At 52.2% G+C, this 116,312-nt stretch overlaps 4 protein-coding genes and 1 long non-coding RNA gene across 21 annotated transcripts; 2 read left to right on the top strand and 3 right to left on the bottom strand.

Annotated features, from left to right (window-relative positions):
• Positions 1–8,582: 8,582 nt before the first annotated feature.
• Positions 8,583–26,990, bottom strand: LOC132655092 (uncharacterized). The gene is made up of 3 exons (XR_009592723.1): positions 26,866–26,990; positions 26,306–26,474; positions 8,583–9,409 (listed from the first exon to the last, which is right to left on the bottom strand). It is a non-coding gene; the product is annotated as an uncharacterized LOC132655092 (long non-coding RNA).
• Positions 25,638–30,998, top strand: Sphk1 (sphingosine kinase 1). 9 transcript variants are annotated; one of them, XM_060386355.1, is made up of 6 exons: positions 25,638–25,774; positions 28,451–28,654; positions 29,183–29,338; positions 29,417–29,511; positions 29,586–29,701; positions 29,956–30,998. In XM_060386355.1, the coding sequence occupies exons 2-6, from the start codon at positions 28,645–28,647 to the stop codon at positions 30,728–30,730; spliced, it is 1,152 nt and encodes a 383-aa protein (XP_060242338.1). In that variant the 5' UTR covers positions 25,638–25,774; positions 28,451–28,644; the 3' UTR covers positions 30,731–30,998. The 9 variants fall into 9 exon arrangements, with proteins under 9 accessions (XP_060242338.1, XP_060242339.1, XP_060242340.1 ...); XM_060386356.1 differs by having other exon boundaries at positions 25,773–25,791; XM_060386357.1 differs by lacking the exon at positions 25,638–25,774 and adding an exon at positions 26,172–26,190.
• A 1,070-nt stretch (positions 30,999–32,068) lies between these two features.
• Positions 32,069–74,834, bottom strand: Ube2o (ubiquitin conjugating enzyme E2 O). Of its 3 annotated transcripts, XM_060386343.1 has the most exons (19): positions 74,333–74,834; positions 43,453–43,512; positions 43,190–43,300; positions 42,185–42,282; positions 41,741–41,804; positions 40,711–40,854; positions 40,232–40,341; positions 39,945–40,095; positions 39,243–39,715; positions 38,712–38,866; positions 38,415–38,527; positions 38,207–38,335; positions 37,493–37,582; positions 36,447–36,741; positions 36,045–36,350; positions 35,620–35,756; positions 34,444–34,647; positions 34,295–34,352; positions 32,069–34,193 (listed from the first exon to the last, which is right to left on the bottom strand). In XM_060386343.1, the coding sequence occupies exons 1-19, from the start codon at positions 74,747–74,749 to the stop codon at positions 33,526–33,528; spliced, it is 3,783 nt and encodes a 1,260-aa protein (XP_060242326.1). In that variant the 5' UTR covers positions 74,750–74,834; the 3' UTR covers positions 32,069–33,525. The 3 variants fall into 3 exon arrangements, with proteins under 3 accessions (XP_060242326.1, XP_060242323.1, XP_060242325.1); XM_060386340.1 differs by having other exon boundaries at positions 36,045–36,741; XM_060386342.1 differs by having other exon boundaries at positions 36,045–36,741; positions 40,020–40,095.
• Aanat (aralkylamine N-acetyltransferase) lies at positions 74,410–91,601 on the top strand. 3 transcript variants are annotated; one of them, XM_060386348.1, is made up of 7 exons: positions 74,410–74,539; positions 80,366–80,458; positions 82,061–82,243; positions 82,815–82,936; positions 89,412–89,629; positions 89,846–90,000; positions 90,377–91,601. In XM_060386348.1, exons 5-7 carry the CDS (start codon positions 89,476–89,478, stop codon positions 90,680–90,682), a joined length of 615 nt encoding a protein of 204 aa, XP_060242331.1. In that variant the 5' UTR covers positions 74,410–74,539; positions 80,366–80,458; positions 82,061–82,243; positions 82,815–82,936; positions 89,412–89,475; the 3' UTR covers positions 90,683–91,601. The 3 variants fall into 3 exon arrangements, with proteins under 3 accessions (XP_060242331.1, XP_060242332.1, XP_021484562.1); XM_060386349.1 differs by lacking the exon at positions 80,366–80,458 and having other exon boundaries at positions 74,425–74,539; XM_021628887.2 differs by lacking the exons at positions 74,410–74,539; positions 80,366–80,458; positions 82,061–82,243; positions 82,815–82,936 and adding an exon at positions 87,149–87,648.
• A 607-nt stretch (positions 91,602–92,208) lies between these two features.
• On the bottom strand, positions 92,209–107,135 carry Rhbdf2 (rhomboid 5 homolog 2). 5 transcript variants are annotated; one of them, XM_060386344.1, is made up of 19 exons: positions 106,977–107,135; positions 103,339–103,515; positions 102,579–102,738; positions 101,439–101,563; positions 99,495–99,690; positions 99,212–99,415; positions 98,527–98,655; positions 98,120–98,238; positions 97,833–98,030; positions 96,164–96,275; positions 95,881–95,955; positions 95,579–95,740; positions 95,228–95,334; positions 95,030–95,093; positions 94,847–94,941; positions 94,564–94,639; positions 94,369–94,469; positions 94,034–94,187; positions 92,209–93,492 (listed from the first exon to the last, which is right to left on the bottom strand). In XM_060386344.1, exons 2-19 carry the CDS (start codon positions 103,395–103,397, stop codon positions 93,073–93,075), a joined length of 2,556 nt encoding a protein of 851 aa, XP_060242327.1. In that variant the 5' UTR covers positions 103,398–103,515; positions 106,977–107,135; the 3' UTR covers positions 92,209–93,072. The 5 variants fall into 5 exon arrangements, 4 of the variants coding, with proteins under 4 accessions (XP_060242327.1, XP_060242329.1, XP_060242328.1 ...); XR_009592722.1 differs by lacking the exons at positions 103,339–103,515; positions 106,977–107,135 and having other exon boundaries at positions 92,209–92,802; positions 92,964–93,492; positions 102,579–102,752; XM_060386346.1 differs by lacking the exon at positions 103,339–103,515 and having other exon boundaries at positions 102,579–102,786.
• Positions 107,136–116,312: the final 9,177 nt, after the last annotated feature.

The following is a 116,312-nucleotide window of genomic DNA, read 5'->3' as shown; positions in this document are numbered from 1 at the left end:
GCAGGGAGGCTGTGCCGAGAGCAGATGCCAGTTCCAGTGTCTATAGTTGTTGGGGCAGAAGTGTGAGTCTGTGTGTGTATGTGTGTAGCAGGGTCTTATCTAGCTTAGGCTCACCTCAGACTCACTCTGTAACAGAGGATGACTTTAAACGCCCAATCCTCCTCCTTCTACCTTCCTCTCCAAGTGCTTCCGTCATACATGAGCACCAGAACACCTGGCCTGTCCACAACACACCTATATTGTCAAATCTTTCTCTTGACTTTTCAGCTTTTCTGCCACTCAGACATCACTTTCAAACATGGGTACTTCCTTCTACAAACTAACTTTCCTTTCACTGTTTGGAAAGAAAGGCATGTACCACCACACCTCAACCTAAGCTTTCCTTTACCTGAAACTTAGGCTGGTCTTGAACTCAGGTCTGCTGGTCTCTGTCCACAGCACATCCAACAACACACTTGGCTCCAATTCCAATTTCATCTTCCAGAAAGTTGCCTTCACCAGCTCTTTGGAAATATCCTAATTAGAGGAATTTTAATTCAGAACTTGGCTGCTCTGGCAAAAGATCACATCCAAAGACCTTCTAGATCAGTATGATCCAGCTGGAATACAAACACACCTTTATTATAGCAGACAGAGACCAGCAGATCTGAGTTCAAGGCCAGCCTAAGTTTCAGGTAAAGAAAAGTTTAGGTCCAGGTGTGGTGGTACATGCCTTTATTTCCAAACAATGAAGGCAAAGTTAGTTTGTAGAAGGAAGCATCCGGGAGCTGGAGAGATGGCTCAGAGGATAAGAGCACTGATTGCTCTTCCCAAAGGTCCTGAGTTCAATTCCCAGCAACCACATGGTGGCTTACAACCATCTAAACGTGAAATCTGGTTCCCTCTTCTGGCGTGCAGGTGTACATGCTAACACACATTGCATAAGTAATAAATAAATAAATCTTTAAAAAAAATAAAAAGAAGGAAGCATCCATGTTTGAAAGTGATATCCAACTGAGTGGCAGAAAAGGTGACGAATCAGAGAAAGATTTGATGATATAGGATATGACCAATTCTCATGAGCACAGAGAGGAAAGGGAAGCTACCTAAGGGAGCAACACAAAGAATGAGGAGAGAAAAGACAGTTTTATCAGTACAGTAATACATAGACTGCAGAGAAAGAACTGGCTAGATTCAGGTGAAGACCAAATGAGCCAGAGAATGAGAAGGAGCCAGGAGATTACAGCAGATCAGAGCTGTAGTTAGTTTGAGACCAAGCAGAGCAATTCAGGGGCCAAGGGAGAAGCCAGATTGAGCAAGTCAGCTGGGAGAGGAGTTTGAGCCAGATCAGCTGAGTTGAACTGGCCAGCCCAGAGCTCAGTAAGAACACGGAAGGCTTATTAAGCAGTAATCCTCAAGACAGCAATTGAAACAGGCTAATAAAAGTCCCCTACTCTCCTACAAACCCAAGGGTAAACAAATCTTAGTGAACAACTGTACCTGTGCCCCAACCTGACTGCTCACTGATAAGTTCTGGTGTTCAAATTACCAGTCCCCTGGCTGGGGTCCTTCTGAATGGGAACTGTGAGCAGCCTGGGCAAAGCTCTTCCATCATGGGCATTCACAGACTCTTGAGTGTCTGTGTCCTGCCTAGAGGCGGGGCTAGCAAGCTCCAGGCTTAGAGCCCCAAGCCCAGCAGCTGGGCACCCTGTTCCAGATGTTAGGAGCCAGAGACTCTAAGTGCAGGGTGGAGGCTCACCGGGGCCTCAGTCAGCACGTAGAAGCTGACGTACTCCTTGGTTTTCAGCGTGAGTGAGCGGCAGCAGGCAGTGCCTTCCGGTGTCCCTGCTCTTGGAGCTAGGGTGTTGGGAGCCTAAAGTTTGGTGGCTTCCTGCTTTGTATGTGCAGGTGCCTGTGCCAAGGTGGAGGTCAGAGGAGGATACTGGTGTCTCCTTGGCCTGTCTTATTTCCTTGAGGCAAGGGCTCCCCCTGAACCCGGAGCGGGGCTGGCAGCCAGCAAGCCCCACTGAGCCTCCTGCCCCCACCCCTCCCACAGCACTGGGGTACAGGTGCTTGCATGGCCACAGCCAGCGTTTCACATAGACAGAAGTTAGCAGGCACTCTTACCCGAGAGCCACCGCCCCAGCCCCTCTCACACCTCTACTCCGTGCCGTTTCTGACCAGGCCATTCTCCGGCCCTTCAGCTGTCCTCTGCCCACTATTGCTGCTTCTGCCACTGGGGCCATGCCTCCTGCCGCCTCTGTATTACCAGTTCAGCTCAGTCAGTTAAAAAAAAAATGAAAAGTGGGTAAGGAAAGACAGGCATCATAGCTCATGCCTGTGTAACTTCAGCACCTGGGAAGCTGAGGCAGTAGGATTGCTGTGAATTTGAGGCCAGCCTGAGCCAAACAGCTCCTGCCTAATGCTCTTCCCACATCACTAAGTAGTGAGAGCCTGTCTTAAAATAAATAAATATTTTAAAATGTAGGAACACCAGGGGGCGGCATAGGATGCGTCTCTGACCGGCCCAGGCAATAAAGGAACACATCTCCGGGCAGCCAGAAGGGGTTCTGAGAGTGCAGCTTCAGGATTCACAGTACAGTCTCTCAAGCAACTAAGTAAGGGGTGTGCCTGCAGGACCCCTGTGTGAGCCCTCCGGGAAGTGCTCAGCCAGCAGAGTGGAGAGCTCACTAAGGCTCCTGACTGCGAAAGGTCAGCCCAGGCTTAGGAACAATCGTGGCTACAGTGCCTTCTGCCAAGTTGTGCTGCAAACAGCCCTGGTTGTAGGGCAGCTTCCTCCAGGCATCTGTGGAGTATTCAAGGCAACCAGTGCTGGCCTCAGCGCAGACTGGTTGGCACCCGAAAGGGGGCTGCTTGGCTGCTGTGCTCCAAGCAAGGTAGCACAGGCCCTGGGGAGCCCTGGGACCCAGCATCTTATCTTCTTTAAAGGAACCAAACAATTGAGGGGGTGCTTAAAAGCTTGCCTTTTATTAAAAGGAGTGTTGTGCAGGCCTTTAAACCTAGCTCTTGGAGATATATATTACATATTATAAATAAATATATAAAACATTTATTTATTGTATATATTATATAAATGTTTATATATAATAATATATTAATATAAAAATATGTATATAAGTATACTTATATGTCAATAAATATATTATTCATTATATATAATAAATAAAATATTTTATATAATAAAAAATATATTATTTAATATGTAATGATATAAATAATTATACTTACATATTTATGTATATTGTACTATATACTATACAGTATATTATATGTGCTATTACATATGTTTGCCTGTCATTCACATGAACAGTGCTTTCACAGCACCCTCTTATTTAGCCATACCATACCCATGGAGACAGGTGGTTCATTTGGCATATGGCTTTTATTTTGTCTCATTCCCAGACTTCCCTTCTGTAAAACCAGATTTCTTCTTTTTCTCTTTTCAGACAGGCAGAAACCCTATCTCAAAAAACAAAAGAAAACAAGATGAAAAGCTGGGTGGTTGTGGCATACGCCTTTAGTCCTAGCACTTGGGAGGCAGAAGTAGGCAGATCTCTGAGTTTGAGGCCAGCCTGGTCTACAGAGTGAGTTCCAGGACATCTGGGGCTACATAGAGAAAGCCAGTTTCATTATGGAGCCCAGCCTGGCCTCAGACCTGTGGCAATCCTCCTGCCTAAACCTCCCTGAGTCTCCTCTCTCCTTTTTATTATTATTTTTTAATTTTGCATTAGATTTATTCGTGTTATTTTATGTGAAAGTGTTTTGCCTGCATGTATTGTGTGTCACAGGCATGCTTGGTGTCCATGAAGGTCAGAATAGGGCGTTGGCTCCCCTGCAACTGGAGTTATGGATGGTTGTGATGCACCATGTGGGCACTGGGTGTTGAACCAGGGTCTCTGCAAGAGCAACAAAGTACTCCTTTTTAAAAAAATGATGTATTTTTATGTTAAAAAAATGACTGCTCTGTTTGCATGTACACATTATAGCTGGTTGTGAGCCACCATGTGGTTGCTGGGAATTGAACGCAGGACCTCTGGAAGAGCAGATGGAGCTCTTAACCACTGAGCCATCAAAGGACTCAGCCTCTGAGCCATTTCTCCAGCCCTTCTCTCTTTATTAAAAAGGTTTCTTTATTAGGGGGTCACAACACATGTGAGGAGGCCAAAGGACAATCTTTCATAGTTCATTCTCCTCTTCTACCTTTCCCTGGGGTCTGGGGCCTGGTGACCAGGCGTGTGCAGCAAGGGCCTTCCTCTGAGCTGTCTCACAGGCCCTATCCTTCACTGGGAGCTTCTCAGCTGGTGGCCTGTCGTCCCTCACCTTATCATGGAGCAAAATGGCTTTGGCAAACTGCCTGGGGTCTTGCAGTCACCTGAGCGCGCCTGCTAGCTGGGGTTAACTCCTTTCAATCTTGACCAGGGCAAGCCCCCCACCCCCAAAGAGTTATTTATTTGTTATGTATACAATGTTCCGTCTGCATGTACACCTGCTCACCAGATCTCATCATAGATGGTTGTGAGCCACTGTGAGGTTGCTGGGAACTGGACTCAGGACCTCTGGAAGAGCAACCAGTGCTCCTAACCTCTGAGGCAACTCTCCAGTCCCTGCTCTCCTCTCCTATTTATGGCTTCATGTATGAGAGGCAATGGGCTATGTCTCTAACTTCCTTCTAGCATTTTTATTTCAAGGCAGTGTGGTGGCCAATCAGCTGTCAACTTGACTACATGTGGAATCAACTGAAAACCAAGCAGCTGGGCATGCCTGTGAGGAATTTGTCTTTGTTAGACCTTTGACCTTGCAGTGGCGGCCCACCCACCCAAAGGACATGGAGGAAGGAAGCTCTTTGCCTGTTTGCCCTTATTCTCACTCTGGCAAGTTCATCTGTCCTGCGGCTGAGACACCCCTTCACCTGCCTTAGGACCCACTTCTCGGAATTCCAACACAGGCAAAGGCTTGGCAGCTCTCTAGGACTCTAGCGCTAGGCTCAGACTGCTGAGCCATCAGCTGCATGGGCAGAATACCTACAGCTCCTGGACCTTTCCTTTAGAGGACAGCCGTGGCTGGACTCCTCAGACAATGACAGTCTGAAAGCCACGCTAAAGAATTCCTGTGTGTGTGTGTGTGTGTGTGTGTGTGTGTGTGTGCATGTGTATGCAGACCTTGGGCTTATGATTCTCCTGCCTCAGTTTCCTGTAGTGCTCGTTTTAAAACTATTTTATTTGGAGGTCCTTAAAGCCTCTTCCTTCCAACCCGCCAACCCTAGGCAGGAGAGAGAAGGTTAATGGGGAGAGCTGGTGCAGACCCCTTTACTTCTCCCAGCTGCCTAGGCTCGATGGTTCTTCTTGGGGGCTTTACCAGTCTCCATCAACCGCAAACACAGCAAGCAGTCTCCTTCCTCTGTCTTCTCCAAGCTGCTGCGTCAGGAAATGTCTCTTCTGTATCTCTCCAAACTGCCACACCTTCTCTTTCTGGGCGCTCATATTTATATCCCTCAGAGCCCTAGACCACACCCCTCTCTGTGCTTCATGAGGCAGGCCACTACCAGCTGACAAAGGCCACACCCCACAGGCGGCAATCAGTTATAAGCTGTGGACAAACTAAAGCCCCAAACTAAAATCCCACATATTCACATAACGGAGTTTTTAAAGAAACCAAAACTTCCATTACAGTTTTCTGAGTAACTGACCAGGAGTAGCTTTTTTTTTTCTTCTTTTCTTTTTTGGGGGTGGTGGTTGGTTTTTCAAGACAGGGTTTCTCTGTGTAGCCCTGGCTGACCTGGAACGCTGTAGACCAGGCTGGCCTCAGAGATCCACCTGCCTCTGCCTCCTGAATGCTGAGATTAATGGCGTGTGCCACCACCCAGTTATTTCTTTCCTTTTCAAGACAAGGTTTTATTAATGTCAACCAGGCTGTCTTTGAACTTACTACGTAGCCCAGGCTGGCCTTGAATTCATGAACACTCTGCCTCAGCCTCCTGGGTGTGGAGAAGACAGGCATGTGCCACTATGCCTGGTCTTCCTCCTGTAAGTTTACTAGGGTCTTTGAGGGTTAATTTCATGTGTCAAATTAGCTGGGTCATGTTGTTCATATGTTTGATTAAGCATTATTCTAGATGTCTCTGTGGTGATGTTTTCTTAAACACTTTAACATTTAAATCAGTGTCCTTTAAGTAAAGCCTCACCTATTTGGTTAAGGATCCAAATAGTAAAAAATGCAGCCCAGCACCTCACACACATGCTAGGTCCAGGCTTCCAGGCTTCCAGATTGCGTTTCAGCCCCAGCCCAAAACGTTCAGGACTTTTGCCTCACTCCAAATTGAACTTTAGAAAAGCAGGATGCCTCCCCCCCTTTCATCCTCTGAACAGATCTCTGAAAGCCGAGGTCTGATGATCTTTACTTCTAAAAATAACACTAACTTGGATCTCTAAGCTGATTCTCTCTATAGGATACCAAAAACCCTGCTGGGGATGAGGGCCAAACACTGGGCAACCGAGCCAAGCACACTAGGGGTGACCCTCCCCTCCTCAGCAAGGACAGTGGTAGGAGCAGCTGCTGCAGTGACCGCTGGAAAAGCTGACATGGAATCGTGAGTCCGGTGCCCTTGGGAGGACAGAGCCGTCTCGTACGCTGGGGTTTTGGTGGCTCTTGTTAGGGGGTTTTGCAGGCATTTGAGCGGGCTCCAAATATCTTCACATCCTTGAAGACTTTGTCCAGGAGAAAACCTGCTAGTGTCTTCTCTCGGCACGGAGGCACTCCCGTCAAACAAGAGCAGTTTCCATGACACGTGGCTACATTTGTGGCAGCACTGGTTAGGTGGGAAGACAGAGCATGAGAAGGAGGGAGGAGAAAGGCCAGGTCCATCGAGGGGAGCAGGAAATAGGCAAAGATACAGGAGATAAGCCATGATAAGCCATAAAGCAAACAGTACAGGAAGTCACAAGGTTCTTTGCTCAAGTGCGCCAAACAGGTCAGGTTCAAGGCGATAAAGATGTGTGGCAATTAAAATCTCCAAATTACACAAATGTCAATGATATCTGCCAGGGTGACAGGGGGACAAGTTGGCCTGATAGCCAACTGAAGCCTGAGGAGGTCCCTTCACCTTAAGACCTTCATTCATCCAGCAAAAGCCTGATCCTTGACTCCACTATAGGAAAGCATTTCAATACAAGCCAGAGTGAAGCAAAGTAAGTGAGTTTATTAAATTCTTAGGACAGCACAGCCCTCAGAAGCTTGCTTGGCTTCTCCAAGCAATGAATGACTGTATTCAGCCATTTTTTCACCTTCCTCAAAGGATGTGCAGGTTTAGACATTAGGCGAAGTCAGGGGGCAGAGGCAGGTGGATCTCCATGAGTTCCAAGGTCAGCCTGGTCTCACAGTGCTACCTTGTACCAAGAAAACCAAAAATGAAGAAATAAGTAAAAATTAAGTGGGCAGGTGGTGGTGGCGCACGCCTTTGGTCCCAGCGCTCAGGAAGCAGAGGCAGGCAGAGCTCTGAGTTTGAGGCCAGCCAACAGAGTGAGTTCCAGGACAGCCAGAGCTACACAGACACTAGAGAGATAGATAGATAGATAGATAGATAGATAGATAGATAGATAGATAGACAGACAGACAGACAGATAAAGTAAAGCTTAAAGCTTAAGCGCTTAGTGAAAGTACATAGGTTAGATTCTTCTTTTCTTGTTCTTTCTTGTGTTTTTGTTTTGTTTGTTTTGTACTGGCAGAGAAAAATGAACCCATTTCAAGACCCTAGACTGTATCACAAGTGGGGACCCTGGGATCTGAGGCTTGTGCATGGACCGTGGGCGGTCCGGGACGGATGGGTCCTGCACACAGGGACATGTGGCCAAACCTGAGGGAGTTGCTGTTCCTAAGCAAGGGAGGACAACAGGTGTGTGGAATGAGGACTTGGCTGGTTGTTTCTTGAAACCAGGTGAGAGATTTAAAAAGCTGGGAACAAAGGGCCATCATTGTGAAGAGAGTGAGAGAACAGCGAAGCCCTTGAGTTCCAGCTGGCTGTCCCTTGGTCAAATGTTGGCTGATCCCTCCTCGGTGAAACCAAGTTTGCAAAGTGCCCAAAGACAACACGGTGAGTAGTGAGCCAAGGAATGCCGTGCCAGGACATTCAGCCCCTTAGGGGATGGATGCCATGTTTACAAGCCCCAGGGTAGGGGTCTAGCACTGAACTGAAGTGTCCCTTCCAGGACTGGGGGCCGGGGTCCTCCTCAGAGAAACATGGCACAAAATGGCCACCTCCTAGAATTCAGAGTTATGGAACCCAGGAGTCCCTCAGGAGAACCGTAAGTGTATAGGGTGGTCAGTGTCAATCAGGACACTGGAAGTGGTCTGGAGACAGTTTTGATTATCACACTTAGGGTGACAGCTTCCGGGACCTGCTCGTAGATGCCGAGGATGCAGAATCTCCCCACAAAGCATGTGCGGGCCCCAGGAATGAGCTAGATCAGCTAAGACCATCCTTACCGCACCCCACATGGGAATAGCAACGTTGCCACTGCCAACCAAGCAGCACTGGGCACACATGTTTTCCATTTCTCTCCTTCCTGCCTCAAGCCTGTGGAAGAGAGCACAAAGCAAGGTGGAGGCAGGAAACGAGCAAGCTGCAGGAGCCCCCTGCTCCAGTCCTCTTGGGGTCTGGCAAAGCTGGGGAAAAGGGGGGAGGGAGGCTGTGAAATTTGAGACAGGCCTTTCTCCTAAAGTGTCGACTCAGACTGAGGCGGATCCAAGGAACCCGAGGCCTGCTGGGAAAGGGGTTTTGAGCAAGCACATCTGGTGGGAAAGAAAGCAAGCATTTCCCCATGTTCACTGCAAGACCCCACTGTGTGTGTGTGTTGCTGAGCACAGAGCCAGAGAGCATCGGTGCTGGGGAAAGCAGAGAGAAGTATCCTGGGAACTTGCTCAGCCACTGTACCCACCTCAGCCAAAACAGCGTGGTCCAGGTCTCGTGAGAGACCCTGGCTCAAAACTAAGGTGAAGAGCGACTGAGGAAGATGATCGGTGTTGACCTCTGGCCTCTGCATGCAGTGTGTGTGTGTGTGTGTGTGTGTGTGTGTGTGTGTGTGTGTAAGTGAAGAGAAAAGTGTGTGCTGGGTGTTGAGGGGAGGTTTTATTTGACTTATACTTCCACAGCACAGTCCCTCACTGAGGTGGTATCAGAGCAGGCACTCAGGCAGGACCCACAGAGTACTCCGGCTTAGTTGCTTTCTGTCCAGCTCATGCTCAGCTGCTTTTCTTATACCACTGAGGACCAGGGTGGTCCCCGCAGGGCTGGGCCCTCCCACAGACTCACAGGCCAAATTGATGGAGGCGTTTCCACAGTTGAGGCCCCCTCTTCCCAGATGATCCTGGCTTGAATCAAGTTGATAGAAAAGCTAAGCAGCTCCATGTCGAGACCCTGTCGCAAACAAAACCAAACAGCTGAGTGGAAAATCAGCTGCCTGCAGGGGTGAATATTGTCCTGTGAGGTGGATCAGATCACAGCTGTGGCACCAAGGCCAAGAGGGCCCGGCCCTGGTCACCACAGCAGTGTCCCGTGGAGGGCTCAGGGCAGGAATATATTCATAATCCACCGGCCAATTCCTACAGTTGCCCCAGTCCTTACCCACGAAGGCGGACAATCTCCAAAGACAGGCACCATCAGTCCCTCCTTTCAGTGCCTTCCGCTCTGCTCCTCGAAGGAAGAAGAGCCCACTTTCTGTCCCTAGGATCTGGGCTGGTGACCTTAGTCCCTTGATTGACCGCTGCAGTGTGGGAGTAGGGACGCTGTGGGACAGGAGGCTGAGGGAAGTCACGTAACTTCCGACGAGATCTCCCAGCCTCGGTGTGACACGGAAGGACCATACTGTCTGAACGCGCAGCTAACAGTACGAATCTGAAGCTGTCAGGGAGCATTACCAGATGTTCAGGCCCAGTGACGTGGCAACCACAGGACAACCCAAGTAAGAGCACCCAGCTGCGCCCTGTCAATTCACAGCCCACGGAGAGAGATGAGCCATCATTGCTCTAGGCCACTGCATTAAAGGGTGGCTTCTTACTCACAGATCATGAGATCCCTCCCTTCCCTTAGGAGCCAAGCACCTTCAGAAACAGCACCTTCTCTGGGGTGGAAAGACATCCTTGCAGTGACTCCCTAGTGTTCCTTCTGTAACACTGTGTCCAAAAGCAGCCTGGGGAGGAAAGGGTTCATCTCTGCTTCCGATTCTAGTAATAACCCATCACAGAGGGAAGTCAGGGTGGGAACTCAGGCAGGAGCCTGGAGCGGGGCGTGGAGGAATGCTTTCACTGGCTCGCTCAGTCCTCCAGGTGGTGTTGCCCAGAGCGGCTGGGCCCTCCGAAGTCAATTAGCAATCGAGAAAATGCTCCCCAGGCCAGTACAACGGAGGCAGTTTGTCAGATGAAAGTCCCACTTCCCAGGTGTGGCAAGCTGACAACCAAGCTGTCACAGGTTCTCATGGTGAGCTATTCCTGCTGATGATGGAGACAAGTCAAACACCAATGCAGGCTCGAGTTGTTTTGTGTTTTGATTTTTTTCTTTTTTTTTCAAGACAGGGTTTCTCTGTGTAGTCCTGGCTGTCCTGTAACTCATCTGTAGACCAGGCTGGCCTTGAACTCCGAGATCCATCTACCTCTACCTCCGGAGAGTTAGGATGAAAGGCACGCACCACGCCTGGCTCTAGGTTCGAGTTTAAGGTGCACACATACTGACCCCCTCCATTTTGCAACCTGCCCGTGGCTCCCTCCTTCCCACCCCCCTCTTCCTGTGATTCCCGTCTGCTGGCAAAGCAACCACCACTGCCACGCAACCAGGTTCTTAGAGATCTGACAGAGGGCTGGTGACATAGCTCAGGCCTTGGGTGCTTGCTGGCATGCCTGTGACTCCAGGACTCAGGATCTGGAGGCCGGAGGATTAGGACAGGAAATTCAAGGCCATCCTCGGCTACCCAGTGAGTTTGAGGGCAGCCTGAGCTACCCTGGTAAACTATCTCACAAGAATGAGGACCTTTGAGCGCCCGGAGCTGAAGTAAACAGCACACACCTGTAACCCCAGGGCTGGGAGGATGAGAGGTGGAGAGGTCGGCTTGGAAGCTCAGGGGTGGGGAGACGGGAGGTGGACATGGAACCCTCGGAAACTTGCAGCTCTTTTGGATACTTGAAATTCCAGTTCAATGAGTCTGTCTCAAGTAAAGACTAAGGTACCCACACAACTGCACCCACATATGGGCACACAAAGAAATGTGACCATGTCACACACACAGTGTGCTGACAGGGGAAAAGAGAAAGCAGGACAGATTAAGGCTAACATCTCAGCCAGCCCACCGAGTAAGGTCCTCCACGGTGGGAAGGTTTCATTTCACACGCACGGGCAAACTGGGTCCCCTAGTAATTAAATAGCAATTAGACCTTAAGAAAAAGCCTGTTCCAAATCATGTCACTGCTCAATGGGGAAACAGGGGTAATTTAGCTTTGCTAATGGAAAGCTTCTGGGGCTGAGCCCGTCTAGCAGGAGGGAGTGCCGCTGAGAGGAAGCCAGGACCACTCTGCCCCTTTTCCTGGCGGCACTTGCCTATTTTTTTGGAGCAGGGCGAACACACTCGCCCCCCCTTTTGGAGTGTGGGCGGCAGCCAGCTTTGTCACCGTGCCTGTGTTCCGACGCTGGTGTCTGGGAGGAAATGGGAGAGATTGCGATAGCGTGTGTCACTTCTGTACGGTGCCTGGCTCATTTCCAGGGCTGGCGACAGTTTACAGTTCACCTCAGAGGGCTCCACATGCCGTTAGAGAAGCACCGTGTCTGGTTCCGGTGCTCACTCTGCTAACAGGCTTCAAGGCTCCTCTGGTGTTGCCCTGCTCGCTCTCTGTTCGCAGTGGAGTCTAACATTAAAACAATAGTCTCGATACTGAGGGACCATTGAAATAAAAATGGCTTGTTAGGCCGTTAAAAATGCTAGCCGGAGGGGCTGGAGAGTTGGTTTAGCAGTTAAGGGCACTGACTGCTCTTCTGGAGGACTGGGGTTCAAACCCCAGCACCCATGTGGCAGCTCACAGCTGTCTGTAGCTCTAAGCTCTGACACGCTCACATCGACATACATGCAGGCAAAACACCAATGCACATAAAATAAAGGCAAACAACAACAACAAAACAACACGTTAAAAAAAAAATGCTAGCCAGAGCCAGGTAGCAGTGGCATAAGGCAGAGGCAGGCAGATCTCTCTCTCTCGGTTCAGGCCAGCCTGGTCTACAAATCGAGTCTAGATGGCCAAGGCTATACAGAGAAATCCTGTCTGTATAAAAAAAAAAAAAAAAACAAACCTGAAAAAAAAAAAAAAAAAAGCAAAAGCAAAGCTAGCCAGGGCTAGACAGATGGCTCAGTGGTTAGGAACTGGCCGTTCTTTCAGAGGACCAGGGTTCAATTCCCAGAACCCACATGGTGGCCCACAGCCTGTAACTCCAATTCCAAAGGATCTGGCTCTCTCTCTGGCCTTCCTGAACATTAGGCATGAATGAGGTGCACAGATAGACACACAGGCAAAATACCTATACAGGTAACATAAAATAAGAAGTGAAGTGAAAAGACGAAATACGAACACAGACTTTTTAAGATTTTATTTATTAGCCGGGGCCCAGCAAGATGGCTTAGGGGTGCTTGCTGCCAAGTCTGGCGACCTGAGTTCAAGCCTCAGGGCCCACATGGTTGGAGGCGAGAACCGACAACCGACTCCCTGAAACTGTCCTCTGACCTTTCCAAGCTCTCGAAGGGATGCAGCCAAACACACACACACACACACACACACACACACACACACACACACAGGCGCAGGGGTAGGGTGGGGGCCATGTAGAAAGGGAACTTAGGGAATCAGGAAGAAGAAGGGAACCCTGGGAAGTAGGGGACAAGGAAAGATAGCGGAGATGACTATGACCCAAATACATTATGTACCTGCATGAAAATATCGTAACTAAACCCATCATTGTAGTTAATATAAGCCCATTAAAAGAGCTAGCCGGGAAAGCATCATCAGGCCTCAGACAAGTTCCTTAAACCCCCCAGCGGCGGGGCTAGCCGGAAGTCGGACACTGCTTGCTGGACCGAGAGCTAAGGACACTTTTTCTGTGTTTTTGCCATGGGGTTAAGATCACAGCACATGCGCAGAGGTGCCCCGCCTGCCCGGCTTACTACCTGTGACCTGACTCATCTCGCCCATCCTCCCTTCCCCCGTAATTTAATTTAGGACATCTCTGTTTTTGTTCGTTATTTCTCTCCTCACCGGTGGCCTTTTGGGGGGGAGGTGAGCTGGGACCAGCTAAGTCTCAATTTCGGAAGGCGGAACCCGGCGTGCTGTTCACCGCCGGAGCCGGGCGCGGCAATCTCGGCTGCCATCTGGGTGGGCTCAGCCTGCCACCTCCGGTCCGCGGAGCAGCATGCCCGAAGGGGTGGCACAGGCCCACACCTGTGGTCTTCACGCTGACCGGGCCTCCTCCTCAAATAAAGCTCCCATCCCACACAGACCTCGCCTTCTCCTCCACCCCGCCTCCGCCGTTAGTAGTAGCAGGAATCAAAGAACCTGCTCCTGCCATCGAGCTACAAGCCAGCCCAAGGATGGATTTCTAAAGTTACCGTATTCGTGTAGGATCTTATTTTATTATTTTAAAGACTCTGTGTGTGTGTGTGTGCGCGCGCGCGCGCGCCGTGGAGTGCATGTGGAAACCAGAGGATGACTTACTGCACTGTTTCAATCACCGGCGTCCTGAAGATTGAACTTGGGTCACCAGGCTTGGCAGCAAGCTCTCCTTTACACTCTGAGACCCCTCACTAGCCCTGCTTAGCTTTTTGTTGTTGTTTTTTAAATCTAAGTAGGTATGTTCGGTGGTGGCGCACACCTTTGATCCCAGCACTCTCCAGGCAGAGGCAGGCAGACCTCTGAGTTTGAGGCCAGCCTGGTCTGCAGGGCACAGAGAAACCCTGTCTCAAATAAATAGGTAAACAAAAAGAGGCTTTTCTCCTCAAGAATACGGTCACGTGTAGGGTCAGTGAGGCCGTCCTGCCGAGAACACAGGGTCTTTCCAGAGTGTTATTGTTCTGTTACCGTCAGGAGTATCCAGTCACAAATCCCTAAAGTGAAAAGTCGGGCATGGGGCCGGGATGTGATCTGGTGAGTGAGCTTGCCACAAAGGAGGAAAAGGAGCCAACTCCAGGAAGCTGCCCTCTGCCTGAGCCTGTGCTGTGGCCCACCACTGCCCTCCACATCAGGTAAAACATACTCCATGATCACCGTTTATTTACCTAAGTCACATTCTCACTTATGTGTTTCGGGCATATGTGGGCACACGTGTGGGGGTCAGAGGACAACCTGTGGGAGCTCGCCTCTCCTTCTACCACGTGGGCCCTGGGCACTGAGCTCAGGTCAGGGTGGCAGCAGCGGTCACTGTAATTTATATAGTGAACCAGCTCACGGGTCCATCGTTAATACATTAAAAATTTGTCATATTTATGTATGTGGGTGTTTTGATGCATATTTTAACTATTTTAATGGGGTCTATATCTCTACTACCTCCCTTCCAACCCTTATTCACCCCAATCCCTTCCAACACCAGGTAGGAAAGAAAGAAGGTTAGTGGGGAGAGGGGGTGGAGTTCTCTCTAGCTACTTCCTGCTGTTTAGGGTCACTGGATCCTTGGGGCAAGTCCAATCCTCATTTCAGGATATCTCCAACTTCTTCTTGTCAAAATGCATCAACAGCAATTGGGAACAGCAGTGGAAGCAGCAGCCTTCACCTTCTTTCTCAGAGGCCCCATCTCTCTCCTGGTTCTGGCATTTATTCCTTCTCCACAGCCCTCAGAATTAAACTATCTGGGGCTGGAGACATGGCTCAGAGGTTAAGAGCACTGGTTGCCCTTCCAAAGGTTCAATCCCCAGCAACCACGTGGTGGCTCAAGACCATCTATAATAAGGTTTGGTGCCCTCTTCTGGCACGCAGGTGTTACATGTAGGCAGAGCACTGTATACATAATAATTTTTTTTTCTTTTAAAGAATCAAACTATCTGCAGCTGGCAAAGATCACACCCTTCTCAGAGCCTGCAGGAGGCAAATAGCCAGTGGCTGTGGACATTCTAAAGTAGCCCATTTCCCACACCTGGGATTTTAAAAAAGGTTACATAACTGAGTTTTTAAAGACACTAAAATTTCCCCTATATATGTCTACGTACAATGTATAGGAGTGTTTCATCTGCATGTATGTCTATGTGCCATGTATGTAGGTGTTTTGATTGCGTATATCTTTGTACTATGTATGTATCTGGTACCTTAAGAAGCAGAACAGAACACTGGATTACCTAGAACTGGAGCAGATTACCTAGAATAGATGACTGTGGGTTGACATGTGGGTGCTGGAATTCAAACCCCTGTCCCCTGGAAGATCGGCCAGTGCTCTTAACCGCTGAGCCACTTCTCCAGCCAATACATTTTTTAGAAAAATAAAAATGAGGCTAAGTATTGGTGGTTCAGGCCTTTCATCCTGATCTCCATGAGTTCAAGCTCAGCCTGGTCCACAGAGCAAGTTCCAGGACAGCCAGGGCTACACAGAGAAACTCTGCCTTGAAAAACCAAAACGGAAAAAGACAAAAAAGAAAGAAAAACCAAACAAGATGTGGTGCCTAATGCCCCAATCCCAGTCCTTGAGGCAGGAGAACTGCATCTATATGGGGCCAGCCTGGGCTACAGTGTGAAATTCTGTCTCATAAAATCAAACAATAAATAAGTCAGTAAATTTATCAAGTTTATGACTGGGGACTGGGGTGTTGCCCCTGGCCAGCATACTCATCTAGCATGCCTGGAACTCTGGTCATCTCCAGTATCAGATAAACCACGCGTGGTGGCACACACCTGTAAGCCCAGCACTTGGGACATGGACACAGGAGGACCACTCCCCGACACTATTTTGTGGACAGAGTACGGCCCCTCCAAATAACGCCTGCCACAGCGCTGGCTGCAACCTCCTACCACTGTTGGGAGGGATAAGGTTCGGCTAACAGCCGCAGGAAACAGAGCCACTGGCCTCCAAGTAATTAGTGAGAGAAATGCAGCTGGAGAAGGCAGGGGACTGCGCATTCCCACCCCAATCAGAAAGTCAGCGAGTGCCCCCAGCCACCGAGCCCTCTTCACAGCTTTCCTGTGCAAACGTGTGGCTGCATTCCTTCATCCCCTCACTGCCCGTAGTCAGGTCAAGTGCCTGGAGCTGGCATCCGAGCATGGCTTTTGAGGCTTACCATCAACTTGGCATGCTAGGCAACTGGTACCCCTTAGCCATTCTCCCAGCTTTGGAGCTTGTTTTATAGCCCAGGATAGCCTGGAACTCGCAGAGGACAGTTCCCTCATTTTAAAACATCTCTTTCTCAAGGGGGACACGATGATGAATGTTTGTAGTTCTGGCTCTCGGGAGGCTGAGGCAAGAGTTCTAGACCAGCCCAAGCATGGTTCTATCTCAAAAGCAAGTTTAGCAGAGTGGTAGAGTTCTGGGGTTGGAGAGGTAGGGGGAGTGCGTGAGCAAGGCAAAGCAAGACAAAAAAAAAAAAAAAAAAAGATTCTTTGCTCAAGTAGCTGGTAACCCCACGCCCACTTTTTCTTTCGTCATTGGTGTGTCTATGCACAGATGTGTATACACAGAGGCCAGGGGAGAGCATCAGGTGCATGCTTTATCGATACACAAATACAGGGTCCCAGTGTAGACTGGACCTTAGACTCCTGATCTTCACACACTCAAGGACACACACTAAATAATGTTCCTAAAGTGAGACCAGCACACCTGTCTTACTTAGGGTTTTATTGGTGTGAAGAAACGCTCTGACAAGGCAACTCCTATAAAGGAAAACATTTCACTGGGGCTGGACTTGAGAGGTTTAGTCCATTATCATCATGGTGGGAAGCATGGCAGCCTGCAGGTGCTGGAGAAGGAGCTGAGAGTTCCACACCTTGATCTGAAGGCAGCAGGAGACTGGGTGTCTCACTGACCCCAGCTTGAGCATATATAACCTCAAAGCCTGCCTCTACATGACACACTTTCTCCAACAAAGCCACACCTGCTCTAACAAGGCCACACCTCCTAATAGTGCTACTCCCTGTGGGCTAAGCATTCAACCACCTATGGGGGTTGAGTCTATTCAAACCACCACAACACCCTTCAGCATCCTAAGGTTCACTTCCCTGTGACTTCCAGCTTCTGCTCCATTGTAGTGACAATTCTGGAATTCCGCGCTTTTATTTTAAAGACACAGAAATATTGTAAGAATATGTTTTCATTTTAATCCCAGGTGTGGGGATCTGGGGCGGCTCCAGACTGTCCCAGTAGCTGACTATGATTTGCCTCATGCTCTAGCAGAGGCATGGTTTTGCCAGCTGCACACAGTTTCTGTAATTGTGTGACTTTTGGAATTCTGGGAACTTTTCAGAGAGTATATAAATGCTAGAGCCCCAATAAGTGGGGATGAGTGGTTGTTGGGGTGTGGGTGGGGTGGCTGTGGTTTGTTAGTAGTTGTGCTCAGAGAAGAAACAAGAAGTTAGATCCGAGGATCTCTCTCTCCCCTCTATCCTTTCTCTCCTATCTGGCGATAGGGCATAAAACCATCAGTATTAAGGGTAGGAAGAAGAACCCACAAAGTAGCAAAGACCAGCTGCACTCTCCATCTTTCCCAAGTCTTGTGCCTCTGCAGGCTTCAAAAGGGTCAGACAAATCTGCTGGTGAGGGCTCAGCATGCCCTCTCTGAAGGGATAGTGCCAGTGCCTGCCAAGAGCCCACAGGAGGCAGGGCTCATCACCCTTGGCAGTTGTGAAGTGTCCCCAGTCTCTTTCCACCCTCTCATCTCTTCTCTCCCTTTCTTGCTCCCTCTTCTGGTTTTTCAAGACAGTGTTTCCCTGCGTAGCCTTGGCTATGACTGTCTCCAGGGTGCTGGGATTAGATGTGGTGTGAGCCAGCATGCCCAATTTATAGACCAGTTCTCTATCTGGGATGCCAGTACAATTGCAACTCAATCTAAGATGATTTGTGCTTCTGTGCAAATGCCATTGTTCTGATATGGGGATTTTTTTCTAGCCATGCTCAGTCAGAAAGACTGATTTGTCTTTTGAACTGTGCACTGGAATCTTCTGCCCCTCTGGGACCTCAGCCTGAGAAGCCCAGGTGAAGGTGGCCCTCCTGGGTGCCCACATCTCTACAGGGGATTTCGAGTCCAGATGCCCTCCTTCCCCTGGGGGCTTCACTGCACCTGCCACAGGGATATGAACAGAAGAGGTCGGTAATCCCGAGCTATTTGAAGAACCTCGAAGATGAGTTTTAAGGGGGAAATAAAAAGAAAAAATAAACCCGGCATGGTAGCACACACCTTTAATCCCAGCACTGAGGTGGGGGGGGGCAGAGGCAGGTGGATCTCTGAGTTCAAGGTCAGCATGGTCTACAGAGTGAGTTCCAGGAGAGCTAGGGCTACACAGAGAAACCCTGTCTCAAAAGCAAATGAACAAACAACAAACAAACAAATACACAGAGAGAATAAAAGGTGTGACCCACCTGTCCGGGTCTCCCTTCCTGAAAGTTGCTGTGTGAAAGCCCTCTGCCAAAAGCGACTGACGGAGGAATGGTCACGGGTATAGCTGGAGGAGCCAGTTCATACAGTGCACACTGCGAAGGAGCAGAGAGCAGTGATGCATCCCGCTCTCTACTTCCGGCACTCGACCAGGGAATGGTGCCTCCCACAGGGGGCAGGTCTTCCCACTTCAGGTGAGGCTATCGTTCAGAGGCCCAGCTCTCTGGTAATTCTAGATTTTGTCAAGTTGACAGTTAGCACAGCCTCTGAGCAACTCTGCTTTATAGAGCACTCTCTACATACTGTTTTTGGTATATTTAAAAAAATATTTTTAGCTCAGTGGTAGAGTGCTTACCAAGCATTCAATAAGCTCTAAGATCAATCCCCAGCATGAAAAAAAAACCCTCATATTTTTATTTTAAAGATATATTACTGGGGGCTGGAGAGATGGCTAAGAGGTTAAGAGTACTGACTGCTCTTCCAAATGGTCCTGAGTTCAATTCCCAACAACCACATGGTGGCTCACAACCACCTATAGTGAGATCTGGTGCCCTCTTCTGGCCTGCAGGTATGCATGCAGACAGAACACTGTATACATAATAAATAAATAATTATTAAAAACTATATTACTAACCAGTCAATCTACAAGCCTTGAAATAAGAGACAGCAAAAACCAAAATCCCAGCCAGGCATGATGTCACATGTCTCTAGTCTTAACTCTCTGAAGACAGAGGCAGGGAGATCTCCATGAGTTTGCAGTCAGTCTGGGCTACATAGTGAGCTCTGGCAAGTCAAGGCTACTTAGTGGGGCCCTTTCTTAATAAATAAATAAATTAATTAAGAAAGTTCCGGCTGCCTGTGGTGGTACACTCTTGAGCCCTGCACTTGGCAGCTGGGGCAGGAAGGTAAAGAATTCTCAGTCATCCTTGGCTACACCGTGAGTTTGGGGCTAGCCTGGGCCACCCTATACCCCGCTTCAGAACAAAGGGCTGGAGAGATCACTCGCTGGGTAGTCAGCTTTGCATCAGAGTTTGGATTCCACAGAGATGCTGGGTGTGGTGGCACGCCCAAGCCGTAACCCTAAGCTGGATGATGGGGGCCAGGCAGATTCCGAACACTCCCTGGGCCAAAATGTGAACTCTAGGTTCAATGGGGGACCCTGTCTCAAAAACTAAGGTATCAACCCTCTGGTTTCCACACACTTTGCCTCATGATCACATCTACCCAGGCACCCACCATCCATCACACACGTGCACACACACACACGAAAACAAGGGCCAGCCATGGGGGCACATGCTTATGATCCTAGAAGGAGGTAAAGAAAGAGAGTTCTGGAATTCAAGGTCATCCTGGGCTATATGTGACCTTGTCTCAAAACAAAAACAAAACAAAGTAAAAAATAATAAAGTTTTTAAGGGAGGGAGGAATAAAAGAAATAAAAAGGAAACAGGAAAAAGGAAGCCAAACTCCTTAGCTCGTAGACAGGTGATCCCTTGGTGACCACACTCAGTTTTGAAAAGAGGCCAGAGGAAGCTTCTGGGATCATCTGGCAAAGCCCTGAAGGAGAAATGACATCTCAACTCACGCTCAGATGCCAGTCACGTTGCTGGGATCAGGACTTCAGGGCAATGAGCGAAGGGAGCAAGGAACTCCACTTTTGGAAACTGGCTTTCCTGTCGCATCGGCGCAGCGTCATGCTCCGGTGCATGAAGGAGCCTCCTCAGTCAGCCTATGTGGGATGAGGTGAAGGCAGCCCCTGTCCAGTGCCCCAGCTGTCCAGCTCACCCTGCATGATCATTACTTAAATTACGAGGCTTGTGTCTGCAAAGAATTCAAGGCTCTGACCTTCAGGAACTGAGCCTCCAGGGAAGGGGAAGTTCTATTTTCGGGATGTGGATAATGAGCGTGAGGCGCAGGCAAGCCTCGCTCCTGGCTTTTCCAGTTTGTTGAATCGGGGCATCTGCCTCCCTCTCCCTTCTTGCCCCTAGCCCTCAGTAACGTGGCTTCAACTGGAGGAGCCCGAGCAGGTGCACGTTTGAGTAATAGAGGTGCACACCCCTCGGGCAGCATGTGCTTGTCGGGATGGGGGACACCTCAGGTAGGTGGACACGGCCCCAGACCATTAGCATTGTCTGGCCAGGCCAATCCTATCTGTCTGGTTGCTTTGGGAAACACCCAAAGACGCATTTTGAGAACCGTGAAAGTAGAAAACTTCAAAACAAAAAGCACTGGGAAAACCATGCACACTCCCCACCCCTCGGCGCCCCAGCCCCGCACTGGGTGGGCGGGATAGGGAAGCAACCCTGCTTTCCTGCTCGCTGACTGCAGAGACCCCGGCCCTGCTCCCTGCATCCCGCCCCTCTCGCCAGGACCTGCCTGAGCCAGGTGGCTTGGCAGAGCTCCTCTACCTCAGGAGGTACGGTCAGCAGACTAGGATTCCTGAGCAAGCGGGGAAGCATCCGCCCCCCAGCATCCAGGATGTGGGGCTGGGCAAAGGCCAGGGCGCAGCCCACTTCAGGCACAAATGGAAGATGACGTCAGAGGGAGCCCAGAGAATGTTTCCACTGAGTGACTCTCCCAATGTCTGTGGCTAGCACTGTGGCTAGCCCTCCAGTCTTCTCACAGAACAGAAGCAGCGGGGCTTCCAGGTCACGTGACAGGAGGTGGCAAAGCCACAGAGTTCTGTCGGTGCCTGGGGGGTTGGGGGCGGGGGCAGTACCCACGGGTGAGCCCTTTCTGCAGAGCAGTGTGGGGAAATTGTGCCAGGCTGAGGATGGATGGGCTGGGTTGCTTCCAATCCCTTCCTCGGGTGAAAAGTACTATGTTTAGCAAAGATGCTAGTTTCAGTTTTCAGAAATGGAAACCGGTTTTTCTCTGGGCTGGAGGGGCCAAAGACACACGGTCTGTAGGATTACACCTCAGCCCCAGTTAGGCCGGGGCCAGCCCCACTCAACATGCTTATTTTAGGGAAAAGGAAGACCCCGGTTTGTGTTTGTTTGGGTAACCCCAGAGAAGGAAGGAGTTAGGAAAGAAGTTCCAAGGCCAAGCGAGGACAGAGTTAACACATTTTCCCATTTCCGTCTACGGTCAGCAAAATGATGGCCCAAAAATGTCCCCATCACAATTGGAGTTTTGAATGAACATGCTACATTATGTGCAGAGGGACCTTCCAGATCTGATTAGGAATCTGGCCTTGACCCAGGGGTTGGCAGCACAAACTTTTAACCCCAGCACTTGGGAAGCAGAAGCAAGAGTATTTCTGTGAGTTCAAGGCCAGCCTGGTCTACATAGCAAGTTCCAGGATGGCCAGTGATATACAGCGTGACCCTGTCTCAGAAAATACCACAACAAAAGGAGTCTGGGGATGCAGTTCAGACGGTAGAGTCCTTACGAAGCATGAAGGAAGACCCGGGTTCTATCCCTGGTAACCACACAATCTGGGTGTAGTCCAGTCCTTGAGAAATGGATGCAGGAGGATCAAGAATTCAAGGCTCTCCTTGAGACCAGCCTGGGATAGCTGAGGAGGAGGAGGAAGACAAGAAGGAGAGCCTGGAGATGGAAATTTATCTAGAGGCACCTGTCTGGGGCCAGTGGTCCCAGGGACCTTTTGAGAGGGAAGAAGGACGAGACATGACTATGGAAATAAAATCTGAAGATGCATCGATTGCTGGCTTTGGACATGGAGGGTCCTCGGTCCATGGAATGCAGGCGGCCTCTGAAAGCTGAGAAAGGCCAGGCTGCCCAGTCCCCTCTGGCCTTTGGCTTCCAGAACTGTTAAGAATGAGTCTGTGTGAGGCCTGAGCAGAAGTAAACGGGCATAATGTAACATCCAATGCACACTCAGCTTTGCTCCTCCAGGCACCAGGAACGAACCCATCTGCTCAGGGAGCTGAAGATGCCATAAGCCAAGGTCGAAGCCCCAAGCTGAAGGTCAAGGTAGCTGAAACAGTGTGGGAGCCTGGCTGCACACAGACACAAGCAAGAGACTGCCCGGGCAGTGCCTGCTTCCAGAGACCCTGTCTCCTGTTTATAGGAGTTCCCTCTTACAAGACGCCCAGTGTTGTTACTTTCCACCAAAGGCATAAAACATCACCTCATAATGGTCCTGATAGCTTATCGGTTCCCCTCCCAACCCTTCAAGCTGGTGGAGGGCCATTTCTGTACAAGGTAATGAATGCTATACCTAAGCCTGTCCGTCACATTTTAGGCTGGCAGTGTAGCTCAGAGGAGAGAATTCACAAGGCTCAGGATTTAAGCTCTTATACCACCTAGAACCATTTCATTATATAAGATATTGCTCCAGCGTTGGGGCTCAGTGGGTTCAATGCTTGCTGTGTAAGCATGGAATCCTGAATTCAAATCCCCCGCATCCATGTAAAATGTGGGTATGAGGACACAAAACCCCCAGCACTGGGATGGGGGTGAGGATGGAAAGGCAGACCCCAGAGGTGTGCTGGTGCAGCAGTCCTGCTGAAATAGCAAGCTCAGGTTCAAAGAGAGATGTTGTCTCAACAATAAGTAAAGCAAGATTTGGTGGCAGTGTATGGCTTTAACTGCCAATACTCTGAAGGCAGAGACAAGTGGACCTCCATGAGTTCAAGGCTAGCCTGGTCTACATAGCAAGTTCCAGGCCAGCCAGGGCTACACAATGAGATTCTGTCTCAAAAACAAAACAAATGGAGATCGGCAGAAGAAGAAGAAGAAGAGGAGGAGGAGGAGGAGGAGGAGGAAGAGGAAGAAAAAGACACCAGAACTGACCTTTGACCTTCATATATGCTTGTACAGGTGAGCATTCCTAACCTCAAAAACATTGTGTATATAAATATGTGAACAAATCCCAGCCAACAGAGATGACACTAGGTGAAAAGGGAGAGGTCAGCATACTCACAAACAAGTCGAGGAACACCAAGACTGTAGGCCAAGCAGCAGGGGCCAGGAAAGTCCTCAGATCTAGCCTTCCCCAAGCCTCAGAAGACACAGGGCTGCTGACATGGTAAGCTAATGCCAGATGCCAGGCAGGTGGCTGGAGTCGGCAAAGCAGCATGCCCAGAGGGTGTTCATATTCAGGGTGTTCTGGCATCTTAGTGACCCTGCGTTGGAGCCAGGGTCAACAGGACCTAGAGGTTAGGGTATATGGGAGACAGAGTCCAAAGGCTCAGTGGGACCCGGGCCTCAGCCTCAGTGACCCAGAAGGACAAAGGGTGTACTTAAGAGCTAGTCTTACTGTTCTATTGCGGTGAAGAGACCTCATTACCACAATACTGTTTTGGTTTTGGTTTTGGTTTTGAGACAGGGTTTCTCTGGGTAGCCCTGGCTGTCCTGGAACTCTGTAGACCAGGCTGTCCTCAAACTCACAGACCTCCACCTGCCTCTGCCTCTGCCTCCTGAGTGCTGGGATTAAAGGCATGCCCACAACCACCCGGCTTGGAACAGCGATCTTAAAATTTTGCAGAGGTGAACATTTCCTTTCTCTTCCTCCCAGGCTGTGACATACTGTAAAGCAGAAAGGATTTGTTTCTGCACTTGGGGAGTTGAATTTAACAGGGAAGCCGGGCATGGTGGTACATGCCTAAGACCCCAGCCCTTAGGAGGCCGAGACAGGAGGACTTCACAATGAGTTTGAGGCTGGGCCTGGGGTCAGTGCCCAGTACCCCACATAGAGGCTTAGCTCCATATGTAACTTGAGTTCCAGGAGATCCAGTGCACTCTTCTGGCTTCCACAGGCATCAGCCGTGTCCTGGGTGCACAGGCACACCAGGCGGGCAAAACACGCCCCGCCCCCAAAACAAACTAACCGCCTCGAACAATGTTTTTAAAAATTACAAAACAAAATAACTTTCAAGGGCTGGGAACATGGCTCAGTTGGTATCCCACGGCTCTCATATGCACAACCTAGACTGATTTAGAGCACTAAGCCTGACACGGTAGTGCAAGCCTGTGACCCGAGTCAGGAAGTCAGGAAATCAAGGCCATCCTCATTCATGTAGCAAGCTCAGGGACAGGCGAGGATATGCAAAGCCCTGTTTTAAAAGATCAAATCCCTTTAAAAAAATCACCCAGGGGAGGAAGCTTCAGGTGTGGGAGGTAAGGTGCCAGGCCTCCTTACCTAACGAAAACAACCAGGGTCAGGAAAAGAAATGTACCAGCCACCAAGCCCGCCACCAAGCCCGCCACCCTGAGTTCAAGCCTTGGGGTTCTCATGATGGAAGTAGAGTGCCTGGGGCCAGAGGTCTGCTCTGATGAATAACTGCTTGTCTCCTGTCTTCGCATGAGGTGGAGAGGAGGTGTGTGTGTGTGTGGGGGCTTTTTTAGGTGTTTTTTTCTGGGAAAGCTGCCCACAGAGCCTAGGAAGGAATACAATTTCTTTCACCTAGGAGACTGGTATGGTCTGGGAACAGAGGCTGGGTTGATGATGGAGTCAGAACTCCAGAGAGCCTGAGGTCAGGCTGGACCTTGCTGGCCACAGGCTGGTTAATGAGTGTGTGTGTGTGTGTGTGTGTGTGTGTGTGTGTGTGCGCGCGCGCGCACGCGCGCTCGTGCACGCGAGCACACTCTTATGCTTGTGAACTTGTGTGCATGCGGAGTGCTTGGGCTAGCTACTGTTTCTCCTGGAGTAGTTGTTGAGGTGAGCAAGCCACCAGGCTAACTAATGGTCAGCTCTGGTGGGACACGGACTCCTAGAGTGGGGGGAGGGCTTCGGGGTTGTTACAAGCTCCGATGGGAATGGATTTGACAGCCGGGACAAGACCCTTCACCTCTCAGGTTTCAGCTTCAAGGGTCACAAAAGAAAGCCAACATCTTGTTCTTATCCAGTCCTGGCTGGGGTCCAGGGGTGCTGTCCAAGGGCTTTTGGTGATAGGATAAAGTTCTTTAGAAAGGAAAGGGTATAGAAAGGCTGCCCAGGATGGGGGAGGTGGACAAGAACAAGAGAGGCAGAGGCCAAAGAGGTGAGGAGGCCAGAGGATGAGGCGGCAGGGAGCACAGAGAAGCCATTGTGCCGACTGGAACTCTGGCCAGGCTGGAACCCCCCTCTCACTGGGTCTTTCCCAGGAAGGGAACTGGGCCCTGAGGCCCAGGGTTTAAAAGCCCTGCAGGCTGCTTCTGCGCTGTCATCGACTGAGTTTCCAGTCAATCTCACCCTCGATGACCTGCAGAGCGTGAGAGGTTCCAGCCCTACATCTCAAAGGAAGGTGAGACTCGGCTCCAGGTTGGCATTTTGGGGAAGAAGTCACACACAGCCTGGTCTTCCCTTCTCTGTGCCTCAGTTTCTCCTTTCCAATTGCTAACGACTGGCTTTTCAGACTTGCTAGACACTCCCTCCCAAATGTGGGAGTGCAGAAGGTGGGGGGGGGGGGGAGGAACCGTTCCCTAAGAGTCTGAGGAGCCAGCCCCTCCTACCTGAGTCTCCTAGATGCCAAAGCCAGCCCTGGACCCTAGGTCTCTGAAGGGGAGGGACAGGGCAGACAGAGGAGCCAGCCGCAGTGAGCTCTGGCTCCCTCGCAGAGCCCCCTCCTCCCACCGAAGCTCGCGTCCCCGCAGCGCGTGACCGCGCCACTGCGGCTACAGAGCTGCTCTCCCTGTCCGCGCTGGATTCCTAGGGAGTGAGGTGGGAAGCTGGGAATGGGAGTGGGTGCAGGACCTGATTTTGGCGGCACTGGGGGTGGGTGATGACGCCCTTGCTACCTCCAACTCCTCCAGTTTATTTTCATTTTTTTGCTTACTTGTTTCCGGGAGTTCCACGCGTGTCGCTGAGTCACCTTCTCGGAAGGCACTCCGGGCACTCAGGCTTGGGTCAGGCTGTCCCGCGGCGGTACAGAGCCAAGGCATGTATTGCAGGGACGCGTGCGGAACCGCAGGTCCAGCCTGCGCCTCTGGCCCTCCTGGGGACCCCTAAAATAGTGAGAAAATAGGTCGGGAACTCCGGGGTCCTATGGAGGAAAAGCCACCTTCAAGGCGTGACCCAGTTCACAGCAATGCCTTGTTATCTGGTTCTGCCCTCCTCCCGGACTCGCCTCTTCTGGACTTTAAGAAACGATGCAAAGAGAGGCGTGTGGGGTCGCGCGTGGGGGGCCGGTGTGGGCGCGCAAACCCTCGGTGCTGGGGCTGGACCACCGCAAGCTTCCTTGGGGGTTTCGTGTCTGTTTTGATCCTACCTCGGTAGGTCACCAAGTTGGACTTGGCAGCTTCTTTTTCTCCAGTCGCCACCAATAATCATCTAGGAATTTAACACGGGTTAGTCATGGACACCCTCAGGTCATTTGCCATGAAATATATCACTTACACAAGCAGGCGTCTTGTTTTTCTCCACCGAAGCCCGTACTGCCGGGCGCGTGTTCGTCTTCACCCCGAGCTCGCCCGAAGGGGTGGGGAGCGGTGGGACCACGCCCCCACGCCCGCCTCTCCGATCCTGAAGAGAGCGCCCCCCTTGCGCTGTGCACACTGCTGGATTCCTCCAGTTGGTGAGGATCGTGGGTCCAGATCATCCGCTGCAGGCAGCTTCCCAGGCCTCGAGAGCGTTCCCTGGGGGAAAGACTCCAACTTTGCCTTGCTCCCTCCTCGCGACTTCGTGCCCCAGCTAGAAGTCCCCAGACCGGTTCAGCTTTCCCCTGGAGGGCGTGCCAGACTACCCCGCGTCCTGCGGCTGAACGATCCAGCGGCTGCATCTCTGGAAGCTGAAAGTAAACCCATCACAGAGGAGCAGGGGAGGAAGAGAAGCTCCCGGGTGGCGGGTGCCCCGACCTGCCATGGCCCGGAGGCAGGACAGCAGGGTCTGGGTGTGGAATTCCGCTCATGCTGGGGCTAGGCGAGGCCGAAGAGGCGCTGCCTCCCTGCTGTGAGGAGCGGCTTCGAGGTCCAGCGCCGGGTCCTCAGCAAGCGCAGAACCGCGCGCACCCGAAGGCCGCTCGGCTGCCGGGCGCGGGCACCTGGGCTGCACTCTCACTTTCGCGCTCGGCACGCCACGCCTCGCCGACTTCCTGAGCCGTTCCTCCAGCCCGGGCGGGGGGCACACGATCCTGTCCGGGGACCCAGCTTCTCTGTGCGCGGCCGAGCTGCGGGCGGCGGCTTCCGTGTTGGGGGCGGTACGGTGAGATCCCGGGCGGGAGGGGGACCAGCGCGGCGCGCGGCTCCGGTTCCACCCAGGAGACCCGGGGAGCGCGGGGCGGGGCCGGGCCGGCGCCGAGGCTCAGCGCCCTCCCCGCGCCGCCGCCCCGCCGAGTGGAGAGAAAAGTTTGAGGCCCGAGGGGAGCGAGCCCTGGGAGTCGGGTCGGCCCCGGGTTTCAGCGGCCCCTCCGTTGCGGGGCCACAGGAGCTGGTTTCCGCCGCGGCCGCTCGAGGGACAGAGTGGACGGGGACGTCCCGGGCCCCCGCCCTCCGGCGGGTCGGCCACAGGCCTGAGCTTCGGGCACACGCGCCCGGGCAGGGCGGACGGTCGCTGGAGGGTCCTCCAGCTCGGGCTGGCTCTTGCGGGACCCGGGCACTGTCTCAGGAGCGCGGCGGCGCGCATCCCCCTCGGAGGCTCGGCGGCTTCGGAGTTCAGGCCGGGGACTGGGCAGGTTGGGATGTGGTTCTTCGTCCCAGAGTACGCGCTCGCAGCACCGGCTCTGGGAACTCTGGCGACTGACTGGACTCGCCACCAGTCCCGAAGGGTGAAGAGCTGTCCCGACGAAGAGAGGCACGGGTCACTGACTCATGCGTCGGGCGGGAGTCCAGAGTCCCCTGGAACGGAACGTTCGTGGGGTGGGAGCTCAGTTTGGAAAGCTAGATCCCCACCCGCGCGAGGTCAGGGGCTCTGCTGGGCACCCTGTCCCACGTGCGCACGGCCCCGGCAGCGAGCCCCAGCAACACTGGCTCCTCCTGTCCCTCAGATCTGGCCGCCTCGGGGAATGACAGCGGCGCTCTCACAGCCCAGGGAGGCGGAGAGGGCGAGCCGCACAGCCAGTCGCCAGACATCCTGCTGGGCAACGCCGATAAGGAGCGGAACGCACGAGCCGCCGCTAGCCCGAGCAGAGCCCGGCCAGCGCTCGTGGCCCCTTGTCAGCCGGAGCCCCGGACCCTGGCTATGGAACCAGGTTTGTGGCGTACCTGTCTGGGAGAGGCTAAAGGGACGTTTCCCCTAAAAAGTGAACCTCAGAAAGAAGCCTAGAGAAACATGTTATCCCACGAGGCACGAAGTCGTCTGGCCCTGAGCCAAAAAGAGGCATTGCGGTGTCCCACTCCCTCAGACAACCTGTGGGAGGCCACTTCCTCTAGCAGGGCCGTGTGGGTCAGCTACCCAAACACTTGCCCGCCCGCCCCGCCACCCCCGCCCCGAGTCCCTGCAGCTCTCTTCGGCCCTCTAGCGGCTCGTTGAGGACATTGTCATTCTGTTTTGTTTAAGGTTCATTTTTATGTGAATGTTTTGACAGCATAGAAGTGCACCACGTGTGCTTGGTAGCCTTGAAAGCCAGAAGAGGGAGTAGGGATCCCCAGAACTGGAGATTAGGGCCATTGTGAGCCACCGTCCGCGTGCTGGTACCGAACCTGGGTCCTCTAGAAGAGCAAGTGCTCTTAACTACTGAGCCTTTCTCCAGCCCCATCTTTTTTTTTTTTTTTTAAAGCAGGCTGCCCCGGAGGACTACTGCTCCCACGGCCTTGCAGGGTGCTGGTGCTGCTGAACCCCGGCGCCGGCAAAGGCAAGGCTCTGCAGCTTTTCCAGAACCATGTGCAGCCCCTTCTGGAGGAGGCTGAGATATCCTTTAAACTGATGGTTACAGGTGAGTACTGTCCCCAGAGAGTGAGGGGGGCATTTCCTGCCAGAAAACAGGCTCTGAGAGCATCGTATCCCCTGCCAGAACGGCAGAACCATGCCAAGGAGCTGGTGTATGCAGAGGAACTGGGCCATTGGGATGCCCTGGTGATCATGTCTGGTGATGGTCTGATCCATGAGGTAAGGGCTGGGCTGGAGGATTGGCCAGAGGGTTCAGGATAGTTTCCTGCGCTAAGGCCACTCTGCTTTAACAGGTGGTGAATGGGCTGATGGAACGGCCTGACTGGGAGATTGCCATCCAGAAACCCCTGTGTAGCCTCCCTGGAGGCTCTGGCAATGCAGTGGCAGCTTCCATCAACTACTATGCTGGGTGAGAGCAGGGGGTCAGAGTGGGTACCATCGACCCTAACGGCCAGTTTTTCTAAGTTCCCGTGGGAAGCTCCTCTCTCTCCTGGATCCTCACCCTCAGTTTACTGGCCCTAGGGAGTCTTCGCCTGCTGTCACTGGTTCCACTAAACTCCCCCGGGACCACTGTTGCTTCGCTGGCCCCGCCCCCTAAGGACTAAAAAGAGGGTGCGTGGGAGGGAGCTCTCCACCCATCCCGTCTGACCTGTAACCGCGCAGGTACGAGCAGGTGACTAGTGAAGACCTCCTGTTCAACTGCACGCTGCTGTTATGCCGTCGGCGCCTATCACCCATGAATCTGCTGTCGCTGCACACTGCTTCCGGCCGGCACCTCTACTCCGTGCTCAGCCTGGCCTGGGGCTTTATTGCTGATGTGGACCTGGAGAGTGAGAAGTACAGGCGCTTGGGGGAGTTCCGCTTCATGTTGGGAACCTTCTGCCACCTGGTGAGCCTGCGGATCTACCAGGGCCAACTGTCCTACCTTCCCGTAGGAAAGGCAGCCTCTAAGGTGCCTGCTTCCCCTGCACTGGCGCAGGAGGGCCCTGTGGACACACACCTCGTCCCTCTGGAGGAGCCAGTGCCCTCCCATTGGACCGTGGTTCCGGAGCAGGACTTCGTGCTGGTGTTGGTACTGCTCCACAGCCACCTGACCAGGGAGCTGTTTGCGGCGCCCACGTGCTGCCGTGAGGCTGGCATTATGCATCTGTTCTACATCCGTGCGGGCGTGTCGAGGATCATGCTGCTGCGTCTCTTCCTGGCCATGCAGAAGGGCAAGCACATGGAACTTGACTGTCCATACGTGGTTCATGTGCCCGTGGTTGCCTTCCGCCTGGAGCCCAAGAACCAGCGGGGCTTATTTGCCGTGGATGGAGAGAGGATGGCGTGTGAAGCCGTGCAGGGCCAAGTGCATCCCAACTACTTTTGGATGGTCTGTGACAGCAGAGATGGCCCATCCAGCTGGGAGCCCCAGCAGAGGCCACCTCCAGAACCGTGATGCCCTGGCTCTCTGTGCCTTTGTCTGTGTCCACACTGAGAAGGGACCCTCCCTGCTCCCATCCCCTGGGAAGGGGGTACTTCTAAAGCTCATATGGAGGTGGCGGGAACCCTATAGAGAAAGCAGAGAAGTGGGACTGTTTCGGAAAGGCAGGCTAGAATGAGGTCCTGGGCTGGAGCCCCGCTGGCTGGGCCACTTGCGTATAGAAGGCACCCCCACTGCTCTTGAGCCCTCTGAGAACCAAATTCAAATAAAGTAGCCTTTTCCAGTCTGCTGATCCTGATTGGGAAGAGGATGGGGTCATGACACCAGCAAGGAAGGGCTATGGAATTGTGGTACTGGGGACTGAACCCAGGGTCTCCGGTATGCTCTGTAAGCATGTTGCCATTTAGTTCTATCTCCATGGCACCATCATGTTGGTGTTGGGCTCCCTAGGGACTGATGATCAGACCCACTTGAGCTGCAGAGGCCCCCAGAGCCTGGACAGCTGCCCCCTCCCCCCCTCCCGCCTCAAATCCAGTGGGCACCCTGAGTGCACAGAGCAGGGAGGGGTTCCTGAGTTTGAAGCCTTGATGCAGAGCCTGTTGAATGTGGACCTCAGGACAGCTGGGCCTTACTGGGGCACTGCAAATGAATTGTTTCCTGGAGAAATTGGTACTTCCTCCCAGTCATTTACACATAATTCTGCCCTCATTTCCAGCGGTCTTGGGGAGTGCAGTGATCCATGTAGCTACTACGCGGAAAGCCATCATCCATGCTGGGTGGGGTTTCCAGTGTGGTTGCTTTGAGTCTCCTATGCTCCTGCAAGTAACCCCTCATCCATGCTCTGCAGCTAAGCCCAGTGAGCTCACTGGCTCCCCAGGAGGAACCCTGGTGGTCCCATACTTTGTTGTTGGGGAAGACTTAAGCTTAAGTCTCTCCGGGGAAGGGACTCAGCACAGACAGCAGTTTAAAAACGAACTGAGTTACGCCTCAGCCCTTCCCTTACACCGAACTGGAGTTCCAGGCAGGCATAAGAGGAAGCAGCAGGGCAGAGCACATGCCAATCCCCAAACCGGGCACTCATTCCAGCTTGTAGCCAGAATGCCGACCCCTGCCTGTCACTAGATGCTCCGATGTCAGCTCCCCAGGAATCTTGAATAGCCAGCTGTAGGCTGGTGTCCACTACCCAGCCCCGAGAGCTGACTGTTGTTTGGAAACTCAACACCCACCCCAACGGACTATGACCGGAGATGAAGGTGTCAGGCAGCGAGGCCAGGACCCACTGCCACATTCTCCCTTGGCAAACAGTATGGGAGGATGGGCCCAGCAGACAAAAGTCAAAAACAACAGCCTGAATGAACGGCAGAGGCAGGTTTAATGGTGTCACCTTGTCTTGTTAATGAGCCAGCCCCCCAAAAAATGCAAGTAAAAAAAAGTTTAATCACACAGCACTTTATACAGGTATTATAAGCAGTAGGCATTCACATCTCCACATGAATGATGCCCTGGGATGCACAGCCCAACCAGCACCCATGTCCTCAGGTGCCGGTGGTTCCTGGTGACCGTTCCAGTTTCTGGCTCTGTCCTTCCCAAGGCTTTGCTGCCCTGGTGGTCCTGGCACAGAACAGGCGTGGAGCCCATTTAAGGCTGACAAGACGCATCATGCTTTGGCTTTTTTTTTTTTTTTTTTGTCTGTTTTGTTTTTTGTTTGTCTTTTTCTAGTAAGAGTTAGTATCTTTGCTTCTGAGATTTATTTTTCCAACCTTAAATATTACATACATACACTAGAAACGACATAGCTGCAGTGTGCTCAACAGCGTCCTCTCTACCTGGAGCTTCACATTATCAAAAGCTTAGAAACTTGTAAACCTTTGGGCCTGTGGAGGTGGGGTGGAGCTCCTGCTGCCTTCCAGCCTCCTCCCTCAGACTGTCCTTACAGAGTCTATAAGCCAAGGCTGCCGGAAGAGGCTGGGCCACTGGATGGGAATGGCCCTGGTTGCTGGCCCGGTTTGTGCAGATGCTCCTGCCATCTCAATGGGGATAAAATGAGGCTGAATGGAGCAGATGAAAGAAGAGCCCATACCGGCGGGTTCGGGCAGGGCTGCCAGTGTCACCGCCATCTTGGACTGGAAGAGCAAGGCACCTACAGCCATTTCTTTCCAAGCAGCAAACTGTCCTCAACTCCTCTCCTGTTTCTATGCAAGGGCTACCACTTCTCCTGGGTGTCACGTTGAACCTTAGCTTATTCTTAAGCTCTCTTAGAGAGTAAGGTCAACAGGCCTAAGGGCTACAGCGCACTGGCGGGCCCAGAGCCAGCCACAGCAGCCATAGCTCCAAGAGGTGGAGTAACAGGGGATAAAGGACCCAGTGTGGCAGGAGGGTCTGGGATGTGGGAGGCTACAGTCAAGCTGAAGAGAAAAGGGACTGGGAGCATTGCAGGAGCAGCCACACTTCATGCAAGGCACGTCCACCCTCCTGCCATCTGCAGGTTCCTCAACACCCCACCTCTGACCTGAGAAGGGACAGCTAGGAAGCAAGTGCCAGGACATTCTGCCTGGGGCAGCAAGAGGAACATTAGTGGAGTTCCCAGTGCCTCAGGGACCTGCCTTTGAAACACCACTGAGGGACAGAACGCAGCATCTTGGGACACTTCTTGCACTTCAGCATCAAACTTGCCGCAGGGAGGAGAAGGCAGTAGAAGGCTCCAACTGGGGACAGGAAAGGGCAGGAAGAGGGGCAACATCTCAGAAAGAGAGGGAGCAGGCAGCGGCTGGCCTCTCCCACCATAACACTCCTTTTCCAAGCGCTGGCAACTACTTGTCTTCTGTACTCTCCGGCATGCCTGCCTCCAGAAGGGCAGCACGGAACTGTGTCAGGACCCCTCGGATGCTCTTGATGAAGCCCTTGGAGAGCGGGAAGAGGGGGAAGCCGATGTCAGGGTAACCACTCTTCTCAGGCAGGAAGCTTCGGTAGCTCTTTCTCCTCCTCTTTGGTCTAACGCTGGGTGGTACTGACGCATCAGGGGCTGTCTCAGTCTGCTCTGTGTGGTCTCTGCTGGCTGAGGCGGGGCCCTGGGCACCACCCTCTGAGTCTGAGCCCTGCGAGGCCTCCCCAGGGGCCATCCCGACATCCTCAGGTTCCTCACGGCCGGAGTCTGAGAGTTCAGCTACAGCCATGGGCTCCAGAGAGCTGCTGTCTTTAGGGACACCATTGGGCAGTGCCTGGGCCCTCTCCAGCATGGCGTGGGTTTCCAGCCAGGACTCAATTCGGTTCACCAGTCGCCAGCCACCCACAGTGAAGTGCTGCCGGATCTCCTGCTCAAAGACCTCAGGAGGCCGTCGCACCAACTGGGTCATGGACTGTACAACTCGGATCAATGCCATCTCATTGTAGCAGCGGCTGTTCTCATAGCCTTCCTGCAGGCCCCGGTCACTATCAAAGCCAGCTTCGTTGTAGTATGGTTCATTCACCAGGATCAGACCTACCAGAAAGAGTCCCTTAGTAAGTGGGGTAGGCCCACATGGCAGGCCTGCCCTTGACACTCAAGGGAACCGCCTATCAGTGCCTAGCAGCCAACCATACCTTGGATGGAGATGAGCACCTGGAGAAGACTGGACTTGCTTGTCCACCTCTCTGTCCCCTGAAATGCAAATTGAACCTTCAGGTCTGTCCCACATGGACACCAGCCCCACTATGCCACCACATCACTGGGGGATGGGGCCCTTCCTCACCTTTCCAATCCAGGTACCCAGGAGGCTGACGCACACCTTCCCGTTGTCATACAGGTTCGGGTTCAGGCGGCCACTGCACTGGGAGAGGTAGCAAAAGTGCGGGGGCACTGCTGGGTAGATGTTAGGAAGCTGGATGTCAAACAGGTAGAGGCCATCTTCGTAGGGAGTCCGAGTGGGGCCCTTGATTAGTGCTGAGAAGAGGTCCTGGAGGGAACATGGGATGAGAGCTGGCATCAGGGGTCTGGCCTCATTTTCTCCCAGAGCACTGCATAGTTAGGAGGAAGGAGGTGGCACTCCAGAGCCACAGCCATGGAGCCAACTAACCCAAGCATGTGCATTTGCTTCTAGGGGCAGGGGTGCAGACTCTCTGTTGGAAGGGTGACACTGAGGGTCTGAGCTCAAAGGCTAAGACAGGCAGAGGCCAGAGAACTATGATATCCAGGACACAGGCTTCATATGTCTGTCTGTGCATGTGGGCACGCCTGGCAGGGTACTAGAGTAGAGCAGATAGTAACTGGGAAAAGAGAGATTGAAAGACCCTTCCACAGGGTCTGAAGTATCCGGGGTGACATCTTTTAAGACTTTGGAACAAAGTCCAGTCTTAACAAAACAAAACAAAACAAAACATTTTCTTTTGTTTCTCTTAGTCCCCTCAGCAGAAGGGCACCAAACTGGAACTTCCTAAAGAAAATTTTCCCAAACCCAAGTTAAATAGGTGTTCCTGGGAACCTCAAGCAAGGCTCAAGCTCCCACCCGTAATCTGCCCTTGGGAGGCTGAGCCAGGAGCAGCACTGTGGGTTCCTAGCACACATATACAAGGGCAGCTGCATAATGGCAAACCACACAAAGGACCATACGCCATGGTGACACTTGGGGCAGCCCTGTGTCAGACAAGGTCCTCTGGAAGGAGCCCACTGAGAGTGAGCAAAGGCCTCTGGTTTGGGAGAGCAGGGAAGGGACAGCAGAGGCAGCCGACTCCTCCTAGCAGGCTCCAATCTTTCAGAGAAGAACGGACTTAGAAATTACATGGGTACACTTCTGTTTAAAGGATGGGCCACCTGGGTCTCTATGCTTATACCTCAGGTGACTGAGCCACCACACCTGGAAACATGGCAATACCTTAGTGTCCCACGGCACCTTGTACCTGCCTCCCCAGGTTCCCAGCAGCCCACTTGCCATTCTGTCCTCGAAAGTCTTGACCATGATGCCATCAGGCAAGGAGGTGGCCAGCAGAGCCATCTCCTTCCGCACTGTGCTGAAAAACTTCTTGGCTTCCGGAGGCTGGAACTCAATCTTCTTGAAAGAGTGGTTTGCTGCAGTGGAGAGAACAGTCAGGCTCTGACCGCTGTCGGCTCTGACCACAAGCCACACTGCCCTCCGAGTATGGTCTGGATGGCGTGGCTGCCTGGGACACTCTAGATGGTGAGGGAGCCCAGGCTTCACTCATTACTATCCCCTAGGACAAGGGCAGGGGCAGGGGCAGGGGCAGGGGCAGGGGCAGGGGCTAGGGCAAGGAGAGGATAAGCCACTTAGCTTCCGGTGTGATGGCAGAAACAAATTCTGGGGAGGACAAGGAAGGATAGCCATTCAAGGTGACTCACAGGGCGCAAACTCCAGCACAGAGAACACCTCGCCCTTGGCACTGGTGAAGGTGACGCCAGGCCTGCCACCACACTGTTGGCAGAGCACGGGAGTCTCACTGGGCCATTCGGCCTTCACTGGTGACTGCACCTCAGCTCTCTCTTCCTTGCGCTCTGTGTCAGGCACTGCCTCCATCTTCTCCTCCTCTGCGATGGCCACATTGTCTAGGGTCTTCTTGAGGTTCTCCTGTAGCTTCTTGATGTCATCCAGAAACTTCTTCTCCCGGGTTGGCTTCTCAGGCTCCACGGTAGGTGAGGTGGGGGAGCCTGTGAGCAGTTGCTCCACGGTCATGTTCTTGAGGCTCTCCAGGATCTTGATGGCCTCTTTCAGTTCCCGAAAACTCTTGGGAGGACCATCCTTACCAGCTTTCTCCATCAGCCCTGCCACGGGGGCAGCCATGGCCACAGCTCCCTGGATGGCCGCTGTGGCCGCCTCTTCACTGATAACGACCCCCTTGTCGTCCTCAGGGGCCGCTGGCTGCTCAGTGGGCAGGATGGCGAGCTCTTCTATCTTGGGGTGCTCATCATCCACCAGCCCGTTGTCTGTCTCCCAGCTGTCACTGTCATCTTCCCACTCATCGGAGGATGCCCCACTGGTGCTGCCTTCTACTGAATCGTAGTCTGACTCCTCGATCTCGGACTCAATGTTGTATAAGTGCTGGGGGCAGAAGAAGGCAGCTCAGACAACTCACCCACTACAGAGCTCTGGAGCCCCTTTCTGCTGACAGCTCACAGGCCTTGGCGATCCCTTCCCGGCTTCTTCCTAACTCTGCATCTGAATTCCTGTCTATGCTGCAGGATCCCTTTCTCTACAAGCGGCCCTTTGCCTAATTTGCACCCCAAGCAGTACACAAAGCCCAGTTAACACCTGCACTGTTTCCTTTTAGCCCTGGACATCCGGCTGGCATCTGGTCAGCTGGTGTGAGTGAGGGGCAAAGGGGAAAAGCTCAGCAAAGCTGGCCGTACCTCAGGACCAGGCCGGGTGCTGGGGTGAGCAGGTCTTTATGGGCTGCACCAGTAGCGAATGGGAAGCGTTACTGGCAGGTGAACAGGTGCACTAGAGTTGGTCACGCGGCGCTCTGTTCTCCGCCCACTTGGCTCACCTTCTTATGTGCACCAGAAAAGCAGAGCTGGTCTAAAGGGTCATCTCAAGTATGGCAGGGAAAAGGGGACCAGCTAGGGAAGGACAGCTGGAACTGGGCCAGTCTTTTCTTACTCTTCCTTATCTGTCAACAACTGTCCTAGAAACGGTGTTAGGAAATACCAGGCCCGGTATTTCTCAGCACAGTATGTGGAAATCTGGAGCAATCGAGAGGTTTGGGAACCTCTCACACCTGTGAGGGTGTGTGAGCAAGCAGCCAAGGAGGCCTCGTCTCTAGGGGCCAGTGCCAGGGCTTTGCCAGCCTCACCTGTGGCAGGATGATGGTTTTTGAATTGTCGGCCCACACCACTTCCACCTTGCTGCTGACGTCCACTCGGGCCACCTGGCCCACTGATGGCTGAAGTGCAAAGTGGAGAGTCAAGTGGGTGCAAGGGGTGAAGCTGTGCGCACTGCAGGACACGAGCACTTGCCGTTCTGCCCAACCACCTCCCAGGCTTCCCACCCATGGCACCCACTGCCTGGGCTGGCAGCAAACACTAAGTGCCTTTTCACAAGTCTGCAGCTCTTCTCTCCCTACATCCGCTGTTCTGGCCCACCTCCCTGCCTTTGGGAACCTCACACATCTGGCTTTGCCCTCATCCTAGCGAGGGTGGCCTGCCTCCAGAGTTTGTTTCTGGCCCCCTGTCTAGAATCTGTCTTGACCTCTCTCAACATCCTCAGCTTTTCCTCAAGGTCTAGGTCAAGCTCCATCTCCAAGCCCGTCTGGGCTTTGCTGCAGCTGACTGTGTGTGGTGCTCATAGCTACAATGGAGTGTAGTCCCCTAGGAAATGCAGCTGGCGGGGTCCAGGAAGCCCGAGCCCATAAGGTGTATGGGAAGCCTATTTCTGATGCAGACCATGCTGGCCATCCTTGGACACTCAGGTCTTAGCTCCTGAAGCCACCAGGTGGCAGTGTCAGGAACTGCAGCCTCTGCCCAGACGGAGCTGCTGTCCAGAGTATGAATTTGGAGAGTACATCTACCTCATCCTCCTTGGGCAGAGCCCCATCCTCAGTGTTGCCAATGCGGATGACAATATCAGTTGTGCGGAAGCGAAAGTCAGGGTGGTCAGCAATGTCATAGACACTCACATCTTCCTCTTCTCCAATGAGCTGTGGCACAAGCCAGGCTGGAATGAGTCTCCGTCCTTTCCCCAGAGCCCACCCAAAGAAGGCAGGACGGCATGCTCACCTCCACATCATCCCCACTAGGCCGCAGCTTGAACCACTTCACCATGCAGGTTCGGCCAACATGGTCCCCGGATTGCACCACACCGTAGACAGCAGGGTCTGGGCAGCTCTGGACTAGGGAAACCAGAAGGGATGTGACTAGCTGAAGAACCCTGGGGTACCTGGCGGCTACCACACTTCAAACCACGCAGGCCTCCCCTGACCTGTTAAAAGACCTAGAAAGTTCTCCAAGTCCCATCATCACTGACCCAGGGCCTTGTCCAGAGTGCCCCACTGGCCACTTTGAGACCCGCACTACCTCGCTTGTCCACCACAAAGTCTCCCGGGCAGAACTCGTTGTTGTCCAGGTGGTGCACAGGGAAGAGGTCATTGGAACGGATGTTGCATTCCACAGAGCCATCCTGCCACATCACATCAGCTGAGGTCATCGTGGTCACGACCTCCACGGCCACCCTGCCAAGTATACCCATGAGCCAGGCCACAGGCCACAAAGATACGCTCTGTCCCTTCCAGGCCTACCTGAGTCTCATGTAAGCAAGATGAGTGTAAAGTTTACCTGTGCCCCAAATGTGATGCAGTCTTGAGCCAGGACCCCTAAGGGGGAACTCGGGCAAATACGACTCCAGAAAGCCAGGTTAGGGTTAGCCGCCATCCTAAGACCATCCACCAAGGCCTACCCTAGTCTGTCATCTGGGGATAGGAGCACCGTAAGCTCCTACAAGGTACACAGAGCCTGGAAGCTACCAAGTACGCATGTGAGCCCAGATTGGGGGCTCTTTCCTGGTCCCTACCTGGGCACTACAGGATGAGAAACACACTAGGAACTTACCTGTCTCCAGGCTTAAAGTCACGGGTAATCTTATTCTTCTTCCTCTTGTGTTTTCGCTTCAAGTTTTTGATGGACAAGGGAATACTCTTCTTACGACTAGTGCCACTGCCGCTCTGGGAGGAGGTGGTAGAGCTGGCGGAGGAGGTCACTGAGCTGGTGTCGTCTGTGTCATCCGCAGCTTCATCGTCGGCATCCTGCTCTGCTGAGTGCAGCCCATCGTCTCCACCCTCCTTCAGCAGGAAGGGGGGCAGTGGCTCGCCTGTCTCCTGAGCCTCCTCTGACCCCTCGTCCTGCATTTCCACTGGGCTGGCTGATCCATCAGGTTGTTCCTCAGGGCTGGCAGAGCCTCCTTCACCCCTGGCTCTGGCTTCCTCTTTCCTGTCTGGATCTTCCATGGAATGGTCTCTAGGACACTGGCTATCTGGGGCGCAGGACATGATCCTCACAACCTGCTTCTTTAACAGGCGCTTCACCTACAAGAGCAGAGCAAAGGAGAGCAAGTCGTGGAGTGAGGCAGGCAGGGGCCTAAGCTGGCCCCAGGCACTTCTGTCTTGGGGATTAGAACTATACACACCTAAGTGGCCAGCAAGGGTCCTCAGGGATGCTCCCCAAGGCCTAAAGCCCAGACCCACCTTGCTGGCTGTGGAAATGGCTCATGGCCAGTTCCTTGAGTGCCCACACCTACCCACCTCAAGGACATACCTTCTTGGCCATAGAGCCCTCCCCCTGGGCGCAGTTTTTTTCTGGACATTCCCAGGCAATCTTGGCCGGCTCTACCTTGGCTGGGAAGACATATAGACAGCGTTCCCCAAGCTGCCGCTGAGCATGGTCAAAGCATCCGAGACGCTTCACCCTAAAGAGAAAAAAATGGGAGCATGGCTGTGCTTCTAAGAGGCCAGTGGGCTGCTTGGCCCTCCCATGCACTTACGGCCAGACCAAGACATGCCAGGGACGAGTCCCTAGGGTTTTTGGGGTGGGAGCACTCTCACCTGCCTAGGTTTTCCTGAGTGATGACAGAAGGTGGGGGGCTAACGCTGTCCGTGCCCCCAGGGCAGAAACTCTTGGTAATCCATGTGACCTTCAACTCTACAACCTGTACCTAGGGACGGTGGGTGGGACACTTTAACTAGCTGCCCAGAGCTACCCAAAGCCCACCCCTGCACCAACTAAATGAATGAAATGAGTGAATAAACAGCAGGAAGTGGACTTTCAAGGTCTGCAGCACTACACACAGGCAAACTGTGGCACCCACTCATGAGGAGTCAGGATCCCTCCACTCTGTTTGCCCGAGCAAGGCAAGTGGACCAACCTCTGCCAATCAGCCACCTGGTGACTAGAACTTGGGCTGCCCCGGTGCTCAATCCTTAAGTCACCAGGGTTGGGGTACTGGGAAGCAGGCTGGAGGGCAGCAGCATAGCTGTCCTGGAGCTTACAGCTCTGCCCCTCCCCCCACCAGCTAGGCCTTTACCTCCTCCACCACCACACGGAACTTGCTCTTGGTGCTGAGTACAGGCTTGACCCCTGAGAGCCACTGGACACTGGAGAAGATCTTGGCAGGGCCAATAAGCACTTGGCCTGGGTAGAAGCCATAGGAGTCATCAAAGAAGAGACCCTGCAGGGTTAGGGGCAGAGGAAAGTACACATGAATAGGCCTCCTTGGCAGTAGTGCTCTGTGCCCAGCTGGCCAGAAAAACTCACATAACATGGCCTTCAGACTCGCTGAACAGTCTACAGAGAATACACTTCCCAAGCCTGTTGCAAACCAAGTGCCAGGAATCATGTTAAAATGCAGCTGCAGACTGTTCTAGGCCCTAACAGGCCTCACGAAAAGCAATCCTGGGGGTCAGGGGCCACATACTCAGGAGCAAAGCACACAAAGCAGTGGCACACGCCGTGTAATCACAGCCCCCAGGTACAGACTACCTCCTGGGGGTATGTGCTACTATGCTCTCTGTCCTGCTTGACTAAGTGACTCTGTGCTCTTGAAGGGGAGAGAAAAGGCCAGCAGCGTGGCGGCACAGCAACAATCCTAGCACCCAGGGGCTGAGATTGTGTTAGAGATTAGCCTGAGCTATAGAGTAAGACTGTGCCTCAAAAAACGAAACAAGGGGCTGGGGCAGTTAAGAGCACACTGGTTGCTCTTGCGGAGGACGCAAGTTTGGCTCCCAGTACCAATATGGTGGCTCACAATCACCTCCAATTCCAATCCCAGGGGATCTGACACCCTCTTGTCTTAGCCCCATGTGCTCCCATAAACACATGGTGCACATTCTCTTTCTCTTTTGATTTGCTCATAAAAGAAATCTTAAAACACTCCTTCCCCGTTTCAACTACCCAAATAAGACTAACACAACTCAAACAAAATACTAATATTTTCTGCCCCTGTTTCTAGCTGCTCTGGTGCACTTCCTCCCCTTGCCTCACATCTGGCCTAGCCTCTGGATAGTCCTCATGCCTAAGCATGAGAAGTAAACACCCTTCAGGCAGAGCATGTGTACCGAGTCGCTGACGTGTGGGCAGACATCGTAGAGTTTGGCACCATCTTCTGTGTTCATGGAGCACCTGAAACAGTAGACAGAGGCTGATCCTCACCAGGGCACCGTAAGGGCCAAGACTAAAACATGCTCTAAAACATACCATTTATCTTTCACCTACAAATTGGCCTCTGCCATGGGACAGGACCCCAGCCTAATGGAAGTACTTGCCATCATTAACACACCCACAACAGAGTACCAGCCCTCATCACATCTAAATGAAAACATTTTACTAAGCTCAGATAGCCCAAAACCTGAGTTGTAGCAGGAGAGAGATAATAGAGTTAGCCCTGGGATACAGGTGGTGAATGCCGGCATCACCCATCACTGTCCTGGACCACATTTGATCTCACAGTCCTTTCTTGCACCTACTTTGGAGCAGGCAGCTGTCCCCAAGCTGACACCTACCTGGCACCGTTAGACAACTTAAGGATAATCTGGTTCTTCAAGTCATAGACCTTCCCCAGCCAGCAGTCATAGGCGATGTAGTCTCCATACATGAAGGGCTGCAGACCAAGGGCACGGGCAATGAGCAAGGGCCTGGGATCCTAGGCACTAAGGTGTCACTGCTGATTCCCATCCATGGGCTGGACCCACATTTTGGAAGACACAAAATCTAGTGAGCAGGGGTACCGGGGGCTGTAGGTATAGCTAGCTTTCAAATGGCCCAGGAGATAAACGACTAGCGGGAGGGTGTTGGGTGAAGACATCAATCGTGCAGATGTCAACAGCTGCAGACACTGGAGAGTGCACACATGAACTTAGCATTTCTGGGTACGTTAAAGTCATTTACAAAATAAATTATTAAAAGGAAACATTTGTTGTTACTTATTTATTTTTACGTGTATATACTTTGCTGTATGTGTATGTGTGCCATGTGTGCTTGATGCTCTCGGAGGTCAAAGGACAGAGCTGGAGCCTCTGAAACTGTAGGTCCTTAGCAAGAACAAGTATTCTTGCCTGCTGAGCCATCTCTCTAGCATTCTTGTTTTAAGAGTTAAGTGTTGGAGGGAGCTGGAGAGATGTGTCAGCAGTTAAGAGTGCTGTGTGCTCTTGCTGAATACCTGGGCTCCACTCCCAGCATTCATGTGGCAGCACACAACTGTCTGATACTTCAGGTCCAGGGAAGCTAACGCCCTCCCGTGGTATTACACTATACGCAAGTGGTACCCAGACTACGCATGCAAAATACCCATACACACCAAACAGACATGTCTGTGGAAGGTGAGGAGACAAGGAAAGTGACCACATTTGTCAGCAATCTGTGCTGATACTAAGGAAGAGCATACTCTGACCTCCTGTGCCAGGAGCAGGCTGGCCACAGTGACCAAGCACTGAGCCATTTGACCCATCAAAATTACACTTGGCAGGAGCAGCAAAGATGCCATACAGGCAAGATGACAAGCCACTCACCCAGATGTGCTGGAGGTCCTTGCTGTTGACAGGGTAGATGATGCAGTTGGTGCCAATGAGCTTGACAGCACAGTCAATGTTGACATCTATCACTGTGCCACACTGACTGTCCTACAGAGGAAAGAAATAGCCCACAAGGCTGCCATAGAAGACCCACCCAGATAGTCCCTATGCCCTCCACTCCCCAACCCGGCATCTCTCTTCCAAATACAGAGTGGGAGCAGAAGGCTCAAGACCCAGGAGGGCACGAGAACCAGACTCACAGTTGAACGCATGTGGCGGACCACATCCCGGGGCACCACAGAGCGGTCTTCCAGTTTCAACTGTAAAGAAAATGTGTGTAGAGGCATGTAAGCAGCAGACCTGAAGGCAGAATGCATTCCATGCAGGCACGTGCCAGTGCTCCTGCAGCCATGTCTCCCACCAAAGGCAAGAAAGTAGACTTCTACCCTATCTCCACCCTCTTGCTTGTCCCTTCCTCCACACTGGAGATGTTCTTGTGCACTGGAAAGCACAGCTACACCACAGTCTAGTACAGGGTTTAGCTCATCCTACAAAAGCAAACATATTGATGAGTTAAATCCTTCTTCAAGTGTCTGCCCTCTGACCTTGAGTGGGCAGGGACTGCTCTGACCCTGGGCAGTGGCCAGTCATCCTGAAGGGAGCTGTCACCAGACTCCACCCTTCTAATGTGGGTTATCCAGCCTGCCCAGCTGCAGCCTGCTCCTTATCTGTGGTGTTGCAGGGCCCGAGCTGCGTGGCTCTAATGCTGGCTGCAGAGCCTATTTTGATCCATGTGAACCCCCAGCAACTGCTACCCACTGCTGCCACGCTGCCGGGTGGCCTCCAGCAGCCCAGGCAGAGCTACTTCTCTGCCAGGCTGGTTGTCTTCTCTGTTCTTGTGTCTCTAAATCAGGACTGCTCTTCTGCCACCCTTCAGCCACCCATAGGTGGCGGCACAGCTCCTCTGCTCCAGGACAGGCAAGCACACACCAGGGAAAGCTGTCCCCTTAAACTCCACCCAAGGTAATACCCTCAGCAAGGCCTCTCTGCTCTCAACTGTGGAAGCGACTGCCAGAGGAGTAAACAGAAACGCTGAAAAGGAAGATTCTAGTACACTGAAGCTTTGGTAAAGGCAACTAAAACAAGCTCTAGAAGTAAGCTATGACTTACAGGGAAGCAATAAACCACACCACCAAGCAGGACCAGTTCCAGGTGACAACAGCCTTGGGATTGGGGTCAGCCTGCTGTTTACAGGTACACACGGTACCTCAGCAGCTAACTCTGGGACCTGTGACAGGGTTGAGGCCACAAAGAAAGCACTGGCTGGCCACACGTACACACAACCGCTACAATCAGCCACCACTGCCTGGCTCCCTGCACCCAGGGAACAGAGGCTGAGGTCCTAAAAGGCTCTTCCTTCCTTTGCTTTAAGGCAATTATGGGTACGTGGAGAGGAGGCCTGTGTCCTTTTGTACTATAAAGACACTGTGTCTGCCCCACCCTTAGCTTAATTTCAACTGCTCCCTTGGCTTTGGTCTTCAAAAGCCACCAATTAGGGGCCCAAATCATCATAGAAACCCAAAGCTGCATATGGGAAATTCAAGAGGAAGAGAGTCCTTGAGGAGAGCCTTGAGCTGAGTCTACAGACTATGGCCCTCTTGGCCTTTGTCAGATCCAGATGCTGTCACGGGAGGCAGGGAGGCAAACACATGTATGTATGGGCCACCCTGAATGTCATCCACACAGCTCACAGACGATCCAGAGCCTAGTCCTGACCTTGGCAGCCTGGGTCCTGTCCTTTCTTTCCATCATACAGACACTTATCCCTCCCAAGAGATGCAGAGATAGGACAGAGTAAAACTTACTTCTAGTGGGCCCACACATCCTCAAACAGAGCCCTGCAGTTATAAAAGCATCTGAGGCATTTGGAAGGCAGCTGTGGTGGGTCTGACTTTAGGTGTCACAGAATCCCCCTAAGGCTCCATCCCTGGGCCACAGGTAGTGTGCTTGCTCTCCAATTCCCTTCCACCCCAAAAGGTCAAGTACTTAAGTCACAGGTGCCAGACCTCACCAGGTGGTAAGCACCTGCCTGAGTTGAAAAACATATTCTACCACAAAACTAGAGCTGTGAAATAAAAGCCCAAGTTTCTATCTCCAAGGAGTGCCTCCAATGTTGCCATCACAACACTGCCAGAACTGAGTGGGACTACATAGACTAAACTGTCTCCAGCCTCTAAAATGCTCAGCCACCGTCAGAGGTGGCCAGCTAATGTCTACCGCTTCCTGGAAAGCATCGGTGAATAGAAGTTTTGGAACAACAGGAGAGAAGCCATGACACTGAACGTCAGGCTCTGCGTGGGAGGAATCATGGATGGCGTGAAATATACACTGATCACTTTGGGTACACATAACAAAACAGAGCAAAGGAGGGCAAGGAGCGGTCTCTTTTGCCTTCTCTGGAATCAGCTCAGGGCCATGCTGTGAAGGAGAGGAGTTGGCTTTAAGGAGTCCACTATCCAACATCTATCTGTGTCCAGCTTCTCTGCTCTGCCTGGCTCCAGCTCCAGGGCAGTGAGAGAAGCAGAGCAGACACAGGCCAGGCTGTGTGTAGAGCCATAAAAAAAATGAAGCATGGTGATGTGAAGGGGTCACTCTGACCACATATCTGGGTGAATAAGGCAGTGAGCTTCCCAGAGACAACGCCACCTTATAGATGCTGGGCAGGGTTTAAAAGGGGCAGAGGGAGAGAGAGGGAGAGAGGTTACTCAGATCTCAGGAGAGGAATCCTGAGCAAGGCAGAAGTCCCCATGGGCCCAGAGCCAAAGTAACATACTGGGATCATCTATCTGTTGGCAAGGGAAGGAACTGGTTCTGTGATTTTTCAGCTGGGAGCCACTCTGTCCTCTCCTCACCCTAGGGACATTTGAAAATGGCTAGTGATATTCCAGACTGTCACACACGGCATCGAATGTTGAGGCCAAGGTGCTGTTGGACATCTTAGGATAAATAGGTCAGCTCCTGCCACAGGAATGACGAGCCAGCACATCAGCTATGTCTAGGCCAAAAAACCCCCAGCTGCTTTGGACAGTGGAGAACAACGTGTCACAGATCTTCTCCACTACCTCTACTGTACCCACTTTTTGCGTCCCTTCCCCCCATTTAAGACAGGGTCTTTACGGTGTAGCTCTGGCTGGAACTATTTAGACCTGGATGGCCTCAAATTCAGAGCTCTATATACCTCTGCCACAGCTGGGCCTGGTGGCACATGCCTGTAATTCCAGCACTCAGGAAGGCAGAGGAAGGCTGATCTCTGTGAGTTCAAGGCCAGCCTGGTCTACAAAGTCCAAGACAGCCAAAGCTACACAGATAAACCCTGTTTCAAAACAACAACAACAAAACAAAACAACATAAAAAGCTATGTGCCATTTGTACCCCCATCTGCTTTGGTTTTTCAAGACAAGGTTTCTCTGTAGCCCTAGCTGTCCTAGAACACATTCTATAGACCAAGCTAGCCTTGAACTCAAATCCTCCTGTCTCAACCTCCCGAGTGCTGAGATTAAAGGCGTGTGCCACCACTGCCCAGCTTCTTTTTTAAACTGGCATATTACTAATGCTATTCAGGGCTGAGGAGATGGTTCAGTGGGTAAGGACTTGCTGTGTAGCCATAAGGATCAAGGTTCAGATCCTTGGTGCCATTATAAAGCCAGGTGCAGCGGCAGCTCTATTAACCCTAGCCCTGGGTGAGGAGGCTGAGGCAGAGACGAGTGGACCCTCAAATTCCCTGGTCAGCCAGTCTAGACAACAGAGTAAATGAACTCAGAGCCAGTGAGACTATGTTTAAACAACAAAACAAAAAACACAAAGGGGCTGACGGGTGCTTGTCACCCTGACAACCTGAGTCCAAGCCCCAGACTCCACATGGTAAAGAAGAACCAATGCCTGAAAGGTGTCCTCTATTGCTACGCCAGCACCATGGCGTACACGTTTCCCACCCCAGAAAACACATACATGTGATTAAATAAATACAAATAAATAAGGAAGGGGGGTCAGTGACAATGGCTTGCCACCAAGCTTGACAAACTGATTCAAAGTCACATGGTAGAAGAGAACTGACTCCCACAGGTGTCCTCTGACCTCTACACGTTCATCATGGTACACAAGTACTCATAGAGATGATATATATACATATATGTGTGTGTGTGTGTGTGTATGTTTTTTGAAACAGGGTTTCTCTGTGTAGCCCTAACTGTCCTGGAACTCACTCTGTAGACCAGGTTGGCCTTAAACTCACAAAGTTCCTCCTGCCTCTGTCTCCTGAGTGTGTACCACCACCACCCAACTTAAACACACACACACACACACACACACATACACACACACACACACACACGTTTTTCGAGACAGGGTTTATCTGCATAGTCTTGGCTGTCCTAGACTTGCTCTGTAGACCAGGCTGACCTCGAATTCATAGATTCATCCGCCTGCCTGAGTGCTGGGATTACAGGCCTACACCACTGTGCCCAGCTCCTAAATATAATTCTTTAAATGTAAGATTTTAGTGTTTATGTGTGCAGTACTCATAGGGGCCAGAAGAGGGTATTCAACCACTTGGAACTGGAGCTGTGAACTGCCTGACATGTGTGCTAGGAACCAAATTCTGGTCCCCTGGAAGAGCAGTCATCACTTTCAACAGCTGAGCCATCTCTCCAGCCTATTTTACTTAAAAACAATTAAAAATAAAAATCCGTAGGGCTCCCTAATTTACATGGCAGCTCATAACCACCTGTAATTCCAGTTCCAGGGGATCTATCATCACCTCTGGCCTCGTGGGCAGGGCACTACACACAAGCGGTGCACACATACACATGCAGGCAAAACAATTATGCACATAAAATAATACATAAAACAGAGAATGACATGAGGAAACCTCTACTGGCTTCCGCAGGCACAGGCGGGAGTCAGCATGTCCACTCACACAGCTGTACACACGATGAAGGAAAGACTGCAGGCAGCAGTCCCAGGAAAAAGGCACTGCCGGAGAGCGAGCAGGCTCTGCCCTCGCTGATCTGGGCTTCAGAGGCCCACCTGCTGCCGAGGCCGCCTCCCTGGGCTGCTCTTATTGTCCTGTTCCCAGTCTAGAAGCTCATTCATAAAACTGATCTTGGCCGATCAGGTGGACTATAAAAATTTCCTGTATAATGGGGCTGGAGAGATGGCTCAGCAGTTAAGAGCACTCTCTGCTTTTCCAGAGGTCCTGAGTTCAATATCCAGCAAATACATGGTGGCTCACAACGATCTATAATAGAATATAATAGAATCTGATGCCCTCTTCTGTCCTGCAGGCGTACAGGCAAATAGAGTACTCATAAACATAAATAAATACATCTTTTAAAATTTTCCTTGGGGGCTGAAGAGATGGCTCAGAGGTTAAGAGCATTGACTGCTCTTTCAGAGGACCCAGGTTCAAATCCCAGCACCCACATGGCAGCTCATAACTGTCTGTGACTCCAGTTCCAGGGGATCTGACACCCTCCTACAGACATGCATGCAGTCAAAACACCAATGTACATCAAATAAAATAAGTTATAAAATTTTTCCTTTATAAAACTTTCCAAGGCTAAGGAGCTGAAAACAGAAGGAAGCTAAAGTAAGATGGCGCCAATTAGCGAGGCTCCGCACTCAAGGAGGAGCTGCCAAAAGGCCACAGGAAGGCGTATTTAAAACTTTCATTTTTTACTTATGTGTATATAAGCACATCTGTGCGTGGGCATGTGCACACGTACAGGTGCCCACAGAGTCCCTGGAGCTATAGTTACAGGCAATTGTAAGCCACCTGACAGCAACGCCGGGATCTAAACTTGGGTCTTCTGCAAGAGCCCTCTCTCCAGCCCCCACAAAAAGGGTCTGATGGGCCTAAGCATGCATGTCTCAGGAACAGGAGCCACCAGCCACACTGCTGCCATTCCTCTCCTGTCAAAACCACAGGCAGTGGTCCCTTTAGGGGAGCAGGAATGCCCCGAGGCAGTCAGGCCTCACACCCACTGCAGCTTGATGATCAAGAGTTCCAGGATATACTGCTTGCCAGCCCCTCACTAGGTCCCCGGTGAGTGGAGAAACAGAGACAGTTTACAGCGGGCCCTGCTTTAGACTTTTTGTTTTTGTTTGTTTTTCAAGACAGGGTTTCTCTGTGTAGCCCAGGCTGACCACGAACTCAGAGATCCGCCTGCCTCTGCCTCCTAATGCTGGGATTAAAGGCATGTATGCTGTTCCACCACCAGGCTCTCTTTTAGAAGTGTTCAAACAGTGAGGTTTCCCACTACTGACCAAAAGAAGCCACACAGGGACTGAAGCTGTTCACAGGGCCAGGACTCCAACCAACACCTGAAGGGAACGCTCCACCAGACTAGCATGGAAGATTTAGTCCCAATTTGCTACTTCCCAAGGAGGTAAGTAAGCCAGCCACCGAGCTGCCCTCCACAGCCTGAGCTGGGTCTGAGTCTCAACATATAGACGAAGACAGAAATAAGGACTAGGATGTGTTCTAAAGGGAGAACACCTGTCTGTCATGTTCCCTCCCTAGCATTCTGTACCGGAAAAGTGAAATAAGACAGCTGAGGGTATGGAAGATGCCTTGCCCAGCCTACTGTAGGCCCTGGCAAAGGGACCTGCCTCTGGTTCTCCTGTGCCTGAAGGACCTCCTGCTGTTGACTGGCGCTGCAGCGCCCCACCGCACACTGCCCTGCCTCATTGTGGCTGCTGCTTCAGCCTAGCCCTACCTAAGTGGCCTGGGAGGCTCCGCATGCCAGATCGCAGGGTTCATTCCTCTGCTGGGAATCCTAGAATGGCAGACTCTCCACAGCAGTGCTTATGACCCATTAGTGGGCCATAGATCAACTTAGTGGGACACAGCCAGCACTGGTACCTATGTGCATTACATCTATACAAGATGGACAGGGGCTATTCTGAGGAAGTCTTTTCAGTTGTATATAATGAATACACTAATGTCCCATGTCCCATGCCATAGACTGTTTACTGTGGGTCACTAGCAAAGTCTGGGAAGCTTGAGAATCCTCATTCCACCCTAGTCTCTGCCCAGCACCCACGACCAAGCCCCACAGAGGGACAGCCATCCCCTTCCAGCAACAAAACCTCCACAACTGCAACGTCTCTATGTCCACACTTAGACATTTTTCTATGGAAGCTTATAGTTCTGGTCTTCCTTGACCCCTCTGTCGGCTAGAGCAACAAATGAAGAGGAGGCAGAAAAACAGGCTTCTTGCTGGAGCCAGGCCCTCTTTCAGTGTCTTCCCAACTCCACGCTAGAACGGGCACGTGACTGGTCAGGGCTTCCAGCCTGTGCCAGAGCAAGGGCTTTCTCGGAGCAGTTGACTACCATGCGGCTCAGCTGGCGGGAACTCAGCAATCAGCACCTCCACGTGAGGATGGAACACTTACCCAACAAAACATACTTGGCCAGCGGGCCTCAAGTGCTTGGGGGAGGGGAAGAAGAGAAAAGAAATGCTGGCAACGTGTGGTGATATGTGCCTTTAATCCCAGCACTTGGCAGGTAGGAGGATTTCTGTGAGTTTGAGGCCAGCCTGGTCTAAACTGAGAGTTCCGGGCCAGCTGAGATACCATAGTGAGATCCTGCCTCAGAAATGAATGAAGGAACGAACGAACGAATGAATGGTTTGAAAAGTATTTGAATTTGGCTAGAACATTCCAAACACACTATCCAGGAACCATCCCACAGAGGCTCAGTGAAGGCACAAGCTGGGGTCCACTGAGTCAGTCAATAGCTTTTGAATGTTTCCTATAGATTTGAGATACAAGAGCATAAACATAGGGGTGGCACTCACTTGTAGTGCCTAGTATGCACAAAGCCCCAAGTTAGATGCCCCATAGGAGGAAGGAACAGAAGGATGGGTCAGGCTCACAGAGTTTGTGATAGGGAACAGTGAAGTTCTGCCTGAGCATCTGTTTAGGACGATGCAGCTGCTGAGCTGGGTAACTCGAGAGACTTCTCTTTCAGATTGCAAGAGGAGCTAGGCTGTCTAGGACCTACAGCCCTGTGACAGGAGACCAGGACAGGCACACCACTAAGAACTCTGTTCCCAGACTCCAAGCCTGCAGCCAGGAGCTGTGTAGCAGGCTGTGGCATGGGACACACGGCACCACTGCCTGGGATCTGCAGAAGTTACCAGCTTGGCTGGGATGAACTAGGGATGCAGGACTGTGGGGGACAGACAGCAGACTGAAAGCAGCTACCTGCTCAGTGAGAGGGAAGGAGGGGAAGTCTGGAAGGAGGCTGGTCTTTGTGATGCAGTGCTTGAAATGATCAGGGACTTGGTGGCAGAGTTGACAGCAAAAAAATACGCCATCAGGAGGAGCAGGGCTCTCTCTTGAAGAAGTAAACACAAAAGGTTGCAAGCAGCCAGGCATGGTGGTGTGCACCTGTCACCTCAGCATGCAGGAGGCTGGAACAAGAGATCACAAGCCGGGGACTAGAGGATGCCGCTGCACAGAGACTGTGTCTAAAAACAAGACAGAGAAGAAAACGGGGGAGAAAGTAACAGAAATAGCCGAGAGGAAGAACACACTCCCAGGGCCCCACAACCTCATCACCACCTTTACAAATACCCACATTTGCTATTTTCAGGCCAACGAGAAGAGACCACCAGGGGCATGCTGGCATCCCAAGGCAAGCAAAGGGGCTTCTGGGGGATGACACTACTACTTGGATGAGTCCAAAGACCTTCCACCTCTATTTCTTCCAGTTCATGGCAGCAACAAGTATCTCAGGACAGGGGAGCAGAACAAAAGTACCACTTGAAAAGTACTCAGAACAGCTGAGGCAAGAGCTGCCTATTCCTCAGATACAGTTAGACAAGGCCACAGCTATTCATGAGGAGGCAAGATAGACAGGGAAAAGTGGAGTTTAGGCAGTGGGGAGCAAACAAGAACCAGGTTTTGCTGAGGACATGTACTGCTACACCCATATGGATATCAAGGCACCTCCTGGGAACCAGAAGTCTCCCTGAGACAGGGCAGCCCCAGAGCTTACACTCCACAGTCTCCAGGGACCCTGAGTGGCACCTGCCTAGCATCTCTTCTTGCTGCAGGCCACACTTCTGCTTCAGCACATGAGTGGTCTATTTGGGGAGTACATCCCTACAAAACCCCAAAGCAGGTCAGCATGGCCCTCAGGGACTAGAGCACCAAGGCAGTCTTCTGAGGAGCTAATAGGTTGGTCGGAGAAGTCAATTGCATGTGAAACAACACTTACAAAGGATGGAATGAAATGCAGAAATTAACACAGCTGTATCATGATGCATTTTAAATTGATGCATTATTAAATTGAAAGGATTTTAGGTCTATCAGGGGAGACAATGAATTGTGTAGTATTAATACCCTTCTAGCTTATATGGTCAACATTCTCTTCCCACCCCTTTTATAAGCTGGAATGCTCCCAGAGTGATGGTTATGGCTGGAGGCTGAATCAGAATGCACACAGACAGCGAGGTGAGCCTGTCTGCAGAGGTTACTGCTAGGACCACTCAGCAGTATTACAAGGGGCTCTTGGCTACAGAAGGAACAGCAACACTTAAGCCCTGGACAGGGAACCGGTGCTATCTCAGGCCCAGCAGAGGTGCTGGGGGGAAGAAGACCAAGTTGGGCTCAGGCACCTAAGGGGGAGGTCTGATCCCACTCAGAGAGAGGAGATTCAGGGCTGAGCTGAGCCACAATAAAGCAAGCATCACAGCCAGGGACCCCACCAGAAACAGGTTAGCAGCCTTATGGTACCCTGCAGGGAAAGGCAGAATACAGAGAAGAGCACCAATACCAGAACCAATGATGCCACATCCTACACAATTACACATGAAACTTCCTTTCCCTGGGAATGCATGACCTTTAGAGGATTATCTGGTCTCATGAGCTCACCAGACACCTGACAGAGTATATAGGTCCTGAGGGCACCAGCTGGACTTCAAGAGGCTGCATTTTACAGTTCGCAACCACAAGGTGGCGCATGGCTGGCCACAGGCTGCTGAGCTGCTTTTCAAGAGCAACTGGTGGAAACAAACAGGGATCCCTTAAAATGAAAAAGGAGCCCTGCAACAGCAAGGTCATGGAGCAGTGAAGAACGGAGGCAGCCAACAGAGCTCTTAGGAGGAAGAGGCTGTTTAGGTGGCTGCTAATCAGATTTCCCCAGGGAGTGTTTTAAAAATAGTTCTGTAGCTAGAGAGATGGTTCGGTGGTTAAGAGGACTGGCTACTCTTCCAGAGGACCAGGGTTCCGTTCCCAGAACCCACATGATAACAGATAGAGGTCTGCAACTCCAGCACCACTGGATCTAATACCGTCTTCTGGCCTCCTCGGACACCAGACATGCACATGGCGCAAGCCACCCACATGCACAAAAACTAAAAAGGCCAGGCACAATGGTGCATGCTTTTAATCCCAGGGCTCAGGAGTTAGAGGCAGGTGGATCTGTGAGTTCGAGGCCAGACTGGTCTACAAAGTGAGCCCAGGACAGCCAAGGCTCTGTTACACAGAGAAATCCTGTCTCAAAAAGACAAAAAACAGGGCTGAAAAGATGGCTCAGCAGTTAAGAGCACTGACTGCTCTTCCAGAGAACCCAGGTTCAATTCCCAGCACCTACATGGCAGCTCCCAACTGTCTATAACCCCTGTTCCAGGGGATCTGACACCCTCATATAAACATACATGTAGTCAAACACCAATATACATAAAATAAAAATAAATTAATTAAAAAAAAACAAACAAACAACAACAAAGTTCCTAGCTGCTAGAGCTACCCTGTGAGATCCAATTTCAGAAAAGAAAGAGAGAGAGGGGGGAGAGAGAGAGAGAAAGAGAGAAAGAGAGAAAGAGAGAAAGAGAGAAAGAAAGAAAGAAAGAAAGAAAGAAAGAAAGAAAGAAAGAAAGAGAAAGAAAAGTTCTGGCTGTGTGTGTATGTATGAGAGAGAGAGAGACGAGACAAGGTTTCTCTGGTTAATAGAGCCTTGGCTGTCCTGGACTCACTTTATAGACCATGCTGGCCTTGAACTTACAGAGAACCACCTGCCTCTGCCTCCTGAGGGCTGAGATTAAAGGCATGCACCATCACACAAAGCAAGAAAGAAATTCTAATTAGAGTAAAACAAAGTTCTGATCTTTCACTTCAGACCTCCTGAATGAATGTGGATAAAGACAGCAATGTGTAGTTCTTCATTTTCTTTCTGGCCTGGGAACTGAACCTAGAGCCTTATGCGTGCAAGGCTTTCTTTTCTTTTATTTCATCCTTTCAGGTCTCATTACACAGCCCAGTGAGACCTCACCGTGAACTCATTTCATGCTCTTCCTGCCTCGGGGTCCTGAGTGTTGGGATCGCACTATCTTAGTGTGCGCTATCACACTCCACCGGTACATTTGTTTTTAATAGACTGACCTGTAGATCAAGGTGTCAAAACACGGTGGCTTAAAATAATTAACACTGCGCACTACTCAGAATTCCCTAACAACCCTTTTTGTGGCTCAGTCCTGGGGACAGACACACTGGCACCAAGCCCTCAAAAGGACATGGCCTTAGGTTTGAGAGACAGATCAGGTGGGCCAGACTCCAAGCTGGGCCAGTGCCAGGGGGATGGGAAGCGCTGAGAAGGACAGAGACAGAGGTTAAGGACTGGACCCCACCAGCTGTTGCCACGGAAGCAAAAACCAGATTCTGGCAGCATGCAGAGGACACCGTTTTGCCACTCTCAAGACTTCAGGTGGATGGGCAGCTTCCTGCAAAGAGCGCAGCTTTGGACCGGGTCATGAGTAAGCTACGGGGCACTGGTGGGAGGAGGTGGCCTCAATCTCGGGGACAGCCCTTGGGACCTCGTTGAGGGTGTTCCTGCTTTGTCCCCCACCTTTAATGTGACCTTTTGGTAGTGTCAAGCCACCACTCTTCCCGAAGCTGAAGCAAGGAGCCTCTCTGCTCCCCCAGGCAGCACAGTGGCCTGCTGTGGCCATGCTCCCCCAAAGCCGTGAAGCGACAGCTAATCAATAGCCACTTGGAAAGTGCATTATCCTACCTCGCTAGGCAGACTTACTTGCCCGAGAAAGGATTCACTCAGCACTGCTATTTTTAAAAAATGCAAATATGGAAGGAAACGGCAGTAAAAATAATCCATGAGAGCCCTGAAGTGAGGGTGTGAGGGCAGAGGCAGGTTCACACCGAGGGATGGGACACTGACTGACCTTCCCATGGCAGTCTCAATCCTTTTGTTTGGGATCATTCCGGTGGCCAAAGAAGACCACACTCGAACTTTCCAGTGACATGCAGCTGAGCAAACTCACACACAGGCAGGACTCATGACCTACCAGAATGACTGTAACAGCACTGCAGGTCCACATCCCTGTGGTCTGCTGGGAAGCAGAAGTTTGGAAAAGGCATAGAAAGCCAAGGATGAGAAACAAGACTGGCTGGATGAAAGCAGGCTGTGACAGTCCCAACAGTCTCTAAAGTCGACAGCACACAACAAGGCCGGCCAGCCTTGCTGAACTGGCAGAGGTGGCAGGCCACTATTCTTCTGGGCTCTCAACACTGACGTCCAGCCTGTGTCTTCCTTCCAGCTCCCCACACTACTGTTATTTGCTCAGAACAGGACAAATACCGTTTAAACCAGTGTTTCTCAACCTGTGGGTTACGACCCCGAGGACTTGACCGCCTTTTCAGATATCAGATATCCACATATAAGGTATTCACACTAGGATTCCTAACAGCAGCAAAGTTCAGTTGTGAAGAAGCAACAAAAATAATTTAATGACTGGGGTCACCACAACATGAGGTACTGTACTAAAGGGTTGCAGCATCAGGAAGGTTGAGAACCGCTGTTCTAGAACAAACCTTCCAACAAGTTAAATGCAAATGTGCAGCAGTCTGTGGTGACTGGCGAGGCTGGGAAAACTGTAGAGACTGGCTACTGCTCACCTGAAAGCGGGTGGAAAGGGGTTTCCCATGGATGGGTCCTGTGGACTTCCTCCAGCAGCCCCTTCCCTGACAGAATAATGGGAAATGTCATAGCTGAACCCAACCAAAGACCAACACTATAAAAAAAGAGAATGGCAGCCAGCACTCAGGCTTATGGCTGACCCACAATATGCCACCTCTTACCCTCACTGGAGCTACCAGTGTCCAGGCTCGAGTGCCCAGTCTGTTCACACAGGCTGGAGTCAGCCCCACTTGAGAGGAGCAACAGTACAATTGACATGTGGGGCTCAAACTCCTGGGAAAAAGGTAGTGTCCTTCTTATAGAGTAGATGCTTTGGCTGTCCTCTCTCCTACCCGGGATAGTTCTATTTCCCTTATTCCTGGGCCCTGATGGTAGGTGGGTATGGGATGTGTGCATGAAGCAGCCCTGGAAACTGAAGAGGACCAGGAGGAGCATATATCTGCAGTGGCCCTGTACCCAAGGACCATATACCCCTAGCACTGAAGGGTTACAATAGAGGCACCTTATACCTGTGTCTTAAGGAGGGTGATGGCCCAGCTTGCAGAGCTGTCTGCTATGCTAAGGCAGGGATTCCATCTCTCGCTCTCCCATGTACCCACCTCTTCCCAAGCATTTCAGTGTGAACTGCCCAGGAAGGCAGATAATATGCAGAAGCCCAACTTACACCAAGACATAAGGACAGGGTATGAACAGGAGGCAACTAAAATTAACCTGGTGGGCTTCAAGTCTGAGCTCTACGCTCACCTCTCCTCCCCTAGGAGTTGGACAGAAACACAGCTACCCAACAAGGAAGTCTAGGCTCCTGCTGGCTTGCTTTCTCTTATTACTATGCTATTTGCTTGCTCCACAGAAGACTGCCCACTCATTCATTCATTCATTCATTCATTCATTCATTCAATCAGTCAGTCAATCAACAAACTACTTGGTGTCTATGGGTTCGATAGACCCTGTCCCAGATGCTAAGGAAACATTGGGAGATTAGCCCAGGCAAGCATAGGGTAGGGAACAGTCACACTTCACAAATACAACATGGCTACACAGATCTCTTGTCCAGATGCTATCTGTTAGAAGGACTTCTCTGACACAGCCCTATTTGGAAGCACTCTCCACGATGTCCCCGCCCCTTGCTTTCCTTTTCTCCACAGCACTTTATGGCCGCTGGCTGCCTGTGCCTCTTGTCTGCCTATGGGTCCATATGGGCAGGCACTGTCCGCACAGCATCCTCAAGCAAGTTCCCCCCAAACAGGAAGATGCACCTAGGAGACTGCTGGACAGACACACTGCAGGGGAAACCCCAGAGAGAGGGTAGATGTCAAGAGTGGTAGGCAGTGTCCAGTGCTGTTGACAGAGTCCACGTCATAGAATGGATACACTCAACCTAGCACAAAGGTCCCACAGAGTAGCATGAGCAGAAGCCTTACTGGTGGGGCTTGAGAACCCAGAAAAGAGGGATGGGGTCATGCTCCTTGGAGGACTAAGGCCAAAGGAGAGGAGGAAAGGAGGAAGTAGGTGAGGAAATACAAGCAGAGGAAGAGTCTCTGCTTGAGACACTAAAAAGAAGGGCACAAGCTAGGCCTCTAGAGATGGCTTGTTGGTTAAGGTTAGGAGAATGTACTACTCTTGCAAACCCACACTGAGTGGCTCACAACTGCATGTGATTTCACCTTCAAGAGATCCAATGTCCTCTTCGGGATGCTGTGGGCACCCATGAGCTGGCCCACCTACACCACTTACACACAATATTAGAAATAAGATTAAAAAAAATTTAAGAGGTTAGGCAGCAAGCTGCAGAGGGCAGCTGGGGTAGATAAACCTTAGCATTAGGAGGAAGTCTACAACAGTCAGTGTCTTCAAAGAACCTGTGCACAGGAGGAAACCACCATCCATAACAATAGGCCTTAGTCAGAAACTGGTCCCTCTGGGAAGCTTGGTTTCCCAGTGGGCTGTGAGGATTTACATGGCTGAGAAAGGCCAAGGCCAGAGTAGCACCTGTCACTGTCACCCAAATAGGCCACAAGCAGCTTTAAACTAGAACCTCAAAGATAGGTGAGTTATCAGGTCCCTAAAATCCCTCCCCATCCCTGGTAGCCGCCTCCTTTTTGCTATATGGGCTCCCTCTCAAGTAGGCCAGCACTGCTCAGGGAGGGCAGTCCCTAAAGGCTGGCCATAGCAGGCACATGTACCTTCACAACACCTGTGGCCAATATCTTTTGGGCTCGTGATTTCAGAGTTAGAGTACATGATAGTGGAGCAAAGGCATGTCTTCAGGAACAGCTAAGAGGTGACATCTTGACCCATAAGCAGGATGCAGAGGGAGCATACTAGGAATGAGGTGGTTCCTTTGAAATCTCAGCAGAGAAACCTCCTCCAACAAGGCCACACCTTCTAATCCTTCCCAAACAGTTCCACCAAGTTGGAGTCCAAGTATCCAAACACAGGAGCTTACAGTGGCCATTCTAATTCAAACCACATCTTCTAATCCCACCGCTGGCCACCTACTGGACTATTGTAACTATCTGATCAGTGTCCATGGTATGGACCCTGTAGATGGAGATGTGCTTGGACACTTAAAACAATGATTTACATCTGAGGATTAAATCCAGGGATCTATGTAGGATTCCAGTTCAGTAAGAGACTTTAAATTCTAAGAGTCAAGCACGATTCCTAACTCCACAGGTTGAGTGTGATACTTGCAATGCAAGAGATTCACCGCTGCTTTAAGAGGCCTATATAGTTTTCAGAAGGTCGAGCCAGCCTGCCTGCCTGCCTGTTTACTGCCAGCACAACACATGCCCCGTTCAGGTGAGCCAGCTGAACACTACAGCCAGGCAAGAGCTGACCATTCATGGGAGCTAGAAAGACACAGGGTCTACAAGAGGACAGAAAAGTCAGAAAAAATGGAAAAACTATCTTGTTAATATTTTCACCTTCACCACACTAATTTGTGGGAGGGGAGGGTCATGTGTGCCCAAATATGGGCATGGATATATGTGTGTACACACGTGTATGGATGTCAAAGGTTAACCTTGAATGTCTATTCCTCAGAAGCTGTCCACTTTGTTTTTTGAAAGAGGATGTCTCACGGAGACCTCTCAATGAGACCATAGGTTCTCCTCTGGGAAGATCAGCTGGCCAGCAAGTCCCAAGTCTCCACTTATGTAGTACCTGGATTCTAGGAACTTACCATGGTGCCAGGCTTCACACAGGACTGAGCTGGGTGTAAGTAGTTATCTATCTCCTCAGCCCTGCTTGTGTTTTAAGACAGGTATTGCTATGTTGCCCAGGCTGGCCTGGAACTCTTAATCCTCTTGACAATTTCTAGACTGAAGTGATCACAGGCATGCAACCCTGGCTACATTCACTCACTGCATTTTCTAACTGCTGCCTAGATACATAAACGACCACAGTGGTTCTCAGCTCAGGCTGAGCTGTTGGTGGCAGAGGACTGCCTCATTTCTCACATCCTATTCTAGAATGCTAAGATCAGAGTCACTAGGGGAATAACCCAGCTGTCGGATTTTTTAAAAATTTACTTAATCATTTAGGTTTTTTGAGGCAGAGTTTCTCTGTGTAGCCCTAGCTATCCTGGAACTTGCTCTGTAGAGCCAGAACTCACAGAGATGTACTTATTTTTGCCTCCCAAGTATTGGGATTAAAGACGTGTGCAGATCTCACCACTTGAGCAGATTTTTAAAGATTATTTTTTTCTTATTGTATGTGTATGGGTGTTTTGCCTGCTTGTATGGTCTGTGTGCAACATGCATGCCTGCTGTCCAAAGAGAGGGTGGTGTCCAGAAGAGGATGACAGATCCCTTTGAACTTAAGTGGGTGCTAGGAATTGAACCCAGGTCCTCTGGAAGAGCAGCCAGTGATCCTAACTGCTGAGTCACCTCCCGAGGCCCCAAGCCCATGGTTTTAATTGATAAAATGTGTCAGTCTGTAGTATGCTTCAGTGTTAGGTGACTCTGGCAGGCACAGATAGTAAAAACACTACACATGCATAAAACTGAATCAAATTCCTAAATGTTAAACTTAAGCAATCCTTAACAAGGTCACTCAACAAACAGCCCAAGTGGCCCTGAGCAGATGGCTACCCTGCTCGCACTGGCTACAGGTGGATGATTTGTGAAGCACTAGCAGCCAAGATCCTCTGGGGAAACTCAGGGGCCCCCATCCAAAGCACATAACAGGGTCCTCTTGTCCCATGACTGACAAGTGCCAAATGACCCAGTTCACCCTACTGCATAAAGAGGATCATACTCCACACAACTGGGCTACAATCTCTGCCTTTGACAACCAACACTGGTCGTGGCACACTACAGTTGGAGTGACAGCATGCTGGAAAGCTTGCACACTGTCCAAGACCCAGGGAAGGTGTTCAGCTCAGGACTGAGAACTGGAACTCTGCTGCTGCTAGAAAGACATGAAACTGAATGCTTTCAGTTGCTAAGGATTTCACATCCTCAACTGCATTTATACACAAGAATGGGGCTGAACTACGAAGATGACAGATTCCTGCAGTGTTCAGACTTGAAGGACAGACAGGATCCTAACTCAAGGCCTAGCAAGCAGGCCAATAAGAAAAGACAAATGAAGGAGCTGGAGGGAGGGCATGGTGTCTAAGAGCACAAGCTGATATGCCACAGAACCTGTGTTCAGCAACTAGCACCCCCATGCTGGCTTATAACTATTTCTAACTCCAGTTCCAGGGAATCCAACACCCTGTTTTGGTTTCCATGGGTATGAGCATACATATGACACAAGACACGCATGCAGGTAAACACTCTACACAAAACGATCTTTTAAAAAAGCCAAAAATAGCTGGGCAGTGGTGGCACACACATTAATCCCAGCACTCAGGAGGCAGAAGCAAGAGAATCTCTGAGTTCAAGGCCAGCCTGGTCTACAGAATGAGTTCTAGGGCAACCAAGGCTACACAGAGAAACCCTGTCTCTAAAACCAAAGCAAAGCAAAAAACAATCTACTTAGAGTCATGTGTTCAAGGAAGATACACAAAACAGCCAGTGAACAACAGACCCACACAATAGAACTAGACTCACCGCAGTCTTCTTGTCTTGCTTAGTGTGGTCTTGACCATGAATAAACAATTTATCCCCCACACAGATGACCCTCCTGCCTTGACCTCCCTCTCAGCCCACACCACTGCCTATCTCTTGTCTTCGCTTCTTTATGCACAAAGCTCTCTGTCTAACTGCTCTGCACTCTCCAGGTCACCAACTTAGATCTGGATAAAGCTGGGTCCGGCTCAGACAGTTCTTTTGAGTGACTCTTTGGTTCCCATCTGCTTGACAGAACCTGTCCTTCAGAGCTGTTCAAGCACATCACTTCCTTTCCTCTCTGAAATGTGGTCCTTTTTGCCTCGCAGTTCAGTGCTGGCTCTGCTGTTTAGGGAGTTCTGGGATTCCTCTTGGAGTGGCATTTTATCAGTAGCCTATGGTGGGGTGGGGGCGTCAGGGCTATTTGGATTACAACAGGGGAGTATTTTAAAAAGCTTAAGGGACCATATTTCTCTCAATACCCTGCAATCCTCTCAGCCCTGCCCTTGGCATTTTGCCCCTGTCAGAACTGTTCAGTTGGTTTTCTTCCTCTACCTTTTCCTGGGATGGGCTGCCAGGCTTGAGCTGCAAGAGCCTTTACCTATAGCACACACACTGTGACAGCTCTGCATTTCCTTAACCCTGAAAACACACACACACACACACACACACACAGGAATATGAACGGTGAACAGAACAGATCTGGTCACAGACAGAGTGCATCTCTGGTGAATGGAAACACAAAAACAAGCACACTTTTCTGGCCCTTTTGGAATACTGTGCCAATTGCATGTGTGTATTCAGACATTTAGATTTAAAATCAGCCTTAGGTCTAGAAACCAACAAGGTACTCTACACATTTCAAAAACCTAGAGGTGAGATTTTGATGGTTTCCAGCAGAAAGAAATATCAATAGGGTTTCAGGTATAGCTCAGCAGTTGGACACTTGACTAGCATGCAAAAGCTCTGGGACTGATTTCCAGCTCAGTCAGAAAATGATTTTAAGAAGCAAACTGGCAGCTGGACGTGGCACAAGCCTGTAATCCCAGCACTTGGAGGAGGCAGTGGCAGGTGGATCTCTGTGAGTTTGAGGCCAGTATGGTCTACAAATCGAGTCCAGGACAGCCAAGGCACCAGCCACCCTGGGAAAGTTCAGACAGCATGTAGAGCGCATGTGGTCCCCAGCAGCAGCCCGCTGACCCAGGCTGCGTAGAAGAGCAAGCCAGTCTAACAATCAACTACCCTTTACTCACGGAATGCTCGAGCCACACTCACAAACCTTCTATTTCCACGCTACACAAGGAAGCATTATGTACTAATGACCACCATCAGCAGCAACAGCAGGGTAAAGAGAAAGTCCTTATGTCTACCTGGTCAACAGCCAGTCTTTGGTGACCTTTTGATGACTTCTGGTTTACACACAAATACACATGCATGTACGCATGGGTGTATACCAAGTGCTGTGTGTCTGTGTGGTGTGTATAAAAGAAATACTCCAAGTCAACCCCATACTAAAATTTGGGGTAAAAGGATTAAAAAGTGAACCTCTGAATCCACAGGGCTTTGAAGGACCCACATGCCACCAGTGTGATTCAGAGGGCAGTCCTGGCTAGCAGAGATTTTTAGACCCACAGGCTCTAAATCGGCCGACTGAGCAATCTGCACTGAGGAGAGGCCCACATGTGGGCAGTTCAGCTGCCTAGAGCTAGCCTACGCTGTGTTCATTCATGCTTCCTCACTTCCCCCAACACTGACACCCTGGTAACTGTGACGGTTAGATCCATTTTAACACAGTTTTCAATTTCCGCCATGTGGCAGGCCTACCATAATAGCTGAAACTGCAGGCTATCCTCTTAGACTCCTCCCTCAGAGTGTCCATGCAAGTGGACACAAGAACCAAGCTGTCAACAATGGAGCTACACTGGGGCTAAAGAGATGGCTCAGCAATTAAGAGGACTGGCTGTTGTTGCAGAGGACCTGGGTTCAATTCCCAGCACCCACATGGCAGCTCACAACTGTCTGTAGTGCCAACTCCAGGGGAATCTGGCACCTTCACAGACTTACATGCAGGCAAAATACCAATGTACATAAAATAAAAATAAGTAAGTCTTTAAACTAAAACAAAAGAAACAAAAAACAAAGGACCTACACTGATCACCAAGGAGGAAACACGTGTAACTGCCAAGAGCTCTTAGAACTTAGCTACCACAGGCACAGCAGCTCCAGCTGTCCTCAGTGTCACTCTGCGCAGCACTGCTGAGAGGCAGCGACAAAGAGGTGACTTTTCCTTGGATGTGGCATCCTCAGTTCTCACCCTGCCTGTCCTGGGAACCCTTGTGGCCAGGAAGCTGGGTTTCTGATAGGACTCAAGCAGCTGAATTTGGCTCCGCCCTAGCCTCTACGCATGTGCTCTGCCTGAAAGCTTTGTGATGGAAGCTGCCAGAATAGTAAACTGCAATATGGTGTCTTATGACTAATCTGCTCCTAGTATTAGGATGCACATGTAGGCTGCTCCTGGAGTAATTCTTTATAGTGGCTTCAAAGAAGCATGGCTTGCACAACAAATGACGTGGTCAATCTGCCAACCAAGAGTGGAGAGAGCTGGCATGAGGGGCAGGCAAGGGGCCCACAGCTCCAGCACCATGAGGCATCTGAGGATGGAGGGTTATCTGCAGAGATAGCTCAGCAGTAGAGTGCTTTGTTAGTTTGTGCAAGGTTCAACTCCCAGCACCACAGAAAGAGAAAGAAAACAAGACAACGAATACTGGAAGACTCCTTCCTAAGCAGAAAGAAGTAAATGCTGGCGACCATGTTTCCCAAGAATGTGCACACCCAGCTCTTTTACTATCCTTTTTTCCCCAAGAAGGAATGCTAGTGAGCCACGGGGCATTAGAGGCACTTGTGAATTGGGAAAAAGCTGTCAGACTGGCTGTGGACAGCTGAGAAGGCAGGACAGGCAGGACAGCCTAAGGCAAGGAAGAGGCTGGATCTGAGAGTGTAAGCAGGCACCTGCAGGACAACCTAAAGCTGCCCGGGAAGGAGGAGGACTGAAGACAGGGATACCCAGGAGATGTCTAGACCTGCTCTAGACCAGGAAAGGAACAACCCAAGGCTGTTCCAGCAGCCAGGCCTGGTGCTGCAGGTCTGGAGTACCAACTGCTCAAGAAACTGAGCAAGCTCAGGGGTGGATACTATAGTCAGCTCAAGGCCAGTGCGGGCAACTTAGTGAGAACCCTGTCTCAGAATCAAAAGTAAAGAGAGGCTGCAGCTCAGTATTAGAACATTCACCTACCATGTGTGAGGTCACGGGTTCATAAAGAAAGAAAGAAAGGACAGAAAATGAAAAGCAAGCACGGAAAACAAAGGACAGCTCAACATGACACTGTTGGCAAAGGGGTAAAAATCTGGGCCAAGGGGGACCTCAAAATAGTGGCAATGCCCTGGCTGTGCGGAGCTGCAAGCCTTAACCCTGAGTGTGCACTGCCGCTCTGTCTGCGCCTAACTCACAAGTGGCTCCCAAGAACGCATTCTCATACACACAGATGAAGCCAGATGGCAGAGGGACAGCAGCTGCTGACTCACGGTGGCTGGCAATTAGTAATCAGTGGTCTAGTCTTTCAGTTCTCCTGAATGTCTGAAATGTTTTAATATTAAAAAGCTGGGGGGGGTTAACCCCACAGACTTGGGGGCAGGGAGGACTGTCATTTCACAGGACTTCACACCACAAAGTCTGAGGTGCTACATGGCGTGACAGGATGTAGAGCAGGCGGCTAGGAAGGTGATGCAGGTGTGGCACTCATCCAGATCCACTCAGAACCCAGGAAGGGAGAAAAGGGGAGGGGAGGGGAGATTGAGGAAGGCTTCTGGGGAAGAAAAAGAAAAGAAAAAAAGAAAGAAGGAAACTTTGGTAAATCAGATATAAGGGGAGGGCCTCCAGAAAGTCTCCACAGGCATGGTCATGGGGCTGCAGAGATGGCTCAGGGGTAGAGGTTTTGTTGCCAAGCCTGACAACCTTGAGTTTGATCCCTGGGATCCACGAGGAAGAAGAAGAGAACTGACTCTCCCAACTTGTCTTTTGACCTCCAAATGCGTTTCATGGTGCTCATGAGCCAACACACATATAAACACAAAATAAATGTTCAAAATGAGAGCAGAAGTAACCACATTAAATAATATCAACAAGCCTAAAGGAGTACACTGACTAAGACAGTTGGCAAATACAGTGACCAGGAATTCCCTAGTCACCTATGATCTCTGGGGAGCCTCACATCCAGATCAGCAAGCCAGATGGGAGGCCAAAGGTCAAGAATAAATGGGAGGCAGACAACCAATTTTACCAGCACAGGACTGGGATGCCCCAGAAGCAGGGGAAGAGGTTTTCTTCCCTGCTAGAACATGATGTCATCAACCTTCAGGGCCCTCAGAGTCCCTTAAGACATTAAGCAGAAGTGGACACGGATCAAGCCTGATGCTCTAGGAGAGACACATAGTTGTGTGCCTGTGAAATCCCACCTGGCCTTCGGGGGCCATCAAACACCCTGGGTAAGAAGGCCATCAAGGCCGCTTCAGCAACCCTGTGCATCCCAGCCAACACAACTCACAAAAGGCTCAAAATGAGACCGGCAGCAAGACTGGCAGAACCCAGGCTCTCCCTGCAGTATGCAAATGAAGGACACTCTCTGAGGCGGCCTGCAGGAAATCTCTGTCAGTGCTAGCTGTGTTTTCATCTTTCTGGGCTGGTTGGGTAGGGTTGACTGGCTCCCCCAGCATGACTCAGTATCTTATTTAAAAAAAACACCTTTAAATTGCCATAGTCAGTCTGTTCCCCAGATGTGGCTGTGTTATCAGGTTGAACCAAAGATGACACAGCAAGTGTCTCAGTCCTTTGACCCAGCTGTAGAGTAGTAAATGCTGCTGCAGCCTTCTGGAGCAGGCATACAAACTGAAAATGCCCAATTATATACACAACCAAGCAGATTTAACCCTTGAAGGGTAGACACTCCATATTCACTGCTGACTGGGTCCTTGTAAGATGCAGAGCATTTGTGCACTGTGTGTGAGAGGTCAGATGGAAGGCCAAAGGTAGGAGGTTCATTAAATCACACAAACTTGCTTAAATTATCCTTCCCTGGAAGGACACCACAGGCTTGTGTCGAGAACTCTGGGCAACCTGGACACACGTGACCAAGGTTTCACTCAACAGTCACTCTGAGTTGAAGGGCAAATAACCTTGGAACAGATAAATTCAGGCAGCCATTAATGTGATTCAATTTTACTCTGAGCTACAAAAAAAATTCCAGTAAGCACTCGGCTCTCCCTGTCTATAACCACAAGTCAGGTGGTACCTAATAGACCCCTGGGGCTGGCCAAGACGTCAGGTACAGAGACAGGGGTATGAACCGGCATCCCTGCTCATCAAGAGGAAGTTCCAGGCTGCTGCAGCACTGAGGTCTCCACCACTGCAACTCCCTGCCCTGACCCCCCACACACACACCAGAGGGCAGAGCCTGAGGAAGAAGCTACAGTCAAAAGTACCAAACTCCTATAGAATAAGGACAGTGACAGTGGCCAGCTGAAAAACTTTTTAAACCTTCTGAGGAGCTATTTCCTCACTTTAGACTGTCAGGCTCAATTGGTGGTCCCAAGAAACAGGCTGGTCACAGGTCAAGGGGACTCTCCTAAGGACCAAACAGGAGCTCAGATCACACTGTACTGGGAGAAACCCACAGCAATTGCCCTGACTCCCACTCTGAGGGGACCACCAGGGGCAGCTGGCATGGTCATGCATTCATGGTCATTCACATTACACATGATAACTGCACTTCTTTTTTAAAATGTGGGCCCCCAGCACGTTCCAGGCAATTCCATGAGGCCCAATGGTGTGTAAAATAAAAGACAAAGTTATTCTTGATCAGACAGAAAAATGAAAAAGAAAAAAGCAAGGACATAAGTGAAGCAGGGAAGGCACAAAAACACCTTCCATGTCCTGAAGCAGAAAGCAGAACACAGGACTGAGGGAAGGAAAGCAATTGAGGCAGAACTCAGTCTCTCTAAGGAATCCTTCCTGGCCCTGATTCATGAGTCAGCATTCCCAGCACCAGGGTGACAGTGGCAACAGCAGAGAGACAGGTCAGGCTGAAGTTCCATTCCTGATAATTTTCAGGGGATGCAGAAGCCCTCCTGCTTGCTTGGAAGGTGGCACTCGGTTGGTACTGGATTGAGTTAGGCTAGTGCTGTATTCATTCAACATTCTTAAGAATCAAGGATACCCAGAAATACAATGTATTTTTGATGGTTCTGAGGATGACTGAGATGTTAGGGATGGAGCAGTGTGCTCAGAATAGCTTATGGACCGGCTTCCGTTCACTGGGGGCCACTCCCTATTCCACTAAGGCTTTCCATATTCAGCAACTGGATGGCTGTGCCAACCCCAGTTTGTGGTTCCTGTATGTACAGCAAGGAGAGATGAATCCTTTAGAGTCTCAGGTAAGAACAAATGACATTTCCTTCAGCCGTTTTCAGGTTGCTCCACTTTGGCAGTGTGATGCTGGGCAACCCCTTACGGCCTGGCTGTTCTCACTTTTCTTTGAGCCTCAGAGTCAGTAACACCATCTCCATCAGACAGTTGCCTGGGGTACAACAAACAGGGCAGCTCTGGCCTGTGATCCTAAGAGGAATACATCATTCTAATCCTTGGGGTTCGTCCTATCACCTGTCTTTTGGGAATTTCAAGAGATCTTCCAGCCAAGTGTGATGGAATACACCTTTAAATTTGGGAGGCAGAGGCCAGCTCACACTGTGGCTCAGGCTAGCCAGCCACACAGCGAGGCTATAGCTCAAAAAACACTATCATTGGTGCCGCCACAATGACAACAGTGATGATGATGACATCCTCCAGAGCTGGGGAACACAAACAGTCAGCCATGTAGCCAGAGATCTCTTCTGCTCACTGCTGGAGACGGGCAGCACTGCTTTAAGTGTGCATCACTGAATTTCTTATGAAGTCAAAGTTATGAGACTTCATGAGCACGGCTGGAAAAGGCTCCCAAAGCCAACCCCATCATGAGATTCCTGAGAACTTCTAGAAAAGGCTCCCAGAGTCACAACTCTCAACAATATTCGCATCCCACGATACAGGAATTAGGAATTAGGAATTCCTGTGTCACCAAAACAGGTTTCCCGAGGTACCACTTTGCTGTGGTGCAACCCTGTGATGGAGAGAAGCAATATTCCGAGCATCAGGGTCAGGTGACCACCAAGGCACAGGACCATGCTTCCGACCACTCCCCCAGAGGAGGGTCATTTCCAGAGCTAGAGAGACCTACCTCACCTTGCAGTGAAGAGAAGTGAGGCGCCGACCTCTCCAAGGTCAGTCACAGCAGCTGCCAGCCAGGAGCACCCAAAGGGTTTTGACTTCCAATGGCAATACAAACACATGTCCCTCAGCTGGTCAAAGTGCCCTTGAGTCAGGCAATCACCACACAGAGACAACTGCAACCTCAGGGCCAAGGAGTTAGAAGAGAGAAAATCGAGGGACAGAATAAAATCACAGGGCAGCTGTTAAGAGTCTCCAAGCCGTGATTCTACTGAATAAAATGCAATTTAGATCACTCAGTCCTGCATCTTGCTTTAACCTTATATAACTCCTTCCTGTTACATCACTAAGAACAATTCCTTTTAATGGGTCCCGCACCTGGACAAGGGAGACAAACTTCTTGGGCAATGATGCTACACCCAAATAGCTTTCCCCATCGAAATGCTGGCCTGAGTAGGAACCAAAAATAAACTGCAAAGCCAATTCCAGAGGGACCTGTCATCAGGGAGCTTCACACACCCCACACACACAGCCTCACAAAAGCAGTGTAATCGCAGGCAGCTTGAATGCAGAGACAAATCTGGGAGTGTCTCGAATCTGGAAGACGCTAAGTGTTGCGGCAACTTAAAAGACAACACACAAGAGGTGGGAAAGCAACTGGGGGGTGTGGTGGCACACACCTGCCTGCACTCCCAGCACCTGGGAGGTGGAGACTGGGGAGCAGAAGTACAGAGCTGGGGCTGGAGTGATGGCTAAGCGGTTAAGAGCACTGGCTGCAGCTAGGTGTGGTGTCACATGCCTTTAATCCCAGCATTCAGGAGGCGTGAAGATGAAGGCATGTGGATCTCTTAAGTTTCAGGCCAGCCAGGTCTACAAAGTGAGTCCAGGACAGCCAGGGCTACACAGAAAAATCCTCTCTGGGGGAGAGGAGAAAGCACTGGCTGCTCTTTCAGGACCGTTCAATTCCTAGCACCCATATGGCAGTTCACAAGTGTTTGTAACTCCAGTTCTAGGGGATCTGACACCTTCACACAGACATAAATGCAAGCAAAACACCAACACACACACACACACACACACAGACGAAGTACAGAGTCGTCCTTTGCTACAAGATCAGCTTGGGGGCAGCACAGGTGGCAGGAGACTCTGTTAAGGGAAGGAACAAAGGAAGGAAGAAGAGAAACAAAAAAAGCCAAAACAAGCAGCACAAAAAGAAAGCTTGAATTTGAGCTGACTGACAGTTGGCAGTCTCACTCTTTCCTCAGCACTGCTGTCCCAGCCAACAGGTGGCAGCAAGAGAGACCACCCTGCCCACAGGGCTCAGGGCAGCTAAGGGTCTGTTGGCCGCTGGCTTTATTTTGGAACAGTACTCAAAGGATGCATAACCCTTCTGGGGAAAGGGCAGGTCTCCACAGAGAACATTCATTGAGGTGAGAAGTTCTGAGCCAAGGAATGGGTCACAGGTTGAGATCAGGAAGCTGGGGAAAAGAGAGCCTAGAAGAGCCTCTGGCTGTTAAGGTCTTGTGTGGGTGTGGGAAGAAAGTGTCTTCTTTTCTCAAACTGGGACTATGTAGCTCTTGCTGTCCTGGAACTCACTATGTAGACCAAGCAGGCCTTAAACTCACAGAGGTGGTGAAGGGTGCTAGGACTAAAGGCATGTACCACCATGCCTAGCTGATCTTTAAGTTCTAAAGAAGCTTAATCTTGGCTGCTGGGAGCCTCAGGAGCATAAACCACAAATTCCATGCTTTGTGGAAGCAGCAACTTTATTTCTGCGGCTCATCCACGTGGAGGGGACAGGAAGGGAGTAGGGCTTGCTGCCTGTCTCTTCGTCTTTCTTTATAAATGTGTTAGAAAAACTGACATTTAAACTGGGCATGGTGGCATAGGCCTATAATCCCAGCACTCAGAGAGACAGAGATAGGTGGATTTCTGTGAGTTTGAGGCCAGCTTGGTCTACAAAGAGAGTCCAGGACGGCCAAGGCTACACAGAGAAACCCTGTCTCAAAAAAAAAAAAACAAAAACAAAACAAAAAACAAAAAACCCAAACAACAAAACACCACTTCCGTTTAGAGACAGGTATTAGGGTTGGAGAGATGGCTCAGCAGTTAAGAGCGCTCGCTGTTCTTCCTGAAGACCCAACGTCAGTTCCCAGCACCCATGCTGGGTGCTCACACCTGCCTATAACTCCAGCTCCCACATCCTCTCTGGCTTCTGCACTCAAATATACTCACATCCACACAAACCCATACATAAGTTATATAATACACACACACACAAATAAAAAAATAAAAACAAGTCTTTTTAAACAGAAGGAGGCATTAAGCCGGGCAGGCAATACACATGAAACCCCAGCCATCAGAGATGATGAAGCAGAAGGATGTGTTTCAGTCCAGTATAGCTGCAATAAAGAGTCTCAGACAGTCTGGGTGACAATGAGACCCAGACCCAGGGAAGGGACAGAGTATTAAGCCTCCTTTCATATTCTCTAACTGAACATGTACACTACAAAAACAGCCCAGGATACGAGGACTGTTCCATCAAATAGCCACAGTTAACGCTAGTCCAGTAATGGCCAACTTTTCAGACAGGGTCTCTGTGCAGCCCGTCCTGGGACTCACTCAGTAGCCCAGGCTGGCCTTGAATACACAGAGATTACCCGGCCTCATGTGCACCACCACTGAGTTAAAAACAAACATGGTGGTGTCCACACTTGATTCCAGCACTTGGGAGGCAGAGGCAGGCAGGTCTCTGTGAGTTCAAGGCCAGTATTCTACAAAGGGAATTCCAGGACTGCCAGGGCTGTTAAACAGAGAAACCCTGTCTGGGGACTGGGGTAGGCCGGAAGTAGTGGTACACACCTTAACTCTAGGACACAAGGGGCGGGCAGAGCTCTGTTGAGTTACTAGGTGAAATACAAGCTGTAAACTGAAATAAATCTTTCTAAATTAACTCCTTCAAAAGTTGCTTTTGGTCATAGTGTTTTCTCACAGATATAGAAACAAACTAAGATACTGGGTGATGTTGGGTGTGGTGGCACATGCCTTTAGACCCAGCACTTGGGAGGCAGGAGAGCCAGAGCTACACAGACAACCTTGTCTCAAACAACAACAGCAAAGGTTCCTAAAAGCTGTCACTATAGGTGGGTGTGATGGCACATGTCTTTAATTCCAGCACTCAGGAGGCACGGACAGGCACATCTAAATTTGAGACCAGCCTGATCTATGTGATTCCAGGAGAGAGAGAGAGAGAGAGAGAGAGAGAGAGAGAGAAATCTGATAATAACAAAGTCTCCACTCCCATAGGTGGACCTCCGATAAGCAGGAAGCAGATACCAGTCAAACCTTTCCTTTCGGCACTGTCATGTTAGATGAATGAGGCGGGGGAAGAAGGACAAACTCCCCAAAGTGCTGCAAGGCCCCAGGACTCTATCATGTGTCCACTGCTCAAGGTGACAGATAGCTGCTACCTGTACATGTACAATGTCCACAAAACATCTACTTTCTAGTCCTTAGCAACAGAACTGCATCCTGTCACCTGCAGTGACACTCACAGCTCACCATTCCTTGGAATCCCTTTGCTGGAAGCTACAGGAACTGCAATAGGAGAGGCAACACCAGCAGAGACCAAGATGGGCTCCAACGCACTTAAACCAGTTACAAGAGAGAATCTTCAAAACCTACCCAAACAGAGGCCTTTTAAAGTTATTTTCTATGTTAACTCCAAAATAGGCTTTGCAGGTCAAATTTTATTACATGTTGTGGGGGAGGAAGAGGGAATATATCTGTAAACAAAGTTAACCACCAACATCAAGACATACAGGAACAACTGACAAAAATGGCAGTGCCCGTGGCAAAGCTAGGCCCAGTTCCCTCAGCCAGGGTGGGAGTCAAACCTCTGGAGAACCTGGGTGATGGAATGAAACAATGCAGACAGAGACCGAGAGCAATAAACTGACACAACACTCATCTTTGTGTGTGTGTGAGGGGATGAGACAGAGTTTCTAGGTAGCCTTGGCTGTCCTGGATGCTTTCTGTAGACCAGGCTGGCCTCCAACTCAGAGATTCCCCCTGCCTCTGCCTCCCTGAGTGCTGGGATAAAAGGCGTGTGCCACCATGCCCAGGACACTGATCATTCTGCTGCAACACGGAGCTTGTTTTCCTGAGTGTGTATTTTCCATCAGTGAATCTTTCTCACACACATATCTTTACCTCCAAATACTTTCACAAATGAACTCAGTTCCTTAGGAATCAGAACTGTTGCCTGATACATGTTTTTCTAAGAAGCTGACACTGTGTATGTGTGGATATGTGCCTGTGGGTGCACACTGGGTAATGAAAAAGAGATGCTGGTAGCAGCAGCAATCACTCCTGCCCAAGAACTAGATTACAGCCTCTCAGGACTGGGGCTTTTTCCTACCTGGTCTCCTGCCATCCTCCATCTGCAGTGTCTCCCTTCTCAGTATGGCATGAGGCCATATTCCTCTGCCGTCTTTTTCTCCCAGTGTGAGAAACCCAAATTAACTTAGTTGTTTTGTTTTTGAGATGGGGTCTGTAGTTCTGGCTGGCCACTACGTTGACCAGGCTGTCCTCATACTGAGAAATCCTCCTGCCTCAGCTTCTCTAGCACTGGGATTAAAGGCTTGAGACACCACATGGGACCCTAGATTAACTTCTAAAGAGCTTTGGTCATGTGGCTCCTTTAACCCTCCACACTGCAGAGGCTGAGGTGGGACTATCATAATTTCCAGGCCAGTCTAGACAACTTGGCAAGATTTACTCACAAAATTGAGAGTTGTAGCCCTATGGAAAAGTGCTGGGTTCAACCCTCAACAATGAAAAAAATTTAATGAATTAATTAATAGCCTCCCCCCAAAGCAGACCTCTCACTGTCCAGGAACCTAAAAAAACGAGGCAGGCCTGATTCATGCTTAGAAATGTTTCCTGATGGGGAGGGACAGGAGAGGAAGAGCTGTGAGGTAAAGATATGTGAGAAAGATTCACTGATAGAAAAATACACACTCAGGAAAACAAGCCTGCAAACCAGCCGTGGTTTAGGTTTATAACAGTCCTCTTTTGTAGAACTGCTCCATTCACAAGCCTCATCCCAACACAGTAGGAGAGTGTGGTATTTGCTCAACAGCCTCAGGTTAGGAAAAACCCGACAGCTTTTCCCATTGGTCCCTCTCCTCTACCCCCCGTTGCATAGGACACCCCACACCAAGAGTCCAAGACACCCAGTCGCATCTGCCACCATCTCCTTCAGTACTATTAATATCATGGCTCTGAACTGCTCATCATTTTCCTCACAAAGTTCTCCGCAGCAATTCAAAGGATGCAGCGGGGTTAAAACAAAAACGACGTCGGGCCACTGCCCCACCATGCCGGCCCTCAGCATCTGCTCAACTTCTTGGGTTTTCATCTCTATCTTTGTTTTGCAATGCTTCCAGCCAAGCCCTCCCCGGCACGGCCTTCCCTTCTGGAAGCACAATGCAGCACGGACCTCCTTTCGGGGTGGTGGTGGAGGGTGTCAGCAAAACGCCGCACTAGTATAATGCCGAACGCTCCTCAGACCTGAGGAGGTCCCCACGGGCGTCCGTGCACGTCCATCACCCCGAGGCCCCGAGCATCGCTCGCAAGGCCCCTCCCCTCGCCCCGTGCCGGGAGCCCTGCCGGCGTGCGCGCCCAGGCCGGTGCGATGACGGTGCACCGGGCGCCTGAGGCGGCGTCCCCCCGCCGGCCCTCCCGGCCGCCCCGGCCCGCCTCACCTTGGTCTCCTTTACGTGCTGCTTGACGCCCTCCGGGTACCACTGGACACGCACGTAACCGCGCCGCAGCGGGCTGGCCCGGCCCTCCTCGTGGCCCGCGCCCCCGGCCTCGGAGCAGCCCGAGCTGCCGCGGCCGTCCTCCTCGCCCTCCGAGTCCGAGTCCTCGCCGTGGATGAGGCGCACCAGCCCGAAGTGCACGGAGCCGCGGTAACGGCCCGACACCAGGTCGTGAGAGAACAGCAGGCGCTGCGAGCCCGCTTCGGGGCCGGAGTCGGAGGACGGCCCTGAGGCCGAGTCCGTGGCGGGCGCGGGCGGCGGGGCGGCGGCGGGGGCTGCGGCCGGGGTCGGGGCGGCGGCGGCGGGGGCCTGGGCGGGAGCGGGCGCGGGCGAGGACGCGGGCGCTGCGGGATCCGCCATAACTGCTCTGCGCGAGTCTCGGGCGGCGGCGGCGGCAGCAACAGCGGCGGCGGTGGCGGTGGCGGCACCCTAGGCACGGGGAGGCGGGGCCGGCGGCGCGGGGCGGGGCCAACGCGCTGACGTAGGCCTACGTGCCGCCGTCGTTAGGGCGCCGGGATGCTGTTGCTAGGAGCCACCTCCCGGTCGCTAGGGGACGCTGAAGATGCTTGGGGCGGGGGCGGAAGGACTGCCGCGGGGTGTGGCAGGGCCTCAGCAAAGAAGAGGCAGGATCAGGGGCGTGTAGTTAGTCGCAAAGGAGAGGAGGGGCGGAGACTGCACACAAGCTGACAGTAACTTTTTAAAAAAATTATGTCATTTCGTGGGGACGCCCGGCTTTAATCGCAGCACTTTGGGGCAGAGGCAGGCAGATCTCTGAGTTTGAGGCAGCGACTACAAATTAACTCACAGGACACCCAGGGCTTCACAGTGAAACCAGGATTAAATAAATAAAGTTTAGGAATTAATTTAATCCCAGCACTCGGGGAGGCGGAGGCAGGCTGAGCTCTATGAATTCCTGGACAGTCTGGTGTCCTGGTGTCGAGTCCAGGACAGCCAAGGCTACACAGAGAAACCCTGTCTTGAAAAACAAAAACAAAAATAAAAAGCTATTGTCAGCTGGGTGTGATGGTGCGTGCCTTTAACATATGCCTAGAAGACAGTCTTGTTGGACACATAAAACAAATACTCATTAACTAGCTGAAAAAGCAACTCTAAGGCAGCTTGTAAGCAAGGCTGTAATAAATAGGTATGGAGTGTGTAGAGTCCCAAGCAGAACTTGGAAGGTCATGACCCCTTAGGAACTGGTCTAAAGGTTGTGATGGGAGCCCAGAGAAAGATGAGAAAGGTCAGCAAGTCAGAAGCACCAGTAGTTTGCCTTTAAAGTCCTTTTGGTGAATCCAGAGCTCAGTGAGATTTCCTGTACACAGTACAGGCGGACATAGGGAATGATTAAAAGTAGGAACTAAGCTACATGTGGTGGCATACGCCTGTGATCCCAACGCGCAAAGAACTAGAGGCAGGTGGATCTCTTGAGAGTTCGAGGCCAGCCTCTTCTATAGAGTTTCAGGACAGCAAAGGCTACATAGAGAAACCCTGTCTCAGAAAACAAACAAACAAAAAAACAGGTGATGGTGGCACACATCTGTGATCCCATTTGTGTGTGATCCCATCTGCCTCACACATCTGTGAGGCAGAGGCAAGCAGATCTCTGTGAATTCAAGGCCAGTCTGGTTGGCAGAGTGAGCTCCAGGACAGCCAGGGTTACACAGCGAAACCCTGTCTCAAAAAAAAAAAAAAAAAAAGTAGGAACCAGGTGGATCTCTGTGAGTTGAAGGCTAGCCTGGTCTACATGGTAAGTTCCAGGACATCCAAATCCCAGCGCTATATAGTGAGACCTGAATAGAAATGTGTGACATGATATCTAAGAGTGCCTGGCATATAGCTGTCTCAATAACATTTAATCATTACTGTAATACTTTAAAACCCCTGCGTAGACTAAACTGCACTGGCAGAACTGTTATTCATCTTTTGAAAAAAGCAAAAGAGAAGAACGAAAAAGTAGGAGCCATGATTCCAAATCTTGGCTATTGCTGATCTATAAAGACAAGCAAGTGAGTTTCTCTATTGCTAAAACAATTATTTTGGGGAGAAGGACAGTGAAGGAGCCACGATGCACATCTGAAAGTCAAGGGACAACATGCAGGGACTGTCTTCTTCGTTCATTTTATCTTTATTTTATGTGCATTGGTATTTTGATTGTGTGAAGGTGCCAGATCTTGGAGTCACAGACAGTTGTGAGCTGCCACGTGGGTGCTGGGAGTTGAACCCAGGACCTCTGGAAGAGCCGTCAGTGCTCTTAACCGCTGAGCCATCTCTTTAGCTTCTTTGGGTTAACTTCTTTTCACCTCAATTTTCTTGTATGTAAATTAGCAATTCCTGCATCATTGCAGGGCTGAGATTAAATGATATACAAGAGTGCCTGGCATGTATCTCTCTCAATAACATTTAATCATTACTGTAATACTTCCAAACCCCTGCCTAGACTAAACTGCAGAGCGGCAGAACAATTATTCATCTACCATATGATTGGCTCCTTATTACCATTGTGAAATATAAATAATAATTCTATTAATTTAGTGTGTCACCCTGGTAAGGTCCTAAAGACTTAGACACATTATCAGACAAAGGATTTCTAATGGGTTGTTTAAAAGAAATTAAGAGTACTCAAGATCTGCCCCTAACCTTTCCCAATCAAAAGCATTTTTCTCACATTTCTCTTCAAGACCATCAATGACAATTAGCCAGGTGGTTTGCTATTACAGTACTTAGGCTCTTCAGAAGGAAAAAAAAAAAAGGCAGAGCCTTGCACTCTGGGTAATTTTCAGAATACTGGGGATATAGAACTACACTCAGGAAAAAAAATTAACATGTACAGGGGCTGGAGAGATGGCTCAGTGGTTAGGAGCGCTGGCTGCTCTTCCAGTTCCCAGCAATCAGTTTTGGAGCCCACAACTCCAGTTCCAGGGGTCCGATGCTGTCTTCTGGCCTCTTCTAGCGCTGCATATATGTAGTACACAGACATCCATGCAGGCAAAATACTCATCCACCTCATACACGTACAATATAACTAAAACTTATACCTAGAATGGTAAAAAACACCTTCACTCCCAGCAGTCAGTAGCTGAAGCCAAGGGAGAGCCCTATGGGTTTGACACCAGCCTTGTCTATAAATCAAGTTCCAGACCCTGTCCCAAAAAGCAAATAAAAATAAATTTACAAAAATAAAAAAGAACCTACACTGAGTCAGGTACATAAGATGGCCTGGACCAAATACTTAAGTAGTATTGGTATGATTTTGGACTCAGGCAAGTTGTTCATGGACCCAAAGTTTGGAAAATTCAAATGACACACACACACATACATAGACATCCTTGGCTAAAAGCTGAAGGAAAGCTGGGATATGATTTAGAGGCAAGGTTGATTCTCAAGTCAGGGCTTTTTCATCAGTGTAGCAAGGCCGTAAGAAGTTAATGGTAAAGCTGGGCATGGTGGCACACGCCTGTAATCCCAGCACTCAGGGAGGCAGGAGGACCTCTGTGAGTTTAAAGCCAGCCTGGTCTACAAAGCAAGTTTAGGACATCCAGGGTTACACAAAGAAACCCTGTCTCCGAAGGAAAGAAAGAAAGAAAGAAAGAAAGAAAGAAAGAAAGAAAGAAAGAAAGAAAGAAAGAAAGAAAGAAAGAAAGGAAGAAAGGAAGAAAGGAAGAAAGGAAGAAAGGAAGAAAAGAAGGAGAAGCAGGAGCAGCAGAGGCAGCGCACCTTTCACCCCGAGCACTCAGGAGGAGGCAAAGAAAAGGGGATCTCTTTGAGTTTGAGCCAACCTGGTCTAAACAGTGACTTTCCAGGACGGCCTGGACTATAAAGAGAGATGCTGTCTCAAGCAAACGAACAAAACATGAGCAAACAAAAAAGTTAATGCTAGAAAGATCTGGGGTTGAAGCTTAGAGGGCAGCATGCTTTCCTGGCATGCAGAAAGCCCTGGGAACTATCATCACTGAATAAAACAGTCAGGGTGGCACATGCCTGTAATCCCAGCAGCCAGGAGGTGCAGATAGGAGGATCAGAAGTTCCAGGTCATCGGATTCAGTTGCACAAGAAGTTTGAGACAAGCCTGAGCTATAGGTATTCCTAAAAACAAAACAAACATTGCTAAGAGACAGGTTCTCATTTCCTCACCTACAAAAATCTAGGTAATTTAACAGCTGTAATAGAAGCCTCAAGTCTTATTTCTGGAAACTGGGTGAACATAGTAAAACCCTGTCTCCAAAAAAAAAAAAAAAAGGAAAGTCCCATATTGTACCCCCCATATCCCAACCTAATGTTTATTAAACATGTTTTGTTGTTGTTGTGGCCTTGTCTTGTTTTTTTGTTTTTCGAGACAGGGTTTCTCTGTGTAGCTCTGGCTGTCCTGGACTTGCTTTGTAGACCAGGCTGGGCTGGAACTCATAAGATCTGCCTGCCTCTGCCTCCCTGAGTGCTGGGATTAAAGACGTGAGCTGCCACCCTGGGCTTAAACACGTATTTTTGAGTTGGCATTGTGCCAGGCTCTTCCACATATGTCATCGCAGGCCATCTTACTTACATAGGACCCAGGGCACTCAGCGCCTAAGGTATGGCTCCAAGCACAGGCAGCCAGCGTCTCCAGGCTCTGATGCTTTGCCAGACCTCCCTCTGAGCAGCTCCTGATTGCAGAGCCTTATCCACTTGTCCTTTCATCCTAAGAGGGTAGAAGTGGGGCTTGAGGAAGAATCCTAATGACATACAGCAAGACAGGGCCAAAGCTGTGCCTAATGTTAAAAATGCACGTGAGGACACTGGAGGGATGACTCAGTGGGCAAAACGCTTGCCGAGCAGAGGTGAGAACCGGAGTTTGGATCCCTGGCACTCACGGAGGTGATGGGCAAGTGTGGGGGCCTACCTGCAATGCCAGTGCTCAGGAGGTGGGAGAGAGGAGGTGGCCTGAGCAAGCTGCTCACCAGACCAGCTAAATCAGTGTGCCCTGGACTGGTGTGGGACCCTGTGTGCTGGGTAGCTCTATGTGGACCTGACACACGCTGAATCATCTGAGAGGGGGAAGCCTCATTTAAGGAAATGTATGGCGGCCACGTCAGCTCCTGCCTCTAGGAGCCTGCTGTTTGAGCGCCTGTCCTGACTTCCTTCAAAGGTGAATAATGTGGAAGTGTGAGCCAAATAAACCCTTTCCTCCGCAAGTGGCTTTTGGTAATGGTGTTTCATGCCAGCATTAGCGACCCTGACCAAGACACCCTACTTCAAAACACTGAGGAGGGGAGCAATGTAGAGAAACACATGGCCTCCACTTCTGGCCTCCACATCCATAGAACCAGGTGCACGCGCACTCACTCACTCACACCTGTGTGCCCACACACACACAGGCGTGCATTCACATGGATGCACACCACCCCACACACAAGATCTAAGTGAGTTTTGCATTTTACTCCAGCTTATGCCCGTATTTGTTGCTTTAATATGAAAAAGCAGTATCCCAGGGCTGGAGAGATGGCTCAAAGGTTAAGAGCCCTGGCTGTTCGTCCAAAGGTCCTGAGTTCAACTTCCAGCACCCACATGGTGGCTCACAACCATCAGTAATAAGATCTGGTAGCCAGGCATGGTGGCGCACGCCTGTGATCCCAGCACTTGGGAAGCAGAGGTAGGCGGATCGCTGTGAGTTCAAGGCCAGCCTGGTCTACAAAGTGAATTCAGGACAGCCAAGGCTACACAGAGAAACCCTGTCTCAAAAGACAAACAAACAAACAGCAAACATCTGGTGCCCTCTCTTGGCCTGTAGGCATACATGCAGGCAAAACATTGTATAAATAATACATAAATATTAATCTTTTAAAAAAGGAAAAAGCAGTGCCCCTGCCTTCCTAATCCTGGAGCAAAACTGGCACTCTAGGAAGATACGGCTCACTTATTCCACCGCCTCTGGTAATAATGGCTGATATTAGCTCCAGTCATTGAGGTTTAACCTCATGGCCGGTTCTACACTTTGCACAGGTCATCCAGAACCTGCCAGGTTGGGGGTGAGCGTGTCTGACGTTAAATGCTGATCTCACCATCAATGGACAAAAACTCTGGACTGTGTGCCTCGTGAGTTGTGGGTTAACCCCGGGAGCCTAGTGTACTGCCAGGCAAAGGCCTGGAGGCCTGGAGTTTGCTAATGTGTCACATGGGTGGATACAAAGGTCCGACATTTCTGAACCTCCCTTTTTTGTTTCCTATGCCCCCACATTCATTTCAGACATTGAGGCCAGGATGGGGAAGAGCTCTTCAGGCTGCTTGTGCTTACACGCCTCCCGCAAGCCCTCCCCACAACCTTTGAGCTGCTGGGGAGCCACTGTGGAGATGCCCAGATGCACTTCCTGCGATGTCCAGCAGGGGGCGCTCCCAAGAGCGTGCCCCACTACATCCCTAGCGCCTGTGTCTCAGCTCAGGGGCCATTCATTCCCCTAGCAAAACTCATAACGGCACAGGGCAGGATCGCAAGGGTCACTTCAAGTGCAGCGTACATAAAGTAGGGCAGGCGTGGCCCCTCTTTAGATGCGTGCTTGGCCCAGGGGCCTGTGCGCTGTCCCAGGCTAGGCAGATGTCCACTGCTGTTGCAGCATTTGGCTCTCCAGTTGCTGCCGGCCTCAGGCCCGGGGAAAGGATAGGACTGTATGAATCTCTCCAATCCCAGCCATGTTAGGGAGTCAGCATAGCTTCAGTCAGTGGTCTCTGCCCACCACCTGTCCGCCACCCTCTGCACCATCCCTCTCTCCGTGAAGGAGTCTTTTATTTTTCAGAGAGAAAGAGAGGGTGCAATTTTGTTTGCATGTGTGTGGGCATGTATTGAGGCTTAAGTCCTCATGCCTGGGTGACAAGCAGCTTTAACTGCGGGCTCAGCCCCCAGTCCTCTGTTGAAGAACAGCAGAGTCTAGCTTGGTGTATTGGCTCAAGGCTGTAATCCCAGCACCCAGAAGGCTGAAGCAGGATGGGGACAGTAAGTTTGAGCCTGGGCTACAGGGTGAGACTAGGTTCCAGGACAGTGTAGGCTACTTCAAACACACAGACACACACTCACACACACACACGCACGCACGCATGCACGCACGCACGCACGCACGCACACACGCACACACGCACACACGCACACACGCACACACACACACACACACACACGCACACACACACACACACAGCAGGTCAAGGAGCAACCTTGTTATCGGAATCTGGAATCTGAGGTCTCTGTTCCTCATTCTTGGTGGCATTTTTATGCTGTTGTCTATTGTGTCCCGTGGATTCTGGAACATGTCCTGATTGTCCCCACCTCATGACCTCACCATTCTTCCTGTTAATGGTTCTTCCCCGAACAGTACACCCCCCCAAGCCCGTGTCAGCATAGCTGACGTGCCCTCCCCATTGTGCATCTATTCTCTCACTTAGCATATTTCAAGGGTCATCTGAGTCGGAACTTACATCTGCACTCCTCTTGATGGCTGAGTAACACACCATCATATGCACAATCTGTTTATCCACACATCCCTGCAAGGGAGACAGGGTTTCTCTGTGTAGCCCTGACTGTCCCAGACTGGCTTTGTAGACCAGGCTGGTCTTGAACCCACAGAGATCTGCCTGCCTCTGCCTCCCAAGGTGCTGGGTCTACAGGCATGCACCACACACATTTTTTAAAGGCTTTATTATTTGTGGCAGTTTTCAGGTGACAGCAAAGTCGACGAGAAAGTACTCCAATTCCTCCTCCCTCCACACAGTCTCCTCCACGACAGCACCACCCACCAGAGTGGCCTATTTGTTATAATCCTCAAACTGAAACACAGCGTCCTGCAAAGCCATAACAGCGTTCACTCTTGTTGTTCCTCCTCCTTCTTCAAGTCTGTAAGTAGTCTCCTGGCCCTACATGTCCTCTGTGCTCTAGGGCATCAGCTTTTAAAGGACAGACAGGAGAGGAATCTGGGCTGGGAATATAGCTCAGAGGTAGAATACTTTTTTGCCTAGTAGGCCTGAGGCCTCCATTTCATTCCCAGCAAAGGAAGGAAGGAAGGGAGGGAGGGAGGGAGGAAGAGAGGGAGGGAGGGAGGAAGGAAGGAAGGAAGGAAGGAAGGAAGGAAAAGAACGAGGGAGGGAGAGAGGGAGGACGGAAGGGAGACGGACTGGAATTACAGACAGGCAGTAAGGAAGAACCCGGAGAGGATGGGATTGCAAGAGAGAGATGTTAGCATTGCCCAAGGCCCTGCAGACTGGAGCACCCTGGAGACGAAAAGCCTCGGCCAAGCTAGCAATCCCCACCATGCACTCTCAAAGGCATTCTGGGTAGAGGCATCACTTTTCAATCCTACCCTATGGTGCTTCTCACTATGAGAACTGGGTAGGGTCCATTGGATCTAGCCCCTGAAGTGTGATTTGGGGGTGGTGGGAGGTGTGTATGATAATTTCCCTCTGTTCTAAGGAAATGCCTCATTCTGGGAGCTTTACAAGGCAATGCAGTTTGGGGAAGGTGAAAGTCTACAATCCCAGAGCCCAGCGTACTCAGTTTCTGGAAAGGACTGTGACACGTGACATCACGTTATGGTGAGAGCATGTGTGTGAAAAGGTATCATGTGTCAAGATAGCAAGCCAGAGAGAGATTACCAGACATGCTCTTTATAACAGCCCTCTTGATAGAAATAGCCAGGGTCCCACGGGAATTACAGCAACGCTTTTTGGAAGCAGTGTGCTTAATTACTTTTCACAGGGACATGCCCCTTCAAGGCGCCATAGCCCCTCCTCCCAACACCGTCAAACTGAAGACCGAGTTCTCAGGATGTGCACTCCTCAGGGGCCCACAATAAACACATCCAAGCCACCTGACCACAGGCTGGAGCTAGAGGGGCGAGGAGCGTTGAGGGTAAAGGCCTCAGGCCTCACAGCCCACACCGAGACTCACTGCAAGGGCAGTGTTTCCTCTCCACCTCTGGGCCTGGGCAGCAGGTCAGCACTCTGCTGTAACCAACCACAGGCAGGCAGAGACAGAAACAGATGCCATTACCAGACAGGGATGGCATCCCCAGGGGAAAGCAGGCTGCTGCGAGATGGTTCCATCTCTGTGACACTCTGTTTCCCTCCAGGGATTTTTTCTGGGGTCCTCATTTCCCCCTGCTCCATTCTTAGCAGGCCTTCTAGCCATTTGGGGCTGAGGGACTGAATCCCCACAAAGAAGACAAGCAGGCCCTGAAGGTTGTGGAGAAAGCTCAACAGTGGTTCTCAGCTCAGGCTGAGCTGTTGGTGGCAGGGGACTGCCTCAGCTTCTCATATCCTGTTCTAGAATGCGAAGATCAGAGTCCCTAGAGAGTAACCCAGGTGTTGGATTGTTTTGTTTTTCCAGAGTGTTTCTCGGTGTAACCCTGGCTATCCTGGAACTCACTCTGTAGACCGGGCTGTCCTTGAACTCACAGAGATCTGCCTGCCTCTGCCTACTGAGTATTGGGATTAAAGGCATGCACTACCACCAACCGGCTAGAATTTTGAAAAATTGTTTATTTTACTTTGTGTTTATGGGTGTTTTGCCTGCATGTATGTCTGCGTGCCACATGCGTGACATGTCTAGTCTCCATGGAGGCCAAAAGTGGGTGCTGGATCCCCTTGAACTGGAGTTACAGACAGTTGTGAGTCAGTAAGTGGGTGCTGGGCATTGAACCCAAGTCCTCTGAAGAGCAGCCAGTGCTCTTAAAGGCTGAGCCATCTTTCTAGCCCCCTCACCCCACAAATCTCAGGTGATCACAACCTGTAGCTAGGAATGAGAAGCACTGGCTTGGAGTAGAGAGAACAGCTGGGTCACATGAATGACAGGGCATAGGGCGCTTTACAGATGTTTGGAGACCAAGGTTCAGGGCCTTCTGCAGCTTAGCACACCGTCTCCTCTGATCATGATGTGGCATGGAGTTCTCTCTGGCTCCCTTACTCCCCTGTCAAGACAGTGAAACTGGGTGAGGTTTTGGACAAACAATAATGGTATACTGTTAACATGCCCCAAATAGTGCAAGGGCCTCCTGTACTGATTAGTATTTGTCAGCAAGCCCCAAGTTCAAGGTTATCCTCAGCTACACAACTCTGAGTCCAGCCTAGCTATACAAGATGCACCTTAAGGAGACAAATAAGAGTAGAGCAGTGGTGGCCCACACCTTTAAGCCCAGCAGTCCAGAGGCCGGGGCCAGCCTGGTCTACAGCATGAGTTCTGGGGCAGCAGTCAGGGCTACACAGAGAGACCCTGCCTCAAAAAACAAAACACAACAAAAGAAAGACAGAAAGAAAGAAAGATAGAAAGAAAGAAAGGAAGGAAGGAAGGAAGGAAGGAAGGAAGGAAGGAAAGAAAAAAGAAAAGGAGAAACCATCTAAAGATAGCTTTACTAATTAAGAGCACAGAGGCCTGGGTTCAGTTCCCAGGACCCTCGATGAGGTTCACAGCTGCCTGCAGCTCCACTCCCAGGGGATCTGATGCTTCCTTCTGGCCTCTGAGGGCACCAGGCATGCGTGTGTGGCACTTACATACATGCATGAAATGTACTCATGCACGTAAATTTTTTATCCCAAAATTAAAAGATACACACACACACATGACCCTCCCTGTTGATACTGAGGGCTCGAGCTATCATTTCAGGGCATCCTGACCTTTGATCATTGTACCCATTGTTAACTCTAGGCAGCCTGCTTCTGGGTTGCCCGGTAACCTATGATGTCATCATGTGTCGCCCACTAGGTATGTGGCACGCACAAGGTGTAAAAGAACCAACCCGGCACTTTCTCTCTTACTCTCCTCCCTCTCTCTCTCTCCTCTCTGTCTCGCTTTCTTTCCTGCCCCTCCCATCATGTCTCTCTCTCCTCCCCCTCTCTCCACCTCTAGCCGATAAATCTCTTTCATATAATGCTTGTGTGTGTGTCATCATTTTAAAAGGAATGCTGACATTCCCATCAACCTAGGAAGCTTTCTCATTTCTCTGTCTCTCTGTCTTCTCCTTCTTGTGTCTGACAGCATCTGCTGTGACTGAGGATGCCCTTAAACTCACTATGTAGCTGAGGATGGCCTTGAACTCCTGATCCTGCTTCCCCCTCCCATGTGCTGGGATCGAAGACCTGTGTTACCACACTGTAGAGGAATTTTAATTAAGAACATGGCTGTTCTGGCAAGAGATCACATCCAAAGACCTTCTTTGTGAATACAAACATGCCTTTAATCCAGGAGACAGAGGCAAGCATATCTGAGTTCAAGGCCAGCCTGGTATCAGGTATAGAAAAGTTTAGGCCCAGGAGTAGTGGTAAATGCCTTTAATCCCAAACAATGAAAGTGAAGTTAGTTTGTAGAAGAAAGCACCCATGTTTGAAAGTGATGTCTAATTGAGTGGCAGAAACAGTGATGAGAGAAAGACTTGACAGAACAGAGTTAGGCTAACTCTCGAGAAGGAAGAGAAAAGGGAAACTACTTAAGGAACAATGCAGAGAGGGCGAGGAGGCAGTTTTGCCAGGACAGGAATGGGAAGACAGGTTGCAGAGAGAGAACTCACATAAAGACTGAATGAGCCACAGAATGAAATGTAGCCAGAAGATTAGAAAAGATTGCTGGAGTTAGTTTGAGGCCAAGAAGAGCAATTCAGGGCCCAAGAGAAGAGCCGGATTGAACAAGTCAGCTGGGAGAGGAGTTTGAGCTAAAACAGCTGAGTTGAACCAGCCAGCCCAGAGCTCAGTAAGAACAAGAAAGGGTGAGCTTGTTAAGGCTGAAAACGTTCTAGGCCTAGGTTAGACTGTACAGAGGCTAGAAGCTTCCAGGACTAGGCCTAGGCTAGCAGATGGAGGCAGCAAACCTCAAATACAACTGAACCAGGCGAATATAAGTTCCTTTTACACCACACTTGCTATATGCAGTGCTGGGTAAGGAAAGCATTCTACCAGCTGAGCCCAGCCATCACCTTCCCTTCCCTTCACGTCCCTCTCTTGCCTGGTGCAAGATGGGATTCCTCAGGTTAGCCATGTCTAATAATTGCCCTTTCTTTCCTGTTCCCAGAGTCACTGTTTTAGAGGGGTTTTCCAGAAAGTAGCTGGCCACAAGGATGGTCAGTGAAAAGGGATGCAGACTCACCATAAAACTGTGGGCACCAACAGATGGTTACAAATGGACACCAGAGGGTGCAATGGAGCCAGCAACATAAGATGGAACACAGAAGCCATGGGAACTCCCGGATGTTGGCAGGATGGGTGCTTAGCTGAGGTCCTGGCCGTGTTCCCCCACTAGCTCAAAGGCTAAGTCTAAGGAGGGCTTTCTGGCCAACCGTGAGAAGTCAGTTGAGGGAGAAAGATGCAAGTGTCTGGGGAGCAGGCAGTTGAGGCAACAACAGGAGCCCGTGGAGCATCAGACAACAGAGAGGGTCTCTGGGGGAAGAGGACCCCACAGATAGCCAAATGTGTGCATGATGCTGTGTGTGTACCGGCCCTGGTCTCCCCACGGGCCAAGGTTGGGACTGCAGTCCCCTGTGAAGATCGTTGGTTCTAGCAGGGGTACCCTCTGCTGGTGGCTCCAGGGAATGCACTGCCCCCCTCAGAACCTCAAGTGGACGGGATACAAAGAGCTACACTATCCTGGTGGAGCAGGGCAGCAGGTGGTAAAAGGAAGGGCAGGCGCTGGCCAGAGAAGAGCTGAGGGAGTCAGGATGAGGTATGAGTGGGAAGAAAAGGGAGAAACAAAGTTGTGTGAGGGACAGAGATTGCAGGTGCTGAAGGTCCCAGAGGTGGGGTGGTTAGAGCTGAGATGGCGGTCAGAGATCTTTGGAGTTTAAGAAAATGTTACACATAACATACATATACACGGCTGCCATGTTCCTAAGGTCTTTCCCCCGGCTTCAGAGGCACGGGTGGCTGGTCCCCAGACAGCTGGGGACAGAGCAGGGATTACAGTCAGGCCCTCCCCACCTCCCGTCTTAGCTCTTCCTACGGCCGAGGGCCGGAGACAGCCACGAGTGATTCTTTCTGCGTCTGCTGTGGCACTACTGAGTGTCACTGCTGACGCCAGCTGCCCTCAGCAGGATGGGGCCAGGACCTGGCTGCCAAGTCCTGCTGGCATCACACCACCTGCGGTAACACGGGAGGAGGGCCAGGGGGATTAGACCTCTGAGCGCATCGCATGCTGCCAGGAGGATACGTGCTTCAGCCCTGCGGACAGCAGTCTCAGGGTCTCCTGGGTTCTGCGCCCGTGACGGTCCCCAGGGTGACTGGCTCTGCAGTGGGGACTCCACACCTGACACCTTCTTATGGTTCTGGTAAGTGGGTCTCATCACGGGTCTGTGTGTGTGTACGTATGGTGGTAAGTGGGTCCCATCAAAGTTCTTTGTGTGTTTGTATATATGTGTATGTATGTATATTTATGTATGTATATGTGTATGTATGTATTTATGTATGGTGCTAAGTGGGTCCCATTGTGTTTGTATATGGTATATGGTGTGTATGTATGTGGTATGTGTATATGTATGTATGTAGTGTATGTGTGTGTGTGTGTGTGTGTGCGCACACATGTGAGTGGAGGCTGGAGGTGAGCTTTGGGTGTCGTTCCTCGGGAACTGCAGAAACTGTCCGCTTCATCTTTTGGGATAAGGTTTCTCACTGGTCTGATGCTCACCAAGCAGGCTGGGCTGGCTGAGGGCGCCAGCGGGCCCCGGGGATTTGCCCATCCATCCCTGCCTCTCCAGTGCTCGCTTCACAGATGCGGGCGATGGTCACTGCACGGGTTCTTCGTGTTTCCAGGACTAGGTCCTCGTGCTTGAGCTAGCTCCATTGTCCATTAAAAAAACATCTCCATTCCATTTTATTACCATTTTATGTGCATGTGTGGGTGCATGCGTGTGGGAGTCAGAAGACAACTTGGGGAGTCAGTTCTCTTCCTCTGGCATGTGGGTTCCTGGAGTCAGATGCAGGTCAGCAGGCTTGGTGGCAAGTCCCTTTACCCGCTGAGCCATCTCACGTGCACTCCCAGCGCTTCTGAAGGGGGTGAAAGGCTTCTTCTAAGAGCCATCACTTCGTAGGGGTATCATAAGAAAGGGTATCACATGGGCGCGTCCTACGAGCCCAAGCTGACTAACAGGCATTCTTTCCTGGGTGCCCTCCATACCTGACCCCCACCTCAGACTCTCCAGTCTTAGGCTCTTTAACCGTCTTATCCCCCATCTCCAGAGCATGACGTAGTCTGACGTCATCCAGGAGAGCGCGGGGCTCAGGCTCACATTGATTAAAGAGATTTTTCTCCTAGACTACGGCCTGAGCTGACCTGAAAAGCTCCTAGCCTTGGGAAGATAGATGCTCAGAGATGAACAGCGGTTGTCACTCTCCTTCGGATGCGAGTTCAGTTCCCAGCACCCACTCTGGACAGCTCACAGACACCTGTAGTTCCAGTTCCTGGAGATCCAACACCTCTGGACTCTGCGGGCTTGTGCACAAATGTGCGCATGTCCACACACAGATACACAGACGTGTGTGTCCCTTAAAAAACAAAAAGCCTCCTGGCAAGCTGGGCGTGGTGGCACACACCTGTGATCCCAGCACTCTGGGAGGCAGAGGCAGGTGGATTGCTGTGAGTTTGAGGCCAGCCTGGTCTACACAGTGAGTCCAGGACAGCCAAGCCTGCACAGAGAAACCTGTCTTGAAAAACAAAACAAAACCAAACCAACCAAACAAAAACCTTCTGTCTCTATTCTCTTACTCAGAAGACAAGAAGCCTCCCTGTGGGTTACACAAACCATGTGACTGGCAGTGTGGGAGGCCCAAGAGCCTGCATAGACGCGGTAGAAGAGGCTGAGAGTCATGCCCCCGTGTTCTACTGTCCTCCTGTGATGTCCAGTCTTCCAAGGCTCAAAACCCTGGGGCCCTGAACAATTGTTCTAAGTGACCTCTAGCTTTTGAGTGAAAATGAGATAACACAAACAGGGCAACTTCCCAGAATCTGCCTTGAGGCCCGAGAACCTAGGGACTGGCTCTACCCCCCCACCCCCCACCCCACGGCTGACTTGCATTCTTGTCTCTTCTGTGACAGGTGCTAAGGGACCACTTCTGAAGCTGGGGAACCCCAGGGAGGGTTCAGTGGCCACACTTCCATCATGGGCCTGCGCTCCCTGAAACCGGAGGCCCTGCACCTGCCGCCTGGGACCTCGGAGCTTCTGGGCTGCCAGCGTCGCCACACACTCCCTGCCAGTGAGTTCCGCTGCCTGGCCCCTGAGGATGCCGTCAGTGTGTTTGAGATCGAGCGCGAAGGTGAGTGGCTCTGGGCTGGCTCCTGCCTTTGGGAGTTAAATTTGAGATCACATACACACAAACACACACTCGGGGGTTGGTTACTCCAGAGCAGGAGGCAACAGCCCAGAGTCACACGTTTTTCTAGAGCGGTTGGGGGGAGGTCATCTGAGTGGCCACCTCTGTACACGATGGGCAAGTGGCAGAGCCATCATTCACCCTCGCCTTCTGCCGCAGCCTTCATCTCCGTCTCGGGCACCTGTCCCCTCCACCTGGATGAGATCCGGCACTTCCTAACCCTGTGTCCAGAGCTGTCACTGGGCTGGTTTGAGGAGGGCTGCCTTGTGGCCTTCATCATCGGCTCACTTTGGGACCAGGAGAGACTTACTCAGGTGAGGGCAGGCTAAGTCCTCAGAGGCAGAATTCTCTTCCAGAAGCAGAGAGTGAGTCCAAGCAGCAGCACGACCCCTCCCAAGCCCCCCTCTGCCCAGCCTCCCAGAGCAGCGGTTTCCAACCTTCCCGACATGGCGACCCTTAATGCGGTTCCTCAGACGGTGGCGATGGCAAACCGTAAAATGATGTCATTGCTACCTCAATGCAGTAGCTGTGTTTTCTGATGGGCTTAGGCGACCCTGTGAAACAGCAGTTCTAAAGGGTCGGTACTCCTGCTACTCAGGACACCCTCCCGTCCTTGTGGTCTGGGTTGGATTTGGGGGAGCAGGTGTCAGCAGAAATAACCCGGATATCTGTCCCTTGCCACCACCCCAGGACTCGCTGACGCAGCACAGGCCTGGAGGCCGCACGGCCCACCTCCACGTCCTGGCGGTGCACTGTACCTTCCGGCAGCAGGGCAAAGGCCCCGTCCTGCTGTGGCGATACCTTCAACACCTGGGCAGTCAGCCGGCTGTGCGCCGGGCTGTGCTCATGTGCGAGGACGCACTGGTGCCCTTCTACGAGAAATTCGGCTTCCAGGCTGTGGGCCCGTGCGCCGTCACCGTGGGCTCCCTCGCCTTCACCGAGCTACAGTGTTCCTTGCGGTGCCACGCCTTCCTGCGTAGGAACAGTGGCTGCTGACCCGAGCCGCCCACTTGGCCGTGGAGAAGGTCGGAGCAGCAGGCTGGGGCAGGGGAGCTCCTGCCTAACTCCCATGCCACTCCCTTTTCTGCCTAGTGCCCACCCAAGCAGAGCTGGCTAGCGTGAAGGGAGAGAGCAGTTCCCGACCACAGCAGAGGGGTAAGGGTCAGTAAGAGGCTGGGAGGTGGCGTCACTCTAGCACAGGCTGCTGTCTGCCCCCAGAGGACCTCTTGCAGAGGAGGGACCGTGAACGGTGGCAACCTTGGGGGAAGATCTGCTGTAGGGCCACGGGGCCACGCCTCACTGCGCCTGCGCACCAGCGTGGCAGCCCACCTGCCTCCCAAGGCCCCTCCCCTTCTAGTCTGATCCCCCCACACACACACCAACCCTGGCACCTCTGCCCACTAATAAAGCAGCTATGCCCAGTGGCTGTGGTTCGTGGGTGTGTGTAGGGTCTTCTGAGTGAGCTGACTGCAGCAAGCTGACTGAGCAAACGAACACCCGACCTCCCCCTGAAGGACCACCTCTGACGGAATAGGCCATTCCTGCTGACGGTCAGCCTCTGACTCCTGGGAACAAAAGCAGAGCAGCCGGGGTTGAGATCTTCCGGCCCTACCTGTAACCCAGTCCCCTGGTCCTTGGGGGCTTTGCTGTGATCTCATCTCAATCTGGTTTCTGGTTCAACTAAACACCAGAGAGATCCCAGGTTTTCCAATCTGCCGTCACACCCACAAGTTTTTTCTACTTAAATTAAGAAAAAAGGGCTTGAGAGATGGCTCAGAGTTTAATAGCGTTGACTGTTCTTCCAAAGGTCCTGAGTTCAATTCCCAGCAACCATATGGTGGCTCACAACCATCTATAATGAGATCTGGAGCCCTCTTCTGGTGTGCAGGCTACTGAGTAAATAATAAATAAATCTTAAAAAAAAAATATATATATATATATATATATATATATATATTAGGAAATTTTTTTTTTCTTTTTTTGGCCAGTCTCTGGCTGTGCATGCCCTTCATCCCAGTGCTTGGGAGGCAGAGGCGGGCAGGTCTCTCCGCTGGAAGCCATATCTGTGTACCAGAACACATGCAGGGACCTGTGGAGGCCAGATGGAGCTGGGTCCCTGGAGCTGTGATTGCAGGTGGTGTGAGCTGTCACATGAGCGCTAGGAACTGGACCCAGGTGCTCTGAGAGCAGGCGGTGTGTTTGATCTCTCCAGTCCCTGAGTGTGTTTGTTTGGACAGGGTTTATTTTCGTAGCTCACTTACCCTGTAGACCAGGCTGGTCTCAAACTCAGAGATCCACCTCCCCAGTGCTGGGCTTACAGGTGCGTGCCACCACCTGGCTGCATGCATGTGTGTCTGTGTGAAGGGGTGCGCACGGGGGTCAGAGGAGAGCACTGGATCCCCTGGAGTGATGGCAGTTGTAAGCCACCTGACGGGGGTATTCTACAAGACAGGAAGTGGCCCTTCTCGCTAGCCCCAAAGTCTAGCTATCATTCTCCCAGAGGTCTGAGGCGAAAATCAGTATTTTGAAAGAGAATGCCATTTAATAAACTTGAGACATCATCTATACAAAGTTAGCGTTACTTTAAAAAAAATTAGGACCATAATATAAGTTGGAAAAAGAAACAAAACACCGGGCCTGGCTGAATCCCAAACAGCCCCCAGGATCTAGTCCTCAAGGAGGCTCTGCCCAGGGCCACACAGGAGCCAGGCAGAGATGGTAGGGACATCCGGCACCAGAGCAACCTGTGGGGCCAGACACACGGGCTGGAGCTAGGGCTGAGCTGGTGGCGAAGGAGATCTGGCTTCTTCGCTTAACAAAAGCCCTTAGCATCCCTGCTTTTAGCCATCTCTCCTTGCTTGTCATTGCCCCTAGACAATGGGCAATGTTTCCCACAATGCTATGTCCAGGAGCCTTGGGAGCGGGCTCATGAGTCCATGAACAAATGCAGGAAGGACTTGTAGGACAGGGAGAAGAGGAGAAACAGTTTTCGAAAAAGGGTCATAGCAGCATGGTGGGGACCTCAACACTGGGGACAACTGAGGGAGCAGCTGTGTGTCTGGTGAGGTCACAGTCACAGTGACAACAGGAAGACGGCACCTGCACAGGCCTGAGCCCTGAGAAGAAAAGTTATCGTCCCTGTAGGGCAAGAGAGGCAGGCAGAGCAGGGCCCCGAGCCTTGGGGAAGCAGGCGTCCTGCATGTCCCCCAGACTTGGGTCAGGAACATTCAGGCCTGAGAAGGGGAGGTCTCACCTCCCAGGGAACCTGCCTTTTTACCTGTCTCATACGCAGTCAGCCTTGTCTGTGGAGTGAGCTGCTGGGCTCAGGGCCCATCCGTCCAGTCTCTACAGACACACGGCCCGGGGCAGACAGAATCTCTGCCTAGTTAGTGTAGCACCTGGTCCAGCTCATACTTCTCACAGAATCGACTGGTGAAGGGGAAGCAGGTGAGGTACTCAATCCAGGGCCAGTTGATGGGGTAGATATACAGCCAGAGCACCAGGGAGGCAAAGAGCCCAGCAAAGACCAGAAGCGACACCAGGATGAGAGCTCGCTTGCGGTACTTGTCACTGGTGCCGAAGGTGATGTAGGGCAGGAAGGCGAAGGCCAGCAGCATACCACTGAGGAAACCGAAGATGTGGGCTATGTTGTCTATCCAGGGTAGGAGGCCACAGATGAAGAGGAAAAGCACAATGGCCGACAGGTTGAAGAAAGCCTTCCACGGGCGCTCCAGCAGCTGCCAGCTCTGGAAAAGTTCCACGAAGAGGCAGGCAAGGAGGCCGAACTGGGACCCGGCTGGGCCCACCTGGGGTTGGGGAGGAGAGATGTGGCATGTTGACCCTGGATACCAGGTACCAGCCGTGGGGGACATCTGCCACTCACAGGGTGCGGATGCGGCCGGAGCTGCTAGGCTTGCCCATTCTTGCCGCTAACCTCGGTGTGGTGCCCCTGTGCTCAGCACAAGCCAGCCTGCTCCCCACAGGCAGTGGAGAGCACACAGACCAGAAAGAGCGAGAGATTCAAGGTGAATGGAGCAAAAGACCTCTCCCCCTGAGGGAGGAGAGCAGCTACACGCAGGGTTTCACTGAGCAAGGTGTGGGGATCCCTGGTGACTCAAGAAGCCACCCTGTTTCCTCCTAAGAACTAAGGAACCAATGAGTAAGTCCCAGCTTAGCTGCCCACCTGTGGGTGAGCCTGACACATGGGCTCGGTGCCCTTGCTGCAGAGCCTGGGGTGGGACTAGAGCAAGGGGCGGCAGGACTGGTCTTCCCTACATGGCACAATGTTTTGAGCCCAAAAGGAAAGGCTGATCCCACCCTCTTTGCCCTTGTCACTCAAGTCCCTACCTCTGCCCGATAGGGGAGGAAGATGGCGCTGGCCAGGTTGCCTGTGATGCCGCTAAGGATGAAGATGATGGAGATGCGGTGCCAGCCGGCCAGCTTCTCTAGGTCCCTCAGGATGGTCATTTGGAAGACCACAGATACAAGGCAGTGCACTATGCTGGGGAAGTGGGGGGGGGGCATGGGCACCATTAGCCTTCCCCGTGTGCTCACGGCCGCCAGCGGGGCTCACCACCTGTGCGGTCAGCGCTGGCAGCCGAGCTTGGTCCAGAAGCCCTTACTCCAGCATCTAGGCGGGAAGACACAGGAGTTTGGGCATGGGGCAGCAAGGCAGCTCTTACCCAGCATGCAGAAACAGAGATAGCCAGATCCGGTAGAACTGGTCGGGGATCTCAGGGTTGAGGAAAGGCAGGAGCCCGCACACCTTGTCTAAGCAGTGCACCTGGGTGGGAGACACGGGGCCGTTAGTGTTACCCTGGGAGGCAGGTTGAGTCCGAGGATTCCAAACAGGAAGGATCCCCACAGCCTTCGCCTACCTGGGAGCAGAGCGTTGCCTCCTCGTGGAAATAGCCGTGCATGAACTCACAATACTCCCGAGTGGTGATCTCACAGCTGCGGACAGGAAACAGACGGCATCAGCATTCTAAAGGGCGCCTGCCCACTTAGGCTAGAGCCCATGGCCATGGCAGGCAGGATGGAACAAGCTCCCTTTCTATCTCATCGACCCCTCCACCCTGCCTCCCCCATCACCCGAGAGCAGAGAACAGAAGACAGTTACAGAGGTCCACCAGGGGCTTGGGGGAGGAGGGGCTGGCTCACCTGCCCTTGGTCCCGATGCAGCAGGGCCGGCCTTTGATCTTACAGTCCATGTGTAACAAGCCCGTGTGATTGCTCTCGGCCTGCTCTGTGCAGATCTAAAAGAGGGCACCGATGGCAACGGTCCTCAGTGACAGGAAGCCACTGTCCCCACCCTCGTCCCACAGCCTTCTGTCCCTCACTCACCGGCCACTTGGTGATGTCATCAGGCCAGATGTGGGCCCCACTGGAGGCTGGCTCTTCACAGGTCCTGGAAGTAGTGTTAGAATAGGCAAAATAAAGCCCGGAACAGCCCAGCCTGCCACACCCACCCACGGGTATCCCAGAGGGCAGCTCCAACAGCTGGGTACCACTCAGGGTCCCATAGGCGTCCCTAGGCTGTACCTGGGGTCTTGGTGGCATACAACCGCCAATGGCTGCTTCTGGCTCAGGTCGGACTTCTCCAAGTTCCCGGTATCATTCTGCCACTTCACGAAGGTGGCCAAGGTCTCCTAGAGGGTGGAGAGGCGGTCAGGTCATGCCAGGGCAATGTCATTCAAGAAGGTGTGGGCAGGGAACCATCCAGGACAAGGGCTGTTCCCATCTCCCCAGGGCTCAGGTGCTTCCTGGGAACCACTGTCCAACTCTCCAAGGCCGCCTTTGGGCTTGCCCCTTGGGCCGGAGAGGGAAGAAGTGACATGATGGGACTGGCAGGGTCACGGTGGTGGGGCTGGCAGCTCTGGAGGCCGGACCCACCGAGCAGTCCTTCTTCTGGGTCTGGATGCAGCCCGAGCGGTCATTCTGCACACAGCAGCCGGAGCTCCGCTCAATGTCCCGCTCCCTCCGTACCAGCTGCTCGATTTGCTGGTCTTTCCGGATGCAGGGCGAGAACTTTGCTCCCAGGTGGATCAGGTCAATCTGAAGTTGGGGAAGGGGCTGGTGAGCCAGCACTCCATATTCAGAAGGGCAGGGGCACCCTGCATCCACTGGGAGCCTCCCCCAACTGCCCATCTGCCTGGGGTGGAGTGACAGGAGGCGGGGCTCCTCCTGGGCCTTACCGAGCTGGGGCCGATCCAGAAGTTTTCCTGCTGGATGTATTTCACGCTCTCATACACACCTCTGTTCTTCAGCACCTATGAAGGAGGCAGTAGAAGGCATCAGAGGAGCCAGAGCCCTGGCGTGTGAGAGGAGAGGGGAGACTGGATGGCATCCCCAGAATTGGGCCTCCAGGAAAGACTCAGGCTCTGCGAGCCTCAGGCACCTCCAGCTTGGGCCAGGGTGTTGTGGTGGGAAATACTGGGTGCCAACTGTGCTGAAGCCCCTGGGAGGGGCCCTACTCACCAGCTGGGTGGTGACATGCTGGGCAAAGCCCACAGGTGCAATGCCGTAGGTGCAGATCACCAGCAAGGTGATGATGATGTGGACGAAGGTCAGCCAGTAGGTAAAGTAGGGCCTGTAGGCAGGGGCGTCCGGTCAGCCCAGCAGAGCTCACACCCTGCCCTCACCTGGCCACAGCAGACTCCCCTAGGCTCAGCCTTCTCCACAGAAACTCTGAAGATGCACCCCAAGTCTCTTCCTCTGTTTGAAACCCTGGATAGCTTCCCTCTGCCTGTGGGATGAAGATCAAACTCTCCCCTGCTGCTAACCGGCAAGCCTCGGTGCACTCTCACCTAAAATTCCTCCTTCTCCTCCACTTGCACTTCCTGGGACAGCCCACTGTCCCTGAAGCCCCCGGGGCCTTTGTGCACAGCTGGGAGGCCCTACCCATTCCCGCCCAAGCTGGCTCCCCTGACAGCAGCCCTCCACCCCAGACACCCAGCTGCCACACCTGTCCTTTCTCAGTGTGTATAATTTGGAGTCCAGTGTCTATGAGGTCACATTGTCACACTATCACGACCTCATTTTCTCCAGTGCCCAGCCTGCCCCAGGCTCCAACTCCTTTTGTTCTGTTTTAACTTCTTTTGTTTTGAGATAAGGTCTCCCTACAGAGCATTAGCTGGAACTCACTATTTGGACCAGGCTGGCTTTGAACTCACAGAGCTCTGTTTACCCCTAGCTTCTGAACACTGGAATTAGAAGCATGTGCTACCATGCTGGGCTTAAAAATTAATGTTTTAGGGGGCTGGAGATATGGCTTAGGTTAAGAGCACCGGCTGTTTTTCCAAAGGTCCTGCGTTCAATTCCCAGCAACCACATGGTGGCTCATAGCCATCTATAATGAGATCTGGTGCCCTCTTCTGGTGTGCAGGTGTACATGCAGACAGAACACTGTACACATAATAAAAAGTCATAGGCGAATGAGAAGACACTCAGCGTTAGAGAAACCTGCATCCCAGCCACTCACAGGATGGCCAAGACCAAATGATGGGAAAAGCCAGGCCGGGAGGCACAGGTCTGGGACCACAGCCGCTCTGGAAGCAGAATGGAAAGTTCATTGGCTCCCTAGCTACCCAGTGAGTTCAAGACCAACCTGGGTATCACACGAGACTTGGTCACAAAATGAAAAGTAACACTAAGAGGGGCTGGGGGCCAAATACTGCTCAGTGGTACAGTGTTGACCCAGCATGCATCAGGCCTGTGTTTGGGAACGGTGTTAATGTGGGGGTCAGAGGGCAACGGCATGGAGTTGGTTCTTTCCTTCCTCCTTCATATGGGTTTCGGGGATGAAACTCGGGTCACCGGTCTCATTATGCCTTCTTGCCAGCTCCAGTCTGCCCACGCACAATGCCCTCCTCTAAGGGCTGTGTCCTAGAGCCTGAGTGTGGTTGTGCTTGCTGACTGACCGTTGTCTGGGAGCCATGCTGAAGATAAGATAGCAGTGGGCCCTTTCCAGGTTGCAGGCTGCTCCCTGAGCACAGCGCCCCGGGGTGTGTCATACCAGGCCTGGCCTGCAGGAGGCGCTCTGGAAACGTTTACTGAGACGGGGCCATGTCTGGGGCGAGGACCCCCGCCCCCAGAGGTCTGGAGCTCTGGAAATGGTCCTCTGCTCAGGCTGGCGCCTGGGGCTCACCGGTGGCTGTCAAAGCTCTCCAGCTGCCGCTGCACGGTGCTGCTGATGCTGCGGCGGTAGCTGCGGTTCAGCCAGTTGCCCACCACGCCCAGGCCGTAGTGCCGCTTCTTCCGGTCAAACGCGAAGTGCTTTACTTTGGAGGCGATGCGCTTGCCGCGCTGGGTCCCGGGAACTGGGGCTCGGCTGCTGTACTCTTTTCTGGTGGTGACAAAGGCTCTCAGCCTGAGGACCCTGCGGGGGCTCAGCAGGGGCCGCTGGGCACTGGGGAGTCCCCACCCTGCACTCACAGGGGGATCTGCACTCCATCAGGGGAGACTGGGGAGGCGGAGCGCGGGACACCTCGGAAGTAGCTAGCAGAGAGCGGAGGAGACTCGAACACGTCATCGGGCATGGAGCCCATTTCTTCCTGGAGAGAGGCACCAAAGGCAGGGTAAGGAGCTACTGTCCCAGCACCTTCTCCAGGATGGAATGAGCCACATGCTTGCCATCCCTGGAGTGACTTTGCCAGTGGGTTCATGCCCCACTCCAAATGCCCCTCTCCGGGAGCCCAGCTCAGTGCTCACGGAGGACACACCCCATCCTGTGTCTGCACCTTTCAGGGATCCTGGCATGACAAAGCCAAGGCCATGGTCACTTTTTCCCAGGCTCCAGGCCTCCCCAACCCCTGCCCAGAGACTCCACACCCCATGCTTGCCTTACTAAAAAAGGAGGAGTCAAAGGTGTCTGCTCCGTCCACGGCATCCTCCTCTAGGAAGCTGGGGTAGGCGAAGCTGCGCTTGACATTCCGGCACCGCTGCCCCGTGGCGTCCAGCACTGAGCGCCCCTGAGCATGGGACACAAGCATCAAGGAGGACCCAGCACCCCAGGACCAAAGGGGCACAGCGTGTGGGTTGGCACAGGCTCGGAGCATCTGAAGAGTGCCCGGGCTTAAGGAACGGCTCCCAGCAGGGGGCCCAGAAGGGGCTCCGGCTACAGCTGGCCCTCCGTAGCCTCTTTCCAGCTCTCCCCTCACAACCTCTTCCCTGCTATTGTGAGTGGCTGGCACTCCAGCACTCACGGCACCCGCATTCCATAGATCACGCTCAAGCCTGGAGCCATGTCCCCCCCCCCCCCCCGCAGTCTCTTGGCTCAGCGCAGTAGGCCCTTGCCCACCAGTCTGACCCTTTATTTCCTGTCACTCCTCCCATAAACACAGGAAGCTGCTTCCCAAAACAGAGGGGAGGTGAGGGGCTCGCCGGGAAACCGGGGCCTACAGCACACAGGTATCCCTGGGCTTTAGGGTACGTACACACTCCCAGCTCTGACTCGGAGGGCGGACACGCAGGTGAGCCGAGTGGCATGGATGGACGGGGACACACACCCTTCAACACGGGCCTCACCTTGAGGAGGGCGGCGGCGGCCTGAAAGCTCATATGGGCAACAGATATCCTTTTGCGCCGGGGCAGATGGGAGTGGCCAGAGCGGACGCTGGTGAAGGACGTGAGGGATAGGACTCCTGGAGTCAGAGGTGGGTGGGGAGCGTGAGGCCGGTCCACCTCGTCTGGGTGGCGGAAGGCCCGACCCCGGGCCAGCGGATCCACAATCTGCAAGAGATGGTGGGTGAGCAAAGCTGCCCAGGCCCTGGGAGAGCGGCTCACCCGCCCCCACCTCCAGGGAGCCCACCTTGGGCATCTTGCAGGGCTTGGGAGACTCGGTGCCCTGGAAGGATGGCACCTCCTGGCTGGGCAGCTCCAGTTCTCTCTGGCACGAAGGCTTGAGCCGGCCGTAGTGCACGCTGCAGTGGTGCAGACTGCGGCGCTGCCAGTTCTGCCGCCTGCCCTCCCAGTCGCCGCTGACCCCGAACCACTGCGCCGCGCCCCTGCGGGACAGACAGCGTGGGCGGAAGCCTGTGCACGAGCTTGTCCGGGTGCACGTGTGTGTCCAGGGGAGGAGGGGGATGATGACGGTGCATAGGTGCACAGAGGTGAGGGTGAAGGAGCGTGTGTGCACAGAGGAGGTGAGAGTGAAGGAGGTGTGTGCACAGAGGTGAGGGTGAAGGTGTGTGCACAGAGGTGAGGGTGAAGGTGTGTGCACAGAGGTGAGGGTGAAGGTGTGCACAGAGGTGAGGGTGAAGGTGTGTGCACAGAGGTGAGGGTGAAGGTGTGTGCACAGAGGTGAGGGTGAAGGTGTGTGCACAGAGGTGAGGGTGAAGGTGTGTGCACAGAGGTGAGGGTGAAGGTGTGTGCACAGAGGTGAGGGTGAAGGTGTGTGCACAGAGGTGAGAGTGAAGGTGTGTGCACAGAGGTGAGGGTGAAGGTGTGCACAGAGGTGAGGGTGAAGGAGGTGTGCACAGAGGTGAGGGTGAAGGAGCGTGTGTGCACAGAGGTGAGGGTGAAGGAGGTGTGCACAGAGGTGAGGGTGAAGGTGTGCACAGAGGTGAGGGTGAAGGAGCGTGTGTGCACAGAGGTGAGGGTGAAGGTGTGTGCAGAGGTGAGGGTGAAGGAGCGTGTGTGCACAGAGGTGAGGGTGAAGGTGTGCACAGAGGTGAGGGTGAAGGTGTGTGCAGAGGTGAGGGTGAAGGTGTGTGCACAGAGGTGAGGGTGAAGGAGCGTGTGTGCACAGAGGTGAGGGTGAAGGTGTGTGCACAGAGGTGAGGGTGAAGGTGTGTGCAGAGGTGAGGGTGAAGGTGTGTGCACAGAGGTGAGGGTGAAGGTGTGTGCACAGAGGAGGTGAGAGTGAAGGTGTGTGCACAGAGGTGAGGGTGAAGGTGTGTGCAGAGGTGAGGGTGAAGGTGTGTGCACAGAGGTGAGGGTGAAGGAGCGTGTGTGCACAGAGGTGAGGGTGAAGGTGTGTGCACAGAGGTGAGGGTGAAGGTGTGTGCAGAGGTGAGGGTGAAGGTGTGTGCACAGAGGTGAGGGTGAAGGTGTGTGCACAGAGGTGAGGGTGAAGGAGCACGTGTTTAAAGGAGGTGGCACTGGGGACAGTACATGTGTGTGCTGGAAGCTGACAGTGTAGAACGGGTATGTGTGGGTTGAGGGGTCATGTGTGTCAGGCAATGGGAGGCAACGGTGCGTGTGTTTGGGAAAGGTGTTAATGAGGGCGGCGGTGTGTGTGGGGAGAGGTGACTTGATGGTGATGCCAGTGTGTGTCTGTCAGGCCCTGGGGAACCAGCCTTCCCCGAGCGCCCGTGAGGCCCAGCTACAGCTGATGACCAGGCTGAGCGTGAAGGCTACACCATGAGGGCAGACCTGGGCGCCCCTCTGCAGCAGGCTGTGAGCCTTCCTGTCAGGCGAGCACCCAGAGCCTGCTTTCTCCCATTGGGCATCCCCCCCCCCCTCCACAGGGAGCTGCCGCTTAGACTGTCTACACCTTCTGGAAAGGGGACACAGGGCTCAGGCCCTGTCAAAGACCAGCATCCCAGAACGTGCAGGCTGTTGGGTTGCCCAGGCAGGGCATGGGTACACAGATGCTGGAGTGCCCAGGTAGGGCACAGGAGCTCAGATGCTGGGGTGCCCAGGCAGGGCACTGGAGCTCAGATGCTGGGGTGCCCAGGCAGGGCACTGGCACACAGATGCTGGGGTGCCCAGGCAGGGCACTGGCACACAGATGCAGGTCACAGGAGCTTACTTGCGGATGCTCTGTGACAAAGAGGCCTGACGGCGGAAGCCGGGGCGCTTCTCCGCACCATCTTGCCATCGGCCCCGGGGTTCCTGGAGGCTGACGCTCTTCAGGTAGGCTGGGTTCTTGGGCCTCTGTTGGCAGGCAGGGAGGACATGAGCTGACTGTAGAGCCCATTCACTCTCCAGCTACTGTCCTAGGCACCTCCCCCCCCAACTCCTTTTCACTGCAGTGTTAGGGGGCAGAACCCAGACCCTTTAACATGCTAGGCCACTTTAACACTAGACCACTGGGCTGCAAGCCCTCCCACCCCCCACTTCCCACCCCTACTGCCTTCATTCTGAACTTAAAAAAATAAGCATTTCCTAGCAAGCTCTGGGCTGCAGAGTGCCGGCCCAGCATGCACAAGGCTTGGTGTGAGCCCCAGCGCTACACACCAGGTGCAGTGGTGAAACACTTGCAAACCCAGGACACAGGAAGTAGAGTAAGGAAGATCACAAGTTCAAGTTCGAGGCCAACGCAGGCTGCGTGAGACCCTGTCTCAACAAACAGAACACATAAAGCTTTCCACTGACCCCAGCAATCCTCCCTGTACATGCTCTGCCCATGAGCCAGTCCTGCCTCTTTTCACATGTCCTACAGAGCTCTCGGGGTGAGCGGGCGGCCCCAACATAGCTCCCCTTTATGTCTCCAGCTGCGTGCAAAGCCCACGCTGTTTGGGGGCCTGCTCTCAATGAGCTCTTTATGGGACAGGAGTTCAGATGGACAGAAACTCTGACCCCATCCCCCCAAGAGTCAGGCACTACAGGAGTGGGCTGCTGGCACTTCGGGACCCTGTGCCCACTCAGGCCACCACAGACAGCCCACGCCACATCAGAAGAGGCCAGGGAGGGGACACATGAACAAGCCAGAGCCTAGGCCTGCCAACAAGGACTTTTCTCAAGGACCGTATTCCTTGTCCCTTGGCTACCAGGCAACAGAGCTCCCGAGTTTCAGAGTTCAAAGCCTTGCTCCCTGCAGTATGTCAGGTCTGCATTCAGGCTGCAGGGCGGTCAGTACACCGTGACAGAAGGGTGTGCCTAAGAAGCGCAAACACCTGGAAGGGCACATGCGTTGCCTGTGGCAGGGCAGGGGGCCTCCAGCTCTCACCTCAGGAAGCATGCTGTCCTGCTCGCAGGGGGGCTGCTGGGCGTCTGGCGGTGGGATGGTGATGGACAGGTTGGGTGGCTTCCGGCTCTGTAGGCGGCTACCAGACGCAGATGGGAGGTTGCTGCCATTCTTGTCAGCTGAGGCCATGGTGGGCACGATGCTAAAAGGAAGACGGGGGCAGCACAGGCATATAGAGAGGCGGTAGGACCTGAGGGAGTGGGGAGCTTGGCATCAGGGAAGGCAGCCCAGGGCCAGCACGACGCTGTCCCACGTGGCCTCGGACTAAGCTCCACCTGGGCTGGGTGGAGGACCTTGGGGTCTATTTCTGACTTTCATTTGCATTTCAGATCTTGATTCTTGCCTTAGTCCCTTTCTGGTCTCTCTGCTTCAATGAAAACCAAAGGACGAAAGGAGCAGAAAGATAAGTGTGGGTGTGGTCAGAGCAGGCCAGGGGCCACAGTGTGGGCATGGACAAAGGGCCCTTCCTTTTTCTCTAGGGGAAAGCTCAAGGGACAAGAGTGCTCCACACAACCAGGCGCACTACTGCGAATAAGGCGCTCTCAGCGTTGCTGGGCAGACACCGGCTGCTATGGGTAGGGGTCGCCTTGGGAGGGCAGGTGTGTCTCCTGGGGAAGCAGGCCTTGAGTCATGCACAGGAAGTGGTTGTTCAGCCTAATTCCCAGAGGGATGAGAAACCCACCATGCAGGCCCCTGAACCCCAAGGCTGCCTAGTTCCCCCTCAGAGTTAAGTGGCGCACACCTGCTCGAGAAGCTGAGGGAGGGAGGGTCATTTGGGTCCAGGAGTTCAAGGCCAGCCATGCAATATAAACAGGCCTCTGTGCAGCTGGTATAAGCCTGTGAGCCCAGCACTTGGAAGACCAAGGAGAGAAGATTCTGAGTTTGAGGATAGCCTGGACTAGGCTAGCCTGGACTACATCTGTTAGAAGAGGAGAGAAGAGAAGAGGAGAGGAGAGGAAGGAAGGGGAGGGGAGGGGAGAAAAGAGGAAGATAATTGAAAATGTCACTAGGCTGGCATTCCTCATTTTCTTCTTTCCTTTAAGAGAGGGTTTCAGGGGGCTGAAGGGATGGCTCAGAGGTTAAGAGCACTGGCTGCTCTTTCAGGGGTCTTGAGTTCAATTCCCAGCAACACCATGGTGGCTCACAACCATCTATAATGAGATCTGGTGCCCTCGTCTGGCCTGCAGGCAGAATACTGTATAAATAAATAAATAAATATTAAAAGAGAGAGAGGGAGAGAGACAGAGTTTCATCCCAGGCTGGCCTTGAACTTGCTGTGTATCTAAGGGTGACCTTGAACTCCTGATTCTCCTGCCTCTCTCTCCCATATGCTAGGGTTACAAGCATGTGCCCCCATGTCCGGTGTATGTGGTACTGCGGATCAAGCACTCTCCCAAATAAGCCACATCCCTGACCCAGAGACAGTGACGTGATGGTGGCAAAATATTTAAACAATAAGGTGACTCACTCATGCTCACTGGCAAGACTGAGCACAGCAAAGCGGAAACTAAGCTTAGGGCTGTCCCTCAGGGAAGCCTCTCTGGTCCTAGAAACAGCATAGGCTTTTAAAAAGGCTGAAGTTCTCTGGTCTGGTGTGGACATCTGTCCCTTGGGGACACACAGACCGGCATCTTTGCCTTCTTTGATGGCAGAAAAGACCGCAGTAAATGGAACATGCCAGGAGTCAATTCCTGATTGCCAGTCACAGAGGGTGTTTTGTCGAGGGCTGATGACAGTGTGTGTGTGTGTGTGTGTGTGTGTGTGTGTGTGTGTGTGTAGACAAAGTTCTGGAAGTGGGAGGCTGGGTTGAGATAAGCGTGGACCTGGATGAGTTGGTCATTCACCCTTTTAGGAAACTTTTTCCTGTTTGGGCCACTGAACCCCATTTCCTGTGGTGTCTCCAAGGCACTGCTGTCTGTTTCTTTCCCTACAGCTCTGGGAAGCTCGGTAGGGGTCAATGATGGGCAAAGTACGATGGGCAGTGCTGGACAGCCACCACATGAAGCCCCAACTTCCAGCCTTGTAGCCTTTTCTGTTCTGTTTTGGATTTGTTTACTTCATGTGTGAGTGTTCTGTGTGCATGTGGGTATGTACACTGCGCGCGCGCGGTGGCTACGCATGTATAGTAACTGCCCAGTGCAAATGCCGGGTGCCCATGGAGGTCAGAAGAGGGCTATGGATCCCCTGGGACTGGAGTCATGGAAAGTTTGGAGCTACCTTGTGGATGCTGGGAATTACAGGTCCTCTGTAAAAAAAAGTGCTCTAAACTGCCGAGCCATCGCTCCAGTTCCCAGCTTTCTCCACCTTTACCTTTCTCCACAGCCAGCCTGCTCTCCCGACCCCTCCGTCTGTTGCCCATAAGTCCCCAAAGACCTCTCTTAGATGAAAAACAAAACAAACAAAAAAAAATGCAGATTCTGCTCAGTTCCAAGATTTCCTGTCCTTCAAGACCAAGCTCCTCCATGTGGCCTCCAGGCCCCCTAAGCCCCCTTCCCCTAGCCTTGTCCTGACTGTGCCATTCTGGGCCCTCAGCTGGAGGTGGGCACCCCAGCTTGACCCTCAAGTGGTCTTGGCTTGCCTCCATGAGAGAGTGCTGAGCCGCTGCCACCCGGGCTTTTACCAGGGTAACAAAAAGGACAGCATACTCTCCCTGCAAAGGAGCCACAAAGCACCCCTCAATCACTGTCCCCAGATACTGTGTCCCAGCAGTGCGTTCACCAGAGCTGAGAGGTGACAACCACCAAATGTCTCTGTCAGTGGAGGATGGACAGACAGAATGGTGCGGAGACACACAAAACCCTCATCCTGACATCTACTCAACACACAAAGGGCGAAGGTGCCCACCCAGGCTGCGACCTTGAGAGCGCTGTCTTGGGGAAGATGCCGCTCGCTGAAGACCACCTGTGCTGGGCGCTGCGGCACACATCTGTAATGCCAGCAGAAGCCAGAGGCAGGATTGTGACCCAAGGCTGGCGAGAAGGCTCAGAGGCTAAAGGTGCTTGCCACCAAACTTGACAACCTCAGTCTGACCTCATGGTGGAAGGAATCGTCTCTCCTATAAGTGCCCTTTGCCCTCCACAAGTACATTGTGGTCTGTGTAGCACATAAATATACATACACTTGAAATAAATAAGTCAATGTGGACTATTATGTTTAAAAAAATGAGAGTGGGGGTCCAGTCTGGGCTATAAAAAGCATTCAAGGCTATTTTTGAGCCATGAGTCTAGTGGAGGAAAAAGAGGAGGAGGAAAAGGAAAGAGACAGAGAAACAGGAAGAGAGGCACAGGGACAGGGAGAAGGAGAGAGACCAGATACACGGCTCAGTGTTAAGAACATTTGCTGTTCTTCTGAAAGGAGTTCAGTTCCTGGCACCCACATCAGGCGGCTCACAACAGCCTGCAATTCCAGTTCCAGGCAGTCTGATACCTTCCACAGATTTCAACAGGCACCTGCACACACACGGAACACACACACACACACACACACACACACACACAGCCAAGAGGTGGTGGCCATGCACTCCTTTAATCCTAGCCGAGGACAAGGTGTCAGCCATTGAAAAGATGGTACACAGGGCAGAGGCTTGTGGAAAAGCTGAGGTGGTCCTAAAGAAGCTCAGTTTGGGCTGGAGAGATGGTTCAGTGGTTTAAAGCACTGGCTGTTCTTCCAGAGGACCAGAGTTTGGTTCCTTGAACTCACAAGGCAACTCACAATGATCTGTAACTCCAGTCCCAGGGGATCCAACACCCTTTTCTGGCCTCTGCAGGCACCAGGCAAGCAAGTCGTGTACAGACAACATAGATGCAAGTGCATATCCATACACAGAAAATGAAAAGATCAATTAATTAAGAGGCCTGGTGGCACACACCCTTAATACTACAACTTGGGAGGGAGAGGCAGCTGTATCTCTGAGTTTGAGGCTAGCCTGGTCTACAGAGTGAGCTCCAGGACAGCCAGGGCTAGCACAGAGAAACCGTATCTTGAAAAACAAAACAAACAAACAAAGCCAGGCATGGTGGCACATGTCTGTAATCCTAGCATTTGGGAGGTTGAGACAGAAGGATTGCTGTGAGTTCAAGGCTAGCCAAGGCTACATAGCAGAGCCCTGACTCAAAATAAACAACACAAAAAGAACACCAAACACAAGCTGAGACAAAGTTCAGAGGTCAGTGGATCTGTCTATCTCCAGCAGGTACCCTACAGATGCTGGGTCTCTGCCTGCCCTGGTCAGTCTTCTCTGATTTCCTGCTGTCGGAGCAGCCCCCGGCCACCTCTCTGGCCATGTGTTCATCTCTGAGCCTGAGCTGACTGTCCTCTGAACCAAACAAGCAGGGAGCAGTGTTTTTGTGCCCCCCCCCCCTGCCCTGCCAGCATCCTTACCTTCAGATGTGTGGGGACCGGGCTTCCTGCGCTTGCTGGAGGGGCACTAAACCATGCCCCACTGCTTTCCTCGCTCTCTGGGTCTCCTGGGGTCCAGGTGGACAGATGGACTGACAGATGGCTGTGGGTCAGGCACGGTGGCTGGCTTAGCACGCCAACCTTTGAGAACAGAAGGACAGGTTAGAGGGGGCAGGCCAACTTCCAAACCTTCCTGTTTTCCCGACCACAGTCCCCCATAGGAGGGGCAGGAGACCCAGAGTGAGGCCCTTCACAGTGCTGAGCCAGAAAGGTCCAGGTAGCCAGGGGACCTGTCACACTCACAGACATGGTCCTTCTGGTCCAGGGCTTGACTGGAGCCAGCCATGAAGCTCTGTCCTATTCTGTTTATAACATCACTTTAACCTTTAGTGATAAGGTCTCCTGCAGTCTAGGCTGGCCTTGGACTTGCTATGTAGCTGAGGATGACCTTGAACTCCTGATCTTTCTGCTGTGCCTCCTCAGCATTAGGATCACAGGCACCTGTTAATACTCCCAGTTCACCATTTCTTTAATTCACAAGTTCAGGAATCATTAGTTTGTTTTTTTTTTTAATTTTTTTTTTAATTTTTAGGCTCTCCTTCCATGGTGGGTGCCAGGGATCAAACTTAGGTCATCAGGCTTGTGTGGGAAACACTTCAGAAAAAAATGTGTATGGGTGTTTTGTCTGCATGTAGCCTGTGCACCACACGCATGCCTTGTGCCCACAGAGGCCAGAAAAAGGCGTTGGATCCCCTGAAACTGGAGTTACAGATGGTGGTGAGCAGCCACATGGGTGCAGAGAATTGAATCACTAAGCCATTTCCCCAGCCCCAATGGCAAGAACTTTTCACTTTTCACCAGCTGCTCCACCTACCTAAGCCTGTCTTCTGACTAAGATTTTCTTCCTGGGGATGGGGAGACAGGCTCAGTCCTAACGTGCTCCCCAAGCATGGGGACCTGAGTTTGATGCCCAGTACCCACATTCAAAACAACAACGTCAGCAGAGCTGGGCATGGTGGCATGGACTTGTAATCCCAGCCCTGGATGGATGGAGGCAGGAAGAGGTCCATGGGGGAGGGGGGGCAGCTGAGCCTGCTTGGCCAAGTTCCAAGGCACTGAGAGACCTTATCTAAAAAAAAAAAAAAAAAAAAAAGGGGGTGCTGGAGATATGGCTCAAAGATCAAGGGCACTGGCTGTTCTATCGAAAGTCCTGAGTTCAAGTCCCAGCAACCACATGGCTCTATAGTGAGATCTGGTGCCCTCTTCTGGCCTGTAGGCACACATGCAGGCAGAACACTGTATACATAATAAATAAATAAACCTTAAACAACAAAAAACCCAAACCAAACCAAAATAAAACAAAAACCAACAAAAGGTATATGATCCCTGAGGAATGACACCCAAGTTATTCTTCGGCGGGCTCAGGCTCATATGCTGGAGGGCCAGCAGGCACGAATACACATACACCGCATACATACCACACACACACACACACACACACACACACACACACACGGGGGGGGGGGGGGGAGGGCTGGGGCTAAGAATGACTTAATAGACACAGTGCCTGCCATGCAAGTGTGGAGAGCCCATGTGGCCCCACCGCAGCAGCACCTGTAATCCCAGCACACCTCCAGTGAGACAAAAGACCCTCAAGAAGCCTGAGGGCCAGCTAGCCAGGTATACACAGACAGACCCTGCCCCAAACGCCACAGGCAGCGAGGACCGACATCTGAGGCTGTTTTCTGACCTCCACACGTGCAGAGATGGCCACGCCCTCACAGACAAACTCCGCTGACACACAGGCGCACACATCCACAGACAAAGAAAAGAGGGAGGCTGTAGCTCAGGCGTATGGTGCCTGCCGTCTATGCAGGAGGCCCTTCAGGATTACAAAAACAAAACATTTATTTTCCATTAGTCAGCCCGACACTAGGGCAGCGCTCAAGCGACTGGGACCTGTTCTACCATTTTTTTTTTGTTTGTTTTTGTTTTTTTCCTCAGTAATTTACTGACGTAAAACCCACCCAACGTAATGTTAACCATATGAAAGAGAACAGCATGGTGTCTGTGTTTTGGAAAGCCCTGTGCAGGCATATATTATTAACAGGGCAGGGGAGCAGAAGGCCCTCCTTGGCATGAGCCCAAGGAGCAACTGGGAAGTGGCAGTGTCTGGGCAAGATTGGTGCCAGGCCTGTGCATTCACTGTCCCTCGAATCCTGCCAAGAGAAGGTTACCATGCTTCTGATTTGTAGAGGGGCGATGGGGTTCAGAGGGGTGGATTTCCTTACCCAAGCTCACGAAGCAGGGAGGGGGTACAGCTAGGATTCAGGCCAGCTGACAGTAGGTGCGAGGCCACCTGGGGAGTCTCTTGTGGAGGGAGCCATGGCCTGGCATCCTAGTGATTCTCAATGCATGACTGGCAGAGGCCTCGGCTGCCTGGAGGCTGCCTAGGGAGTGTGAACTGGAAACTGCGGTGGTGCGGGGCTGGTGTAGGCCCCTCTCTGACCCCACCTGCAGGCCCTTCTATGCTTTGCAGGCTGTACTGTGAGGCCAATGTTGAGCCTCAGGTGGGGAGGTGGCGCAGCTGGTCCGGGTCATTACTGCTTCTTTAAGTGGGACCGACTTGTGACCTCGGCTTTGGCGCCAGCCATCACCACAGGAGTCCTGTCCCATAGCCCTCTGAGATCACAGACGGAGGACACCTGAGGAAGGGCAGACTCTGAGGAGCGCTGGCAATCATATGAGGACGCTGCCTGGGGACAACTCCAAGACAACAGCCTCACCTGGGGCCTCCACACAAGCTCCTCAACTTGGCCTGGAACCAGGTTGCGGGGAGAGGGCATCAGCCTGGCATTACCCACCAAGGGGGAGGTCAGGCAGCAAGAGAAAGGGGGGGCGTGGTGAAGGACACCACCAGCAGAGAGGGTCTTCCTCTTGAGGCTGCGACTCTCCAGCTGACAGTAAAACCCTCCTGGACCTAGGGATGAGGAACCGGAAGGCCCTGCCCAAGGGGCAGCACCGTGGGCTTGGCCCCCATGCGGCCAGCCAGACTGTGGTGGTTTGAATAATACTGAGCCCCACAGTCTGGATGCTGGGTTCTCGGTTAACGCACTGTTTGGGAAAGATTGGGTGTGGCCTGCTCAAAAGAGGTGTGTTGCTGGGAGTAAGGGTTGGAGTTTCAAAGGACGACATCAGGCTCTGTTCTTCCCCCTCCCCCCACTCCCACCCTGATACTGTAAGTAAGCCTCTGGGTTTAAATGCTCCCTTCTGTAAGCTGCCTCCGTCATGATGTCTCCTCGAAGCAAGAGAACAGTAACTAAGCCACTGATCTAGCACCCTGCAACTCGTCCAAGCTCCCCCTCCCACCCCTGGAGGCCAGGCACCCACAGGCCAGCCTCCACCTTGTCCACCTGGCCAACCCCTACTGCTTTCTTCCCCTACCAACATAATATTTTTGTTGATTATTTGAAAAATTCATTCAACGCACTCCTATCGCCCTCGCTTCCCACTCCTCCCAGCTCCACTCTCCCCCTCAAGTGCTCGCTGGAGCACTGTCAAAGCCCAATGGCCGGCCCCTTAAAGAGAACTCGGTCCTTCCCCACCCTGCCAGAAGCCATCACCGTGAAGAGCAGCACTCCGGCATCTTTATTATGGTTTTTAAGGGCTCTTCAATAGCTCCATGTCTGTGTGAGCTCCAGGCTGCTACTCGCCACTTGGCTACACTGCTGGTGCCCCAGGCACAACCACTGTGCTTACTGTGTCTCTAGGGAGTGTCTCCTCCAGGAAGCCTGCCTTGTTACCACCCTGCTTCCCACAGCTCTGCCAGGCCCTCTATTCTCAGGCCCAGTGAATCCCCACAGGTCCTAACTGGATGAGTCCGGTGAGGGTGGGAGGCTGTACAGCCGGGAGTGAGGTCGGGCTGCATGGACGCTGGGCAGAGGCCACTTCTCAGGACCTGCATCTGGCCCTGGAAGTGACTCAGCTCGCCCAGGCCCCCTGCACGGCTTGGATGGAGGCTGCTGGCTGCAGGGTGAGGATGAGGACTAACTAGTTCCCTGGTTAGCCACAAACACTCTTTTCCCTTCTGAGGCGCTTCCCTCAGAGCCCAAGCTGTACCAGCTGGGGACACCCCCATTTACACCCAGAAGCCCCCCATCCCCTCACCAAGCTGCCATCTGTGCCAATCTCCAGAAGGAAAAAGCAGACATGCCTTACCGCCACAAGACAGGGGAAGTTATCAACCTCGGGACAATGTTGGGGGTTCCCGTAGAAAGCAGTCTGATGGCAGGGGTGGGGGAGGGGGAGGAGTCACATGCCAGGAAAATCTCTACTACCACCTGCAAAGACGGCACCAAGCCTTGAGTGATGGTCTAGAAGTAGCTGCTTCCCTGTGCCTCAGTTTCCCTTTCGGTCCACTGGCAGTTGGACAAGGAGGTGGCTCAGACCTGCTGACCACAGGCAGCCTAGATAACAAAAGTGTTCTCTGCTACCTTCTCCCAGAACTTCTCCTGACCCCTCTACCCCAACCTGTGCAGGGGTGAGCCCAAAGCCCAACCCTCCTCAGGACTCAGTGTGTTGGCAGCTGCCCGGAATAGTCGTGGGAATGATCAGATTCGTTCTAGGCTCCTGTGTGACCTATGTCTATGACAGGCCACACAAGCTAGGCTAAAAAAAAAAAAAAAAAGCCGGCTGGAGCCGCCCTACCCACCACTTCTTTCCCGCCCCCAGAACTGCTTGCTCACTGCAAAGGAAATTGTGACATCCTGGGAGCAGGCTTCCTCTTGCTCTCGGTCATATCCGCTGAGCTCTCCGAGACCCCAGGCCTGCTGCCCAGCTGGAAGAGACCAAAGCCTATGGCCCCTGCCACTGCCCAAGCTGGATCCTGATTTAACTTCTAGGGAGAAGTTTTTTTGTTTTTTGTTTTTTTTTTTCCACAAAAGTTTTCAGCCAGGAGCCCAGGGGTGGTCAGGACTAAAATATCGGGGCTGAGGGTGGGTCAGCATTTCCTCTTCCTTTGGGGTGTCGTCCAGCAAGTGGTGGGGGCAGGGCAGACACTGGGAGGAGGCAGTGCAATACTGAGACTCCCCTCCAGGTGCCCTTGGTAGCTGGCCTCCACGAGGGTCGAGGGTCGGCGTGCTCTCCGAGAGCCTGGAGCCTTCGCACAGTACCACCTACCCGGCGGTGGCCCAGATGAGGCACACAGAAACACAGACTCAGAAACTGCCCTGAATGCCCAGAGAATCCGGTTTCCCCACAAAGGGTGGGGCCTGGCCACTCCCAAACGAGGCAGGTCCAGCCTAAGGATGGTAGGCAAGGTCACCCCTGGGGAGCGCTCCCCCAACCACACGAGGCGGGGTGCCCTGCCCTGCCCATGCAGGTGGCATCTGCCCAGATTCCTCCTTAGGGCCACTGTCCTCCCACTCTGCTCCAGGCGGGGGCTCCACCTGTATCCAGAGGTCTGGGCCCAGTCCCTAGTCTCTACCTGCCCACCAATGTGCTCCCACTGGCGGGGTTCTGGAGCCCCAGATTTCTGACTAACAATTCTCTACTCCCTTAAGCTCTGTAGACCGGAGGAACCAGGGCATTAAGGTGGCCTGACAGCAAAGGCCAGAAATGGGGACAGAGGGAGGGGCTGACAGACAAGAAGCCCTCTCCCATCCAGGGAAAGAGGGAGGCCATTATTCATCACTGGAGATGACCAAAGGGGAGGGTTCCAAGTCACCTCAACAGAGGACGTAAGTAAACCACACCTGGCCCAGGAGCCATGTCCAGCTCTGGGCTGCAGGCAAGTTCTGCAGCAGGTGGAGAGTGGGTAGAGAGGGGGTTGGTGGCAGACGGCTCACACACCAGGTCCCTGCTGAGTCACAGGATGATGACAGTGTGGGCTGGGGGCAAGGAAGAGACTTCTCTCCTCGGCTTCCCTGCCACCGAAACCAAAACTGCATCTTCCTTCCCGTGGCCCTGCTGGGAACCTCTGAGTTTTTAGAAAGCTACAAAGAGGAAGTGGAACCTCAGCTGTTGAACTCCCCTGTTACAAAAGACAAAAGGCTTCTGCTGCTCACCTTCCACAGGCCTCCAGCCTTGATGGCCCTGGAAGGACAGCACAAGTCAGAGCGAGCTGTCATCTAAGAAGTCTCCAAATAGGTCTCCACCGCCAATGACTCACGGCTGAGCATCTGCCCGTCCCGGTAAGAGGCAGTAAAGATGGAGCCAAAGGGGGCAGGTCTGGGGACACAGAATGGGGGCTGGGGGGGTGTAGCGTCTGGCAGGAGGCTCTCTCTCCACATGCTCTCCCCAGGGGCATGGAGCAGCAGGTGGTAACACAAAGTCAGCACACTCCCGGGCCTGCGCCCGGTGGCCACCCCCCAAAAAAGAAAAATGGTTTGTGGGTTCACACCCTGCCCAGATCTTACAAGAACCAGACCTCCCCGACAGAACCCCAACTTCTTTCTCCCCTTCACTTCCCAGGGCTTGTGCCAAACTCATTTCACAAGACCAGACCTGCAGGAGCAGGTTTCAGGACTTGGCAACCTACTGGCTTCTTTGGGGTTTTCCCCCCACTACGACCCGAAGCTCTGGGCTCCCTCTGACCCAATTTGAACAGCTTGGGTGCCACAGCCCACCACAGACACGGGAAGTGGGTACTAGGTTCCAGGGAGCTGCCAACGGCAGAGCCTAAGTGAGAGTGCCTACGTGTGGGTGTGACACCTGCTCTTAGGGAAGACGGGGCCTATGTTCCCCTCTGCTTCCTGTATCTGGGCTTTCTCTGGACCACTAGCCAGCCAGACTGGCAGAGATGTGAATGCCCTTCTCCTCTGCTGGGGGCTCTAGTCCTAGGAGCAGGCTGAGGTGGGGGCAGGTTCTGTATCCCAAGAGCTCAAGACGCAGCAACTGGGCATGCGCGTAGCTCAGGGGCAGAAGGCTTGCTTGACATAAGTAAGGCCTTAGATTCCATCACAGCAACACACACACACACACACACACACACACACACAGACAGAGAGAGAGAGAGAGACAGAGAGAGAGAGAGCACACTAACATCCTGGGGAATGGGTATGTAGCCCAGAGTCCTCAGTTCAAAGCTCCTCTGGAAACCTGACCCTAGAAGTGGCTGCTGGAGGCAGAACCCCTCCAGCAGCAACAGAGGAGAGATGCCAGTGCCTGGGACAGAGCCCTCCCACACCAAAGGCAGGCAGCAGCAGCAGGGGCGACAGCAGGTCAAGGGGATGCTCCCGCAGCTTCAGGAGACAGTACAAAGAGAAAATGGGAGGCTGGCTTCTAGGAAGCTCGTCTAACGGTCTGGTCTCCTGAGAAGGCCGTGCACTCTGCTCCACTCCTGCTGGCCCTCCTGGGGGCCCAGACGTCAGGACAGAGGAGGGCTCCCAAGGAGGAAGGGCTCAACACTGGGCACCACACCAACATGTTCTTGCTCCAAGATGGAAGATCTGCCCATCACAGGAATGCTGGCTACTGGGGACTGGGTTTTCACCGCTCTTCAGAACCAGAAGAGTACAAGCCCAGTGGCTGGGGCAGGATGCGGTGCAGCGTGGGGGAAAGGCTGAGTAAAGTGATACATTTTACTTCTCTGGGGTTCCCTGACCCCAAGCTATGACACACGCACACAGCTGGGCTTTTGTCTGATACGTGCAAGCCAATCGCCCACCCAATTTCCGTCTGCCATGTTGGAGTGTGACAGCTGCCTGGCTAGGAGAGGCAGGGTCACGGGGCATACTACCTGACATCTCTAGCTTAGTTTGCTGTTCATGCGGGCTCCCTGAAGCCTGCGACCCGGGTGTCTCTACCACCAATAACCAGAGCTCACCTTTCATGCAGCGTGTTCCCCGGAGGGACAAAGTCTCACTCTCTCCCACAGAGCACTTGCCCAGTGTCATTCAGCCCGAAACAGGCGGTGACCAGGCCAGGTGCGAGCACTCAAAAGTGCCAGGGGATTGCTGCTGTTGTCCTCGACATACCCAGGACAGGGAGCTGGGCATCCTGCCCAGATCTCCTTCTTCAGGCTAGGTGCCCCTCAGCGGGGAGGGAATATGCCAGCCAAACACTTTTTGGCTTGTAAACCATCATTAAGAAGCTAATAAACTTGATTTCCCAGAACTCTGCCCTGGGGCACCCTACTTCCCCAGGAAGAGGCTGGCCTCAGTCACAGTGGGTGCCAAGGATTTAGGGCACTTGGATTACAGGTCCATGTAAACTGTGCCCACAGCAGGTGAACCTTCACTGCCACCTGCCACCACTTGCCATCTCACTTTGGGGCAGCAAAAGACTTTCATGTTGAAGAACAAGGCATGCTGGGAGTCAGAGCCAGGGCTCACACGTGGCCTGTGGCCTGGCTCCCCTGTCTCGGTTTCCTCTGCTATGAGACGGGGTGACATTAACTACCAGGATGGCAGGTCCTGCTCGTATAATGCCTGATCACAACAACCAGAGCGTCCCCCTTGGCTGAGCCTCACCACCATGACCCAGGTGGCCTATGAGCCAAGAGCTGTGTGACATGAATTCTTCCTGACAGGTGGAGAAAAAAAAAAAAAAAAGCTAGACTCAATGATGTTAAATCACTGGTCTAGCTCCCACGGTCGGGAAGTGGCCATGAGGCTGCAACCGGCGTGGGTTCTGAGTTTTTTATATTTTAAAGATTTGCTTTGATTATAATTTTTTTCTATGTGTGTATGGGTATTTTACCTGCATGCATGCCTGCACACCACATGCAGGCAGTGCTTATGGAGGCCGGGGGAGGGTATTGAGGACCCTGGACATAGAATTATAGATGTTTGCAAGCCACCACGTGAATGCTGGGAATTCAACCCGCGTCTTCCACAAAAGACGCTAGCACTCTTAGCCGCTCTTAACCGCTGAGCCATCCCTCCCGCTCCACCCTACCACTCTCAGAAGCATGAAAAGCCAAGCGGCGAAAGGACATGTCTGGAGTGGCGCCTCCCTCTCAGCAGTCTGGGTGCAAAGACCTTTGGCTCAGGAAGCCCTCCTCCACCATCCGCTGTGAGTGGCAACACCTACCTCTTGGGTACCTCTCAGCTTATCAAAATGCTTTCACAAACACTATCTCATTAACTGAGGCAGGGCGAGGCCGCTGTCATCATGCAGCCTGGCTGATAGCACCCCTAAGGGCTCAGCTGAGCCTTCAGTTTTCAGTCCAGCGTCTACCCAGAATCCCACAGCGGGTTCCCCACCCTTCAAGGATCCACAGGAACAGGTAGCTCCCCTACACCAGCTGTGTGATACTGTGGACACGCGGCCACCGCCGAGGCTGAGGAGAAGGGATCCGCAACATTCTCACTCCCA

The sequence above is a fragment of the Meriones unguiculatus genome, chromosome 7 (assembly GCF_030254825.1).
Source record: "Meriones unguiculatus strain TT.TT164.6M chromosome 7, Bangor_MerUng_6.1, whole genome shotgun sequence".
NCBI classification, from domain to species: domain Eukaryota; kingdom Metazoa; phylum Chordata; class Mammalia; order Rodentia; family Muridae; genus Meriones; species Meriones unguiculatus.
This window is presented reverse-complemented; position numbering and strand designations above follow the sequence as displayed.

Excerpts from the sequence above, each read along its gene's own strand:
- Sphk1 (XM_060386350.1), top strand. The coding sequence starts at position 26,824 with ATGGACACCCTCAGGTCATTTGCCATGAAATATATCACTTACACAAGC. Across the intron at positions 27,263-28,450 it reads TGCATCTCTGGAAGCTGAAA|ATCTGGCCGCCTCGGGGAAT; the intron begins GTAAACCCATCA and ends CCTGTCCCTCAG. Across the intron at positions 29,512-29,585 it reads GTGATGGTCTGATCCATGAG|GTGGTGAATGGGCTGATGGA; the intron begins GTAAGGGCTGGG and ends CTGCTTTAACAG.
- Ube2o (XM_060386340.1), bottom strand. The coding sequence starts at position 74,749 with ATGGCGGATCCCGCAGCGCCCGCGTCCTCGCCCGCGCCCGCTCCCGCC. Across the intron at positions 43,301-43,452 it reads TCCGCCACATGCGTTCAACT|GACAGTCAGTGTGGCACAGT; the intron begins GTGAGTCTGGTT and ends TTTCCTCTGTAG. Across the intron at positions 36,742-37,492 it reads AAACCATCATCCTGCCACAG|CACTTATACAACATTGAGTC; the intron begins GTGAGGCTGGCA and ends TTCTGCCCCCAG.
- Aanat (XM_060386348.1), top strand. The coding sequence starts at position 89,476 with ATGGGCCTGCGCTCCCTGAAACCGGAGGCCCTGCACCTGCCGCCTGGG. Across the intron at positions 89,630-89,845 it reads GTTTGAGATCGAGCGCGAAG|CCTTCATCTCCGTCTCGGGC; the intron begins GTGAGTGGCTCT and ends CTTCTGCCGCAG. Across the intron at positions 90,001-90,376 it reads ACCAGGAGAGACTTACTCAG|GACTCGCTGACGCAGCACAG; the intron begins GTGAGGGCAGGC and ends CCACCACCCCAG.
- Rhbdf2 (XM_060386344.1), bottom strand. The coding sequence starts at position 103,397 with ATGGCTGGCCTTGAACTCCTGGACCCAAATGACCCTCCCTCCCTCAGC. Across the intron at positions 94,640-94,846 it reads TGCATCGGGACCAAGGGCAG|CTGTGAGATCACCACTCGGG; the intron begins GTGAGCCAGCCC and ends TCCTGTCCGCAG. Across the intron at positions 93,493-94,033 it reads TCCTCCCCTATCGGGCAGAG|GTGGGCCCAGCCGGGTCCCA; the intron begins GTAGGGACTTGA and ends CCCCAACCCCAG.